General features: G+C 37.3%; 2 protein-coding genes across 2 annotated transcripts; one reads left to right on the top strand and one right to left on the bottom strand.

Moving 5' to 3' along the window:
* The first annotated feature begins 78,252 nt into the window (after positions 1-78,252).
* LOC149186756 (putative LRR receptor-like serine/threonine-protein kinase At1g67720) lies at positions 78,253-98,359 on the top strand. Its single transcript, XM_089409437.1, has 15 exons — positions 78,253-78,328; positions 78,475-79,021; positions 79,154-79,629; positions 79,711-79,837; positions 79,934-80,005; positions 80,156-80,224; positions 80,345-80,416; positions 96,161-96,232; positions 96,352-96,491; positions 96,624-96,832; positions 96,989-97,115; positions 97,209-97,277; positions 97,405-97,600; positions 97,690-97,822; positions 97,988-98,359. Exons 1-15 carry the CDS (start codon positions 78,253-78,255, stop codon positions 98,357-98,359), a joined length of 2,757 nt encoding a protein of 918 aa, XP_089265563.1.
* Positions 98,360-109,261: 10,902 nt separating this feature from the next.
* Positions 109,262-110,215, bottom strand: LOC149186755 (uncharacterized). The gene has a single exon (XM_089409436.1). The coding sequence runs from the start codon at positions 110,213-110,215 to the stop codon at positions 109,262-109,264; it is 954 nt and encodes a 317-aa protein (XP_089265562.1).
* Positions 110,216-144,179: the final 33,964 nt, after the last annotated feature.

The following is a 144,179-nucleotide window of genomic DNA, read 5'->3' as shown; positions in this document are numbered from 1 at the left end:
TAAATTAATAGCCCACGGGGCTTTGGATTGACGGTGAATGGGTGTGTTGTTAAGGCACTCCTTGCGATAGGTCACTGGTTCAATTCCCCGTGGGTACTTAGTTTAGTCTTAACCTAGAAAAAAAATATATATATATTATAAATTAATAAATATATTATTGTTGTAATTGTAAAAATATCAAAAATACCCAAATTTGGTTTTTCTCATTCCCAACTATAATGAAACATGGTTGTAATATATTTTTAATGATATTAATAATAAAAGTCATTTAATTAAAAAATTATATATATATATATTAATATTATAGTTTAATTAATATATTATTATTGTAATTATAAAAATAGTAATTTCGTAGTGTGTGATTTTTCAATATTATATTTTCTCTCGCCATATAGGATCAAGAAAATAAACTCTAATGAAGAATTAATCAACAACAAATACTATAAAAAAGAGGCCAATACCTACATAGATAAAAAAACAAACAAAATGAATACCAAAAAGAAGCCTAAAAAAGTAGGAGGACATTACATAGGCCCAACTTCTACTAATATTCCAAACATCATCTCTATTCAAATTTTGTGTCTTTTTTCAATTTTTTGGGCCTCCCTCAATTTACGATGATGGAAATGACTAACCCTAGCAATGACTTGGGCCTCCTCAAAGCAGATGTGATGCTTAGATTTATCCGCATGCTCTTCCAGAGCAAAGGAGCGGGTCCTGACATGCTTGATGTCAACAGCATGCTCACGAATTCTTTGATTAATCGAGTGACCAATCTCACCAATTTAGGGAGTCCCACAAGAGCAAGTGATAACGTAAATGCCCTTCATATTCTTGGGGTCCACTGGGTCTTTTACAAATCTAAGTGAGCTCTGGATGGTATTTAGAGGCCTAAAAGTTATTAATATAGTTACTAATAATCATAAATGGTTGGTCTTTAAAAAAATACACATAATAATTCCCTTTATCACAATTCTAATGATTATTGGATCATGATTGTTATTATGAATTAATATAATTATTAAATAATAATAACATAATATTATTATTATTATTATTATTATTAATTTAATAACTACTATATTATTATTATAATAATATGCTAATAATTATACTACTATAATAACATAATGATGATCTAATACTATTATTATTATATTAATATAATATTAATATAATAATATATAATAATATGGTTTTTATTACTTATATAGTTATTAATAGTTATTAATGTGGTTGATATAAGTCTTTTAACTTAGAATACCAATGGCGGAAACGAAACAGAGAACCTGTTGGGGTTAGGGTTTCGCATAGACTCTGAAGACTTCAGCAGCATCGAACGCCTGCACCTGCACCTCACAGCCCTCCCTTACATTAGCCCCGTAACATACCTCATACCCACATTGAGCCGTCATAGTTATTCCTACATTTTCACCTCCTCGGTTTTACCCTCACCCTCCTCGACACTACCCCGCCTGCTTCCGCTCACTACAGTGATAAATATCCCTAGGTTCTGGAGGCAGCTGGTGCGGGAAAATAGTGACGGCTATGGAGGAACTAGCAGACTACTAGAAAGACCCATTAGTGGGTACCTCCATCTAGACATCTCCCCAGGTTAACCCGACAATCAGCTACCCCTACGTCTGCAATTTCTCTGACACTGTTGCTTCACTGCCCTAGATCTCATGGCCTTCATGTTCGGTGGTTACCCTCTCAGAGGTCTCCCCCTCTTTACCAGACCTCACTGCTCAACCTTTGTCGCCATCCACCCTAAAAAAATTTAACCAAACCCTGGAACCTAGTTTCGGAATATCCTCGGAGGGCCTCACTTCCTTTCCATCCTTTGCTGGCTCTTGTGTCCCTTCAGTAGCTCTTTCCAGTGATCCTATCACCTTCACACTAGGGCATCTAGTGCCGCCCTCCACGGCCCCCATCTGGAAATTTCACTGGGATTCCCCCATCTTCGGAGTCTTCCCATTTGAGACCCATTTGGACATCCCTATACCTGAGTCAAACCCTTCCCAAGGCAACCCCTAGTGTATTTTACCTGATGAAAGATCCCGAAAAGAAAAAACCCTAATGGTTTTGAAATCGAAGGCTATTGAGGATTTCCTGTGTTTAGGCAAGGACTTTCAGTGGAGTGAAGCCATGGACACAACTGAACGTGTGTTGGTAGGAAGAGTCAGGGGCTGGTCTTACAATGCCTCGAGGCTGAAGCAGTGGGCGACGAAGGTTTGGGGTCATCGTCTGGTTGAACTTCCATTTGTCCAAACCTTTTTCAGAGGATGGTTCGCGCTTCGCTTTGCTATGGTAGAGCACACCAATTGGGTACTCTCAATGGTTTGGCATCTTGAATAGGAACCAATGCTCCTTTGCAAGTGGATTCCCCTATTCGATCCAGAACAGGAACAACTTGGAGCAAGCCCTCTTTAGGTCTAGCTACTTTACCTGCCTTTACAATTTTGGGCAGAAGACATCTTTAGGTGCATAGGAAGCTCCCTAGGAACTTACCTGGAGTACGACATATCCTATCTCAACACAGGAAGGATGGCATATGCAAGAATACTGGTACACTTAGATACCAACAATGGGCTACAGGAATTTATCACAATTCAACGGCGAAATTTCTCTTGGAGACAGAATTTGGATTATGAAGGGGTCCCCTTCAAATGTAGAAGATGTCACAAGGTTGGGCATCTCTATCGGGACTACCCTCTTATCAGCAAGAAAGAAAATGGGGATGTAGGATGGACAATACCTTCAAGGACTGTACAAGATCAGGGGGAGAAGCCCCCCAATGGAGATGTAGGGACTCAAGCTGATCCGACTCCCACATATAATGCCCTCTCTCAGGAGACCCCAAAGAAATGTGGCGAGCCTCCTCCTTGACCTCCCTCTCCTCCTCTCACCAGGGTAAGGGAGGCTACCGAAGCGGTGGTTTCTTCGGGTATGATTTCCTCTTCTCCTAACCCCTCTCATTTGTTTACATGTGATGGTTTAAATGCACTTTCTTATGATAGTAAAGATAATGGAATTGGTGTTACATCCCTCCCCATCCCCCTAACATCTCCCTTTTGTAGAAATTCTCACTGTAGATCACCAGATAATGAAAAATACTTGATCTACTTCTACAAACAAAGTTGTGGAAGCTTAATCGATTTTGAGCAAGATCAAATAGAACACATATAACAGAGAATGAGAAATCAATCACACATGAACACAGAAGAATACACTAGGGAATTCCTTAGCTAAAAACCCCGCTATCTGTATTATCATACAAGTGGAAATAACTCCGAATTACACTAAGCTTTAGCTCACAAGCTATCTAGCTCTCAGTATAATCCCTCAATGCTACTCATAGACTGAATAGACACAACATATGTCTTCCCTCAGTCCTCTAAGCCTCCTATTTCCTTACGCAGTTTCTCCTGGGTCCTCTGGTTTCCACCTATGTGAATTCACCTCTCACACAACTCACCAAACTCAGAAATAACTGCGCAATCCTCAAGGAATGAATTCCTTTTGCATGTAAGAGACATCCTCACAGGAATATTCTTGGAACTGATAGTACATTTTCCCTTCCTCTGATCTCAAATGGGTCTCTAACTGAACTGACATGCATGAGTTATTTATGAGAGAATATTTAGTTATCTAAAGTACACTAGTTACATGCATGCATGCATTAACTAACTGAACTCACAATCAATTCCACAAACTGTTGGAACTAATCCAACTGGACTTAACTTAGTTAACTGAGCTAACTAATTACATCTCAAAGTACAACTCATCCTAATCTCCTTAATTAAGGGATAACTTCCTCAATCAAGGGGATAACTTCCTCAATCAAGGGGATAACTGTTGCATGTCTTCACATAGACTTCATGTTTGATTTTATCCAACTATTAACTCAAGATGAATTAATTAATTATTTTACAAACAGCTACTAAGATAAAATTCGAATTTTAATTATCAATTTTATTTTAGGGACTAACTAAAATTGGAATGTATCTCAAAATGCTATTTATAGAAATGATATTTTTAGGACTTCTATATTTAGCATTTCTTGTTGCTATTTTCAACACTCCCTCTCAACAAGAAACGGATTATCTGTCACCCTGATACTGTCACTGTGGAACTCGAATTTGCATTTTGACAATGAATTAGTCAAAATATCTGCATCCTGCTCCTTAATCGAAACATATAGCAACAACATGATCCTCTTCACCACACAGTCTTGAAGATGAAGATACCAGATATCGATGTGCTTGGACCTGTCATGAAATGCTGGATTCTAAGAGAGTTTGATACAACTCTGGTTATCACAATAGATCACAGTTGGATCCATCCTCTGATCAACAATCCAACTAGAATTTTCCGCATCCAAATGGCCTCACATGCTGCCTGACTGGCAGCCATGTATTTAGCCTCTGCTAAGCTAAGTGCAACTGACCTTTTTTTCTTGTTGTACTAAGAAACTGTAGTAGAACCAAGGTTGAAAATTCCTCCTGAAGTGCTCTTCCGATCTGATGGACTCCCTGCCCAATCCGCATCTGTGAAGCCCTAAAGCTTCACTCCCTCTGTCCATCTGTACCATAATCCATACTGAGATGTGCCTCTAAGGTATCTCGGCACATGCTTCGCTACCTTCCAAAACAACTGGGTAGGCTGAACCATAGCTTGACTCAACTGGTTCATGCAAAGCACAAATATGGTCATGTGTTCACTAAATACATCAATGAACCCACAAGATGTCGATAAATAGTAGCAGCTACTACCCCATCCGAAGTAGCATCCTCCTTCCTCCAGTTACCTGCTAGAAGAGACTAGATGGGCTTGCACTTCTCCATGTGGAATCTCCTGAGTATCTCATTGGCATACTTGCCTTGAGACACAAATACTTCCCCATCCTTCTGCCACACTTCCATGCCTACAAAGTAGTGCATGAGACCCATGTCTTTCATCTTGAACTCTCTTGCAAGGTCCTCCTTGCAAGACTTGATCAACTAATCATCACCTTTCAGTATCAGATCATCAACATAAAGAATAATGATCAATAGCTTACCTTCTACCATGATGTGGTAAAGTTTCACATCTGCTTCAATCTTTGTTAAGCCCAACCCAGTGAAATAGCTGTCGATCCTGGTGTACAAAGCACAAGGTTCTTGCCTCAGCCCATACAAAGCTCTCTTGAGTTGGCACACATGTGACTCACGATCAAAGGTCTCAAATCCTTTCGGCTACTCTACGTACACCTCTTTGTCAATATTGCCATTGAGGAACATAGTCTTCACATCCATATGATGGATCTTCTAAACCATCTAAGCTGATAGTGCCAACATCGACCCAATAGATGAGTACCTTACTACAGGAGCAAAAGTCTCATCATAGTCGATCCCCTCGACCTATGAGAAACCACGGGCAACAAACCTTGCCTTATGTTTCTCCACACTCCCAGAAGGAAGATGGTTCAGTCTCTATACATTCCCCAACTAGGGCCATGTAACCAGTGTACCACTCGGGTGACCTCCTTTGTCTACGCTGAGAAGATGGTTGTCTCACGTTCTCTCTCACATCCATCATTAATCTGTCAGCTTCCCTTGAGCATTTTCACCATCTCTGGAAGACTCTCCATGAGTGGATGTCTCCACTCCTGGATCCTCTACATGCGGCTGCTCCACATGAGTCTGAGGCTCCTCCTCCTTATGAACCAGAAGTTCCTCCTCTGCATGCAACTAGAGATCCCTATCAAGGGAAACTCGCACGACCTTCTACTCATCAAACATCAGATCTCTGCATACCACTGTCCTCTGACTCGCAGGAATGAACACCCGATAGTTGTGGGGTGTATCAGTGTACCCCACAAGTATCCCCAACTTAGTTGTTGGCTCTAGCTTCTTCCGAGCATCTTTGGTCACATGGCAATAAACAGATGATCCAAATATCCTGAAGTGACTCACATCTGGTCTCTTCTCGGAGAAGGCCTCCACTGGTGTCTTCATCCTCAGTATATGATGCGGGCTTCTATTCTGCAAGTATACTGTTGTATTGCATGCCTTAGCCCACAAATGAAGTGGTAGGCTTTGGTCATGGAACATTGCCCGAGCTGCTCCCACAATTGATATGTTCTTCGTTTCAGCCACACCATTCTGCTGTGGGTTATGGGGTGTCGTCAACTCCCATTTAATTCCATCTGCTACACAGAAGTCCTTAAACTGTTGAGAGACATACTCTCCACCATTGTCGCTTCACAAGGCCCTTATTTTCTTTCCAGATTCTTTCTCAACCAAGGCTTTGAACTCACAAAACCTTGAGAAGGTTTAATCCTTCTTCTACATGAAGTAGATACAACATCTACCAGAAAAATCATCAATAAAAATAACATAGTAACTTTGTTTAGCGGTGGAGGCTATCGAGAATGCTCCACACACATCTGTATGAACTCACTCCACGATTGCTCGAGCTCGACTGTCTTGATCCTGAAAGGAATATTTTGCATACTTACCCAAGGCACAACCTTTGCATGTATCCACTTTCTCCAGTTTACCCTTGGGAATTTCAAGGCCCCATGGTGCAAGTGGCCCAATCTTCTATGCCATAGCTTGCCAATATCTTGGCTTTGCACCAACTCTTCTTTGGAACTCAATGCGGCACAGTAATCTACCTCCAGCTTGTAGAGATTGTTTACTCGAATCCCAAGCCTCTTGGTCTCTCCAGTGCCGATATGCCTCAAGAATGTCTTTCCTTTACTAAAGACTACGTCATAGCCTTTGTCTTCCAACATAGCGATGGACACAAGATTCTTCTTCAAACCAAGCACATACTATACATCAGTCAGGGTGAGAGGAGGTCCATGCTCCCTCTGAAACACAACCGTGCCTTTACCTGAAACATGATACTTTCCCTAATCACCCATTTCTATACGCATTTGGAGGTCCTTCTCCTCCAAGGTACTGAATAGACTCTTGTTGCTGATCATGTGGAATGAGGCTCCACTGTCAAAGTACCAAACACAACCCACCATCGATGAAACCATGCATGTGATCAGGGTGAAATCCAATTCAAACTGTGAGGCTAGTGCCTCGCCATCTAATCCTTTCGAGGATCCCTTCTTGGATTTCTTCTGTGGACAATTCGTAGCATAATGGACCACCTCATGACAATGAAAGCATTGCACTTTTGATTTGTCAATCTTCTTCCCACCATGGGAAGAACTCGATTTACAATGGGAAGCCTTCCCTTTCCCTTTCCTCACCTTACTCGCTAAGGCTAGATTTTCTTCATCATCTTGCTTTGATGAAGAGCCATCAATGGTGCTTCTCCTTATCTCCTCCTACATCATATCCAACCAAAGTCATTCCCAATCTGGCAGTTTTTCTCTTCCATTTACTAAGTCTTTGTAGCTATGCCAGCTTGAGGAAGACCAAGGAGAGCAAGACTAACCATGTCATCATCGGCTGTCGTGATTCCTACACTTCCAAGCTCATCCCTGTAGGTGGTGAGCTTGTTCAGATATCTAGAGATCGCATCGCCCTTTTCACACTTGATTTTCCAAAGCTTGTCTTTCAACGCCAGCTTCCTCTAATCGTTGTTGTTCTGATATAGATCCTTCAATGTTTTCCACATTGAAAATGGTGTCTCCTTCCCATGGAGACTCGAGACAATGTGGTCTAGAACTCCCTCCAGATGAATCCTCCTCGCTCTAGCCACACATTTCTCCCATTCCGCCAATTCTTGGGCATTAGTAGCTGCTCGCTTGGGGACTTCTTGATCAATGAAGTCCTTCAAACCGTTGTCCTCCAATACCACTTCCATGCGATCCTTCCAGGCTATATAATTCGAGCTGCCATCCAGGGCATACTCAAGTCTCAAACCGTTGAACGCCATTGGTGAAATTTGAGACGTGATAAGAATTCAATTTCTATAATTAGGAACTTCAAACTTCGAAATTCTCCCTTCTTTGTATATTATTCTTCGCTTTGATCACCTTTTCTCTGATACCATGTAGAAATTCTCACTGTAGATCACCAGATAATGTAATATACTAAAGCAAAATACTTGATCTACTTCTACAAACAAACTTTCGGAAGCTTAATCGATTTTGAGCAAGATCAAATAGACCACATATAACAGAGAATGAGAAATCAATCACACATGGACGCAGAAGAATACTCTGGGGAAAGCCTCAGCTAAAAACCCCGCTATTTTTATTATCATACAAGTGGAAATATCTCCGGATTACACTAAGCTTTAGCTCACAAGCTATCCAACTCTCAGTACAATCCCTCAATGTTAGCCATAGACTGAATAGACACAACATATGCCTTCCCTCAGTCCTCCAAGCCTCCTATTTCCTTGTGCAGTTTCTCATGGGTCCTCTAGCTGCCACCTGCGTGAATTTTCACCTCTCACACAACTCACCAAACGCAAAAATAACTACGCAATCCTAAAGGAATGAATTCCTTCTGCATGCAAGATATATCCTCATAGAAATATTCCTACAACTGATAGTACACTATCCTTCCTCTAATTTCAATTGGGTCTCTGACTGAACTGACATGCATGAGTTATTTATGAGAGAATATTCTGTTATCTAAAGTGCACTAGTTACATGCATGCATGCATTAACTAACTGAACGCACAATCAGTTCCACAAACTATTGGAGCTAATCTAACTGGACTTAACTCAGTTAACTAAGCTAACTAATTACAACTCAAAGTACAACTCATCCTGATCTCCTTAATTAATGGATAACTTCCGCAATCAAGGGGATAATTGCTGCATGTCTTCACATAGACTTCATGTTTGATTTTCTCCAACTAATTAACTCAAGATGAATTAATTAATTATTTTGCAAATAGTTGCTAAGATCAAATTCGAATTTTAATTCTCAATTTTAGTTCAGGGACTAACTAAAATTGGAATGTATCCCAAAATTCTATTTATGCAATGCTATTTTTAGCACTTCTATATTTAGCATTTCTTGTTGCTATTTTCAACACCTTTCACACACATGCTTCCACTTTCTCTATCACTCCCCCATCTCTCCCAGATCTCACACCCTTCATTACCCCGATTCCTGAAGCAGGGCCTCCCTCCCTGTGCTATCAGACTCGATCTAAGGCTAAGAAAAAGTTAAAGGTCTTGGATAATTTTGGACTAGATCTTATTGTGACCACGTTTCCTCCTAAGCTACCAAGGGGTTGACCCACCTCCCTATCAAAGGAAAAATCCATGCCGGAGACGAGATCACCTCGGGTAAATAAATCAACCATTCACAGGGCACTTGGAGCAACGAACACCTCATCTGACCCCCCCCCCCATGAATATTGTCTCATTCAACTGCACAGGGTTGGCTAGGCTCGATAAAAAACTAGCCCTTCAAAGATTGATCTATGCCATACCTGTCGATGTCATCTTTGTTCAAGAAACCTTGGAACCAGCTGATTCCATTACAACCCTCCTTGATTCAATGTTACCTCGATAGACCTTTATAGGCCTCAATGCTAATGGACGATCCAGGGGATTTGCCCTGGGATACAACAAGCGTTCCATCAAACTCTGTAACTATTGTGGAAGTCCAAGGTATATAGGGGCAGACATGTTCTCATTTGATCTAGGTATAGAGGTGTGAACCATCAATGTATATCGTTCGTGCCAACACAGACCTACCTTTTGGGACCATCTCCTTAGCTCAAAGGTACTACAAAGGATTTCCTAATCATGGAAGGGGATCCAAATTTTTAAATTGGTCACTCTGAATCCTAGGGAAACCATGCTCAACTCGACCGCTTATCTGCCTACTTTGAGAACTTATTAGATTCCCATAACCTGATGGAAATCCCCTCAGTCAAATTGCTGCCTACCTGGAGGAACAATAGAGTTGGGGAGGACTGTCTTGCTCGAAGACTTGACCATTTCCTTATCAAGGAAGGACTTCTGACCCTGTGTCTAATCCATAGATAGTAGACTATCCTTCCTCTAATTTCAATTGGGTCTCTGACTGAACTGACATGCATGAGTTATTTATGAGAGAATATTCTGTTATCTAAAGTGCACTAGTTACATGCATGCATGCATTAACTAACTAAACGCACAATCAGTTCCACAAACTGTTGGAGCTAATCTAACTGGACTTAACTCAGTTAACTAAGCTAACTAATTACAACTCAAAGTACAACTCATCCTGATCTCCTTAATTAAGGGATAACTTCCGCAATCAAGGGGATAATTGCTGCATGTCTTCACATAGACTTCATGTTTGATTTTCTCCAACTAATTAACTCAAGATGAATTAATTAATTATTTTGCAAATAGTTGCTAAGATCAAATTCGAATTTTAATTCTCAATTTTAGTTCAGGGACTAACTAAAATTGGAATGTATCCCAAAATGCTATTTATGCAATGCTATTTTTAGCACTTCTATATTTAGCATTTCTTCTTTCTATTTTCAACACCTTTCACACACATGCTTCCACTTTCTCTATCACTCCCCCATCTCTCCCAGATCTCACACCCTTCATTACCCTGATTCCTGAAGCAGGGCCTCCCTCCCTGTGCTATCAGACTCGATCTAAGGCTAAGAAAAAGTTAAAGGTCTCGGATAATTTTGGACTAGATCTTATTCTGACCACGTTTCCTCCTAAGCTACCAAGGGGTTGACCAACCTCCCTATCAAAGGAAAAATCCATGCCAGAGACGAGATCACCTCGGGTAAATAAATCAACCATTCACAGGGCACTTGGAGCAACGAACACCTCATCTGACACCCCCCCCCCATGAATATTGTCTCATTCAACTGCACAGGCTTGGCTAGGCTCGATAAAAAACTAGCCCTTCAAAGATTGATCTATGCCATACCTGTCAATGTCATCTTCCTTCAAGAAACCTTGGAACCAGTTGATTCCATTACACCCCTCCTTGATTCAATGTTACCTGGATAGACCTTTATAGGCCTCAATGCTAATGGACGATCCAGGGGATTTGCCCTGGGATACAACAAGCGTTCCATCAAACTCTGTAACTGTTGTGCAGGTCCAAGGTATATAGGGGCAGACATGTTCTCATTTGATCTAGGAAGGAATCAGGAGGATGGGATCAGGAGGAATCTCTGATCATCTACCTATTTACATGGATATTAGTGAGGGGCTTCGGAAACCCAAGGGTCCTTTCAATTTTAGCTCCTCTTGGTTAAAGGATCCCACCTATGTGCATATGCTTAAAAACTTCTGGAAGTCGCATCCCCCAGCTGCTAGTGGGAACATAGCAGAGGATTTTGCACAAAACCTTATCGAGATGAAGAGTCTCTCCAAAATTTGGGCTCATAACAAGAGAATAAAGGATGATCAAACCCTAATGAATGCAGAAAAGGAAATTGTTGAGTCTGAAAATAGCTCGGCCGGGGCGTATAGATCGAATGAACATAAGGACAATCTCACTGAACTATATGCCACTAGGGAAAAAATTCCTAAGGATCACGAAGAAGCATGGAGGGTGCGAAGTAGGGTGACCTGGCTGCATGAGAGAGATGACAATACAAAATTCTGTCATAAGTATGCAAATGGCCGGATATCTATTAATACCATCTAGCAGCTCTCAAATGAGTAAGGCCTCCCTATAAACACCTTCCCTTAACTGGTATATTTCTTGTCCTCACATTTCAAACAGATCTATAGGGCCCCCCCAAATGTAAATCTTACTGAAATCATACAAGTAGCCAAATTATTCCCTCGATCTATGGATCACAAGAAGGGCAGGGAACTGACTAAGGAAGTCACAATACAAAAATTGGAAGCCACCCTCAAATGGTTTAAGAAGGACAAGAGTCCAGTGCCAGACGGATGGTCGATCAAGTTCTATATAGCCTTCTTTGAAATCCTAGGGGTAGACCTCCTCAAGGTAATTGAAGACTCCAGAATAAATGGAAAGATACATGAATCTTTCACCTCTACTTTTATCGCCCACATTCCAAAATCTGACAATCCATCCACCTTTGACGATTATAAACCTATATCCTTATGCAATTTCATCTATACGATCATGGCTAAGATCATAGCCAATCGAATGCAACCCATTCTATCCACCCATATATCATAAGAGCAATTCACCTTTCTACAAGAACGACAGTTTCATGAGGTAGTGGGAACTTCCCAGGAGGTCTTGGACTCTCTGCACTCCAAGAAAATCAAAGGTATGATACTAAAGGTAGACCTCTCTAAAGCCTTTGACAGAGAAAACTGGTTATATATTAGAATGCTTCTAACCCACCTAGGGTTTCCATTTGATTTCATTAAATGGATCATGAGTTGCATCACTAACGTACCATTCAATGTTCTAATCAATGGAGCGGCTTAACCTTTCTTTCATTCTAAAAGAGGCCTCTGACACGGCTACCCCCTATCTCCAGTACTTTTTCTCCTGATAATGGAAGGGCTCAGCAGGCTTGTCAAAGAAGAGTTCAGAAGGGGAAGACTGTTAGGGATAAAGATCACGGAAGGGAGCATATTGACTCATCTACTTTTTGTAGATAATATCTTTTTATTTCTTAATGGAAGCATAGGGGATTTGACAATCATGAAGAACACATTCACACTATTCCAAACATCCACTGGTATGGCTATAAACAGCAACAAGTCGACCCTCACAGAGGTTGGATGTTCCCCATATGAAATTCATTATGCGTTGCAAAGATTTCAGTACACTCTCCTTAGATTGGAAGAAGGGATTAGATACTTGGGCTACAAGTTGAAGCCACTGGGGTATAAAATAGCGAATTGGACATGGCTTACTTCCAAGATGGTGAAAAGACTAAATATTTGGTATTACAAGTACCTTTCCAAGGCAGGCAGACTCATTCTCATTAAAGTTTTCCTGAAGGCCACCCTGGTCTATTGGATGTCTCTAGCATGGATTCCTAGGGTTATACACTCCAGAAACCAGGCCTTATGCTGCAGATTCCTTTGGAAGGGACAACAGACAGGTAGAATATTTGCATGGGTCAAGTGGGAGGCTCTAAATTTTCCCAGGAAATGGGGAGGATGGGGCATCAAGAAATTAGAGGGTTTCTCCTCTGCTCTGGTAGAGAAACTTGGGTGGTAGCTTGTTACATCAGACAGTCTATGGACAAGGGTGGCCGTATAAAAATACATTGCCCCTTTAAACTTGATGGACTAGCTAAGCCAACCTCAAAGACTCCACTCAGGGTTATCAAGTATATGGAAGGCTATAATAAAATCTCTGGACATCATCAGAGCTGGCATCACATGGAAAATACAGTCAAGAATGATTGTGAGGATAGGAATGGATCCATGGATTGGATGCGGGAATGCTGATAGGTTGCCAAATGAACTCAGATCCTTTCTCAGAGATAACAATATTACCCATATCGGCCACATAATGGACCTTGAACACTCCACTCTATTTCAGCAAGCCTTGAAATCGGCCTAGAGAATTAACATCCCACAACAATGGAATACATTCATCAGGACCCTCACTGAGGCTCACATTCGGATTGGCGGAGGGGAAGATGAGGTTATATGGGCGCTCTCGAAAGCTGGTAAATATACCCCAAAGGATGGATACCTTGTGTTAGCCGAAGAACGCCATCCACAAGCCATAGAGTCATGGTGGAAGCATTTGTGGAAGCTTAAGCCACCCTCGCAAGAACAGACTTCTCATGTGGACCATACTGAAAAACAAAATCCCCACAAGGGACAACCATCTCAAGCGAGCCCAACACAGCCCTTTTTGGTGCCACCTTTGCAAATGTATCAATGAATATGCCTCACACTTATTTATTGAATGCCAGACCACTCAAGATCTTTGGTAATCGATCTTAGCCGTGATTCCATCCCCGACTAGGTGGAAAGGTACGACTATAAAGGAGGCCTGGACATCTTGGTGGTCAGGCACTACCCCAAATAAGCTCTGGAATCTCCCTTTGCTCATTTGGGAACTATGGATCGCCCGCAACAAAATCATTTTCCTGAATACCTCTCCGCGTTGTCCTTTCATTGCATCCCGTATCCTATCGGATTACTCCATCATCCTTGATGACGAGGAGACGACACGACCCCGAACCATTGTACCCGAATCCATAAATCATACAAAGCCTTGGGCTTTCTTTGACAACTCTGTACAGGAAGAAGGATGCGAAGGAGGGCCCATTCTACACCTCACTCTTTCCCATTACTACCATATACAAATGGGATTAGGTTGGGGTACGAGTAATTTTGTAGAAACTATCCTCTGCAAAATTCCTTGTACAATTTGCCTTGGAAAACCAATGTAGAGATCTCCAACTCTTTGGGGACTCAAAAGTTGTCTCTGACTGGTTAAACAAAAGAACTAGATGTTCTACATATACTTTGAGACATATTCTGGATGAGACTCATCGACTTATTACATCTTTTGACACATTTGAATGTCGTCACATTTACTTGGATCGAAATGCAGATGCTGACAGGTTATCCAAAGAAGTTGTGCAGATGCCATCCAACGCTTGGATGATCAAGGAACATAGAGAGGGGGCTTTTTACCAGTACTACCATTGGCCTTTCATGGACATAGATGTTTAGTATGCTCAAAGAGAGCTTGGTTTATGTTTATATTTTTTATTTTAAATCTCCATCTGTAATTATTCATATGTTTCCTTTACAACAAGATCTATACGGAAAATGATGCCTCCCTATGTGGACACAAGGCATCAAAATTAGCTCTATTTTGGAACCTTATTTATCTGACAGGCATTGATTCTTACAACATATGCTTTTTGCATATACAATATGTAATTTTCTCACTTAATGAAAACTAAGTTTTTTCCAAAAGGAAAAAAAAAGTCTTTTACTTATATAAATCATATTGGAAAATTGTGTTGTATATATACTTGATATAAGTTTATCAAACATATTGATAAATATAATTATACTAATATTATTGATAATTAATTGGTATAATTGATATATTGATATATCAATCACATTTATTCATTGTTATTATAATAAAAAAAACTTCAATCCGTTTTTCTCCTAAATAAAATTTTCCATGTAAATCTTGTAAAGTGTATATCGGTTTTTTTTTTTTTTTTCCTGCTAACTTTTATTAACGTCTGCAATGCCCCAGCAATTTAACAACGACGCAACGTACGACATGCCTGAGAAGATGGCGCCGACTTCCGTTAGCCAAGACTTATATACAACGTCGGCCTGCAAAAACACGAAAAATTCAATGCTTCCGTCCATCCCAACACAAGGCCCTGCAGTCTTTCGAATCCGAGTTAACTCAGTCAAAACTAATGAAAAGCTATTTGTATACAAAGATTTAAGCCAGCAAGCATAATGATGACAGATACCTTGAATTATTCAAGTGCCGCATTTCATCCCTTCTCTTATTTTTAGTTTTATATTTCTTATTAATCGCTACAAACGACCACCATGACAGCCAACTCAATCAGGCCGTTAATGGATCCTTTTAATAGGGTTGCATGATTACAATATTTGACACCAACGATCACTGCATTGTTGGATTAACAGACGACACCGTCAGTAACTCAAACGCCGCAATGTTTTTTTAGGCGAAACGGTTCCGCCAAATGGATTACGTCTATGTATTTTTATTTTTATTTCAATAGATTATTTTTGGATTAAAACAGTTCATGATTTCCCCATATTTAGAATGCTGATCTCAGGTTATAAAAGAATTTTTTACCTTATTGACAGAGTCATAATCAGAATACACATTTAAGAAAGTCGCTACTATATTGACGGTGAAACACGGAGATCCCAACATCTGTTTTTGTTTGTGAAATAGGGAGATCCCATCATTTGAGTAAATATCACGCTGCATCGCAATGGCGATCCAGCTCAATATTTACAGTAAACGTAATTAGAATCTCAGAAAAACACAAATCTCTCGCATGTCCGAATCGTTCGATTCGTACCAAGAGGGAAAATGAGTTACCGCATAGGGAACCTTTGGCTGCCTATGAACTTGCTGTTATTGTGTGTGAATGTTATTCCTCAACCAGGTATTTCTGAATATTTTAGAATTGAAGGAACAATATTTTATTGTTTCAGTTTTGTTTACCTTAAAATCGTCATTGAATGCTGTCATCGGAATGCAAATTGCTTATCTAGGGTTCGTTATTTTAATTAATCGAATTTTGGATGGCAGGATATGTGTCTTAATTGCGGAGGTAAAGGAAATCACACTGCCCGAAACAACGTAACATGGATAAGTGATGCTAATTACCTTGACGTGGGTAGGGCAGTAGACATACACCTCGGGGATTACTCTGAACAAACCTACGGTTCGTACCTGCATAGCCTACGGTATTTTCCAAAACCTCTCGTCCCCATTGTGCCTTACCTCTTAAGAACATGGTTTGCAATCGGTAATTACACTGGATTCAAACAACAGCCAGGCTTCGGACTTTCTTATGAGACATTGGGTATGTTGGCTTAGTTTGGGCACAGTCCATGGTATCATGAAAGGGTCATTGTTAGTTTGGGCACAGTGTTGTATCATTGCATTATCAGAACATCAGAGAATGACGATCCGTTCGTCAGTGCTATTGAGTTTAGGCCCCTCAAAGAAGGCATGTATAGAATGGCAAAGCCAGGACAATCGTTGAAAAAAGATGGAGTTGATTTTGCAGCAAAAGCGTTAGTTAGGTATACATTTCAAACTTTTTCATCTTCACCTTTTTCTGATGTTGATGTTGCAGTGCTCATGTTATGCAGTTGAATTGATTGAGCTGAATAGCTTTCTATGTTGACCGCATCTGGTCATCAGATTTCTTTTTCGATGTTAATGGTGCTTCTGGTGTACGGTCTGTAACTGCAAAAGATGACATCTCAACAAAAAATACCCAAAATCTTCCCCCAAGTCTTATGATGCAAACGGCATTTATCTTAAACAGCTCAGTGTTTCCGATCCGTGTTGCGACCCCGAGAGGGAGCAAATCAGTAGTGTATCTGTATTTGGCAAAGATCGAAAACCTAACTATGTCTCAATTCAGATCTTTTTCCGTGCTGTTAAATGGGGTGAAAATGTCCGATGTCATCACTTTGGAAAATCTAACATTCGATTTCAATGAAACAGATGTACTCTATCTTGCCTTACAGACGACCGGTAACTCCACCAATAGTCCTATAATCAACGCCTATGAGTCCTTAGAAATTGTTGATACCGATCAGGCAACGTCTGCACATGATAGTAAGTTCCCTGACTAAAGTTGTCATACTGAAATCACTCATATATAATTCAATGCCTAACCAAGTAGTTATTAAAATACAGTTCAACCTCTTGACGTGATCAAAACCAGGTTCGACATACAAGATTGGATTTCGGATCCTTGCTATATAATCCCCTGGGAAGGAATTAGTTGTAATAACAGATCATCGGAGATAAGAATATCGGAATTGTAAGCTGAATCCTTTGGTTTGTATACTGTATATGACTTGTGATTTACAGCCCGATGTGATATTGTATGAGTTATCGATAATCTTCCTGTTGTCGGAAATTTGGCAGGAAGGAATTTTACAGGAACTGTACCTGCAGATATTGGACAGTTGACCGGATTAGTTAACCTGTAAGCACCAATGTATTCTTTTCAAGATAAAATACTCCTAACGAAATACGAAAACGCTCATTGAGATTAAAAAGCTGATGAAAAGAACATCTTTATCGTTGAATATTATACTGCTACTGGCATTCATCCATTCGTCTTGAAATTACCAGGTCACTTATACTGCTACTGGCATTCATCCATTCGTCTTGAAATTACCAGGTCACTTGCAAATAATAAGCTGATCGGAGTTTTGCCAGATTTTTCCAATTTAACTATGTTGGAGAGACTGTAAGTGTTTTCTTCTCAGAATGACACTTAGTTGGTTCATTTAAACTGGATCGATACTTCGTCCCTTTTTAATGTTAATTCCATCCGCGTGCAGATATGTAAACCACAACAATTTAACTGGTAGTGTTCCAGGCTGGCTGTCTCAACTAAACAACCTTAAAGAGCTGTAAGTGTCGGCCTTACTTTTATAGCTAGAACTCCTCTTCAAAATCATATGAAAGTAATTAGCAATTTGGTTTACGACTAAGGTTAAAATGCTGTATAACTTTATTTTAAATATTGTGTAATTTTTTTGAGAGTCATTTTGTGGAGTTTAGAGTAAAGTTAAATTTAAATTTATTTTTATATAAATAAACTAATTTAAGGTAAACTTGAAACTATTAATATCAGATAGCGAGGTCAAATAATTGTTTATAAATATGGTAAAGTTTACTATAGGTCAGACTTTGAAATCAACTTTTTATTAGAAATTCCAGAATGATTCGGTAAGCGTGGTGAGAGTTAGCAGAAAGAGCTTTTGAAAATGGATGAAATCCGCCTCCAAAGACTCCAACCTCCATTGCTTTCCCATCACTCAACCCTAGCTTAAAATGCGTGATTTCGTATCATTCAACGAGAGCTTAAAATGTTAAAAAAGAAATTGCATAGGAGAGTAGTCTCGCTCAGAATTCACCAAAGTCTTATATTGCAGCAAGGCAGATAATACACAGGATGGCAAAACTGGAGGTTGCAAATTACTTACTGAGATTTTCACTAGGGTTGTGGAGTAAATGTATGAGTTTTGTTGATTTTCACCCGCCCACCAATATTTCCTCCAGGATTTTCTCCTCACTACCTCACAGAATTTCACTCTCTCTCACTTTTACATTCATATTTATCTCAACATACAAATTTGACATTAATACATGACATAGAAAATATGTAATACAACAATTCTACATAATAAATGGTTTTATGAACTTGCAGGTGTTGTGGAGTGTGCGCAACAGTAGGGGAGTGAATACTTTCAAATGTCTATATACCAAACTTCATTAATTTCCTTAACTTCTCTAAAGTGTTGCGGAATGGTCAAGGTTGTACTTCTGCTCTACTCTGACTTCAGTGCTTCCGTCTGCAAACAAAATCACAACCCTGCAATAGTTGACTAGGCAAACATGGTGTTTTCCATTGTTTTTAAGATGGTGGTTGGGATTATTATTTCCAACACTCTCCCTTAATCACAACTGCCACGATTGACAATTCCCAAACATTTTCTGAGATAAACAAAACTTTCACGTACATATCACTTTGTGAAAATATCAGCAAATTGTTCCTATGACCTGTAATGTTGCAACACACTTTCATCATTGTTAATCAACTCTCTAACAAAATGATATTCGAAATCAATATGCTTGGTCCTCTTGTGAAAACCAAAATTCTTTGATAATGCAATCACTGAGGTGTTGTCATAGAAAATAGTTGTCGTCCCCCCTTGGTCGTGGCGAAGATCCCTCAACATCCTTCTCATCCAAACTGCCTAACACATCGTTGTTGTTGCAGAGACATATTCACCTTCTGCTATTGACAATGAAACTATCAGTTGCTTCTTGAAGGCCCATGAAACGGCTCCAAAACCCAAATGAAAAACATATCCCGACGTGCTCTTTCTGTCATCGACACTTCTTGCTCAATCACTATCAGTGTAACCAACCAGCCTAAAATCACTTGTTGCGATGTACAAAGCACCATTCTGTTTTGTCCCATTGACATACCTTAGAATTATTTTTGATGCTTGCCAATGTGTTTCCTTAGGTGTCTCCATGAACCTCGACACCAAACTCACTGCATACATTATATCCGGCCTAGCGCCGGTCAAATACATAAAGTTGCCTATCATACTTTCGTATAATGTCGGATTGACATTGTTGCTGCAATATGTTTTTCTCAACTTCAACTCCATGACAGTTGGAGGTTCTACATCTTAAACCTCTCCAAAATGTCTCCTACATACTCTGCTTAAGAGATAAAAATTCCATTTTTTGTTTGCTTTACGTCTATGCTGAAAAAATACCTTAACAACCCCAAGTCAGTCATTTCAAATTCACTCTTCATGACTTATTTAAAATTAGTGACGAGGAAATCATCATTGCGTGTAAAAATCAAATCATCCTCATACAAGATGAAAATAAGAATCTTACCATCGCTCTCTTTGATGTAGAGAGTGTTGGGAATAATGCTTAATTAGTTATGTAAATTTCTATTTAGTGTTCTCTGCAAAAAATAAGGCAGCAAATTGTTAGGTGCAGTAGTGCTAGAAAATAAGGCAGCAAATTGTTAGCTGCAGTAGTGCTGGAAATTAGCTGTAGATTGATTGCAGAGTTGATTGACAAATATTTTAGTAATAGTTTTAGTATTTAAGAATGTAGTTTATAGTTGAATTAAATATATGAGATTTGCAGCATTTGTTAGCTCACATAGTCACTGTGTTTTTTAATTGTTTTATCTTTTATATGTTTTTTTCTTCATAGTACTGTTTTCTCATTTGGCTGGAAATAAGTCATTTGATATTCTACATGTGGTATCGGAGCAGGTAAAATTATTTTGGGTTAAAGCTGTATTGTTGGAATTTCGCCAAAGTTAATCATGTCGAATTCTAACCAGATGCTAGTTCCAGAATTTGATGGCAACGATTATGATTATTGGTGCATTAAGATGCTAACCTTTTTTATTGGAAAAGATTTGTGGGAGATTGTTGAATCAGGATATGAAGAGCCAGCTGATTGGAATTCTCTTACATCCAATGAAAGAACAACAAGAAAGGAAGCAAGGAAGAAGAATGCTCAAGCTTTGTTTCACATTCAGATAGCTCTTGATAAGAGCTTATTTCCAAGAATATCTGGAGCAAAAACTGCCAAAGCTGCCTGGGAGACTCTACAAGAAGCTTACCAAGGTAGTGATCAAGTTAAGGTGGTCAAGCTTCAGACATTGAGGCGAGAGTTCGAGAATTCGAAGATGCAAGAAGCTGAAAGTATCAGTGACTATTGTGTGAGAGTCAAAGATGTGGTCAACAAAATGGCTACACTTGGAGAAGCTGTAAGTAATGAAGTTTTAATTAAAAAAGTATTGAGGTCTTTAACACATAGATGGAATCATGTTGCAATAATCATGGAAGAAAGTAAGGATTTAACAAAACTACAGTTTGATGAATTGGCTGGATCTTTGATGTCTCATGAAGAAAGATTGAAGGATACTTTTGAAGCTGTAGAGAAAGCTTTTTCCTCTAAATTACAAATTACAAAGAATGAAGATGCAAGTAGCAGTACCAAAAGTCATCAAGGTCAAGGTAAATGGCAAAGCCAAAATTATTCAAGAGGTAGAGGAAGAGGTGGCTCAAGTGGAAGAGGTAGTTTCAGAGGAAGAAGTAGAGGTAGATTTGATAAGAGAAATGTTCAATGTTACCATTGTAACAGGTATGGTCACTTTGAAAGAGAATGCAGATTGAAAGAAGGTAAAAATGCTAATTATGCTCAAGAAAGTGGTGAGTATCCTCAAGATCACTTATTTTTATCTTATGCCAAAGGTGAAAATACTAGTAAAGATGTTTGGTACCTAGATTCTGGATGCTCTAACCATATGACAGGGAATGAGAAGTTGTTTTCAGCAAAGGATGGAAGTTTCAAATCCAAGATCCAGCTTGGTGATGATAAATCATTGGAAGTTGCTGCCAAACGAGCTATGGAGGTCCAAACAAAAGAAGGTATAAAGAGTATTCATGACATTTATTATACTCCACAATTGAAGCATAATTTGTTGAGTGTTGGACAGCTATGTGAGAAAAATTATAAAGTAGTCTTTGAAAATAAGACATGTACTATCTATGATAAGAATAAGGGAAACAGGGTGATCACTGTTGTGCCTATGACAAGAAATAGGATGTTTCCCTTGAGGTTTGATGAACATAACAGCAATCTTGCTAATATGGCTTATGAGGATTCAAGTTGGTTATGGCATCTGAGGTATGGGCATTTAAATTTTCACAGTTTGAAGTTTCTAACCTCACATGCATTAGTTTCTGGTTTGCCCAAGGTAGAAGAGCATAAGGAGGTTTGTGAAGGATGTGCTAAAGGAAAGCATGCAAGGGAAAGGTTTCCAAAGGGAAGTGCATGGAGGGCTCATTACCCACTTCAGCTTGTTCATTCAGACATATGTGGTCCTATGCAGACTAAGAGTTTGGGTAAGTCATCATATTTCATCACTTTTATTGATGATTACTCACGAAATTGTTGGGTATATTTTTTGAAGGCCAAAAGTGAAGCCCTGGATACATTCAAGAAGTTCAAAGCCCTTGTAGAAAATGAGAGAGGGTGAAAGATCAAATGTTTGCGGACTGACCGTGGAGGAGAATTCTGCTCAAAAGCTTTCCAGAGTTATTGTGATATGAATGGCATCAGGAGGCAGCATACTACAGCATACACACCCGAGAAAAATGGCACATCTGAAAGGAAAAATCGTACTGTGGTTGAAATGGCAAGATGCATGCTACAAACTAAGGGATTGAGCAACACTTATTGGGGAGATGCAGTTGCTACAGCAGTATACATCCTCAACCGTAGCCCCACCAGTGCATTGAAAAATATGACTCCTTATGAAGCTTGGTATGAAAAAAAGCCTAATGTTAATCATTTCAAAGTTTTTGGTTGTTTGGCTTATGTGCATGTACCTGATCAGAATAGAAAAAAGTTAGATGCAAAGAGTGAGTTATGTATTTTTATTGGGTATAGTGAGACAAGCAAGGCTTATAAATTGTATAATCCTCTAACTAACAAGATTATTGTCTCAAGAGATGTAATTTTTGATGAAGGGGGAGTTTATGGTCATCAAAAAGGCCATGTTGAGAAGACAAAATCTGTTTTGAATGATATAATTGTTGATAATGATAATGAGCAGCCAACTAATGTTTCTGTAATTAGTGGCTTAACTCCACCAAGCAGCGCTTCATCAATTTCTTCAACATCAAGTTCAAGTCCAACTTCTTCTCCAAGTTCTACAAGGAAGGTAAGAAAATTGAGTGATATTTATGAGAGGAGTGCAAATCAAGCACATGAAGAAAGCCCAATAGGTGAGATAGTCAATTTTGCTTTATTAGCTAAGGCTGAATTTGAACCATCATGTTTTGAAGATGCATGTACTAATGAGGTTTGGATGCAAGCCATGCAAGAAGAGATGGATTCCATTCAAAGGAATGACACTTGGAAGTTGACAGAGCTTCCACATGACAAGGAAAAGATTGGCACCAAATGGGTCTATAAGACTAAATTTAACAGTGATGGGAGTGTTGAAAGACACAAAGCAAGATTAGTTGCTAAAGGATTCACACAGAAGTATGGAATTGATTATGAAGAGACATTTGCACCAGTAGCAAGACAAGAGACCATTAGAATGTTGATTTCATTAGCAGCTCATAAAAAGTGGAGCATACATCATATGGATGTGAAAAGTGCCTTCTTGAATGGGTACTTAGAAGAGGAAGTATATGTGGAACAGCCATAAGGTTTTGAAGTGGAAGGAAAGGAGAATAATGTCTACAAGTTTAAGAAGGCTTTGTATGGCCTTAAGCAAGCACCAAGAGCGTGGTATGCAAGGATTGATGGATACTTTCAGGAAAATGGCTTCCAGAGAAGTAAGAATGATCCTACCCTTTACTACAAACAAGAAGGTATTGATATTTTAATCATAAGTTTGTATGTTGATGATCTATTGTATATGGGTAGTAGTTCTAAGATGAGTGATAAATTCAAAGCTGCTATGATGAATGAATTTGAGATGAAAGATCTAGGCATCATGAAATATTTTCTAGGAATGGAGGTTTATCAAAGTAGGGATGAGATTTTCATTTGTCAGACAAAGTTTGCACAGGATATGCTAAATAAATTTGATATGCTTGATTGTCATCCATCCCCTACTCCAAGTGCTCATGGAGAGGTGTTATGTAGAGATGATGGTGCTGATTTAGTTGATGAGAAAACTTACAAAAGTATTGTGGGGAGCTTGATCTTTCTAACCCACACAAGGCCTGATATTACATATTCAGTTTCACTTGTTTCAAGGTATATGACAAATCCATCTGAAATACATATGAAGGCAGCCAAGAGGATTTTAAGGTATGTGAAAGGCACTCTAAATTTTGGTATTCATTACTACTCTTCTGAAAAGTTCAATATTGTTGGATTTAGTGATTCAGATTGGGGAGGTAGTCTTGATGACCGTAAGTCCACATCTGGAAATTGTTTCTCTTTTGGTTCTGGTTTGATTACATGGAGCTCAAAAAAACAAAGCATTGTTGCCCTCTCATCCACAGAAGCAGAATATGTTGCAGTTACCTCAGCAGGTACACAAGCTCTTTGGCTCAGAAAAATTTTGGAAGAAATTGGAGAAAAACAAGTTCAGCCTACAGTCATTTATTGTGATAATGTAAGTGCCATCAAGTTAGCAAAGAATCCAGTTCATCACAGCAGGACAAAGCATTTTGACCTCAAATATCACTTCATTAGAGATTTGGTGCACAAGAAGGAGATTGAATTGAAGCATATAAATACTCAGCATCAACTAGCAGATATATTCACTAAAGCAGTTGCAAAAGATCAGTTTTTGGCATTACGAGATAAGATAGTAAATCCTCATTAATCATTAAGGGGGAGTGTTGGGAATAATGCTTAATTAGTTATGTAAATTTCTATTTAGTGTTCTTTGCAAAAAATAAGGCAGCAAATTGTTAGCTGCAGTAGTGCTAGAAAATAAGGCAGCAAATTGTTAGCTGCAGTAGTGCTGGAAATTAGCTGTAGATTGATTGCAGAGTTGATTGACAAATATTTTAGTAATAGTTTTAGTATTTAAGAATGTAGTTTATAGTTGAATTAAATATATGAGATTTGCAGCATTTGTTAGCTCACATAGTCACTGTGTTTTTTAATTGTTTTATCTTTTATATGTTTTTTTCTTCATAGTACTGTTTTCTCATTTGGCTGGAAATAAGTCATTTCATATTCTACAGAGAGTAAGCTCACTGTCACATTTGTCAAAACCATTGTCCAACAAGTAAGCATCTATCTTGTTGTACAATGCACATGGTGCTTGCTTTAGCCCATAAAGAGCTTTCCTCAAATGATACACTTTGTCTTCTTGGGCTTCTACCACATAACCAAGTGGTTGAGCAACATACACTTCATCTTTCAGCACTCCATTTAAGAATCCTGATTTTATGTCCATTTGATACACATTACATTTATGTTGCGCGGAAATCGCGAAAACTGTACGCACTGTCTCCATCCTCACGTCTCCGAATAATCTCTTCCATACTACTGCTTGTATCCTTTGACAACTAACCTCGCCCCTAAACCCTAAAGTTGTATTGGTTTGATAAGGTTTTTATCCCTTAAGTGATGGCTCGGAGGGACATTCAACACTAGATTATTTTAGAAAATAGTTTTTATTTTTTATAAATAGTTTATACATATTTTTTAAGAAAATGATTATATTTAAAGAAGGCCATTATGAAGCTACATCAAGATCTGAAAACTTAATGAAACTCAAAGATTAGGGAACACACCTTATCACTGAATATTCGTCCTAATAAAACTCAAAGATTAGGGGAGACACCTTACCACTTAGTATTCGTTAAGAATAATTCTATATCTGCGTCCCAATAGTATAAAAATATTTCATAAACATGAAACTCATTAGGAATGTAAAATATCACCTTTGTATCCAAATTATCACCTTCCTATTTTTAATTATTATGTATCCAAATTATCGCCTTGCTATTTTTAGGTATCTAAATGATGGGAAGTTCCATCTTTAAACATATAACAATTGTTGAAACATCAAAAAAAAATTTCTCATTCCCAACTATAAGGAAACATGGTTGTAATATATTTTTAATGATATTAATAATAAAAGTCATTTAATTAAAAACTTATATATATTAATATTATAACTTAATAAATATATTATTATTGTAATTATAAAAATAGTAACGTCGTAGTGTGTGCTTTTTCAATATTATATTTTCTCTCGGCATATAGGATCAAGAAAATAAACTCTAATGAAGAATTAATCAACAACAAATACTATAAAAAAGAGGCCAATACCTACATAGATAAAAAAACAAACAAAATGAATACCAAAAAGAAGCCTAAAAAAGTAGGAGGACATGACATAGGCCCAACTTCTACTAATATTTCAATCATCATCTCTATTCAAATTTTGTGTCTTTTTTCAATTTTTTGGGCCTCCCTCAATTTACGATGATGGAAATGACTAACCCTAGCAATGACTTGGGCCTCCTCAATGCACATGTGATGCTTAGATTTATCTGCATGCTCTGCCAGAGCAAAGGAGCGGGTCCTGACATGTTTGATGTCAACAGCATTCTCACGAATTCTTTGATTAATCGAGCGACCAATCTCACCAATTTAGGGAGTCCCACAAGAGCATGTGATAACGTATATGCCCTTCATATTCTTCGGGTCCACTGGGTCTTTTACAAATCTAAGGGAGCTCTCGATGGTATTTAAAGGCCTAAAAGTTATTAATATAGTTATTAATAATCATAAATGGTTGGTCTTTAAAAAATACACATAATAATTCCCTTTATCACAATTCTAATGATTATTGGATCATAATTGTTATTATGAGTTAATATTATTATTATAATAGTATAATAATAATAATTATTATTATTATTATTATTTTATATTATTATTATAATAATAATTATAATATATTATTATCACTTATTATTATTAATTAATATTACTATTATTAATATTATTATTATAATATTAATATAATGATCATAAATATATAAGGATATAGTCTTATTATTTATATAGTTATATACACTTAATAATTCTCTTATCACAGTTCTAATTATTACCATGATTGTTATTATGAGTTAATATAATTATTAAATAATAATAATATATATTATTATTATTATTATTATTATTATTATTATTATTAATTTAATAACTACTATTATATAATATGCTATAATTATACTATTATAATAATATGCTAATAATTATACTATTATAATAACATAATGATGATCTAATACTATTATTATTATATTAATATAATAATATATAAAAATATGGTTTTTATTATTTATATAGTTATTAATAGTTATTAATGTGGTTGATATAAGTCTTTTAACTTAGAATACCAATGGCGGAGACGAAACAGAGAACCTGTTGGGGTTAGGGTTTCGCCTAGACTCTGAAGACTTCAGCAGCACCGAACGCCTGCACCTGCACCTCACATCCCTCCCTTACATTAGCACCGTAACATACCTAATACCCACATTGAGCCATCACAGTTATTCCTACATTTTCACCTCCTCGACTTTACCCTCACCCTCCTCGACACTCCCCTGCCTGCTTCCGCTCACTACAGCGATAAACATCCCTAGGTTCTGGAGGCAGCTGGTGCGGGAAAATAGTGACGGTTATGGAGGAACTAGCAGACTACTAGAAAGACCCATTAGTGGGTACCTCCATCTAGACATCTCCCTAGGTTAACCCGACAATCGGCTACCCCTACGTCTGCAATTTCTCTGACATCGTTGCTTCACTGCCCTAGATCTCAGGGCCTTCATATTCGGTGGTTACCCTCTCAGAGGTCTCCCCCTCTTTACCAGACCTCATTGCTCAGCCTTTGTCACCATCCACCTTAAAATTTGTTAACCAAAACCTGGAAACTAGTTTTGGAATATCCTCGGAGGGCCTCACTTCCTTTCCATCCTTTGCTGGCTCTCATGTCCCTTCAGTATCTCTTTCCAGTGATCCTGTCGCCTTCACACTAGGGCATCTAGTGCCGCCCTCCACGGCCCCCCATCTGGAAATTTCACTGGGATTCCCCCCATCTTCGGATTCTTCCCATTTGAGCCCCATTTGGACATCCCTATACCTGATTCAAACCCTTCCCAAGGCAACCCCTAGTGTATTTTACCTGATGAAAGATCCCGAAAAGAAAAAAACCCCGAGCATTTTGAAATCGAAGGCTATTTAGGATTTCCTGTGCTTAGGCAAGGACTTTCATTGGAGTGAAGCCATGGACACAACTGACCGTGTGTTGGTAGGAAGAGTCAGGGGCTGGTCTTATAATGCCTCAAGGCTGAAGCAGTGGGCGACGAAGGTTTCGGGTCATCATCTAGTTGAACCTCCATTTGTCCAAACCTTTGTCAGAGGATGGTTTGCGCTTCGCTTTGCTATGGTAGAGCACATCAATTTGGTACTCTCAATGGTTTGGCATCTTGAATAGGAACCAATGATCCTTCGCAAGTGGATTCCCCTATTCGATCCAGAATAGGAACAAATTGGAGCAAGCCCTCTTTAGGTCTAGCTACTTTACCTGCCCTTACAATTTTGGTCAGAAGACATCTTCAGGCACATAGGAAACTCCCTAGGAACTTACCTAGAGTACAACAAATCCTATCTCACAACAGGAAGGATGGCATATGCAAGAATACTGGTACACTTAGATACCAGCAATGGGCTACAGGAATTTATCACGATTCAATGGAAAAATTTCTCTTGGAGACAGAATTTGGATTATGAAGGGGTCCCCTTCAAATGTAGAAGATGTCACAAGGTTGGGCATCTCTATCGGGACTACCCTCTTATCAGCAAGAAAGAAAATGGGGATGTAGGATGGACAATACCTTCAAGGACTGTACAAGATCAGGGGGAGAAGCCCCCCAATGGAGATGTAGGGACTCAAGCTGATCCGACTCCCACATACAAGGCCCTCTCTCAGGAGACCCCAAAGAAACGTGGCGAGCCTCCTCCTTGCGCTCCCTCTCCTCCTCTCACCAGGGCAAGGGTAGCTACCGAAGCGGTGGTTTCTTCGGTATGATTTCCTCTTCTCCTAACCCCTCTAATTTGTTTACATGTGATGGTTTAAATGCACTTTCATCTGATAGTAAAGATAATGGAATTGGTGTTACACCACTCCCCATCCCCCTAACATCTCCCTTTTGTAGAAATTCTCACTGTAGATCACCAAATAATGAAAAATACTTGATCTACTTCTACAAACAAACTTGTGGAAGCTTAATCGATTTTGAGCAAGATCAAATAGAACACATATAACAGAGAATGAGAAATCAATCACACATGAACACATAAGAATACACTAGGGAATGCCTTAGCTAAAAACCCTGCTATCTGTATTATCATACAAGTGGAAATAACTCTGAATTACACTAAGCTTTAGCTCACAAGCTATCTAGCTCTCGGTACAATTTGTCAATGTTGATCATAGACTGAATAGACACAACATATGTCTTCCCTCAGTCCTCCAAGCCTCCTATTTCCTTGCGCAGTTTCTCCTAGGTCCTCTGGTTTCCGCCTGTGTGAATTCACCTCTCAAACAACTCACCAAACTTAGAAATAACTGCGCAATCCTCAAGGAATGAATTCCTTCTTCATGTAAGAGACATCCTCAAGGGAATATTCTTGGAACTGATAGTACATTGTCCCTTCCTCTGATCTCAACTGGGGCTCTGACTGAACTGACATGCATTAGTTATTTATGAGAGAATATTATGTTATCTAAAGTACACTAGTTACATGCATGCATGCATTAACTAACTGAATTCACAATCAATTCCACAAAGTGTTGGAACTAATCTAACTGGACTTAACTTAGTTAATTGAGCTAACTAATTACAACTCAAAGTACAACTCATCCTAATCTCCTTAATTAAGGGATAACTTCCTCAATCAAGGGTATAACTGTTGCATGTCTTCACATAGACTTCATGTTTGATTTTATCCAACTATTAACTCAAGATGAATTAATTAATTATTTCACAAACAGCTACTAAGATAAAATTCAAATTTTAATTATAAATTTTAGATTAGGGACTAACTAAAATTGGAATGTATCCCAAAATTCTATTTATAGAGATGCTATTTTTAGCACTTCTATATTTAGCATTTCTTGTTGCTATTTTCAACACTCCCTCTCAACAAGAAAGGGATTATTTGTCACCGTGACACTGTCACTGTGGAACTCGAATTTGCATTTTGACAATGAATTAGTCAAAATATCTGCATCCTGCTCCTCGATCGAAACATATAGCAACAACATGATCCTCTTAACCACACAGTCTTGAAGATGAAGATACCAGATATCGATGTGCTTGGACCTGTCATGAAATGCTAGATTCTCAAAGAGTTTGATACAACTCTGGTTATCGCAATAGATCACAGTTGGATCCATCCTTTGATCAAACAATCCAACTAGAATTTTCGCATCCAAATGGCCTCACATGCTGCCTGACTGGCAGCCATGTATTTAGCCTCTGCTGAGCTAAGTGCAACTGACCTCTGTTTCCTGTTGTACTAAGAAACTGTAGTTGAACCAAGGTTGAAAATTCCTCCTGAAGTGCTCTTCTGATCTGATGGACTCCCTGCCCAATCTGCATCTGTGAAGCCCTAAAGCTTCACTCCCTCTGTCCATCTGTACCATAATCCATACTGAGATGTGCCTCTAAGGTATCTCAGCACTTGCTTCGCTACCTTCCAAAACATCTTGGTAGGCTAAACCATAGCTTGACTCAGCTGGTTCATGCAAAGCACAAATCTGGTCATGTGTTCACTAAATACATCAATGAACCCACAAGATGCTGATAAATAGTAGCAGCTACTAACCCACCCGAAGTGGCATCCTCCTTCCACCAGTTACCTGCTAGAGGAGACTGCATGGGTTGGCACTTCTCCATGTGGAATCTCCTGAGTATCTCATTGGCATACTTGCCTTGAGACACAAATACTTCCCCATCATTCTGCCACACTTCCATGCCTACAAAGTAGTGCATGAGACCCATGTCTTTCATCTTGAACTCTCTTGCAAGGTCCTCCTTGCAAGACTTGATCAACTAATCATCACCTTTCAATATCAGTTTCACATCTCCTTCAATCTTTGTTAAGCCCAACCTAGTGAAATAGTTGTCGATCCTGGTGTACAAAGCACGAGGTTCTTGCTTCAGCCCATACAAAGCTCTCTTGAGTTGGCACACATGTGACTCACGATCAAAGGTCTCAAATCTTTTCGGCTACTCTATGTACACCTCTTTGTCAATATTTCCATTGAGGAACATAGTCTTCATATCCATATGATGGTTCTTCTAAACCATCTAAGCTGATAGTGCCAACATCGACCTAATAGATGAGTACCTTACTACAGGAGAAAAATTCTCATCATAGTCGATCCCCTCGACCTATGAGAAACCATGGGCAACAAACCTTGCCTTATGTTTCTCCACACTCCCATCAGCTACTTGCTTTACCTTGTAAAGCCATCAGGAACTCACTACTCACTTGTTCTCTGGTCATAGAACAACGTCCCAAACACTTTTTCGAACTATGGAGTCGTACTCCTCCACCATAGCATCAACCCAGACTGGTTGCTGCACTACTTCCTTGAAGGAAGATGATTCGGTCTCTATACATTCCCCAACCATGGCCATGTAACTAGGGTACCACGCGGGTGACCTTCTCTGTCTACGCTGAGAAGATGGTTGTCCCATGTTCTCTCTCACATCCATCATCAATTTGTCAGCTTCCCTTGAGCATTTTCATCATCTCTGGAAGACTCTCCATGAGTGGATGTCTCCACTCCTGGATCCTCTACATGCGGCTGCTCCACATGAGTCTGAGGCTCCTCCTCCTTATGAACCAAAATTTCCTCCTCTGCATGCAACTTGAGATCCCTCTCAAGGGAAACTCGCACGACCTTCTCCTCATCAAACATCAGATCTCTGCGTACCACTGTCCTCTGACTGGTAGGAATGAACACTCGATAGTTGTGGGGTGTATCAGTGTACCCCACAAGTATCCCCAACTTAGCTGTTGGCTCTAGCTTCTTCCGAGCATCTTTGGTCACATGGCAATAAACGGATGATCCAAATATCCTGAAGTGACTCACATCTGGTCTCTTCTCGGATAACGCCTCCACTAGTGTCTTCATCCTCAATATATGATGCGGGCTTCTACTCTGGAAGTATACTGTTGTATTGCATGCCTCAGCCCACAAATGAAGTGGTAGGCTTTGGTCATGCAACATCGCCCAAGCTGCACCCACAACTGATATGTTCTTCCTTTCAGCCACACCATTCTGCTGTGGGTTATGGGGCATCGTCAACTCCCATTTAATTCCTTCTGTTGCACAGAAGTCCTTAAACTGTTGAAAGACATACTCTCCACCATTGTCGCTTCACAAGGCCCTTATTTTCTTTCTAGATTCTTTCTCAACCAAGGCTTTGAACTCACAAAACCTTGAGAAGGTTTAATCCTTCTTCTACATGAAGTAGATCCAACATCTACCAGAAAAATCATCAATAAAAATAACATAGTACCTTTGTTTAGCAGTGGAGGCTGTCGAGAATGCTCCACACACATCTATATGAACTCACTCCAGGATTGCTCCAGCTCGACTATCTTGATCCTGAAAGGAATATTTTGCATACTTACCCAAGGCACAACCTTTGCATGTATCCACTTTCTCCAGTTTACCCTTGGGAATTTCAAGGCCCCATGGTGCAAGTGGCCCAATATTCTATGCCATAGCTTGCCAATATCTTCGCTTTGCACCAACTCTTCTTTGGAACTCAATGTGGCACAGTAATCTACCTCCAACTTGTAGAGATTGTTTACTCGAATCCCAAGCCTCTTGGTCTGTCCATTGTCGATATGCCTCAAGAATGCCTTTCCGTTACTAAAGACTACATCATAGCCTTCGTCTTCCAACATAGCGACGGACACAAGATTCTTCTTCAAACCAAGCACATACTATACATCATTCAGGGTGAGAGGAGGTTCATGCTCCCTCTAAAACACGATCGTGCCTTTACCTGAAACACGATACTTTCCATAATCACCCATTTCTATGCGCATTTGGAGGTCCTTCTCCTCCAAGGTACTGAATAGACTCTTGTCGTTGATCATGTGGAATGAGGCTCCACTGTCCAAGTACCAAACACAACCCACCATCGATGAAGCCATGCAGGTGATGAGGGTGAAATCTAATTCGAACTGTGAGGCTAGTGCCTCGCCATCTGATCCTTTCGAGGATCCCTTCCTGGATTTCTTCTGTGGACAATTCGTAGCATAATGGCCCTCCTCATGACAATGAAAGCATCGCACTTTCGATTTGTCAATCTTCTTCCCACCATGGGAAGAACTCGATTTAGAATGGGAAGCATTCCCTTTCCCTTTCCTCACCTTACTCGCTAAGGCTAGATTTTCTTCATCATCTTACTTTGATGAAGAGCCATCTCTGGTGCTTCTCCTTATCTCCTCCTACATCTTATCCAACCAATGTCATTCCCAATCTGGAAGTTTTTCTCTTCCATTTACTAAGTCTTTGTAGCTATTCCATCTTGAGGAAGACCGAGGAGAGCAAGACTCACCATGTCATCATCGTCTGTCATGATTCCTACACTTCCAAGCTCATCCCTGTAGGTGGTGAGCTTGTTCAGATATCTAGAGATCGCGTCACCCTTTTCACGCTTGATTTCCCAAAGCTTGTCTTTCAGCGCCAACTTCCTCTAATCGTTGTTTTTCTGATATAGATCCTTCAATGTTTTCCACATTGAAAATGGTGTCTCCTTCCCATGGAGACTCGAGACAATGTGGTCTAGAACTCCCTCCAGAAGAATCCTCCTCGCTCTAGCCACACATTTCTTCAATTCTGCCAATTCTTGGGCATTAGCAGCTGCTGGCTTGGGGAATTCTTGATCAATGAAGTCCTTCAAACCATTGTCCTCCAATACCACTTCCATGTGATCCTTCCAGGCTATATAATTCGAGCTGCCATCCAGGGCATACTCAAGTCTCAAACCGTTGAACGCCATTGGTGAAATTTGAGACGTGATAAGAATTCTATTTCTATAATTAGGAACTTCAAACTTCGAAATTCTCCCTTCTTTGTATATTATTCTCCGCTTTGATCACCTTTTCTCTGATACCATGTAGAAATTCTCACTGTAGATCACCAGATAATGCAATATACTAAAGCAAAATACTTGATCTACTTCTACAAACAAACTTTCGGAAGCTTAATCGATTTTGAGCAAGATCAAATAGACCACATATAACAGAGAATGAGAAATCAATCACACATGGACACAGAAGAATACTCTGGGGAAAGCCTCAGCTAAAAACCCCGCTATTTGTATTATAATACAAGTGGAAATATCTTCGGATTACACTAAGCTTTAGCTCACAAGCTATCCAACTCTCAGTACAATCCCTCAATGCTACCCATAGACTAAATAGACAAAACATATGCCTTCCCTCAGTCCTCCAAGCCTCCTATTTCCTTGTGCAGTTTCTCCTGGGTCCTCTAGCTGCCACCTGTGTGAATTTTCACGTCTCACTCAACTCACCAAACGCAAAAATAACTAGGCAATCCTCAAGGAATAAATTCCTTCTGCATGCAAGAGATATCCTCATAGAAATATTCCTGCAACTAATAGTACACTATCCTTCCTCTAATTTCAATTGGATCTCTGACTGAACTGACATGCATGAGTTATTTATGGGAGAATATTTTGTTATCTAAAGTACACTAGTTACATGCATGCATGCATTAACTAACTAAACTGACAATCAGTTCCACAAATTGTTGGAGCTAATCTAAATGGACTTAACTCAATTAACTAAGCTAACTAATTACAACTCATCATGATCTCTTTAATTAAGGGATAACTTCCGCAATCAAGGGGATAACTGCTGCATGTCTTCACATAGACTTCATGTTTGATTTTCTCCAACTAATTAAATCAAGATGAATTAATTAATTATTTTACAAACAGTTGCTAAGATCAAATTCGAATTTTAATTCTCAATTTTAGTTCAGGGACTAACAAAAATTGGAATGTATCCCAAAATGCTATTTATGCAATGCTATTTTTAGCACTTCTATGTTTAGCATTTCTTGTTGCTATTTTCAACACCTTTCACACACATGCTTCCACTTTCTCTGTCACTCCCCCATCTCTCCCAGATCTCACACCCTTCATTACCCCGATTCCTGAAGCAAGGCCTCCCTCCCTGTGCTATTAGACTCGATCTAAGGCTAAGAAAAAGTTAAAGGTCTCGGATAATTTTGGACTAGATCTTATTCTGACCTCGTTTCCTCCTAAGCTACCAAGGGGTTGACCCACCACCCTCTCAAAGGAAAAAAAACCATGCCGGAGACGAGATCACCTCGAGTAAATAAATCAACCATTCACAGGGCACTTGGAGCAACGAACACCTCATCTGACACCCCCCCCCCCACCATGAATATTGTTTCATTCAACTGCAGAGGGTTGGCTAGGCTCGATAAAAAACTAGCCCTCCAAATATTGATCTATGCCATACCTGTCGATGTCATCTTCCTTCAAGAAACCTTGGAACCAGCTGATTCCATTACACCCCTCCTTGATTCAATGTTACCTGGATAGACCTTTATAGGCCTCAATGTTAATGGACGATCCAGGGGATTTTCCCTGGGATACAACAAGCGTTCCATCAAACTCTGTAACTGTTGGGGAGGTCCAAGGTATATAGGGGCAGACATGTTCTCATTTGATCTAGGTATAGAGGTGTGAACCATCAATGTATATCGTTCGTGCCAACACAGACCTCCCTTTTGGGACCATCTCCTTAGCTCCAAGGTACTACAGAAGGATTTCCTAATCATGGGAGGGGATCTAAATTTTTAAATTGGTCACTCTGAATCCTAGGGAAACCATGCTCAACTCGACCGCTTATCTGCATACTTTGAGAACTTATTAGATTCCCATAACCTGATGGACATCCCCTCAGTCAAATTGTTGCCTACCTGGAGGAACAATAGAGTTGGGGAGGACTGTCTTGCTCGAAGACTTGACCATTTCCTTATCAAGGAAGGACTTCTGACCCTGTGTCTAATCCATAGACAGTGGATGGGATCAGGAGGAATCTCTGATCATCTAACTATTTACATGGAGGTTAGTGGGGGGCTTCAGAAACCCAAGGGTCCTTTCAATTTTAGCTCCTCTTGGTTAAAGGATCCCACCTATGTGCATATGCTTACAAACTTCTGGAAGTCGCATCCCCCAGCTGCTAGTGGGAACATAGCAGAGAATTTTGCACACAACCTTACCGAGATGAAGAGGCTCTCCAAAATTTGGGTTCATAACAAGAGAATAAAGGATGATCAAACCCTAATGAATGCAGAAAAGGAAATTGTTGAGTTTGAAAATAGCTCGGCCGGGGCATATAGATCAAATGAACATAAGGACAATCTCACTGAACTATATGGCACCAGGGGAAAAATTCTTAAGGATCGCGAAGAAGCATGGAGGGTGCGAAGTAGGGTGACCTGGCTGCATGAGGTAGATGACGATACAAAATTCTGTCATAAGTATGCAAATGGCCGGACAGCTATTAATACCATCTGGCAGCTCTCGAATGAGTAAGGCCTCCATATAAACACCTTCCCCCAACTGGTATATTTGGTGTCCTCACATTTCAAATAGATCTATAGGGCCCCCAAAAATGTAAATCTTACTGAAATCATACAAGTAGCCAAATTATTCCCTCGATTTATGGATCACAAGAAGGGCATGGAACTGACTAAGGAAGTAACAATAGGCAAATTGGAAGCCACCTTCAAATGGTTTAAGAAGGACAAGAGTCTAGTGTCGGACGGATGGTCGATCAAGTTCTATCTAGCCTTATTTGAAATCCTAGGGGTAGAACTCCTCAAGGTAATTGAAGACTCCAGAATAAATGGAAAGATACATGAATCCTTCACCTCTACTTTTATCGCCCACATTCCAAAATCCGACAATCCATCCACCTTTGACGATCATAAACCTATATCCTTATGCAATTTCATCTATATGATCATGGCTAAGATCATAGCCAATCGAATGCAACCCATTCTATCCACCCATATATCATAGGAGCAATTCACCTTTCTACAAGAACGACAGTTTCATGAGGTAGTGGGAACTTCCCAGAAGGTCTTGGACTCTCTTCACTCCAAGAAAATCAAAGGTATGATACTAAAGGTAGACCTCTCTAAAGCCTTTGACAGAGAAAACTGGTTATATATTAGAATGCTTCTAACCCACCTAGGGTTTCCGTTTGATTTCATTAAATGGATCATGAGCTACATCACTAACGTACCATTCAATTTTCTAATCAATGGAGCGGCTTCACCTTTATTTCATTCTAAAAGAGGCCTCTAACACGGCTAGCCCCTATGTCGACTACTTTTTCTCCTGATAATGGAAGGGCTCAACAGGCTTGTCAAAGAAGAGTTCAGAAGGGGAAGACTACAGGGGATAAAGATCACGGAAGGGTGCATATTGACTCATCTGCTATTTGTGGATGATGTCTTGTTATTTCTTAATGGAAGCATAGGGGATTTGACAATCATGAAGAACACATTCGCACTATTCCAAACAGCCACTGGTATGGCTGTAAACAGCAACAAGTCAACCCTCACAGAGGCTGGATGTTCCCCATATGAAATTCATTATGCGTTGCAAAGATTTCAGTACACTCTCCTTAGATTGGAAGAAGGGCTTAGATACTTGGGCTACAAGCTGAAGCCACTGGGGTATAAAATAGCAAATTGGACATGGCTTATTTCCAAGATGGAGAAAAGACTAAATATTTGGTACTACAAGTACCTTTCCAGGGCAGGCAGACTCATTCTCATTAAAGTTGTCCTAAAGGCCACCCTGGTCTATTGGATGTCTCTAGCATGGATTCCTATGGGTATACACTCCAGAAACCAGGCCTTATGTTGCAGATTCCTTTGGAAGGGACAACAGACATGTAGAATATTTGCATGGGTCAAGTGGGAGGCTCTAAATTTGCCCAGGAAATGGGGAGGATGGGGCATCAAGAAATTAGAGGGTTTCTCCTCTGCTCTGGTAGAGAAACTTGGGTGGTAGCTTGTTACATCAGACAGTCTATGGACAAGGGTGGTCGTATCAAAATACATTGCCCCTTTAAACTTGATGGACTAGCTAAGCCAACCTCAAAGACTCCACTCAGGGTTATCAAGTATATGGAAGGCTATAATAAAATCTCTGGACATCATCAGAGCTGGCATCACATGGAAAATACAGTCAAGAATGACTGTGAGGATTGGAATGGATCCATGGATTGGATGCGGGAATGCTGATAGGTTTCCAAATGAACTCAGATCCTTTCTCAGAGATAACAATATTACCCATATCGGCCACATAATGGACCTTGAACACTCCACTCTATTTCAGCAAGCCTTGAAATCGGCCTAGAGAATTAACGTCCCACAACAATGGAATACATTCATCAGGGCCCTCACTGAGGCTCACATTCGGATTGGCGAAGTGGAAGATGAGGTTATATGGGCGCTCTCGAAAGCTGGTAAATATACCCCAAAGGATGGATACCTTGTGTTAGCCGAAGAACGTCGTCCACAAGCCATAGAGTCATGGTGGAAGCATTTGTTGAAGCTTAAGCCACCCCCGCAAGAACAGACTTCTCATGTGGACCATACTGAAAAACAAAATCCGCACAATGGACAACCTTCTCAAGCGAGCCCAACACATCCCTTTTTGGTGCCACCTTTGCAAATGTAACAATGAATATGCCTCACACCTATTTATTGAATGCTAGACCACTCAAGATCTTTGGTAATCGATCTTAGTCGTGATTCCATCCCCGACTAGGTGGAAATGTATGACTATAAAGGAGGCCTGGACATCTTGGTGGTGAGGCACTGCACCAAATAAGCTCTGGAATCTCCCTTTGCTCATTTGGGGACTATGGATCGCCCGCAACAAAATCATTTTCATGAATACCTCTCTGCGTTGTCCTTTCATTGCATCCCGTATCCTATCTGCTTACTCCATCATCCTTGATGACGAGGAGACGGCACGACCCCGAACCATTGTACCCGAATCCATAAATCATACAAAGCCTTGGGATTTCTTTGACAATTCTGTACAGGAAGAAGGATGCGAAGGAGGGGCCATTCTACACCTCATTGTTTCCCATTACTACCATATACAAATGGGATTAGGTTGGGGTACGAATAATTTTGGAGAAACTATCCTCTGCAAAATTCCTTGTACAATTTTCCCTGGAAAACCAATGTAGAGATCTCCAACTCTTTGGGGACTCAAAAGTTGTCTATGACTGGTTAAAGAAAAGACTCTTTGGGGCTTTTTTTTCCTGCTAACTTTTATTAAGGTGTGCAATGCCCCAACAATTTAACAACTACGCAACGTACGGCATGCCTGAGAAGATGGGGCCGACTTCTGTTGCCAAGACTTATATACAACGTCGGCCTGCAAAAGCACGGAAATTCAATTCTTCCGTCCATCCCAACACAAGGACCTGCAGTCTTTCGAATCCAAGTTTAGTTTAGGGAAATAAACGATGATGACAATTTCAAACGTTAACTCAGTCAAAACTAATGAAAAGCTATTTGTATACAAAGATTTAATCCAGCAAGCATAATGATGACAGAAACCTTGAATTATTCAAGTGCCGCATTTCATCCCTTCTCTTATTTTTAGTTTTATATTTCTTATTAATCGCTACAAACGACCACCATGACAGCCAACTCAATCAGGCCGTTAATGGATCCTTTTAATAGGGTTGCATGATTACAATATTTGACACCAACGATCACTGCATTGTTGGATTAACAGACGACCCCGTCAGTAACTCAAACGCCGCAATGTTTTTTAGGCGAAACGGTTCCGCCAAATGGATTACGTCTATGTATTTTTATTTTTATTTCAATAGATTATTTTTGGATTAAAACAGTTCATGATTTTCCCATATTTAGAATCCTGATCTCAGGTTATAAAAGAACTTTTTACCTTATTGACAGAGTCATAATCAGAATACACATTTAAGAAAGTCTTTACTATGTTGACGGTGAAACACGGAGATCCCAACATCTGTTTTTGTTTGTGAAATAGGGAGATCCCATCATTTGAGTAAATATCACGATTCTGATTTTATTTACAGTCTAGGGCAGACGCTGCATCGCAATGGCGATCCAGCTCAATATTTACAGTAAACGTAATTAGAATCTCAGAAAAACAGAAATCTCTCGCATGTCCGAATCGTTCGATTCGTTCCAAGAGGGAAAATCAGTTACCGCATAGGGAACCTTTGGCTGCCTGTGAACGTGCTGTTATTGTGTGTGAATGTTATTCCTCAACCAGGTATTTCTGAATATTTTAGAATTGAAGGAACAATATTTTATTGTTTCAGTTTTGTTTACCTTAAAATCGTCATTGAATGTTGTCATCGGAATGCAAATTGCTTATCTAGGGTTTGTTATTTTAATTAATCGAATTTTGGATGGCAGGATATGTGTCTTAATTGCGGAGGTAAGGGAAATCACACTGCCCGAAACAACGTAACATGGGTAGGTGATGCTAATTACCTTGACGTGGGTAGGGCAGTAGACATACACCTCGGGGATTACTCTGAACAAACCTACGGTTCGTACGTGCATAGCCTACGGTATTTTCCCAAACCTCTCGTCCCCAATGTGCCTTACCTCTTAAGAACATGGTTTGCAATCAGTAATTACACTGGATTCAAACAACAGCCAGGCTTCGGACTTTCTTATGAGACATTGGGTATGTTGGCTTACAGAAACATACCACCCCCATATGACAGTCCATGGTATCATGAAAGGGTCATTGTTAGTTTGGGCACAGTTTTGTATCATTGCTTCATCAGAACATCAGAGAATGACGATCCCCTCGTCAGTGCTATTGAGTTTAGGCCCCTCAAAGAAGGCATGTATAGAACGGCAAAGCCAGGACAATCGTTGAAAAAAGATGGAGTTGATTTTGCAGCAAAAGCGTTAGTTAGGTATACATTTCAAACTTTTTCATCTTCACCTTTTTCTGATGTTGATGTTGCAGTGCTCATGTTATGCAGTTGAATTGATTGAGCTGAATAGCTTTCTATGTTGAAATAAGCAGGTATCCTGATGACAGCTTTGACCGCATCTGGTCATCAGATTTCTTTTTCGATGTTAATGGTGCTTCTGGTGTACGGTCTGTAACTGCAAAAGATGACATCTCAACAAAAAATACCCAAAATCTTCCCCCAAGTCTTATGATGCAACCGACATTTATCTTAAACAGCAAAGTGTTTCTGATCCGTGTTGCGACCCCGAGAGGGAGCAAATCAGTAGTGTATCTGTAGTTGGCAGAGATCGAAAACCTAACTATGTCTCAATTCAGATCTTTTTCCGTGCTGTTAAAGGAGTTGTCTATAATGCGACAGATTCTGGTTCCGGCGAAGAAATTGAGATCAAATCTGGATTTTTTGCAGTTAAAAACTGCATATTTAGATTTGAAAAGACGCTTTCATTGTGCAGAAACTAGCTATCAAACTTGTGATTCCTTTGAAAAATCGGAAAGACTTTCAAAAAGTCGCGTTATAGACAACTGCTGTTAAATGCGGTGAAAATGTCCGATGTCATCACTTTGGAAAATCTAACATTGGATTTCGATGAAACAGATGTACTCTATCTTGCCGTACAGACGACCGGTAACTCCACCAATAGTCCTATAATCAACGCCTATGAGTCCTTAGAAATTGTTGATACCGATCAGGCAATGTCTGCACAGGATAGTAAGTTCCCTGACTAAAGTTGTCATACTGAAATCACTCATATATAATTCAATGCCTAACCAAGTAGTTATTAAAATACAGTTCAACCTCTTGACGTGATCAAAACCAGGTTCGACATACAAGATTGGATTTCGGATCCTTGCTATATAATCCCCTAGGAAGGAATTAGTTGTAATAACAGATCATCGGAGATAAGAATATCGGAATTGTAAGTTGAATCCTTTGGTTTGTATACTGTATATGACTTGTGATTTACAGCCCGATGTGATATTGTATGAGTTATCGATAAGCTTCCAGTTGTCAGAAATTTGGCTGGAAGGAATTTTACAGGAACTGTAACTGCAGATATTGGACAGTTGACCGGATTACTTAACCTGTAAGCACCAATGTATTCTTTTCAAGATAAAATACTCCTAACGAAATACGAAAACGCTCATTGAGATTAAAAAGCTGATGAAAAGAACATCTTTATCGTTGAATGTTATACTGCTACTGGCATTCATCCATTCGTCTTGAAATTACCAGGTCACTTATACTGCTACTGGCATTCATCCATTCGTCTTGAAATTACCAGGTCACTTGCAAATAATAAGCTGATCGGAGCTTTGCCAGATTTTTCCAATTTAACTATGTTGGAGAGACTGTAAGTGTTTTCTTCTCAGAATAACACTTAGTTGGTTCGTCTTTTAATCTTAGTCATATTAGTCATTTAAACTGGATCGATACTTCGTCCCTTTTTAATGTTAATTCCATCCGCGTGCAGATATGTAAACCACAACAATTTAACTGGTAGTGTTCCAGGCTGGCTGTGTCAACTAAAGAAACTTACAGAGCTGTAAGTGTGGGCCTTACTTTTATAGCTAGAACTCCTCTTCAAAATCATACGAAAGTAATTAGCAATTTGGTTTACGACTAAGGTTAAAATGCTGTATAACTTTATTTTAAATATTGTGTAATTTTTTTGAGAGTGATTTTGTGGAGTTTAGAGTAAACTTAAATTTAAATTTATTTTTATATCAATAAACTAATTTAAGGTAAACTTGAAATTATTAATATGAGATAGCGAGCTCAAATAACGGTTTATAAATATGGTAAAGTTTACTATATGTCAGACTTTGAAATCAACTTTTTGTTAGAAATTCCAGAATGATTCGGTAAGCAGAAAGAGCTTTTGAAAAAGGATGAAATCCGCCTCCAAAGACTCCAACCTCCATTGCTTTCCCATCATTCAACCCTAGCTTAAAATGCGTGATTTCCTATCATTCAACCAGAGCTTAAAATGTTAAAAAAGAAATTGCATAGGAGAGTAGTCTCGCTCAGAATTCACCAAAGTTTTATATTGCAGCAAGGATATCACAATTACATAGAGATTTAAATAATACACAGGAAATAACTCATGGCAAAACAGAGTGGAAACAAAAAGTTGTGTTTAATGAAATCATGGAGATGGAGGTTTAAGACCACATCACAACATAACACACTTTGTATTATATTTCAAAACATAGGAAAATATATTCCCATCATAAATGGAGGTTGCAGCTCCAATTGAAAACACAAAAGACTTACTGAGATTTACACATCACTAGGGTTGGGGAGTAAATGTCTGAGTTTTGTTGATTTTCACCCGCCCACCAATATTTCCTCCAGGATTTTCTCCTCACTACCTCACAGAATTTCACCCTCTGTGACTTTTACATTCATATTTATCTCAACATACAAATTTGACATTAATACATGACATAGAAAATATGTAATACAACAATTCTACATAATAAATGGTTTTATGAACTTGCAGGTGTTGTGGAGTGTGGGCAACAGTAGGGGAGTTAATACTTTCCCATATCTATTTACCAAACTTCATTAAGTTCCTTAACTTCTCTAAAGTGTTGCGGAATGGTCAAGGTTGTACTTCTACTCTGCTCTTACTAGTGCTTCCGTCTGCAAACAAAATCACAACCCTGCAATAGTTGACTAGGCAAACATGGTGTTTGTCATTTTTTTAAGATGGTGGTTGGGATTATTATTTCCGACACTCTCCCTTAATCACAACTGCCATGATTGACAATTCCCAAACAGTTTCTGAGATAAACAAAACTTTCACGTACCTATCACTTTGTGAAAATATCAGCAAATTGTTCCTATGACCTGTAATGTTGCAACACAATTTCATCATTGTTAATCAACTCTCTAACAAAATGATATTCAGCATCAATATGCTTGGTCCTCTTGTGAAAACCAAAATTGTTTGATAATGCAATCACTGAGGTGTTGTCGTAGAAAATAGTTGTCGTTCCCCCTTAGTCGTGGCGAAGATCCCTCAACATCCTTCTCATCCAAACTGTCTGACACACCGTTGTTGTTGCAGAGACATATTCACCTTCTACTGTTGATAATGAAACTATAAGTTGCTTCTTGAAGGACCATGAAATGGCTCCAAAACCGAAATGAAAAACATATCCCGACGTGCTCTTTCTGTCATCGACACTTCCTGCTCAATCACTATCAATGTAACCAACCAGCCTAAAATCACTTGTTGCGACGTACAAAGCACCATACTGTTTTGTCCCATTGACATACCTTAGAATTATTTTCGATGCTTGCCAATGTGTTTCCTTAGGTTTCTCCATGAACCTCGACACCAAACTCACTACATACATTATATCCGGCCTAGCGCCGGTCAAATACATAAAGTTGCCTATCATACATTCGTATAATGTCGAATTGACGTTGTTGCTGCAATATGTTTTTCTCAACTTCAACTCCATGAAAGTTGGAGGTTCTACATCTTAAACCTCTCCAAAATGTCTCCTACATACTCTGCTTAAGAGATAAAAATTCCATTTTCTGTTTGCTTTACGTCTATGTTGAAAAAATACCTTAACAACCCCAAGTCAGTCATTTCAAATTCACTCTTCATGACTTATTTAAAATTAGCGACGAGGAAATCATCATTGCGTGTAAAAATCAAATCATCCTCATACAAGATGAGAATAAGAATCTTACCATCGCTCTCTTTGATGTAGAGAGTAAGCTCACCGTCACATTTGTCAAAACCATTGTCCAACAAGTAAGCATCTATCTTGTTGTACAATGCACATGGTGCTTGCTTTAGCCCATAAAGAGCTTTCCTCAAATGAAACACTTTGTCTTCTTGGGTTTCTACGTCATAACCAAGTGGTTGAGCAACATACACTTCATCTTTAAGCACTCCATTTAAGAATCCTGATTTTACGTCCATTTGATACACAGTCCGTTTATGTTGCGCGGAAATCACCAAAACTGCACGCACTGTCTCCATCCTCACGTCTCCGAATAATCTCTTCCATACTACTGCTTGTATCCTTTGACAACTAACCTTGCCCCTAAACCCTAAAGTTGTATTGGTTTGATAATGTTTTTATCCCTTGAGTGATGGCTCGGAGGGACATTCAACACTAGATTATTTTAGAAAATAGTTTTTATTTTTTATAAATAGTTTATATATATTTTTTAAGAAAATGATTATATTTAAAGAAGGCCATTATGAAGCTACATCAAGATCTAAAAACTTAATGAAACTCAAAGATTGGGGCACACACCTTATCACTGAATATTCGTCCTAATAAAACTCAAAGATTAGGGGAGACACCTTACCACTTAGTATTCGTTAAGAATAATTCTATATCTGCGTCCCAATAGTATAAAAATATTTCATAAACATGAAACTCAATAGGAATGTAAAATATCACCTTTGTATCCAAATTATCACCTTCCTATTTTTAATTCTTATGTATCCAAATTATCGCCTTGCTATTTTTAGGTATCTAAATGATGGGAAGTTCGATCTTTGAACATATAACAATTGTTGAAACATCAAAAAAAAATTCTCATTCCCAACTATAAGAAACATGGTTATAATATATTTTTTAATGATATTAATATAAAATTTATTTAATTAAAAAAATTATATATATTAATATTATAAATTAATAAATATATTATTGTTGTAATTGTAAAAATATCAAAAATATCCAAATTTGGTTTTTCTCATTCCCAACATGGTTGTAATATATTTTTAATGATATTAATAATAAAAGTCATTTAATTAAAAAATTATATATATTAATATTATAACTTAATAAATATATTATTATTGTAATTATAAAAATAGTAACGTCATAGTGTGTGCTTTTTCAATATTATATTTTCTCTCGGCATATAGGATCAAGAAAATAAACTCTAATGAAGAATTAATCAACAACAAATACTATAAAAAAGAGGCCAATACCTACATAGATAAAAAAACAAACAAAATGAATACCAAAAAGAAGCCTAAAAAACTAGGAGGACATGACATAGGCCCAACTTCTACTAATATTCCAATCATCACCTCTATTCAAATTTTGTGTCTTTTTTCAATTTTTTGGGCCTCCCTCAATTTACGATGATGGAAATGACTAACCCTAGCAATGACTTGGGGCTCCTCAAAGCAGATGTGATGCTTAGATTTATCTGCATGCTCTGCCAGAGCAAAGGAGCGGGTCCTGACATGCTTGATGTCAACAGCATGCTCATGAATTCTTTGATTAATCGAGCGACCAATCTCACCAATTTAGGGAGTCCCACAAGAGCATGTGATAACGTAAATGCCCTTCATATTCTTGGGGTCCACTGGGTCTTTTACAAATCTAAGTGAGCTCTGGATGGTATTTAAAGGCCTAAAAGTTATTAATAATCATAAATTGTTGGTCTTTAAAAAAATACACATAATAATTCCCTTTATCACAATTCTAATGATTATTGGATCATGATTGTTATTATGAGTTAATATTATTATTATAATAGTATAATAATAATAATAATAATTACTATTATTATTTTATATTATTATTATAATAATAATTATAATATATTATTATCACTTATTATTATTAATTAATATTACTATTATTAATATTATTATTATAATATTAATATAATGATCATAAACATATAAGAATATAGTCTTATTATTTATATAGTTATTAATAATCTAAATAGTTAGTCATTAAAAAAATATACTTAATAATTCTCTTATCACAATTCTAATTATTACCATGATTGTTATTATGAGTTAATATAATTATTAAATAATATATTATTATTATTATTATTATTAATTTAATAACTACTATATTATTATTATAATAATATGCTAATAATTATACTATTATAATAACATAGTGATGATCTAATACTATTATTATTATATTAATATAATAATATATAAAAATATGGTTTTTATTATTTATATAGTTATTAATAGTTATTAATGTGGTTGATATAAGTCTTTTAACTTAGAATACCAATGGCGGAGACGAAACGGAGAACCTGTTTGGGTTAGGGTTTCGCCTAGACTCTGAAGACTTCAGCAACATCGAATGCTTGCACCTGCACCTCACAGCCCTCCCTTACAGTAGCCTCGTAACATACCTCATACCCACATTGAGCCGTCACAGTTATTCCTACATTTTCACCTCCTCGGTTTTACCCTCACCCTCCTCGACACTCCCCCGCCTGCTTCCGCTCACTACAGCGATAAAAATCCCTAGGTTCTGGAGGCAGCTAGTGCGGGAAAATAGTGACAGTTATGTAGGAACTAGCAGACTACTAGAAAGACCCATTAGTGGGTACCTCCATCTAGACATCTCCCCAGGTTAACCCGACAATTGGCTACCCCTACGTCTACAATTTCTCTGACACTGTTGCTTCACTGCCCTAGATCTCAGGGCCTTCATGTTCGATGCTTACCCTCTCAGAGGTCTCCCCCTCTTTACCAGACCTCACTGCTCAGCCTTTGTCGCCATCCACCCTAAAATTTGTTAACCAAACCCTGGAACCTAGTTTCGAAATATCCTCGGAGGGCCTCACTTCCTTTCCATCCTTTGCTGGCTCTCGTGTCCCTTCAGTAGCTCTTTCCAGTGATCCTGTCGCCTTCACACTAGGGCATCTAGTGCCGCCCTCCACGGCCCCCCATCTGGAAATTTCACTGAGATTCTCCCCATCTTCGGAGTCTTCCCATTTGAGCCCCATTTGAACATCCCTATACCTGAGTCAAACCCTTCCCAAGGCAACCCCCAGTGTATTTTACCTGATGAAAGATCCCGAAAAGAAAAAACCACGAGGGTTTTGAAATCGAAGGCTATTGAGGATTTCCTGTGTTTAGGCAAGGACTTTCAGTGGAGTGAAGCCATGGACACAACCGACTGTGTGTTGGTAGGAAGAGTCAGGGGCTGGTCTTACAATGCCTCAAGGCTAAAGTAGTGGGCAACGAAGGTTTGGGGTCATCATCTGGTTGAACTTCCATTTGTCCAAACCTTTGTCAGAGGATGGTTTGCGCTTCGCTTTGCTATGGTAGAGCACACCAATTGGGTACTCTCAATGGTTTGGCATCTTGAATAGGAACCAATGCTCCTTTGTAAGTGGATTCCCCTATTCGATCCAGAACAGGAACAACTTGGAGAATGCCCTCTTTAGGTCTAGCTACTTTACCTACCTATACAATTTTGGTCAGAAGACATCTTCAGGCGCATAGGAAACTCCCTAGGAACTTACCTGGAGTACGACATATCCTATCTCAACACAGGAAGGATGGCATATGCAAGAATACTGGTACACATAGATACCAGCAATGGGCTACAGGAATTTATCACGACTCAATGGCGAAATTTCTCTTGGAGACAGAATTTGGATTATGAAGGGGTCCCCTTCAAATGTAGAAGATGTCACAAGGTTGGGCATCTCTATTAGGACTACCCTCTTATCAGCAAGAAAGAAAATGGGGATGTAGGATGGACAATACCTTCAAGGACTGTACAAGATCAGGGGGAGAAGCCCCCCAATGGAGATGTAGGGACTCAAGCTGATCCGACTCCCACATACAAGGCCCTCTCTCAGGAGACCCCAAAGAAATGTGGCGAGCCTCCTCCTTGACCTCCCTCTCCTCCTCTCACCAGGGCAAGGGAGGCTACCGAAGCGGTGGTTTCTTCGGGTATGATTTCCTCTTCTCCAAACCCCTCTCATTTGTTTACATGTGATGGTTTAAATGCACTTTCTTCTGATAGTAAAGATAATGGAATTGGTGTTACACCCCTCCCCATCCCCCTAACATCTCCCTTTTGTAGAAATTCTCACTGTAGATCACCAGATAATGAAAAATACTTGATCTACTTCTACAAACAAAATTGTGGAAGCTTAATCGATTTTGAGCAAGATCAAATAGAACACATATAACAGAGAATGAGAAATCAATCACACATGAACACAGAAGAATACACTAGGGAATGCCTTAGCTAAAAACCCCGCTATCTGTATTATCATACAAGTGGACATAACTCCAAATTACACTAAGCTTTAGCTCACAAGCTATCTAGCTCTCAGTACAATCCCTCAATGCTGCTCATAGACTAAATAGACACAACATATGTCTTCCCTCAGTCCTCTAAGCCTCCTATTTCCTTATGCAGTTTCTCCTGGGTCCTCTGGTTTCCACCTATGTGAATTCACCTCTCACACAACTCACCAAACTCATAAATAACTGCGCAATCCTCAAGGAATGAATTCCTTCTGCATGTAAGAGACATCCTCATGGGAATATTCTTGGAACTGATAGTACATTGTCCCTTCCTCTTATCTCAATTGGGTCTCTGACTGAACTGACATGCATGAGTTATTTATGAGAGAATATTCTATTATCTAAAGTACACTAGTTACATGCATGCATGCATTAAGTAACTGAACTCACAATCAATTCCACAAACTGTTGGAACTAATATAACTGGACTTAACTTAGTTAACTGAGCTAACTAATTACAACTCAAAGTAAAACTCATCTTGATCTCCTTAATTAAGGGATAACTTCCTCAATCAAGGGGATAATTGTTGCATGTCTTCACATAGACTTCATGTTTGATTTTATCCAACTATTAACTCAAGATGAATTAATTAATTATTTTACAAACCACTACTAAGATAAAATTCGAATTTTAATTATCAATTTTAGTTTAGGGACTAATTAAAATTGGAATGTATCCCAAAATGCTATTTATAGAAATGCTATTTTTAGCACTTCTATATTTAGCATTTCTTGTTGCTATTTTCAACACTCCCTCTCAACAAGAAAGGGATTATCTGTCACCCTGATACTGTCACTGTGGAACTCGAATTTGCATTTTGACAATGAATTAGTCAAAATATCTGCATCCTGCTCCTCGATCGAAACATATAGCAACAACATGATCCTCTTCACCACACATTCTTGAAGATGAAGATACCAGATATCAATGTGCTTGGACCTGTCATGAAATGCTGGATTCTCAGAGAGTTTGATACAACTCTGGTTATCAAAATAGATCACAGTTGGATCCATCCTCTGATCAACAATCCAACTAGAATTTTCTGCATCCAAATGGCCTCACATGCTGCCTGACTGGCAGCCATGTATTTAGCCTCTGCTGAGCTAAGTGCAACTGACCTTTTTTTCCTATTGTACTAAGAAAATGTAGTAGAACCAAGGTTGAAAATTCCTCCTGAAGTGCTCTTAACATTTGATGGACTCCCTGCCCAATCCGCATCTGTGAAGCCCTAAATCTTCACTCCCTCTGTCCATCTGTACCATAATCCATACTGAGATGTGCCTCTAAGGTATCTCAGCACATGCTTCGCTACCTTCCAAAACAGCTTGGTAAGCTGAACCATAGCTTCACTCAGATGGTTCATGCAAAGCACAAATCTGGTCATGTGTTCACTAAATACATCAATGAACCCACAAAATATCGATAAATAGTAGCAGCTACTACCCCACCCGAAGTAGCATCCTCCTTCCTCCAGTTACCTGCTAGAGGAGACTGGATGGGCTTGCACTTCTCCATGTGGAATCTCCTGAGTATCTCATTGGCATACTTGCCTTGAGACACAAATACTTCCCCATCCTTCTTCCACACTTCCATGCCTACAAAGTAGTGCATGAGACCCATGTCTTTCATCTTGAACTCTCTTGCAAGGTCCTCCTTGCAAGACTTGATCAAATAATCATCACCTTTTAATATCAGATCATCAATATAAAGAATAATGATCAATAGCTTACCTTCTACCATGATGTGGTAAAGTTTCACATCTGCTTCAATCTTTGTTAAGCCCAACCCAGTGAAATAGCTGTCGATCCTGGTGTACAAAGCATGAGGTTCTTGCTTCAACCCATACAAAGCTCTCTTGAGTTGGCACACATGTGACTCATGATCAAAGGTCTCAAATCCTTTCAGCTACTCTATGTACACCTCTTTGTCAATATTGCCATTGAGGAACATAGTCTTCACATCCATATGATGGATCTTCTAAACCATTTAAGCTGATAGTGCCAACATCGACCTAATAGATTAGTACCTTACTACAGGAGCAAAAGTCTCATCATAGTTGACCCCCTCGACCTATGAGAAACCACGGGCAACAAACCTTGCCTTATGTTTCTCCACACTCCCATCAGCTACTTGCTTTACCTTGTAAAGCCATCGTGAACTCACTACTGACTTGTTCTCTGGTCATAGAACAACATCCCAAACACTGTTTCGAACTATGGAGTCGTACTCCTCCACCATAGCATCAACCCAGACTAGTTGTTGCACTACCTCCTTGAAGGAAGATGGTTTGGTCTCTACACATTCCCCAACCAGGTCCATGTAACCAGTGTACCACTCGGGTGACCTCCTCTGTCTACGAAGAGAAGATGGTTGTCCCACATTCTCTCTCACATCCATCATCAATCTGTCAGCTTCCCTTGAGCATTTTCACCATCTCTGGAAGACTCTCCATGAGTGGATGTCTCCACTCCTGGATCCTCTACATGTGGCTACTCCACATGAGTCTGAGGCTCCTCCTCCTTATGAACCAAAAGTTCCTCCTCTGCATGCAACTTGAGATCCCTCTCAAGGGAAACTCGCACGACGTTCTGCTCATCAAACATCAGATCTCTGCGTACCACTATCCTCTAACTGGTAGGAATGAACACCTGATAGTTGTGGGGTGTATCAGTGTACCCGACAAGTATCCCTAACTTAGTTGTTGGCTCTAGCTTCTTCCGAGCATCTTTGGTCACATGGCAATAAACAGATGATCCAAATATCCTGAAGTGACTCACATCTGGTCTCTTCTCGAAGAAGGCCTCCACTGGTGTCTTCATCCTCAGTATACGATGCGGGCTTCTATTCTCCAAGTATACTGTTGTATTGCATGCCTCAGCCCACAAATGAAGTGGTAGGCTTTGGTCATGCAACATCGCCCAAGCTGCTCCCACAATTGATATGTTCTTCCTTTCAGCCACACCATTCTGTTGTGGGTTATGGGGTGTCGTCAACTCCCATTTAATTCCTTCTGCTGCACAGAAGTCCTTAAACTGTTGAGAGACATACTCTCCACCATTGTCGCTTCACAAGGCCCTTATTTTCTTTCCAGATTCTTTCTCAACCAAGGCTTTGAACTCACAAAACCTTGAGGAGGTTTAATCCTTCTTCTTCATGAAGTAGATACAACATCTACCAGAAAAACCATCAATAAAAATAACATAGTACCTTTGTTTAGCGGTGGAGGCTGTCGAGAATGCTCCACACACATCTGTATGAACTCACTCCACGATTGCTCCAGCTCGACTGTCTTGATCCTGAAAGGAATATTTTGCATAATTACCCAAGGCACAACCTTTGCATGTATCCAATTTCTCCAGTTTACCCTTGGGAATTTCAAGGCCCCATGGTGCAAGTGGTGCAATCTTCTATGCCATAGCTTGCCAATATCTTGGCTTTGCACCAACTCTTCTTTGGAACTCAATGCGGCACAGTAATCTACCTCCAGCTTGTAGAGATTGTTTACACGAATCCCAAGCCTCTTGCTCTGTCCAGTGCCGATATGCCTCAATAATGCCTTTCCTTTACTAAAGACTACGTCATAGCCTTTGTCTTCCAACATAGCGATGGACACAAGATTCTTCTTCAGACCAGGCACATACTATACATCAGTCAGGGTGAGAGGAGGTCCATGCTCCCTCTGAAACACAACCGTGCCTTTACCTGAAACACGATACTTTCCATAATCACCCATTTCTATACACATTTGGAGGTCCTTCTCCTCCAAGGTACTGAATAGACTCTTGTCACTGATCATGTGGAATGAGGCTCCACTGTCCAAGTACCAAACACAACCCACCATCGATGAAACCATGCATGTGATGAGGGTGAAATCCAATTCGAACTGTGAGGCTAGTGCCTCGCCATCTAATCCTTTCAAGGATCCCTTCTTGGATTTCTTCTATGGACAATTCATAGCATAATGACCCACCTCATGACAATGAAAGCATCGCACTTTCGATTTGTCAATCTTCTTCCCACCATGGGAAGAACTCGATTTAGAATGGGAAGCCTTCCCTTTCCCTTTCCTCGCCTTACTCGCTAAGGCTAGATTTTCTTCATCATCTTGCTTTGATGAAGAGCCATCTCTGGTGCTTCTCCTTATCTCCTCCTATATCATATCCAACCAAAGTCATTCCCAATCTGGCAGTTTTTCTCTTCCATTTACTAAGTCTTTGTAGCTATGCTAGCTTGAGGAAGACCGAGGAGAGCAAGACTCACCATGTCATCATCGGCTGTCGTGATTCCTACACTTCCAAGCTCATCCTTGTAGGTGGTGAGCTTGTTCAGATATCTAGAGATGGCATCGCCCTTTTCACACTTGATTTTCCAAAGCTTGTCTTTCAGCGCCAGCTTCCTCTAATCGTTGTTGTTATGATATAGATCCTTCAATGTTTTCCACATTGAAACTGGTGTCTCCTTCCCATGGAGACTCGAGACAATGTGGTCTATAACTCCCTCCGGAAGAATCCTTCTCGCTCTAGCCACACATTTCTTCCATTCCGCCAATTCTTGGGCATTAACAGCTGTTGGCTTGGGGACTTCTTGATTAATGAAGTCCTTCAAACAGTTGTCCTCCAATACCACTTCCATGCGATCCTTCCAGGCTATATAATTCGAGCTGCCATCCAGGGCATACTCAAGTCTCAAACCGTTGAACGCCATTGGTGAAATTTGAGACGTGATAAGAATTCGATTTCTATAATTAGGAACTTCAAACTTCGAAATTCTCCCTTATTTTTATATTATTCTCCGCTTTGATCACCTTTTCTCTGATACCATGTAGAAATTCTCACTGTAGATCACCAGATAATGCAATATACTAAAGCAAAATACTTGATCTACTTCTACAAACAAACTTGCGGAAGCTTAATCGATTTTGAGCAAGATCAAATAGACCACATATAACAGAGAATTAGAAATCAATCACACATGGACGTAGAGGAATACTCTGGGGAAAGCCTCAGCTAAAAACCCCGCTATTTGTATTATCATACAAGTGGAAATATCTCCAGATTACACTAAGCTTTAGCTCACAAGCTATCCAACTCTCAGTACAATCCCTCAATGCTAGCCATAGACTGAATAGACACAACATATGCCTTCCCTCAGTCCTCCAAGCCTCCTATTTCCTTGTGCAGTTTCTCCTGGGTCCTCTAGCTGCCACCTGTGTGAATTTTCACCTCTCACACAACTCACCAAACACAAAAATAACTACGCAATCCTCAAGGAATGAATTCCTTCTGCATGCAAGAGATATCCTCATAGAAATATTCCTGCAACTGATAGTACACTATCCTTCCTCTAATTTTAATTGGGTCTCTGACTGAACTGACATGCATGAGTTATTTATGAGAGAATATTCTGTTATCTAAAGTGCACTAGTTACATGCATGCATGCATTAACTAACTGAACCCACAATCAGTTCCACAAACTGTTGGAGCTAATCTAACTGGACTTAACTCAGTTAACTAAGCTAACTAATTACAACTCAAAGTACAACTCATCCTGATCTCCTTAATTAAGGGAGAACTTCCGCAATCAAGGGGATAATTGCTGCATGTCTTCACATAGACTTCATGTTTGATTTTCTCCAACTAATTAACTCAAGATGAAATAATTAATTATTTTACAAATAGTTGCGAAGATCAAATTCGAATTTTAATTCTCAATTTTGGTTCAGGGACTAACTAAAATTGGAATGTATCCCAAAATGCTATTTATGCAATGTTATTTTTAGAACTTCTATATTTAGCATTTCTTGCTGCTATTTTCAACACCTTTCACACACATGCTTCCACTTTCTCTGTCACTCCCCCATCTCTCCCAGATCTCACACCCTTCATTACCCCGATTCCTGATGCAGGGCCTCCCTCCCTGTGCTATCAGACTCGATCTAAGGCTAAGAAAAAGTTAAAGGTCTCGGATAATTTTGGACTAGATCTTATTTTGACCTCGTTTCCTCCTAAGCTACCAAGGGGTTGACCCACCTCCCTCTCAAAGGAAAAAATCCATGCCGGAGACGAGATCACCTCGGGTAAATAAATCAACCATTCACAGGGCACTTGGAGCAACGAACACCTCATCTGACACCCCCCCCCATCAATATTGTCTCATTCAACTGCACAGGGTTGACTAGGCTCGATAAAAAAATAGCCCTTCAAAGATTGATCTATGCCATACTTATCAATGTCATCTTCCTTCAAGAAACCTTGGAACCAGCTGATTCCATTACACCCCTCCTTGATTCAATGTTACCTGGATAGACCTTTATAGGCCTCAATGCTAATGGACGATCCAGGGGATTTGCCCTGGGATACAACAAGCATTCCATCAAACTCTGTAACTGTTGTGGAGGTCCAAGGTATATAGGGGCAGACATGTTCTCATTTGATCTAGGTATAGAGGTGTGAACCATCAATGTATATCGTTCGTGCCAACACAGACCTGCCTTTTGGGACCATCTCCTTAGCTCAAAGGTACTACAGAAGGATTTCCTAATCATGGGAGGGGATCTAAATTTTTAAATTGGTCACTCTGAATCCTAGGGAAACCATGCTCAACTCGACAGCTTATCTGCTTACTTTGAGAACTTATTAGATTCCCATAACCTCATGGACATCCCCTCAGTCAAATTGCTGCCTACCTAGAGGAACAATAGAGTTGGGGAGGACTGTCTTGCTCGAAGACTTGACCATTTCCTTATCAAGGAAGGACTTCTGACCCTGTGTCTAATCCATATACAGTGGATGGGATCAGGAGGAATCTCTGATTATCTACCTATTTACATGGAGATTAGTGGGGGGCTTCGGAAACCCAAGGGTCCTTTCAATTTTAGCTCCTCTTGGTTAAAGGATCCCACCTATGTGCATATGCTTACAAACTTCTGGAAGTCACATCCCCCAGCTGCTAGTGGGAACATAGCAGAGGATTTTGCACAAAACCTTATCGAGATGAAGAGGCTCTCCAAAATTTGGGCTCATAACAAGAGAATAAAGGATGATCAAACCTTAATGAATGCAGAAAAGGAAATTGTTGAGTCTGAAAATAGCTCGGTCGGGGCGTATAGATCGAACGAACATAAGGACAATCTCACTGAACTATATGCCACCAGGGGAAAAATTCCTAAGGATCGCGAAGAAACATGGAGGGTGCGAAGTAGGGTGACCTGGCTGCATGAGGGAGATGACAATACAAAATTCTGTCATAACTATGCAAATGGCCGGACAGCTATTAATACCATCTGGCAGCTCTCGAATGAGTAAGGCCTCCCTATAAACACCTTCGCCCAACTGGTATATTTCTTGTCCTCACATTTCAAACAGATCTATAGGTCCCCCCCAAATGTAAATCTTACTGAAATCATACAAGTAGCCAAATTATTCCCTCGATTTATGGATCACAAGAAGGGTAGGGAACTGAGTAAGGAAGTCACAATAGGAAAATTGGAAGCCACCCTCAAATGGTTTAAGAAGGACAAGAGTCCAGTGCCGAACGGATGGTCGATCAAGTTCTATCTATCCTTCTTTGAAATTTTAGGTGTAGACCTCCTCAAGGTAATTGAAGACTCCAGAATAAATGGAAAGATACATGAATCCTTCACCTCTACTTTTATCACCCACATTCCAAAATCCGACAATCCATCCACCTTTGACAATTATAAACCTATATCCTTATGCAATTTCATCTATACGATCATGGCTAAGATCATAGCCAATCAAATGCAACCCATTCTATCCACCCATATATCATAAGAGCAATTCACCTTTTTACAAGAACGACAATTTCATGAGGTAGTGGGAACTTCCCAGGAGGTCTTGGACTTTCTGCACTCCAAGAAAATCAAAGGTATGATACTAAAGGTAGACCTCTCTAAAGCCTTTGACAGAGAAAACTGGTTATATATTAGAATGCTTCTAACCCACCTAGGGTTTCCATTTGATTTCATTAAATGGATCATGAGTTGCATCACTAACGTACCAATCAATGTTCTAATCAATGGAGTGGCTTCACCTTTCTTTCATTCTAAAAGAGGCCTCTGACATGGCTACCCCCTATCTCCAATACTTTTTCTCCTGATAATGGAAGGGCTCAGCAGGCTTGTCAAAGAAGAGTTCAGAAGGGGAAGACTGTTGGGGATAAAGATCACGGAAGGGTGCATATTGACTCATCTACTTTTTGTAGATAATATCTTTTTATTTCTTAATGGAAGCATAGGGGACTTGACAATCATGAAGAACACATTCGCACTATTCCAAACAGCCACTGGTATGGCTATAAACAGCAACAAGTCGACCCTCACAGAGGTTGGATGTTCCCCATATGAAATTCATTATGCGTTGCAAAGATTTCAGTACACTCTCCTTAGATTGGAAGAAATGATTAGATACTTGGGCTACAAGTTGAAGCCACTGGGGTATAAAATAGAAAATTGGACATGGCTTACTTCCAAGACGGAGAAAAGACTAAATATTTGGTACTACAAGTACCTTTCCAGGGCAGGCAGACTCATTCTCATTAAAGTTGTCCTAAAGGCCACCCTGGCCTATTGGACGTCTCTAGCATGGATTCCTAGGGGTATACACTCCAGAAACGAGGCCTTATGCTGTAGATTCCTTTGGAAGGGACAACAGACATGTAGAATATTTGCATGGGTCAAGTGGGAGGCTCTAAATTTGCCCAGGAAATGGGGAGGATGGGGCATCAAGAAATTAGAGGGTTTCTCCTCTGCTCTCGTAGAGAAACTTGGGTGGTAGCTTGTTACATCAGACAGTCTATGGACAAGGGTGGCCGTATCAAAATACATTGCCCCTTTAAACTTGATGGACTAGCTAAGCCAACCTCAAAGACTCCACTCAGGGTTATCAAGTATATGGAAGGCTATAATAAAATCTCTGGACATCATCAGAGCTGGCATCACATGGAAAATACAGTCAAGAATGACTGTGAGGATTGGAATGGATCCATGGATTGGATGAGGGAATGCCGATAGGTTGCCAAATGAACTCAGATCCTTTCTCAGAGATAACAATATTACCCATATCGGCCACATAATGGACCTTGAACACTCCACTCTATTTCAGCAAGCCTTGAAATCGGCCTAGAGAATTAACATCCCACAACAATGGCATACATTCATCAGGGCCCTCACTGAGGCTCACATTTGGATTGGCGAAGGGGAAGATGAGGTTATATGGGCGCACTCGAAAGCTGGTAAATATACCCCAAAGGATGGATACCTTGGGTTAGCCGAAGAACGCCATCCACAAGCTATAGAGTCATGGTGGAAGCATTTGTGGAAGCTTAAGCCACCCCCGCAAGAACAGACTTCTCATGTGGACCATACTGAAAAACAAAATCCCCACAAGGGACAACCTTCTCAAGTGAGCCCAACACAGCCCTTTTTGGTGCCACCTTTGCAAATGTAACAATGAATATGCCTCACACCTATTTATTGAATGCCAGACCACTCAAGATCTTTGGTAATCGATCTTAGCCGTGATTCCATCCCCGACTAGGTGGAAAGGTACGACTATAAAGGAGGCCTGGACATCTTGGTGGTCAGGCACTGCCCCAAATAAGCTCTGGAATCTCCCTTTGCTCATTTGGGGACTATGGATCGCCCGCAACAAAATCATTTTCCTGAATACCTCTCCGCATTGTCCTTTCATTGCATCCCGTGTCCTATCGTATTACTCCATCACCCTTGATGACGAGGAGACGGCACGACCCCGAACCATTGTACTCGAATCCATAAATCATACAAAGCCTTGGGCTTTCTTTGACAATTCTGTACAGGAAGGAGGGGCCATTCTACACCTCACTGTTTCCCATTACTACCATATACAAATGGGATTAGGTTGGGGAACGAATAATTTTGTAGAAACTATCCTCTGCAAAATTCCTTGTACAATTTGCCTTGGAAAACCAATGTAGAGATCTCCAACTCTTTGGGGACTCAAAATTTGTCTCTGATTGGTTAAACAAAAGAACTAGATGTTCTACATATACTTTGAGACATATTCTGGATGATACTCATCGACTTATTACATCTTTTGACACATTTGAATGTCGTCACATTTACTTGGAACGAAGTGCAGATGCTGACAGATTATCCAAAGAAGTTGCGCAGATGCCATCCAACACTTGGATGATCAAGGAACATAGAGAGGCGGCTTTTTACCAGTACTACCATCGGCCTTTCATGGACATAGATGTTTAGTATGCTCACAGAGAGCTTGGTTTATGTTTATATTTCTGCTTTTAAATCTCCATATGTAATTATTCATATGTTTCTTTTACAGCAAGACCTATACGGACACTTTACATGACTATAGTTATATTTTTTGATAAAACAATATGCTGAATACATCAGAAAATAATGCCTCCCTATGTGGACACAAGGCATCAAAATTAGCTCTATTTTGGAACCTTATTTATCTGACAAGGATTGATTCTTACAACATATGCTTTTTGCATATACAATATGTAATTTTCTCACTTAATGAAAACTAAGTTTTTTCCAAAAAAAAAAAAAAAAAAAATCTTTTACTTATATAAATCATATTGGAAAATTGTGTTGTATATATACTTGATATAAGTTTATCAAACATATTGATAAATATAATTATACTAATATTATTGATAATTAATTGATATAATTGATATATCAATCACATTTATTCATTGTTATTATAATAAAAAAAACTTCAATCCGTTTTTCTCCTAAATAAAATTTTCCATGTAAATCTTGTAAAGTGTATATCGGTTTTTCTTTTTTTTTCCTGCTAACTTTTATTAACGTGTGCAATGCCCCAGCAATTTAACAACGACGCAACGTACGACATGCCTGAGAAGATGGCGCCGACTTCCGTTGCCAAGACTTATATACAAAAACACGAAAATTCAATGCTTCCGTCCATGCCAACACAAAAACACGAAAATTCAATGCTTCCGTCCATCCCAACACAAGGCCCTGCAGTCTTTCGAATCCGAGTTTAGTTTAGGGAAATTTATGTGAAAAATAAACGACGATGACAATTTCAAACGTTAACTCAGTCAAAACTAATGAAAAGCTATTTGTATACAAAGATTTATGCCAGCAAGCATAATGATGACAGAAACCTTGAATTATTCAAGTGCCGCATTTCATCCCTTCTCTTATATTTAGTTTTATATTTCTTATTAATCGCTACAAACAGCCAACTCAATCAGGCCGTTAATGGATCCTTTTAATAGGGCTGCATGATTACAATATTTGACACCAACGATCACTGCATTGTTGGATTAACACACGACCCGTCAGTAACTCAAACGCCGCAATGTTTTTTAGGCGAAACGGTTCCGCCAAATGGATTACGTCTATGTATTTTTATTTTTATTTCAATAGATTATTTTTGGATTAAAACAGTTCATGATTTTCCCATTTTTAGAATGCTGATCTCAGGTTATAAAAGAATTTTTTACCTTATTGACAGAGTCATAATCAGAATACACATTTAAGAAAGTCGCTACTATATCGACGGTGAAACACGGAGATCCCAACATCTGTTTTTGTTTGTGAAATAGGGAGATCCCATCATTTGAGTAAATATCACGATTTTGATTTTATTTACAGTCTAGGGCAGACGCTGCATCGCAATGGCGATCCAGCTCAATATTTACAGTAAACGTAATTAGAATCTCAGAAAAACACAAATCTCTCGCATGTCCGAATCGTTCGATACGTACCAAGAGGGAGAATGAGTTACCGCATAGGGAACCTTTGGCTGCCTATGAACGTGCTGTTATTGTGTGTGAATGTTATTCCTCAACCAGGTATTTCTGAATATTTTAGAATTGAAGGAACAATATTTTATTGTTTCAGTTTTGTTTACCTTAAAATCGTCATTGAATGCTGTCATCGGAATGCAAATTGCTTATTAGGGTTTGTTATTTTAATTAATCGAATTTTGGATGGCAGGATATGTGTCTTAATTGCGGAGGTAAAGGAAATCACACTGCCCGAAACAACGTAACATGGGTAAGTGATGCTAATTACCTTGACGTGGGTAGGGCAGTAGACATACACCTCGGGGATTACTCTGAACAAACCTAAGGTTCGTACGTGCATAGCCTACGGTATTTTCCAAAACCTCTCGTCCCCAATGTGCCTTACCTCTTAAGAACATGGTTTGCAATCGGTAATTACACTGGATTCAAGCAACAGCCAGGCTTCGGACTTTCTTATGAGACATTGGGTATGTTGGCTTACAGAAACATACCACCCCCATATGACAGTCCATGGTATCATGAAAGGGTCATTGTTAGTTTGGGCACAGTGTTGTATCATTGCTTCATCAGAACATCAGAGAATGACGATCCCTTCGTCAGTGCTATTGAGTTTAGGCCCGTCAAAGAAGGCATGTATAGAATGGCAAAGCCAGGACAATCGTTGAAAAAAGATGAGTTGATTTTGCAGCAAAAGCGTTAATTAGGTATACATTTCAAACTTTTTCATCTTCACCTTTTTCTAATGTTGATGTTGCAGTGCTCATGTTATGCAGTTGAATTGATTGAGCTGAATAGCTTTCTACGTTGAAATAAGCAGGTATCCTGATGACAGCTTTGACCGCATCTGGTCATCAGGTTTCTTTTTCGATGTTAATGGTGCTTCTGGTGTACGGTCTGTAACTGCAAAAGATGACATCTCAACAAAAAATACCCAAAATCTTCCCCCAAGTCTTATGATGCAAACGGCATTTATCTTAAACAGCTCAGTGTTTCCGATCCGTGTTGCGACCCCGAGAGGGAGCAAATCTGTAGTGTATCTGTATTTGGCAGAGATCGAAAACCTAACTATGTCTCAATTGAGATCTTTTTCCGTGCTGTTAAATGGGGTGAAAATGTCCGATGTCATCACTTTGGAAGATCTCTCTGCCATAGAGCTAACATTCGATTTCAATGAAACAGATGTACTCTATCTTGCCGTACAGACGACCGGTAACTCCACCAATAGTCCTATAATCAACGCCTATGAGTCCTTAGAAATTGTTGATACCGATCAGGCAACAGGATAGTAAGTTCCCTGACTAAAGTTGTCATACTGAAATCACTCATATATAATTCAATGCCTAACCAAGTAGTTATTAAAATACAGTTCAAGCTCTTGACGTGATCAAAACCAGGTTCGACATACAAGATTGGATTTCGGATCCTTGCTATATAATCCCCTGGGAAGGAATTAGTTGTAATAACAGATCATCGGAGATAAGAATATCGGAATTGTAAGCTGAATCTTTTGGTTTGTATACTGTATATGACTTGTATGAGTTATCGATAATCTTCCTATTGTCAGAAATTTGGCAGGAAGGAATTTTACAGGAACTGTACCTGCAGATATTGGACAGTTGACCGGATTAGTTAACCTGTAAGCACCAATGTATTCTTTTCAAGATAAAATACTCCTAACGAAATACGAAAACGCTCATTGAGATTAAAAAGCTGATGAAAAGAACATCTTTATCGTTGAATATTATACTGCTACTGGCATTCATCCATTCATCTTGAAATTACCAGGTCACTTATACTGCTACTGGCATTCATCCATTCGTCTTGAAATTACCAGGTCACTTGCAAATAATAAGCTGATCGGAGCTTTGCCAGATTTTTCCAATTTAACTATGTTGGAGAGACTGTAAGTGTTTTCTTCTCAGAATGACACTTAGTTGGTTCGTCTTTTAATCTTAGTCATATTAGTCATTTAAACTGGATCGATACTTCGTCCCTTTTTAATGTTAATTCCATCCGCGTGCAGATATGTAAACCACAACAATTTCACTGGTAGTGTTCCAGGCTGGCTGTCTCAACTAAAGAACCTTACAGAGCTGTAAGTGTCGGCCTTACTTTTATAGCTAGAACTCCTCTTCAAAATCATATGAAAGTAATTAGCAATTTGGTTTACGACTAAGGTTAAAATGCTGTATAACTTTATTTTAAATATTGTGTAATTTTTTTGAGAGTGATTTTGTGGAGTTTAGAGTAAACTTAAATTTAAATTTATTTTTATATAAATAAACAAATTTAAGGTAAACTTGAAACTATTAATATCAGATAGCGAGCTCAAATAACTGTTTATAAATATGGTAAAGTTTACTATATGTAAGACTTTGAAATCAACTTTTTGTTAGAAATTCCAGAATGATTCGGTAAGCGTGGTGAGAGCTAGCAGAAAGAGCTTTTGAAAATGGATGAAATCCGCCTCCAAAGACTCCAACCTCCATTGCTTTCCCATCATTCAACCCTAGCTTAAAATGCGTGATTTCCTATCATTCAACCAGAGCTTAAAATGTTAAAAAAGAAATTGCATAGGAGATTAGACTCGCTCAGAATTCACCAAAGTCTTATATTGTTACAAGGATATCACAATTACACAGAGATTTAAATAATACATAGGAAATAACTCATGGCAAAACAGAGTGGAAACAAAAAGTTGTGTTTAATTAACTCATGGAGATGGAGGTTTAAGACCACATCACAACATAACATACTTTGTATTATATTTCAAAACATAGGAAAATATATTCCCATCATAAATGGAGGTTGCAGCTCCAATTGAAAACACAAAAGACTTACTGAGATTTACACATCACTAGGGTTGTGGAGTAAATGTCTGAGTTTTGTTGATTTTCACCCGCCCACCAATATTTCCTCCAGGATTTTCTCCTCACTACCTTACAGAATTTCACTCTCTCTGACTTTTACATTCATATTTATCTCAACATACAAATTTGAAATTAATACATAACATAGAAAATATTCACTCTCTCTGACTTTTACATTCATATTTATCTCAACATACAAATTTGAAATTAATACATAACATAGAAAATATGTAATACGCAAGTGTTGTGGAGTGTGGGCAACAGTAGGGGAGTGAATACTTTCCCATATCTATTTACCAAACTTCATTAAGTTCCTTAACTTCTCTAAAGTGTTGTGGAATGGTCAAGGTTCTACTTCTGCTCTACTCTAACTTCAGTGCTTCCGTCTGCAAACAAAATCACAACCCTGCAATAGTTGACTAGGCAAACATGGTGTTTGTCATTGTTTTTAAGATGGTGGTTGGGATTATTATTTCCAACACCCTCCCTTAATCACAACTGCCACAATTGACAATTCCCAAACAGTTTCTGAGATAAAAAAAACTTTCACCTACCTATCACTTTGTGAAAATATCACCAAATTGTTCCTATGACCTGTAATGTTGCAACACAATTTCATCATTGTTAATCAACTCTCTAACAAAATGATATTCAGCATCAATATGTTTGGTCCTCTTGTGAAAACCAAAATTCTTTGATAATGCAATCACTGAGGTGTTGTCGTAGAAAATAGTTGTCGTTCCCCCTTGGTCGTGGCGAAGATCCCTCAACATCCTTCTCATCCAAACTGCCTCACACACCGTTGTTGTTGCAGAGACATATTCACCTTCTGCTATTGATAATGAAACTATCAATTGCTTCTTGAAGGCCCATGAAATGGCTCCAAAACCCAAATGAAAAACATATCCCGACGTGCTCTTTCTGTCATCGACACTTCCTGCTCAATCACTATCAGTGTAACCAACCAGCCTAAAATCACTTGTTGCGATGTACAAAGCACCATACTGTTTTGTCCCATTGACATACCTTAGAATTATTTTCAATGCTTGCCAATGTGTTTCCTTAGGTGTTTCCATGAACCTCGACACCAAACTCACTGCATACATTATATCCGGCCTAGCGTCGGTCAAATACATAAAGTTGCCTATCATACTTTCGTATAATGTTGGATTGACATTGTTGCTGCAATATGTTTTTCTCAACTTCAACTCCATGACAGTTGGAGGTTCTACATCCTAAACCTCTCCAAAATGTCTCCTACATACTCTGCTTAAGAGATAAAAATTCCATTTTCTGTTTGCTTTACGTCTATGCTGAAAAAATACCTTAACAACCCCAAGTCAGTCATTTCAAATTCACTCTTCATGACTTATTTAAAATTAGCGACGAGGAAATCATCATTGCGTGTAAAAATCAAATCATCCTCATACAAGATGAGAATAAGAATCTTACCATCGCTCTCTTTTATGTAGAGAGTAAGCTCACCGTGACATTTGTCAAAACCATTGTCCAACAAGGAAGCATCTATCTTGTTGTACAATGCACATGGTGCTTGCTTTAGCCCATAAAGAGCTTTCCTCAAATGATACACTTTGTCTTCTTGGGCTTCTACCTCATAACCAAGTGGTTGGGCAACATACACTACATCTTTCAGCACTCCATTTAAGAATCCTGATTTTATGTCCATTTGATACACATTCCATTTATGTTGCGCAGAAATCGCGAAAACTGTACGCACTGTCTCCATCCTCACGTCTCCGAATAATCTCTTCCATACTACTGCTTGTATCCTTTGACAACTAACCTTGCCCCTAAACCGTAAAGTTGTATTGGTTTGATAATGTTTTTATCCCTTAAGTGATGGCTCGGAGGGACATTTACCACTAGATTATTTTAGAAAATAGTTTTTATTTTTTATAAATAATTTATATATATTTTTTAAGAAAATGATTATATTTAAGGAAGGCCATTATGAAGCTACATAACGATCTGAAAACTTAATGAAACTCAAAGATTAGGGGACACACCTTATCACTAAATATTGGTCCTAATAAAACTTGAATATTAGTCCTAATAAAACTCAAAGATTAGGGGAGACACCTTACCACTTAGTATTCGTTAAGAATAATTCTATATCTGCGTCCCAATAGTATAAAAATATTTCATAAACATGAAACTCATTAAGAATGTAAAATATCACATTTGTGTCCAAATTATCACCTTCCTATTTTTAATTCTTATGTATCCGAATTATCGCCTTGCTATTTTTAGGTATCTAAATGATGGGAAGTTCCATCTTTAAACATATAACAATGGTTGAAACATCAAAAAAAAAATCTCATTCCCAAGTATAAGAAACATGGTTATAATATATTTTTTTTAATGATATTAATATAAAATTTATTTAATTAAAAAAATTATATATATTAATATTATAAATTAATAAATATATTATTATTGTAATTGTAAAAATATCAAAAATACCAAAATTTGGTTTTTCTCATTCCCAACTATAAGGAAAAATGGTTGTAATATATTTTTAATGATATTAATAAGAAAAGTCATTTAATTAAAAAATTATATATATTAATATTATAACTTAATAAATATATTATTATTGTAATTATAAAAATAGTAACGTTTACATTTAACGTAGTGTGTGCTTTTTCAATATTATATTTTCTCTGGGCATATAGGTTTTTTGATTTTTCGTTTCTCCAATATTATATTAGCTCTGCACATTCAAGCGTTCGTGTTGAAATTAACGGGTCACTTGATAATAACAATCTTGTCGGATTGTTGCCAAACTTCTCCAATTGAACAGCGTTGGGGAAATTGTAAGAAAGTTTACCTCTCTTTGTTCGAATTTTTTTTAAATAGTCAATGTGCCTGGGGCACTCTCACCCAAAAAACAGAAATCGCCATTTTACATCCAAAAAAATCGGTTATTTAGTTAGCTTGTTTTGCAGACATCTAACCAACAACAACTTGAGTGGTCCTGTTCCGGAGTGGCTAACACAACTCCAGAACCTTAAAGAACTGTACGTCTATCTCTCATAAGTGTTTTTTCCATATGTTGATCTAAATAAAAAATAAAAAAATTACGAATATATTAGAGCATCCCCTTTTATTATTATGTGCAACAGGCTTATAGAGAATAATAATTTCAGCGGTGCAATTCCTCCAAAACTTCTTAACGAGACTTTTTAACAAGACTTCATTGGATCTCAGGTAATTTAACATAACAATTTTGATTTAATTGATTAACCAAAAATTCCCATTCTCATATGTTGATGTTGAGACTTTGACTATATATTCATCCAAAATCTCCTTCATTTCGTTTACTCTAGATACTCTGGAAACCGCTACCTCTGTGTTCGTACGCGTAATGGGAAGTGCGTCCTAGATAATTCAAGAGAAAGCAAACTGAATGTTGTCCTCGGATTAGCCATAGGCGGAGTTTTAATAATTTGTTTAGCATTGACGGCAGGTGTATTCTGGAAGAAGTTCAGGACAAAAGAACACAAAGGTCTACAGATAACCTTAACCAGAATATTTCAATATGCAACAGAGTGAGCAACCTCTGTAACAAACTACAAAAAATATCCTTTTGTGGTTGCAGAATACGCGATAATTACGGTTCCCAATCCATCAATGTGTCGGGCCTTTACTCCAGAAGAGATTACATCAGCCACAGGGAACTTTAGTCGGAAGATTGGACAAGGGTGGTTTGGATCGGTTTTCTTTGGTAAATTACCCGAAGGAAAAGAGATAGCAGTGAAAGTGCTCTCACTATTCTCTAGACAAGGAATTAACGAGTTCCAGAATGAGGTAATTCTGGGATCCTTCAAGATTTGCATATCTTGGTTTTGGCCGCACTCATATATAACAAAAACAAATATGTATGTAGAATAACCCATTTCACTTGATTAGCAGATTGAATATATTCTTTACAGAATCCATCATAAGACATTTCACTCAATGATCAGGTTGATCTTCTCTCCAGAATCAATCATAAGAACTTGGTGTCTTTACTGGGATGCTGTAACGAGTCATGCGAGCTGATGCTAATCTACGATCATATGGCTGGAGGGTCCCTAAGAGACCGCCTTTATGGTAAATATTTCGCTTATTAATTTTGTTTCATTCAGCTATGGGAAAATTATATAGAGGACTAAGAACATATTTGAATTTGCATTTACTTTCTAGGTTATGGCGCTGAACTTGCAGCACTACCTTGGAAAACGAGGCTTAAAATAGTCTTAGATGCAGCAAAGGGTAACTCTTTTCTCTAAAGTGCTTTCATCGGCCGTATCTTTTTGTGATCTAAAAGTTCGTTCGTTTTCATGAACTATTTACTATTGATCATCTTTCTTAGGTTATTCACATGCTATTTTATATGAAGGATTAGAGTACTTACGTAGGTTCCACCCCAAGGATAATTCACAGGGATATTAAGAGCTCCAACATCCTTTAAGCATTTTTATGACCGGAAAACTAGCCGACTTTGGTTTGTCAAAAATGACAGTTGAGGTTTTTTCTTGAACCAAAGAGAGTTTTTCGTTTTTTTCATTTTAACAAAAATAAATTTTAATTTTCATTTTAACAAAAATAAATTTTAATTTTCTTGCGCTTCAAACTCTGTTCTCAACCTTATTTTATTTATCGGGCTATTGGAGGAAATCAATAGTTTTTCTTTTAAAAAAACAACACAAAAAGCAAGACAATGTTTTTCTTTCACACAATAAGCAGACCAACCAATGCAAATTCCCTACTTCACAGGCTTAATTTCCTATGGTTGCATCACTTCTTCATACAAAAGAATACGGGGAAGCGTCAGAGTATTTTGTGATCACTGCTTTCTTCTGTTTATTACTGCAACATTTTGCTAAGTAGTTTATTTCAGCAAAAGTAGAGTAGTTGTTTCATTTCCATTCTGCAATTTCAATTCTACAAAAGTAGATTATGCATTTCTTTCTTTCGTTTCAATTCTGCAATTTTCATTTCAGCAAGCGTAGATTAGTCATTTCTTGCTTTCATTTCAATTTTGCAATTTCATTTCAGCGAGCGTAGATTAGGCATTTCCTTGCTTTCATTTCAATTTTGCAATTTCATTTCAGCAAGTTTATTTCTGTAGTTGCAATTTGTCGTTCAATCTATTTCAGTTTTGCAAGTGCAAGCAGGAAAAAAAAAATTCATCCAAAAAGATATTTCTTTTCATGCCTCGTAGGAACAGAGACAATTCAGGAAAATTCCTACCCAACACCCCCACCACATCACTAAGTCACCCTTCTCTCTTCTTTGGTGACAGTGACCCAGAAGAACCTATAAGTGAACCTCTAGAGATATACGAATATCCTATAATAGAAGAAGAGCAAGAAACCATTCCTCCTGAGACCATTGTTGAAAACATAAACGTCAAAGGAAATGGGTAAAGAATAGAAGGTGCCTTTCATATCCGGGAGACCAATGGGGACACTAAAATGAAAAACATAAGTCCTTCAGCCTTACCTCACTTCCATGGATTAACTACCGAGGATTCTAATACCTTCTTGTTTGAATTTGTTGTTCTCTGTCAAACCTATGACTATGCAGAAGATGAGCAGAAGTTGAAATTGTTTCCTTCTACCCTCAAGGATGCAACATTGCGCTAGTTCATGGGGTTACCTGGAAATAGCATTACAACCTGGGCTCAGATGCAACAAGCCTTTATCAACAAATACCGGGACTACTATAGATCAAAGGATACCAAGGAAGAAATCTTCTGAATGACCATGTGAAGTAATGAGTCTTTAGAAGACTATGAAGAGAGGTTTAACTTAGTTATAAAAGGGCCAAGTGCACACTTGGGCAGCCGAGCAAGTCAAGTAAGACTGATGTTTATCTTCAGTTCTAAGAAGCCGAGTTCCTTGATTTTAGGAGGACTGTTGGAAGTCCCCATGTGTATAAATAAGAAGGCTTAGAGCCTTAGTATGGTAGCAAGTTATTAGTAGATTTTCGTACTTTTGTGCAACATTGTGTTCAGTTCATTTTCGAGTTCTTTTTTAAAACAGTTTATGTAGTGTAACTCCTATTTTTTATAATGAAGATGAAACAGTTTTTGAGCCAGCACTAATCTCTTTCAGAGGGCTGAAGCTCTTGGGTTAGGGCCCAACCGAAGCTGCCCAACACCTCCTACTGTGTACTTATATGTTTTTTTCTTCAATTCATGAGTTAATTTCTGTTGCATAGATTCATTTTACTTTGTTAGATTAGGTTGCTTTTGATGGTTAATATAGTTGTTTATGTTTCAAGTTGCTTAAGTAAGTTGTTGTAGTGACAAAAAAAGATCCAAAAAGGCCAACAACATGTCTTGATCTCCTTTCTCCATTTTTGAGACTATGATTTGAAGTCAAGGCACTACTGCTGCCACCAAAAACACAGTTTTTTCTCTTTTATGCAGTTGTTAGTGTGATACTTTGATTTGGAAAAGTTGATATTGGTTCAGATTCAATAGCTTATATCATTTCTTGTTCTTTTACCATGGTTCTTTCGCATGGTTTTCTGTTCATAAGGTATTGTTCAACATTTTCTGTTTGTAGGTGAGAAATTAGGTCAAGCTATACAAAATTATGTTTTTAGTTCTTTCTTTGGTCAGTTTTGATAAGTAAATGTGCAGATTTCTTGCAGGACATCCCAGTTCACAATCCCTCCATAAAACAGCCATCACTAGCTCACTTCTCATAGATTTCCCAGCTCATTTGCAACATTTCACCAATCTACCTTAATTTCTGTGTTTTTTCCATAAAGTTGCTTTCTTGCCATTTGAACAAATCCAACCATCACGTTCATTCCTGATCTTCTTTGATAAGTTCTAGACACCTCAACACCTTCATCTATCCTTCATTTCCCCTTTCCCATCATTTTTTCACCTTCAAAACTACAAAAACAGCTTTCGGCCTCCTTTTGTAAATCCTCCTGCAGATCCCCTGCAGCCTCCTTTAGAATTTCCCGTGAGTGACTTTTCGAAGTTTGATCACTATGGAATTCTCTAGAAGGGTGCTAGGGGCTTCTTAGGACCTCTCCACACCATCATCCACCTATACAACAATCAAATCCATCTACCTTTGCCACCAATCCTCTGCATAGTCACAACTAGATAAATCACACGCATAATAATTTCACATAAAAACACTCAAAATTACAAAAAGAAGATTTCTTCTCCTTTCTTTTCAAAAGTAGCTTGAATAAATGCAATTTAGCTCTTCAGTAGTCAATGGCCCCCATTTCAGTAGTTTCCATCTCTTTTCTAGCAAAAAGTAGGGTTAGTGGGTAAACTAGGGTTTGCGTTTCATTTCAGTTTTCATTCTTTTTCTGAAAGAAGAATAGCCTCTATAGAGTTAGTTTCATTTCATCATAGTTAAAGCTTCTTCTGAGAACTCATAGAAGTTGGCTTAAGCTCTAGCGAACTTGCATCAGCTGATCAAGTGACAGCCTGCAGTAAGAGCTAGTACTTGTGCATACAACACCATCACTTCCAAGTTTGTTACAAACTACTGAGTTGACAAAAGTAAAGTAAGAAGCCCCATGAGTTGCAACATTATTGTTGCAATACTGGTGCTCACCATCTTTTTTTAGTGGGTAAACTAGGGTTTGCTAGGGTTTTCTAGGGCTTGCGTTTCATTTCAGTTTTCATTCTCTTTCTACAAGTAGAATATCCCCTGTGGAGTCAGTTTCCTTTCATCACAATTAAATTTTCTTCTGAGAATACATAGAAGTTGGCTTAAGCTCCTAATGAACTTGCGCCAGATGATCAAATGACAGCCTGCAGTAAGAGCTAGTACTTGTGCATACAACATTGGCGCTTCCAAGTTTGTTACAAATTACCGGGTTGCCAAAAGTAAAGTAGGAAGCCCCAAGAGTTGCAGCATTATTGCTACAATACTGGTGCTCACCATCTTTTTGGAACCACTACCGGGGATCTATAGGAGGATCTATATGAGGAGACGGAGAGCTATTTTTGGAGTTTTGAAGGTGGAAAAATGATGGGAAAGGGGAACTGAAGGCTAGATGAAGGTGTTGAGGTGTCTAAAACTTGTCAAGGGGGATCAAGAATTAACATAATGGTTGGAATGCAGAAATTAGGGCAGATTTGCGAAATGTCATGAATGAGCTGGGAAATCTATTAAAAGTGAGCTAGTGCTGGCTGTTTTATGGATGTATTGTGAGCTGAGATGTCCTGCAAGTGATCTGCACATTTTCTTATCCAAACTGACCAAAGAAAGAACTAAAAACTGAAATTTCTCTAGCTTGACCTAATTTATGACCTAAAAACAGAAAATGTTGAACAGTACCTTATGAATAGAAAAGTATGCGAGAGAACTATGGTAAAAGAACAGGAAATGATTTAAGCAAATGAATCTGAACCAATATCAACCTTTCCAACTCAAAGTATCACACTAACAGTTGCATGGAAGAGCAAAATCTGTGTTTTTGGTGGCAGCAGTAGTGTCATGACCTCAAATCATAATCCCGGGAAGGGAGAAAGGAGATCAGGGTCTGTTGTTGGCATTTTTGAATCTTATTTTGTTACTGCAGTAACCTTCTTGAGCAACTGAAACATGAACAACTGTATTAACTATCAAAAGCAACCTAATCTAACAAAGTAAAATGAATCTATGCAACAGAAATTAACTCATGAATTGAAACAAAAGCATATAAATACATAGTAGGAGGTGCTGGGCAGCTTGGGTTGGGCCTTAACCCAAGAGCTTTAGCCCTCTGAAAGAGATCAGTGCTGGTTCAAAAACTGTTTTATCTTCATTATCAAAAATAGCAATTACATTACATAAACTGTTCTAAAAAAGAACTCAAAAATGAGTTGAACACAATGCTGCACAAAAGTGCGAAAATCTAATAATCACTGGCTAACCTACTGAGGCTCTAAGCCTTCTTATTTATACACATGGGGATTTCTAACAGTCCTAAAATCAAGGAACTGGGCTTCTTAGAACTGAAAATAAACAGCAGTCCTTCTTGACTTGCTTGACTACCCCTTAAAATCGTTAATGTGGGCCTTTGTGCTCCGAGTTGCTGATGGAGGATTCGAGGAAAGGGGTCCTTAATGAAGGAGACACCCCCGTACAAGTCCTCTTCCCTGTTTTCCACGAGTTTGGCTGCCATTTGCTCATAAATTCCTTATCTTTGTCCAAAATTGTCCAAAATATATGTATAAAACACACATTAGACTACATGGCAAAGTGACTAACCCAATTCACTCTATTAGCATAAATATATTCAAAAACATGCAACAAACTAATGAGAATGGTGGATTAAGTCGAAATAAAAGGCAAAATGAGCCCATATAATTACCCATTTCTGGGGCTCATTACACGGTCAACCATTGTCAATCATAGCCAACCATGGTTAACCATGGTTGAATGTCGCATTGTGATAAGGATTGTCTCGCCATGAAGATAAACCATGTTTGTTTTAGTGCTTGTAATATTTATATTTGGGTTTACCAATGTTGGGTTTATAATATTAGTCCCTTAGGTTTAATATTATTCCCTCGGGTTTATAATATCAATCCCCTGGGTTTATTATTCCCTTAGGTTTATAATACCAATCATTGTCAACCATTGTAAACCATAGCCAACCATGGTCAACCATGTTTGAATGTCACATTGTGACAATGGTTGTCTCACAATGAAAATAAATCATGTTTATTTTAGTGTTTGTAGTATTTATATTTGGTTTTACCTATGTTGGGTTTATAATATTAGTCCCTCGGTTTTAATATTATTTCCTTGAGTTTATAATCCATTGGGTTTTTAGTTTTATTCCCTTTGTTTTATTATTCCTTTGGGTTTATAATATCAATCCCTTGGGTTTATTATTCCCTTAGGTTTATAATATCAATGATGGTCAACCATTGCCACTCATATCCAACCATTGTCAACCATGGTGGAATGTCGCATTGTGACAAAAATTGTCTCACAATGAAAATAAACAATGTTTATTTTAGTGTTTGTAATATTTATATTTGGGTTTACCAATGTTGGGTTTTTCATATTAATCCCTTGGGTTTAATATTATTCCCTTGGGTTCATAATCCATTAGGTTTTACAATTAATCCCTTGAGTTCATAATATCAATCCATTGGGTTTATTATTAACTTGGGTTTATAATATCAATCATGGTCAACCATAACCAACCATGGTCAACTGTGGTCAATCATGGTCTAATCTCACATTATGAAACAAATTGTCTCCACTTAGGGTTTATATACCTTGGGTTTATAATATTAGCCCCTTGGGTTTAATATTATTCCCTTAGGTTCATAATCCCTTGGGGTTTTAGTATTAATCCCTTGGGTTTATTGTTCCTTTGGGTTTATAATATCAATTGCTTGGGTTTATTATTCCGTGGTCAACCATGGTTTATTATGAATTCAACCATGGTCCAAGATGGAATTGTGATAAGGATGGTCTAAATATGAAAATCAACTATGGTCAATCATGTTTATTTTAGTGTTTATAATATTTATCTTAGGGTTTATATATGTTGGGTTTATAATATTAGTTTGTTTGGTTTAATATTATTCCCTTGGATTCATAATTCATTGGGGTTTTAGTATTAATCCCTTTGGTTTATTATTCTTTTGTGTTTATAATATCAATCCCTTGGATTTATTATCCCCTTAGGTTTATAATACCAATCATGGTCGACTATTGTTAATCATAGCCAAACATGGTTGAATGTCGCATTGTGACAAGGATTGTCTCACCATGAAAATAAATCATGTTTATTTTAGTGCTTCTAATATTTATATTAAGGTTTACCAATGTTGGGTTTATAATATTAGTCTCTTGGATTTATTATTATTGCCTTGGGTTCACAATCCCTTGGGCTTTTGGTATAAATCCCTTGGGTTTATTATTAACTTGGGTTTATAATATCAATCATGGTTAGTTTTATTAATCTCTTGTGTTTGTAATATCGATCCCTTATGCATCTTTATCCCTTGGGTTTTTAATATTTATCCCTTTGGTTGACTAATTCATTGGGTTTATAATATCAAACAGTTGAGTTTATTAGTTCCTTGGATTTATAATATTAACAATTCCTTTGGTTTATTGTTCCTTTGAGTTTAAAATATTAATTCTTAGGCTTTCTTAATTCAACCATGTTTATTTTAGTATTTTTAATATTTATCTTAGTGTTTCTATCCCTTGGGTTTATAAAATTAGTCTCTTTTGTTGAATAGTATTCCCTTGATTTCATAATCTCTTGGGGTTTTAGTATAATCCCTTGAATAATAATAATATATTATTATCATAATAATAATAATAATAATATAAATATATTATATTATTATAATGATAATACAATATAATTGTTATTATAATAACTGTTATATAATTATTATTACTATTACTATTATATAAATATATAAGAATATGATTTATGTATTCACACTTATGTGATCTATAATGAATTAAGCACAATGTTTCAGTAGAAATCACATAAGAAAAATGTTTGGTCGACACGTTTTGAACCAACAAGTGTGGTTCATCATCACGACTAGATGAAGAGGTGACCATGGAAAAGGCTTAAATAGAAAGCAATGTAGAGACATAATTTCAAGTAACGGCTATATTTGAACAATAATATTTAAATTATGATATTAATTTATTAATATATTAAAAACAAATATTATTAAGTAATGGCTATATTAAACTTGTAGTTTTTGAAAAATAATATTTAAATTAATTTATTAAAAATATTAATAAGTAACCACTATATGAATAATACCATATATTACTAGTTTCTAAAAAATAATATTTAAATTATGATATTAATTTACTAATTTATTAAAACCAAATATTGATAAGTAACTGTTAGATTAAACAACTAGTTTTTGAAAAATAATATTTAAAAAAAAAAAAATCAAAGTCAAACTCTAAAATTATAAAAACAATTCAAGACCTTAATCCACACAAGAACATTTAATAAATAAAATAATTAATGAAAATAAAATAAACTAAATATAAAACAATTAATGGAAAATAAATAAAATAAAACAAAAATATGCACAAGTATATATGTATATGTATATGTATATGTATATATATATATATATATAAAGAAAAGTAATCAAAAAATAAAATAAGGTCAACAATAAATATGGGGTTGAGGTCCATTAAGAAAATAACCAAAATACTAATAGGAGTTAAAAATGAATAGGATGATAAAATACATTAAAAAAAACATGAAGGATAAAATAAACTCTAACGAAGAATTAATCAACAACAAATACTATAAAAAAGAGGCCAATACCTACATAGATAAACAAACAAAATAAATCCCAAAAAGAAGCCTAAAAGACTAGGAGGATAGAAAAGGAACCCAACCTCTACTAATATTCCAACTATCATCTCTATTCAAATTATTGTGTCTTTTTTCAATTTCCACGAAACCTTCAATTTACGATGATCAAAATGACTAACCCTAACAATGAATTTGGCCTCGTCAATGCAGATGTGATGCTGAGATTTATATGCATGCTCTACCAAAGCAGAGGAGCAGGTCCTAACATGCTTTATGTCAGCAGCATGCTCACGAATTCTTTGATTAGTCCAGTGACCAATCTCACCGATGTAGGGAGTCCCATAATAGCATGTGATAACATAAGTGCCTTTCATATTCTTGGGGTCCACTGGATCCTGTACAAATCTAAGAGAGCTCTGAAAGGTATTTAACGGCTTAGAAATTATTAATAATCATAAATAATTGGTCTTTAAAAAAATACACATAATAATTCCCTTTATGACAATTCTAATTATTATTGGATCATAATTGTTATTATGAATCAATATTATTATTTTAATAATATAATAATAAATATTTTACATAATAATAATAATAATATATTATTATTATTATTATATTACCACTTATTATTATTAATTAATATTACTAATATTATTAAGTAATAATATTATTATATTATTATAATTATTAATAATCATAATAATTATTATTATGAATTAAATATACTTAGGTTAGTCTTTAATAATCATAAATAATTGGTCTTTAAAAAAATACACATAATAATTCTCTTATCACAATGCTAATTATTATCATGATTGTTATTATGAGTTAATATAATTATTAAATAATAATATAATATAATTATTATTATTATTATTAAAATAACTATTATATTATTGTTATAATAATATATTAATAATTATATTATTATAATAATATAATGATGATTTATTACTATTATATTAATATAATATTAATATAATAACATATTTTGTTGTTATTATTTTTATTTATATAGTTATTAATAATTATTAATGTGATTGATATAAGTATTTCAACTTATAAAAATTATATTGGAAAATTGTGTTATACAATTACTTAATATACATTTATCAACCTATATCAACTATATTGATAAATGTCGTATAATTGCTATATTGATAAATGTGGTATAGATAAATGTGGTATAATTGATACACTGACATATCAATCACATTTATTCATCATTATAATTGTTATTATAATAAAAAAGCTTCCATCGGCTTTTCTCCTAAATAAACTTTTCCTTGTAAATGTTGTAAAGTGTACGTCAGTTAATTTTTTTCCCCTGCTCACTTTTATTAACAATGCAATGCCCCAGCAATTTAACAACGATGCAACGTATGGCATGCCGGAGAATATGGTGCCGACTTCCGTTGCCAAGACAACGTAGGCCTGCACAGCCTGCAAATTCAAAGTTTTCGTCAATCCCAACACAACAGCCTGCAGTCTTTCGAATCCGAGTTTAGTTTACGAAAATTTATGTGAAAAATAAACGATGATGACAATTTCAAACGTTAACTCAGTCAAAACTGCTATTTGTATTCAAAGATTTAAGCCAGCAAGCATAATGATTACAGAAACCTTGAATTATTCAAGTGCTGCATTTCATCCCTTCTCTTATTTTTAGTTTTATGTTTCTTATTAATCGCTACAAACGACCACCGTGACAGCCAACTCAATCCTGCCACAGGATCGCATGCATTATTAGATTATGAGGCCGTTAATGGATCCTTTTAATAGGGTAGCACGATTACAATATTTGACACCAACTATCACTGCATTGTTGGATTAACAGACGGCCCCGTCAGTAACTCAAACGCCGCAATGTTTTTTAGGCGAAACGGTTCCGCCAGATGGATTCCGTCTATGTATTTTTATTTTTATTTCAATAAATTATTTTTGGATTAAAACAGTTCATGATTTTCCCATATTTAGAATGCTGATCTCAGGTTATAAAATAATTTTTTACCTTATTGACAGAATCCTGATCAGAATACAAATTTAAGAAAGTCCCTACTATATTTAAATTTTAAGTTGAGATCTCTGAAGATCCTCGAATCTTCTTCTCCAAAGTAACGAAAACAAGAAGACCAGCTACTTTTACGGTGAAACCCGGACATCCCAACATCTGTTTTTGTCTAAACAGGGAGATCCCATTTTATTTACAGTCTAGGGCAGACGCTGGATCGCAATGGCGATCCAGCTCAATATTTACAGTAAACGTAATTAGAATCTCAGAAAACACAAATCTCTCGCATGTCCGAATCGTTCGATTCGTACCAAGAGGGAAAATGAGTTACCGCATAGGGAACCTTTGGCTGCCTATGAACGTGCTGTTATTGTGTGTGAATGTTATTGCTCAACCAGGTATTTCTGAATATTTTAGAATTGAAGGAACAATATTTTGTTGTTTCAGTTTTGTTTACCTTAAAATCGTCATTGAATGCTGTCATCGGAATGCCAATTGCTTATCTAGGGTTTATTATTTTAATTAATTGAATTTTGGATGGCAGGATATGTGAGTCTTAATTGCGGAGGTAAAGGAAATCACACGGCCCGAAACAACGTAACATGGGTAAGTGATGCTAATTACATTGACGTGGGTACGGCAGTAGACATACACCTCGGGGATTACTCTGAACAAACCTACGGTTCGTACGTGAATAGCCTACGGTATTTCCCAAAACCTGTCAGAAAGGCTTGCTATCAGTTTCCAGTGGTCCCCAATGTGCCTTACCTCTTAAGAACATGGTTTGCAATCGGTAATTACACTGGATTCAAACAACAGCCAGGCTTCGGACTTTCTTATGAGACATTGGGTATGTTGGCTTACAGAAACATACCACCCCCATATGACAGTCCATGGTATCATGAAAGGATCATTGTTAGTTTGGGCACAGTGTTGTATCATTGCTTCATCAGAACATCAGAGAATGACGATCCCTTCGTCAATGCTATTGAGTTTAGGCCCCTCAAAGAAGGCATGTATAGAAAGGCAAAGCCAGGACGATCGTTGAAAAAAGATGAAAGAGTTGACTTTGCAGGAAAAGAGTTAGTTAGGTATACATTTCAAACTTTTTCATCTTCACCCTTTTTCTGATGTTGATGTTGATGTTCATGTTCATGTTGCGGTGCTCATGTTATGCAGTTGAATTGATTGAGCTGAATAGCTTTCTATGTTGAACTAAGCAGGTATCCTGACGACAGCTTTGACCGCATCTGGTCATCAGATTTCTTTTTCGATGTTAATGGTGGATCTGGTGTACGGTCTGTAACTGCAAATGATGACATTTCAACAAAAGATACCCAAAATCTTCCCCCAAGTCTTATAATGCAAACGGCATTTATCTTAAACACCTCAGTGTTTCCGATCCGTGTTGCGACGCCAAGAGGGAGCAAATCAGTAGTGTATCTGTATTTGGCAGAGATCGAAAACCTAACTATGTCTCAATTGAGATCTTTTTCCGTGCTGTTAAATGGGGTGAAAATGTCCGATGTCATCACTTTGGAAAATCACTCTGCCCTAGAGCTAACATTCGATTTCAATGAAACAGATATACTCACTCTTGCCGTAGAGACGGCCGGTAACTCCACCAATAGTCCTATAATCAACGCCTATGAGTCCTTAGAAATAGTTGATACCGATCAGGCAACGTCTGCACATGATAGTAAGTTCTCTGACTAAAGTTGCCATACCGAAATCACTCATATATAATTCAATGCCTAACCAAGTATTTATTAAAATGCAGTTCAACCTCTTGACGTGATCAAAACCAGGTTTGACATACAAGATTGGATTTCGGATCCTTGCTATATAATCCGCTGGGAAGGAATTAGTTGTAATAACAGATCATCGGAGATAAGAATATCGGAATTGTAAGCTGAATCCTTTGGTTTGTATACTGTATATGATTTGTGATTTACAGCCCGATGTGATATTGTATGAGTTATTGATAATCTTCCTGTTGTCAGAAATTTGGCTGGAAGGAATTTTACAGGAACTGTACCTGCAGATATTGGACAGTTGACCGGATTAGTTAACCTGTAAGCACCAATGTATTCTTTTCAAGATAAAAATACTCCTAACGAAATACGAAAACGCTCATTGAGATTAAAAGGCTGATGAAAAGAGCATCTTTATCGTTGAATATTATACTGCTACTGGCGTTCATCCATTCGTCTTGAAATTACCAGGTCACTTGCAAATAATAAGCTGATCGGAGCTTTGCCAGATTTTTCCAATTTAACTATGTTGGAGAGACTGTAAGTGTTTTCTTCTCGGAATAACACTTAGTTGGTTCGTCTTTTAATCTTAGTCATATTAGTCATTTAAACTGGATCGATACTTGGTCCCTTTTTAATGTTAATTCCATCCGTGTGCAGATATGTAAACCACAACAATTTAACTGGTAGTGTTCCAGGCTGGCTGTCTCAACTAAAGAACCTTAAAGAGCTGTAAGTGTCGGCCTTACTTTTATAAGCTAGAACTCCTCTTCAAAATCATACGAAAGTAATTAGCAATTTGGTTTACGACTAAGGTTAAAATGCTGTATAAATATATTTTAAATATTGTGTAATTTTTTTTGAGAGTGATTTTGTGGAGTTTAGAGTAAACTTAAATTTAAATTTATTTTTATATAAATAAACTCATTTAAGGTAAACTTGAAACTATTAATATCAGATAGCGAGCTCAAATAACTGTTTATAAATATAGTAAAGTTTACTATATGTCAGACTTTGAAATCAACCTTTTGTTAGAAATTCCAGAATGATTCGATAAGCGTGGTGAGAGCTAGCCGAAAAGCTTTTGAAAAAGGATGAAATCCGCCTCCAAAGACTCCAACCTCCATTGCTTTCCCATCATTCAACCCTAGCTTAAAATGCGTGATTTCCTATCATTCAACCAGAACTTAGAATGTAAAAAAATATTCTCGCTCAGAATTTAGCTTCTTATATTGCAGTAAGGATATCGCAATTACATAGAGATTTAAATAATACACAGGAAATAACTCACGGCAAAACGGAGTGGAAACAAAAAGTTGACTTAAATTAATTCATGGAGGTTTAAGACCACATCACAACATAACATACTTTGTATTATATTTCAAAACATAGGAAAATATATTCGCATCATAATGGAGGGATTGAAAACACAAAAGACTTAATGAGATTTACACATCACTAGGGTTGGGGAGTAAATGTCTGAGTTTACTGATTTTCACCCACTCACCCACCAATATTTCCTCTAGGATTTTCTCCTCACTACCTCACAGAATTTAACCCTCTGAATTTTACATTCATATTTATCTCAACATACAAATTTGACATTAATACATGACAGAGAATATATTTTATACATAGCATGGGCGATTTTGCATAATAAATGGTTTTATGAACTTGCAGGTGTTGTGGAGTGTGGGCAACAGTCGGGGAGTGAATACTTGCCCATACTTATTTAACAAACTTCATTAAGTTCCTTAACTTCTCTGAAGTGTTGCGGAATGGTCAAGGCTGTACTTCTACTCTGCTTTGACTTCAGTGCTTCCGCCTACAAACAAAATCACAACCCTACAGTAGTTGACTAGGCAAGCATGGTGTTTGTCATTGTTTTTAAGATGGTGGTTGGGATTATTATTTCCAACACTCTCCCTTAATCACAACTGCAACCATTGACAATTCCCAAACAGTCTCTAAGGTAAAAAAAACTTTCACATACCTATCGCTTTGTGAAAATATCAGCAAATTATTCATGTGACCTGCAATGCTGCAACACAATTTCATCATTGTTAATCAACTCTCTGATAAAAAAATATTTAGCATCAATATGCTTGGTCCTCTTGTGAAAAACAAAATTCTTTGATAATGAAATCGTTGAGGTGTTGTCGCAGAAAATAGTTGTCATTCTCCCTTGGTCGTGGCGAAGATCCCTCAAAATCCTTCTCATCCAAACTACCTGACACACTGTTGTTGTTGCGGAGACATATTCACCTTCTACTATTGACAATGAAACTATGAGTTGTTTCTTGAAGGCCCATGAAACGGCTCTAGAACCCAAATGAAAAACATATCCTAACGTGCTCTTTTTGTCATCGACACATCCTGCCCAGTCACTATCAGTGTAACCAACCAACCTAAAATCACTTGTTGCAGTGTACAAAGCACCATACTATTTTGTCCCATTGACATACCTTGGAATCATTTTCAATGCTTGCCAATGTGTTTCCTTGGGTGTCTCCGTGAACCTCAACACCAAACTCACTGCATACATTATATCTGGCCTAGTGTCGGTCAAATACATAAAGTTGCCTATCATACTTTTGTATAATGTCGGATTAACATTGTTGCTGCAATCTTCTTTTCTCAACTTCAACCCCATGACAGTTGGAGTTGATGTCGACTTGTTGTTCTACATCTTAAACCTCTCCAAAATGTCTGTTACATACATTGCTTAAGAGATAAAAATTCCATTTTCTGTTTGCTTTACGTCTATGCCCAAAAAATACTTTAACAACCCCAAGTCAGTCATTTCAAATTCACTCTTCATGACTTCTTTAAAATTAGCGATGAGGAAACCATCATTGCATGTAAAAATCAAATCATCTACATACAAGACAAGAATAAGAATCTTACCATCACTCTCTTTGATGTAGAGAGTAGGCTCACCGTCACATTTGTCAAAACCATTGTCCAACAGGTAAGCATCTATCTTGTTGTACCATGCACATGGTGTTGCTTTAGCCCATAAAGAGCCTTCCTCAAATGATACAGTTTGTCTTCTTAGGCTTTTACCTCATAACCAAGTGGTTAAGAAACATACACTTCATCTTTCAACACTCCATTTAAGAATCCTAATTTTACGTCCATTTGATACACTTTTGATTTATGTTGCGCGGTAATCACCACAACTGTATGGACTGTCTCCATCCTCCCAACTGACATCTCTGAATAATCTCTTCCATGTTGTTGCTTGTATCCTTTGACAACTAGCCTTGCTTTGTGCCTTTCAATCTTATCGTTGACATTGCTCTTAGTCTTATACACCCACTTCACTCCAATGACTTATTTTCCTTTCAGAAGGTTCACTAACTCCCATGTGTCATTTTTTTCTATTGCTTCTATTTCTTCCTCCATTTCCACAACCCATTTTTATTCTTTGAATGCATCTTCAAAATGGATTGGGTCACCTACATGACAAAATAATGTAAATATGGAATTCAGACCAGCGTTGCTATCATCCTCATCTTGTTCATAAATTTCATTTAAATTTCTAAATTTTGGTCTTCTTGTGCTCGTTGAAGATGGGCTTGCCATGTCACTTGATGTTGCACTTTGCGGCGTGCTTAGAGAAGCACTTGCATGACACTATCCTATTATTTGTTTATGGTGTTCCTTGCTGCCTGCTTTGTTGCACTTGAATAGGAATAGAACGAGCCACTGTTGAGGAATTTCTTGCTGATGTCAATTTCTCTTTGTCTGCATGTGGTATACATTATTTCACATTGACTGTCTTCTCTAAACTTCCATCCCATGATTCTTATTCTATGAACTACACATCTCTACTGATTATGACCTTATTAGTTGATAGATTGTAGATCTTGTATGCCTTGGTTTCATCACTGTCTCCAACAAATATGAATTTCTCCCCCTTGCTATCCAACTTCTTCCTCAACTCATCTGCGACATGTGCATACGGTACACATCCAAATACTCTCATGTGAGTGAGACTATGCTTTCTTCCACTCCATTCCTCTTCAGGAACTATGTTCTGGACGCTTTTGGTTGGACACTTATTCAAGATATATGTTGCACAAGTGACAAATTTACCCCAATAATCATTTGGAAAATGCTTTGCCTTCAGCATACATCTTTCCATTTCCATAATGGTCTTATTCTTCCTCTCCACCACACCATTTTGCCGAGGTGTATATCTTGTTGTAAATTGCTTGTGAATTCCATGCTCACTGTAAAATAGAAGGAAGTCATCTGAGATGCATTCGCCACCTCTGTCAGTCCTGAGGACTTTGATGTAGTGTCCACTTTTCTTCTCAATAAGAGCCTTATATTGGTGAAAGCCCTCAAACACTTCACTTTTATGTTTTAGGAGATAGACCCATGTCTTCCTTGTGTAGTCATCTATGAAGGTCAATAAATAATGGCTATGACCAATTGATGGTGTCTGCATTGGTCCAAAGAAATATGAGTGGACAATCTCCAAAGGTGCCTTTTCCCTTACTCACTTTCCTTCTGGAAATGTCTCTCTATGTTGTTTGCCCAAGATACTTCCTTCACATAGGTTGTCCAAATTTTCTATAAGCAGAAACCCCTTCACCATGTCTTTTCTATGCAGCAAATTAAAACCTCAAAAGTTGAGATTACCAAATCTCAAATGCCATAACCAATTTTCATCTTTGACCTCTGCTTGAAAGCTCACTTGTGTGGCATCTGAATCATTTCTTCCATCCTCTTATGAGTTCATTGAGAGTTGTGTTTGTGCTCCTTATTTCTCGAATGAGGAGCTTGTTGCTCCATTCAATCTGTGTTCATGAGAAATCAGTGATGCATGAAGCTCGTCCACTAAGAACTATGAGAGATCCTTTTTCTCTTCTATGGCCACAACAATGGCATCAAACATTGCTGGCAAACTTCACAAAACTTTCTCAACTATTCTCCTTTCCTCAAGTGTCTCACCATGAGACCTGCTTTGAGTAACCAACCCAATTACATGTGTAAAAAACGAGTCTAAATTCTCAAACTCTTTCATACGAAGTGTTTCAAAGTCTGTTCTCAACATTTGCAATTTTTTTATCTTGACTTTTTCCATGCCTTGGTAGGCTCTCTAGAGGGTGTCCCATCCTTTCTTAGACTTCATTAGTGATGCAACCCTTGGAAAAATACTTTCATGAACTTCTTGAAAAATGGAGAAGAGGGATTTTGCATCCTTCTTCCTATTGTCCCTCAAAAAATCCCTTTCTGCTTGAGACAAGGGATTTTATGTTGCTGCATCTGCTGGTTCTTGAAAACCATTCTCCACAAAATCCCAAATGTCTTGAGAAGAAAGCAGGGACTTCATTATAATAGCCCAATAGTCATAATTTTTTCCATTAAACTAGGTATCTAAGGATTAGTCAAGATTGTGCTTGATGTTTCCATTTTTGAGTGAGAAAATTTTTTCTAACTGCTGGTAAATATGCTAAAAAAGAAATTTTCCCTCAAAGAAATTTTAACTACTAGTAAAAACACTTGTTTTTACACTATCAGAGTTTAACCTATTCTGATACGATGTTAGAAAAAATTTTGCAGGCGTAGAAGAGAGGAGTCCAGCTCAGAATTCAATTGCGGCAAGGTAAGTCTTATGTTACAGGAAGGATATCGCAACTACACATAGGATTAAAAAATACACAAGAAATAATTCACGACAAAATATAGTAAAAATAAAAGGTTGCGGTCAATTTACCCATGAAGGTTTAAGACCACATCGCAATATAATATACTTTGTATTATATTTCAAAACATAGGAAAATACATTCACATGATAAATGGAGGCTGCAACTCCAAGTGAAAACGCAAAAGACTTACTACGATTTATGAATCACTTGGGTTGCAGAGTAAATGTCTAAAACTGGTGTTCACACGCCCACCAATATTTCCTCCACGATTTTCTCCTCACTACCTCACAGACTTTCACCCTCCCTCACTCTCTAACTTTCCCAACAATACAAATGACTTTTACATTCATATTTACCTCCACATACAAATTTGACGAAAATATTTAATACACATCATGGGCGATTTTAAATAATAAATGGTTTTATGAACTTGCATTTGTTGTGGAGTGTTGGCAACAATCACGGAGTGAATACTTTCCCATAATTATTTACCAAACTTCATTAAGTGCATTAACTTCTATGATGTGTTGCAGAATGTTCAGCGCTGTACTTTTGCTCTGACTTCAATCCTTTCGCATGCAAACAAAATCACAATTCCGTAGTACTTGACTAGGAAAGCAATATGGTGTTTGTTAGTGTTTTTAAGATGGTGGTTGGGATTATTATTTCAAACACAAAATGCGTCATTAAAGTAGAACCAAAGCCACTTCAAGTCAATGTTTTCAATCAGATCGAGGAGGAAATAACATATGGAGGATTCTTCTCAGATGAAGGATGAAATAGAAAATGTGGAGAATTTTATAATTCAAAAGAGGAAAAGTGTGTTTGTTATTCTCTTAGCCTACAAGACGATACCAGAATACCAAATATGTGAAGAAATATACCAAAAACATAGAACAATGAGAAATAACAGAAAGTATTTTATTATTGAAAAAGCAATGTTCACTTGCATCTTCGAGGGGGCAACCTCCAATAGAGCTGAGCTCAATACAAAATAAGACACGATGCTCCTCGAGGGGAGTCTCTATCCTTTATATAGGATTCATACATGCAATACCATGGGGCAATACCATGGTTCTTATTAATACCATCTATCTAATACCATGGCCCATTTGCAACTAACTTTGGTCCCTTCATTAAATGCGGGTTAACCACTTACAATTATTAATATGGGCTTTATTCATTCTTTACTTAACTATAACTATGAATCGATCCTATTACATAAATAAGGGGGTTAGGGTGGGACCCTAACATGCCCTCCCCCATAAGAATAGCATTGTCCTCAAGGCTAAAGTTGCAGAAACTACTGAAGAATAGTAGCTGTTTACCAGGTTGCATCTTCTGGAGAGGTGTCTTTCCACTTGACAAGGACTTCCTTGATCATGCGGCCATGCATGTGCCATTCTCGTGTGTCAAGGACCTATTCAGGTTGGAGCCATATTGACCCTTCTTCATCCAGTTCAGGTAGACTGGTTTGAATTCTGCAATTGTTCCCAATCACTTTCTTGAGGCATGAGACATGGAAAACTGGATGGATTTTTGCAGTGGGTGGCAAATCTAGCTTGTAGGCAACTTCTCCAATGCGCTGAAGTACTTGATACAGTCCGTATAATTTTGGAGATAGTTTCTGAAAACCATTGTCTTTGAGTGATGTTTGCTTATATGGTTGCAGCCTCAAAAATACCTTATCCCCTTCTTGAAATTGGCGTTCTAAGTGGCGTTGATCTACCTGTTGCTTCATGCGGTTTTGAGCTTGATGAAGATTCTCTCTAAGGTGGGCCAGCATGGTTGTGCGATTTTGTAGGAGTTGATCCACTGCTTGTACCTTCGAGAATCCCTTGATATAACAACTAGGGGAAGGAGGGAGTTGACCATAAAATGCTTCATATGGAGTCATTTTGGTGGTGGCATGATAGTTGGTGTTATACCACCATTCAGCTAGAGGTAACCACTATACCCAGAGATGTTGCTTTTCTGAAGTGGAACACCTAAGGTAGGTTTCCAGAAATCTATTGACTGCTTCAGTTTGACCATCAGTTTTTGGATGATAGGAAGTACTGAGTTGTAGTTGGGTACATTGTAGTTGGAAGAGTTCCTGCCAAAAGTTACTGGTGAAGACTAGGTCACAATTAGACACAATGGAAGTGGGCATGCCATGTAATTTGAAGATCTAATCCATGAAAGAATGAGCGACCAAAGTTGGTGTAAAAGGGTGGGGTAGGGCGCAAAAATGAGCATACTTAGAAATTCTATCCACAACCACCATGATGACTGACTTGTTTCCTGACTTTGGAAGACACGTAATGAAATCCATAGAAACCTCCATCTAGATTGAAGCCGGGATGAGCAATGGCTGTAATGTGCCTGGGGATTTGACTGTTTCGCTTGTGTGGCACTGACAGACATCACATTCAGCTACAAAAGTAAGAATGTCCTTTTTCATGCCTGTCCAAAAAAATGATATTCGAGTGTGAGCATACCTCTTCCGAAAGCTTGAATGTCCTATAGTGGGGGATGAGTGCAACTTCGCCAAAATGCGGCTTTTGAGGGTGGATGTTGGTGATATTACGACTCTCTCCTTGTGGCCAAGAATCTCATCCTACCACGAGTAGCCTGTTATGGAATTTGGATCCGCATGCAATTGATTAATGAGTTGGGAGAGCTAGGGATGTGAAAACCATTCCGTGTGAGCCTCTTCAATCCATTCTGGAATGGGAAGGGAAATTGCGAGCAGGGTACTTTCCTCCCCAAATTGGTGGAACAATGCATCTGCTACAAAATTTTTGCGCCCTTGTAAATTATCTCATAATTATATGCCAGCATTTTGGTGAGCCATTTATTTTGTTGTGGTGAGGATAGGCGTTGCTCCAAAAAATATCTAAGGCTTTCATGGTCTGTGCGGATTTGGACACGCCGCCCCAATAAGTATGGTCACCAAGTATCTACTGCATGTAAGATGGCCATCATCTCCTTCTCATAGGTAGATTGTCCAATATTTTTCCCACTTAGTTGTTGGCTCGTGAAGGCCAAGGGTCAACCTTCCTGCATTAAGACCGCCCCAATACCCGTACCTGAAGCGTCACATTCAATCACAAAATATTTGGTGAAGTCGAGTAGTGCTAATACTGGAGTGGAACACATTACATGTTTGAGAGATGTAAAAGCCTGTTGTGCTTCATCATTCCATAGGAATGATTTTTTCTTAAGGACTTGAGTGAGGGGCCTAGCAATGCAACCATAATTGCAGACAAATTTGCGATAGTGGCCTGTGAGACCCAAAAATCCTCTCAGGCTCTTCAAGGTCTTAGGTTGAGGCCAATCCTGCATTGCCTGCATCTTTTTGGGGTCACCCGGACACCTTCACACCCCACAATGTGGCCCAAATACTCAACTTATTCCATGCCAAAAGGACACTTAGACATCTTGACAAATAATTTATGCTTGCAGAGCAGTTGCAAGAGCAGATCTACATGCTGAAGATGTGTGGCCCAGGTGCAACTGTATATGAGGATGTCATCAAAGAAAACAAGGATAAATTTTCTGAGATATGGTTGGATATGGTGGTTCATAAGGCTCTGAAAAGTGGATGGGGAATTACAAAGACCGAATGACATGACCAGGAACTCATAATGGCCTTCATGAGTTCAGAAAGCGGTCTTTGGAATGTCTACTTCTTTCATGCAAATTTGGTGGTAGCCTAAGCAAAGGTCGAGCTTAGTAAAGAATTGAGCACCATTTAGTTCATCCAACAAATCATCGACAACTGAGATGGGAAATTTATCTTTCACTATCACCTTATTAAGGGCCCTGAATTCTGGACACATATGCCATTCCCCATCTTTCTTGAGCACCATGACCACCGGCAATGAATAAGGACTAATGCTGGGACAAATGAGGCATGCTTCCAAGAGTTCCTTGATTATTTGTTCTATTTCATTCTTTTGGGCGAACGTATATCTATATGGGTGCACATTTGGTGGTTGGGCCCCTAGGACCAAAGTAATGCTATGATCATGTTCCCCTCTTGAGGGTGGAAGCTCATGAGGCTTGTGAAAGACTAGCAGATGGTTGTTTAAGATCTGTTGCATCTCAGGATGAATATGAAGAGAATTGGTTTCGAAGGCCTGGATGGCATTAAATTGAGCTATAACTCCATGGTGGCCCTTTTTTAACATTTTTTCCATCTGATGTGAGCTGATGATAGAGGGAGCTCCTGCTTGGAGTCCGTGGAGGGTATTTGTGTGGTTGTTCTGCTTAAAGCTCATATATAGCTCATGGAAATCCATTGTGATTGGGCCAAGTGTGTGAAGCCATTTAGAACAGAGGAAAATGTCGCACCCTCCCATGTGTATGGCAAACATGTGGGTCTTTAATTAATAATCTCCCATTTGAAGTTTGACATTTTCACAATGACCTTCACATTTCATTGTTCCCCCATCAGCAATTTGGACCTGGAAGTTAGAAACTACTCGGACAAAACAATGCACTACTTCTGCGACTCTTTGATGGATAAAATTATGTGTACTTCCACTATCAATCAAGACTACTACTCGGCGATGCTTAATAAAACCTTTAATTTTGAGAGTTTGAGGCGAAGAAATCCCTGCCAAAGTGTGCAGTGAGATAATTGGTTCTTCAGGTACATTGTCCTGCTGGTTGTCCTCTTCTTCCTCCTCTGGTTCCTCAAGTGGTGGGGCTTCCTGCGATGAACTGTGATCGGTAGCATCAATTTGAAAGAATTTGGGCTCCTTGCATTTATGCCCGGGGCAGTATTTCTCATCACAGTAGTAACATAATCCTTGCTTTCTTCTTTCTGCCATTTCTACTCGCGACACCTTTTGAACCTTGAGTGTTTGGGTAGTGCTTTGAGCTTGTGGGGAGCGACCCTTGGTGATGAAATTTGGGTGATTGGACTGGGCTGCTAATGCATGTTCGAATTCACGAGCTATCCTACAAGCATGCAACCATGAGCTACGGTGGTGCAGTTAGACGTGGGCTTGTATGGCTTCTTTGAGACCAATGACAAAACATTCCACGTAGAACTCATCATGTAGACCTACACTATGGAAAGCAAAGGCTTCAAAGGCTACAGTATATTCATTCAATGTTCCTGTCTGTTGGAGCTTAGTGAGACGACCCAAAAAGATTCATGGTAAAAGCGATCCATAAGAGATTTTTTGAATGTCTCCCAAGTCAAGGTCCATCCATAGCAACGTTGATGCCATTGCCACCATTAACATCTTTCATTGTTCAAGTACATGATACCCACACTAAAGTGAGTCGCATTATCCAAGATGTAATTCAGAGTGAAATGTTGCTCCATTTGTGCTATCCATGCAGCCAGGTGAGAGCCATCAAATTTATACATGTCCAGCTTGGGTGGTCACAGATGGGATTGTTGGTGGGTGCCAAAGAGGTGAAGGGACTGGCTAGACTCACCCTCACTGTTTTCATTGTCAACCTATGCCTTCACACATTCCTCCATCTTGCCCTTTGAGAGTGTTTCATTTATGTTCTTCAGTGACAACAATACCTCGTTCAATGTTGATTCAAGTTTTTGGATCCTCTAATTGGCCATAGCTTGAGCTCTAATTTGTACCATGCACCGATCTGATGCACTTGAAATTTGGGACTGCTCGAATTTTTTGGCACTAACAATTGAATGGTACCACCTTGCTCAGCTCGTCATCTTGATTCTTATGGGCTAAGTCACAAATAAGCACCCTAGGGGGGAATGGAATTTTACTCCTTGCTTAGGAATACTGTAGTAGCCGAATCCCAGAAATGTCAATGCTGCGAAAAGTCCTAAGAAAATCACGCCCAGGTATAGGAACCAACACAACTACTCAGATCTGGATGGTGGATCTAATGGATCTGAGAGATTTTAATGGCGGAACTGATTGCTACTGCAGATCTGATGGATCTAATAGATATGAATGGTTCTTCTGATAGATCTGAATGATGGAACTAATTGTTGTTGCTGTGACAAAACGCCACTTGCGAGATCTGATCTGGTAAAGATTATGCATGATCCAGAGATCGAGAAGGGAAATATGGTCTCCATGAGTGTCAGGTGCTACAGATCGCAATATACATAAGGGTTTGACAATAGTACTTGACCCAATTTTTCATGGAACTAACCAAGAAGGATCAACCGTACCCTTAGCTGTACAACTCGACTACCCTATCGTATGCGTGAGTAATCTCTCCGAGTGCTGTTCTCGGTGTACTATAGCAGCAAGATGACCAACGGTTTATCTATGACAAGGTTTCAAGGGAGCTAGGGGACTTCCAATATACCTAGAGGGTACTTGGAAGACAGTCCATGCATGGTTCTGTCTAATGTGCTACTACTCAAAGGGGTACCCACAGGGGTTACAAGGGAGTCCAACAAGCGTGACCACCTCTTTTATTTCCTGTGTGCATGCCTCCCCAAATCCGTAGGTTTATGGGCTCAAAGACAAATCCCGTGGTTTAAAGACGCCGAAACACGTCTGTAGCCAAAAAAAAATTGCTAAAAATTGGAGATCCCACTGGCCCTGGAAAGCGCTTTAATACCACTTTTTATGCTTTTAACCTGCAAGACGATACCAAAATACCAAATATGTGAAGAAATATACCCAAAACATAGAACAATGAGAAATAACAACAAGTATTTTATTATTCAGAAAGCAATGTTCACTTGCCTCTTCGAGGGGGCAACCTCCAATAGAGCTAAGCTCAATACAAAATAAGAAACGATGCTCCTCGAGGGGAGTCCCTATCGTTTATATAGGATTCATACATGCAATACCATGGGGCAATACCATGGTTCTTATTAATACCATCTATTTAATACCATGGCCCATTTGCAACTAACTGTGGTCTCTTCATTAAATGCGAGTTAACCACTTACAATTATTAATATGGGCTTTATTGACTCTTTAATTAAATATAACTATGAATCGATCCTATTACATAAATAAGGGGGTTAGGGTGGGACCTTAAGAGTGTCTCAAGAACAAATTATGGAGAAATATAAAATCCAATTTCAGGGATTGTCATTATAAACACAAGGGAATAATAATAATATACTCTTAGAATTTTATTGTAAGGGATTTCTATTATAAATATAAGGAAATAATAAACCTTTAGATTCATACTAAACCCCCAAGAGATTATAAACCCAAGGGAATAATATGAACCTAAGGGATGATAAACCCAAAGAATTAATATTAGAAAGCCTAGAGTTTATATTAATCCCTTGTGTTTTTAGTCTTAATGCCTTCGGTATAGGGTTTATAAACCCTATCCCAAGGGATTAATACTAAGAACCGAAGGGAAAATAAATGCTAGGGTTTTTAGTATTAATCCATTTGGTTAATATTACTGCCTTGGGTTTTATAATTCCTTTCGGTTTTAGTATCAACCCCTTAGGTTTATTATATGAAATCCTTTTGTTTATCAATATAAAGGTTGATATTTGCAAAGTATTATATTATTTATAGGGTTTGTAATTAATATCTTTCTCTACGGTTAAATATTATTCCCTAAATTTTATAAACCCAAGGTGTATAAACCCTAACATACACATTATAAACCCTAGAATTAACATGGTTGATCATGGTCAACGATGGTCCAACATCGCATTGTGACAACAATTGTCTGAAAATGAAAATCAACCATTGTCAACCATTGTCAACCATGTTTATTTTAGGGCATGTAATGTATTGTTAGGGTTTATATACCTTGGGTTTTTTAATATTAACCCCTAGGGTTTCAAATCATTTTGTTGGGTTAATAATTCCTTGGGTTTCTAGTATTAATCTCTTGGGTTTATTGTCCAAAGGGTTAATATTATTTCCTTTTCTTTATAATCCCTTTGGATTTTAGTATTAAACCCTAAAAATATGAACCCTTACGTTAGTAAACCCAAGTGATTGATATTAAAAACCCTACGGAATAATAAACCCTAGTGTCAATACTATAACCCTAAGGTATTATAAACCCAAGGGACTAATATTATTAAACTCATTGGACCAAATTAATAAATGCAAGGTATATAAGCCCTTCATTGACCATGATTGGCCTATGAATAATATTATACCCAAGGGAATTATAAACCTATGAATAATATTATATCCTAAAATTATGAACACTTAAATTAATATACCTAAGGGTTTGATAATATAATAAATAAGGGATTAATACTAAAAACCCAATGGAATATAAACCCAAGGGTTTTTAGTAATAATCCTTTTGGTTAATATTATTCCCTTGAGTTTATAATCCCTTTGTGTTTTAGTATAAACCCCTTTGGTTTATAGTAAAAACCCAAAATCAATAATAAACCCAAGCAAATAATACTAAACCCAAGTGAAGACTAACCCCAAGCAAATAATATGAAATCCAATGGATTTGTCTTATAAACCAAAGACATAAATATTTAAACCATTAAATAAATAGGTTTGACAACAGTTCCCCACGATATTTTTTTGGAAAACATAACCCTTTTTACAATGCATAGGTCGACTATGGTTGACTATGTTTGACAACCTTTGGGACAAGCTTTGTCATAATAAAAAATGAAACAATGGTTGATGATGGTTGAATATGTTATTGAGATAATATTTATCATTATGCGGCATTGAACGATGATTAACCATCATTGAAAATTTGAAGTTGTACAAAAAGACAATCCTCCTCACAATAACAAAAGTTGGGTTTATAATCCTTTCGCATTTAAATTCTAAAAACCTAAGTAATTATAAACCTAAAGGAATGTAATCGAAAGTGAAATATAAATCCAAGAGATTGACTTGGTAAAAACCCCTTCTATTTACATTATCAATCAATTAGGTTAGTAAATATGTAATAAAGATACTAAAGTGAAATATAAATCCAAGAGGTTGACTTGGTAAAAACCCCTTCGATTTACATTATCAATCAATTAGGTTAGTAAATATGTAATAAAGATACTAAAGTGAAATATAAATCCAAGAGGTTGACTTGGTAAAAACCCCTTCGATTTACATTATCAATCAATTAGGTTAGTAAGTATGTAATAAAGATACTACTATAGCATTAAAAACCCAAGTAAATAAAAATAAACTCAAGGAGAAATATAAAATACAATTTTAGACCAAGCTAATACAAAGATTTTCAAATTAACAGAGTTGTACTGATTGAAATACAAAGGTTGGATTTTAGGCCTAATTCTCAAAACGATAGATGCAAAAATTTCAAAATTGAGAGTTTTATTGATTTAATAAAGTTTGGATTATATGTGAAATAAGAGCAAACGAGTTTCTCACATTGACGAAAAATTCAAGGATGGAATTCTAAAACTAGTTTTCAAGAATCATAAATACAAAGATTTTCAAATTGAGGAAAAATTGAAAGATGGAATTTTAAACCTAGTTTTCAAGAACCATGAATACAAAGATTTTCGAATTAACAAAATATATTGATTTAATGAAGGCTTTACCTACATTTTCAGGCAACTTAATAAAGTTGTATTGGTTTGATAAAGTTTTTATCCCTCAAGTGACGGCTGGGAGGGACTAGATTATTTTAGAAAATAGTTTTTATTTTTTATAAATAGTTTAATATATATTTTTTAAGAAAATGATTATATTTAAAGAAGGCTAGTATGAAGCTACACCAAGATCTAAAAACTTAATGAAACTCAATGATTAGGGGACACACCTTATCACTGAATATTCGTCCTAATGAAACTCAAAGATTAGAGGACACACCTTATTTGTTAAGAATAATTCTATATCAGGGTCCCAATAGTATAAACATATTTCATAAACATGAAACTCATTAGATTTCATAAACATGAAACTCATTAGGAATGTAAAATATCACCTTTGTATCCAAATTATCACCTTCCTATTTTTAATTCTTATGTATCCAAATTATCGCCTTGCTATTTTTAGGTATCTAAATGATGGGAAGTTCCATCTTTAAACATATAACAATTGTTGAAACATCAAAATTTATTTTTTCTCATTCCCAACTATAAGAAACATGGTTATAATATATTTTTTAATGATATTAATATAAAATTTATTTAATTAAAAATTATATGTATTAATATTATAAATTCATAAATATATTATTATTGTAAATGTAAAAATATCAAAAATACGAAAATTTGGTTTTTCTCACTCCCAACTATAATGAAACATGGTTGTAATATATTTTTAATGATATTAATCATAAAATTATTTAATTAAAAAATTATATATATATATATATATATATATATATATATATATATAATTATTATTATTATTATTATTATAAAAATAGTAACGTTTACATTTAACGTAGTGTGTGCTTTTTCAATATTATATTTGCTGTGGGCATATAGGTTTTTTGCTTTTCTGTTTCTCCAATATTATATTAGCTCTGCACATTCAAGCGTTCGTGTGTTGAAATTAACAGGTCACTTGATGATAACAATCTTGTCGGATTGTTGCCAAACTTCTCCAATTTAACCGCGTTGGGGAAATTGTAAGAAAGTTTACCTCTCTTTGTTCGATTTTTTTTTAAATAGTCAATGTGCCCGGCCCACCCTCACCCAAAAAACAGAAGATCGCCATTTTACATCCAAAAAAATCGGTTATTTAGTTAGCTTGTTGTGCAGACATCTAAGCAACAACAACTTGAGTGGTCCTGTTCCGGAGTGGCTATCTCAACTCCAGAACCTTAAAGAACTGTACGTCTATCTCTCATACGTTTTTTTTCCATACGTTGATCTAAATAAAAAATAAAAAAATTACAAATATATTAGAGCATCCCCTTTTATCATTATGTGGAACAGGTTTATAGAGAATAATAATTTCAGCGGTGCAATTCCTCCGCAACTTCTTAACAAGACTTCATTGGATCTCAGGTAATTTAATATAACAATTTTGATTTATTTGATTAACCAAAAATTGCCATTCTCATATGTTGATGTTGAGACTTTGACTATATATTCATTCAAAATCTCCTTCATTTCGTTTACTCCAGATACTCTGGAAACCGTTACCTCTGTGTTCGTACGCGTAATGGGAAATGCGTCCTAGATAATTCAAGAAAAAGCAAACAGAATGTTGTCCTCGGATTAGCCATAGGCGGAGTTTTAATATTTTGTTTAGCATTGACGGCAGGTGTATACTGGAAGAAGTTCAGGACAAAAGAACACAAAGGTCTACAGATAACTTTAACCAGAATATTTCAATATGCAACATAGTGAGCAACCTCTGTAACAAACTACAAAAAATATGCTTTTGTGGTTGCAGAATACGCGATAATTACGGTTCCCAATCCATCAATGTGTCGGGCCTTTACTCCAGAAGAGATTACATCAGCGACAGGGAACTTTAGTCGGAAGATTGGACAAGGGGGGTTTGGATCGGTTTTCTTTGGTAAATTACCCGAAGGAAAAGAGATAGCAGTGAAAGTGCTCTCACTATTCTCCAGACAAGGAATTAACGAGTTCCAGAATGAGGTAATTCTGGGATCCTTCAAGATTTGCATGTCTTGGTTTTGGCCGCACTCATATATAACAAAAACAAATATGTATGTAGAATAACCCATTTCACTTGATTACCAGATTGAATATTCTTTACAGAATCCACCGTAAGACATTTCACTTGATGAGCAGGTTGATCTTCTATCCAGAATCAATCATAAGAACTTGGTGTCTTTACTGGGATACTGTAATGAGTCAAGCGAGCTGATGCTAATCTACGATCATATGTCTGGAGGGTCCCTAAGAGACCGCCTTTATGGTAAATATTTCGCTTATTAATTTTGTTTCATTCATCTATAGGAAAAATATATAGAGGACTAAGAACATATTCGAATTTGCATTTACTTTCTAGGTTCTGGCGCTGAACTTTCAGCACTACCTTGGAAAACGAGGCTTAAAATAGTCTTAGATGCAGCAAAGGGTAACTCTTTTCTCTAAAGTGCTTTCGTCGGTCGTATCTTTTTGTGATCTAAAAATTCGTTCATTTTCATGAACTATGTACTATTGATCATCTTTCTCATGTTATTCACATGCTATCTTCTATGAAGGATTGGAGTACCTGCACGTAGGTTCCACCCCAAGGATAATTCACAGGGATATTAAGAGCTCCAACATCCTTTTAGACATCTATATGAACGGAAAACTAGCCGACTTTGGTCTCTCAAAGATGACAGCGGAAGAAGGCGGGGATTCTTCACATGTGACCACTATGGTGAAAGGAACGCCGGGATACATGGATCCAGAGTATGATATACACCAGAGTAACTTGTACTTTGTTTGCTATAATAATCATAATAATCTTTGATGCTGAATGATATGTGACGTTTCTGCAGGTATTTTCGCACTCAAATGTTGACTGAGAAGAGTGACGTATATAGTTTTGGAGTGGTGTTGCTAGAAGTCATCTGTGGCAGACCACCAATATGTACAAATCTACCTGAAGATGAACTTAACATCATTCAATGGGTAAGGAATTTGATTATCATTCTAAATAGGTAACACCAACCTCTTAATTGATAGTGCATTCAATTACACGTTCCTATAGTTTATGATATTCAATTACATTTTCCTAATGTTGTAATTTATGACAATCCAATGAAATTTATGTAACATATTTGGACGTATTTATAGGTGACATCGTATGTGTCTGGAGAGACGGATGGAAATCCCAGCAAATTAGTTACTGGGGAAATTGAAGAAATCATAGACAAGAGCATGGGAGAAAACTACGAGATTAATGCGATAGTTGATTGTGCCAAACTAGCTCTTAGATGTGTCGATGCTAAGCCGACTTCTCGGCCTACTGCCAGTGAAGTAGTGGCTGCATTAAAAGAGATTATTGGACATGAGAGTAATAAGAATGCTGTGCCAGTTTCAGGAGAGATTTTTATCGGACCTGGAGATTGGGAGGTCAACCCCATTCGTCTACACGATGAGCCCAGTAAACCCAATGATATGCTGTGGGATGACAACAGCTGGAACCTCAGTCAAGTAGGAAGATGAGTGGAAACGTAGAATATCCATTCCATGGTGTAGATTTAAAGAAAGGCACGTCAATGAGAATGCCTCCCTATTATTCATTATCATAATAGCTTTGAATTGAAATACCTATTTGGAGATACGTATATGATTGATAACAACAATATTCTTCTTTAATAAAGTTGCTGTGGTCAATTCGATGGCCTTTAACAAATAATCTTGCTCTTCGGAGTTTTCGGTTAATGAAATTGAACAAACCACTCACGACAAGGAGAAGCTGAAATCCAAATCCGATATATGCTGGATACTTTCTTCATCCAATTCATACCACCAGATCCCTATAATCGTGCATTTTTAGTAGACCTACGCAATCATTTTATTGTCCGGCATTACTAAGGTTCTTTTTTAACAATGTTGTGTTTTTCAATTCAAGGTCCTTCAGCCAATAACGTGCACTCTAAAGTTTTCTTTTCATGTTGAATGAAATTGTACAAACCACAAAAAATAAATTGTATGTTTTTCTTTCTGTTAAATGAAGTGGAGCTAACCAGTAACTGCCGTTATATATATATATATATATATAAAAGTTCAATTTGTTTAAGTTTAATTACGGTTAAAATTGGACAATGAAGGGAGGATGTTGAAACTTTATTAATTTTGGCGAATTAAAACTATCTAAATATATAAAGACTGTCTAGTGTTCAAATTTGAACACATCACAGCCCTTCTGAGGCCCTTTAGCACGTCAGAGAAGTGTTCAGTGAAATTTACTAGTAAAAGAAATTTAAATTTTGATTTTTACAAGTTTTTAAAAGAATTTAAATAATATTATAAAATGTCGTATGAAGGGTTGCCTGTCCGTAGGAAATTTCAAAAAATCTCAGTGCTCTGACTGATGTAACACTCTAAAGTCTGCAGGAGGTTCTACCAACACTCTAGAAAGTGCAATGGGAGTAATAGAGGTTGTTCATCCATTCCCAAGTCATTAGTCATAATGGCAGCACTGATAGAGTTAGCATTCATGATATGAGGTTTATGTTCGCATTCGTTGATAACAGAGGTTTCTTTTCACATTCATTGATAGCATAGGAGAAGTAGCTATGTATTGGTATCCATGAATAGGGCATATTTTGAAGGTATCAGAGATTTAGAAGAAACAAATGACAAAAGACAGAATTAACGATGACTGAGGTAGATTATTCTGAGCCTGTGAATCTTGCCTTCATTGATTTTTCCAATCCTAACCTTACGGCGAGTGCAGCACAAGTTTGCAAAGTATTTTTAACTCTCAGTGTTAATTTTCAACTTTCATTTCCCTCGCCTTTCATTCAGTTCATTGATTTAGGTGTAACCGATTAAAATTATTATATATGGAATGGTTGATTGATCTTTATATAGTCATGTGTAGACTCTATATTATTTTTTATATCATCTATCATGTCATCGATGAAGATTTTTTGGACTAAGTCTTTGAACAAAGTCAAAGGCTTTTTGCCCTTCCTGAGGAGGAAACGATGAAATTGGTGCGGAATGAGAACCATCAAGGTTACACTCCGTATCAAGCAGAATCTCTTAATCTTTCCATTCAACCTGAAGGTTTGATGTGGATTTGTGTCTCGTTATATTTACTTCTGCTTGTAATTACATCTTTCTCTGCTCAACTCTGAAAAATCAATCCATTGAAGTATTTCACTTCATATTTTTTCATATATTCGTTTTTCCAAGGGATTGGAAGGGGAGTTATGAAGCTTCTGAAACGTCGATAAAGGCAAGCGATTTCACAGTCCCAATAAATGGCCTTCAACAGGTATGCAGTTCAACATTTGAAACGGTATTTTTCATATTTGTCCAGCACTTAAAAATAGATTAAAGTGACAATACTAACATTTTTACATCATAACCACATACTACATTTTCTGTGGTATCTCCATTTTCCTTAATTTGTAAAATTTTATTCTTTCTTGTCAACCCACTATTAACACAAGATTGTTCAATTATGAGATTACCCCATTAGATGGTGATAACTACGCTTACTGATTCACAAACCTTTTTTTATCTTGTAAATAACTACTACCATATACTACATCTTCAAGGATGCCGAATATATTCGAGTACTGATCATCCTACCACTATGAAAACATCATATCTTCCATCCTACCTTTATGAGGAAATATTCATGACATTACTTTGATGTTCCACATAGATATCTTGACATAGTATAATAAGGCTGATAGGGTTCCTTACATTTTCCATGAAGACATCATTACTTTGAAACTCTCATGTTCGACATGGAAATCTTGAGATAACATAATAAGACCGATAGGGTTATTTATTTAGGGTTTCTTTTTAGAAAACATCAGTATATAGACAGAGTAATCTCTTTATTAATTTGAATTCTTATTTTATAGTAATAAATTAATACATTCTCATTTTATAGTAATAAATGAATAATTTTTCATTTTATAGTAATAAATGAAATAAATTAGTTAAAGATGTAATTTTATCGTGTTTAAAAATATATTAAAGTGATAATATTGATGGATTTACATCATAACCACATTTTCTATTGTATCTTCATTTTCTTTCCTAATTTGCAAAATTTTCTTTCTTTCTTGTCAACCAACCATTTAGACAAGATTGTTCCATTTTGACAACCATTCAAACAAGATTGTTCAATTATGAAATTACCCATTAGATGGTGGCAACTACGCTTAGTGATTCTAACATTTTTTATATTCTTGTAAATAACTACTACCATCTCTTTTCTATTTTTAGATTATTCTGTGATTGACAACCATAATGCTTACAAAATCCTAGCATTGTTGCCATTTGAACTTACTGTAATCAAGCTTACTATTAAGCCTAGAATTTGTAAAATCAAACTTTATTTAAAACCCCGTATTTCTTCTCTTATCTTAAAAATCATTTTTCTTTATAAACTCTCCAGTTTTTGAAAACATAGAAATTAATGCTATAAAAAAAAATTGAGAAATAATAAGTGTGCTTCCCATAAAACTATGTAGAGTTTTGAACCAGGGAGAAGTGTTAAAATGAAAATCCAAGGCTCTATTAATAACCACACAACTGAAGATTGGTCTGCCTACAGGGCTACAACTTAATTTTCTTTTTCCGGTTGGTCTTCCCAAAAGATATAGAATGCCAATAGCTATCCATAGTACATACAACTACTATTGTGTCTCCCGCTTCATTCTCTCCATTCGGCATCTAGGAAATAAGTTTAAGTTGTGTGTGTGGGTGTCCATGTAGCTACTGCTATGAAGGGTTTTTAAGGAGATGTTGAAATCATAGAAAAATTAAATGACATTGTTAATGAAAAGAAACCATATTATTAGAAAAAGACATCAATGAAAAAAAACCGCATTATTAGAAAAAAATATCAACCAAACTTGAATTCATTGTAAGGACCAAATTTGAAAACCATTCTTAAACAAAAAAAACAACCAACCAAGCCATACAACAACAACATTACAAACGTGTATTACATATTACAATATTTCCCTATTAGATATGGAAAAATTTCCTTTTAATTACATAAATTTTTGAATCTATAAAGCTTGAAGTTTTTAATGGAGATGAAAGTCTATTGATAGTGTTCTTTGATTGAGCAATGTTAAGAGAAAAGTTCAATTCCCTTGGTTGTTGAAGGTATATATTTATTTTTTTGGTTTGCTTTAAATTGTTTCAAGTTGAACAAAACATATAGTATAAATTAGAAACAAATCAAAACTAAAAAAACTTTTTCCATTGTGCAAATAGATTTATATTTTCAATGAAAAAATTCAAATACTTTTGAAGATTATCTAATGAATAGAAGAAACATATGTTTACCTTTTTTTAATAGAATTTGAGAAAAATGTTTGCCTATTTACTAAATTCTATTGATATTTTATAGTGTTTTAATGTAGCCACTTTTTAAATTTTAAAGATTTAGAAGGACACCATTTCATTTTGGCATTTTTTTTTATAAAGAGATTATTTAATATACACTTGTTAATAGAAGTACAATTTTTTTTTATAACTTTTCATCTTTGAAGGGTTAGATAAATATATGCCCTTCCAAATAAAATTAAGACCAACCCTTCAAATTTGATCACTGGTCTAGACCATCTAAATATATAAAGACTATCAAAATTTAGAATCAATAAAATTTATAAATTTTCTTTACTTTACTATGGAATCCAACCTTAGAAAAAACTTATTCATCATTTATACAAGCCAACCAAGATGAAGATGACCATTTCTTAAAAACGTCGATCAACCAAACAAAACTCCGAACTTACTTCATGAAGGGGTCAGCCACATAATTAGCCATGGGAGATGATAAGGACCACAGAAAGTAATTCCATTGGTCAGTGACTCATTCTCGGTATAGATTTTTCCGATCTATGTATCGTCTCTCCACGCCCGGGGATTCTGACTTTCCTTGTGGATAGGTATCCTCTGCTAATAGGATAATCTAGTGGGATAGTTGTCACGAAGTGGGATAACATCTACTTCCTTTCTTTTTTTAAAGCATATATTGTTATTACTGTGATTTTAATATCTTTTTGTAGACTAAGGTATGATTCCATTAATATAAAAATAGAGAAACTATGTACATATTAATTCCATCACCTGCCCCGAAGGGAAACCAGGTGAGCTTCAAAAATAAGTCATGTCCAGGGGAGTATATGGTCAGATTGTCTAAACAGGAAAGAAAATACTACTGTTCAGCCTTAACACAGTAAGCAAAACAACAGTCAGACAGCACTGAAATGAACAGCTCGCTATGATAACGAAACTACCAAAAAGAGTGAGATGAAAAAAACCGTCAGACACTACTGCTTCAGATCTTCGGGCTGGAGATCAGGTTCCACCTTAACAATGCCACCATCGCGGACGAGCTGACTTAACTTATCGAGCTTCCTGTCCTGCATCATGAGAGTAATTTGGAGGTTCTTCAGTTCCTTTTTCAGATTTGCTTGGGCAATGTCCACCATCTCCGCTGCTACCTGTTCCATAGACTTGGCAAGCAGACGCTTCAGACCCCAATAAACGTGAAGAGATTGTTTATATAGGGACATCCGCCCTCTGGTGTGGCCAGGGTCAGGGAGATAATGCTCCCAATCCGCCATCTCCGGATCCGACTGCTCCTGCAGGGCCTCCTCCTCGAGATGGTCTACAATCCACCTAACCTTCGGATGAGTTTCATGTGTATAGGCGCGCTCGGCCTCGGTCAATTTACGGCGCATATCCCTCTTTCCTCGCCCCCTTCCCGGAACCCCTGCACTGTCACCTTCCTCGCGAGCTCGGGCATGACCACGACCACGGCCTCCTCCTCGGCCCCTCCGGCCTCGCCCGCGACCGCGACCACCACGAACCCCCTCATCATCAGCTTCCGCAGGGCTACTATCATCCTCCTCAGCGTCTTCATCGCCACCTACGGAGCTAGAATGCCGCATCCATTTGCCAACCTTGCCTCCCGAGGTCGGCCGTCGGGACGCTGCTCTAGAATTCTCCCCTGCCTGCTCATCCGAATCCTCAGAGAGGTCAACAGGTATATAACTCAAAACTTCGTCCGCGGCATTTTTCCCCTGCTCCCCCAGGGGCGTCCCCTGACTGCGAGTTCGTCGACCCTCAGAGCGAACTGCAGCCATACTTGCAGAGAAACCAATACTGAAATCCCTCACGAAATAGAGCGGAGACCTTGAGAACCCAAGTGTTATATAAGCATGGCAGAGGAAACCGGTTGCATGGAGGCTTATACCTATCCACCACCCTCCGTCGTCATTACAAGGAAGGTCATTATTACACGTCGCGGGATGAGGGCTTGGAGGTGATGAGCATTGCGTCCTCCCGATGCCACCGCATACCCACCACTGTACCCACTCTGCCGTCGGCCTTGGGATGGGAAATTTAGCGCATGTCGTCATTAAATTATTCTGCCTAATGGGAAGGTTGGTAAATTCGTACCTGATCCCACCGCAGCGATCTTTATGATGCTGTTCTTTTCGGTCCCTGATCATTATGTGAAGGGCGCTAACCGGTCCTGTCGCACCCCATGGCCTCATCATGATCCTGGCGGAGGATGGCTGCCAGCTCAGCCCAGCATGGATCCGCCTGGATCGAGCTCCAACTACCATCCAACACCCGAGCTGATTCAGCAGTGGCCCAATTGGCTAGATAATCTGCCGCGCGATTACCACGACGTAAGACATGGGTAAGTGTGATATAGTCTATCTTCCTCACCTGTTCCTCAATATCCTGGATAATAGCAGCAACCCTCCAGCTCTTGGCGACGTGATCCCATGATTTTCCCCGCTGCAGTTTCCTCAGCATATCAATGACGATTTGGGAATCACCTTCGACAACGAGATTGTGATAGCCGTTCCTCACCGCAACGCGAAGGCCATGATAAACCCCCCAGAGCTCCGCCTCGTTATTGGACATCTCCCCTCCCCATTCCGCATATGCCCAACGCGACCTCCCTCGGCTATCGCGGAAAATCCCACCCCAGCCTGCCTCCCCAGGATTACCCTTGGAGGCACCGTCGAAGGACAGCTTAATTTGCTGCTCATCTGGGAGGCGAAAGAAGTTGGGACTCTGCAAACGCTGTCGACAAATCCGATCAGTGTTAGGGTATAACATCGTAGAATCAATGCCCAATTTGAGTAGTATTCGCTGCTCGTCCACATTTAATTTCCAATCCTCCTCTGCCCAGGGTTCAGAGAGGACAGTTTCCTTCAGCGACCTACAGATCGCCTCCCAGATACCTGCCGCACAGCAGCTGCGTCCCTAGAAAATTCGCCGATTACGTTCCTTCCACACCTCCCAAATGACGAAACCCAACGATAAACTCCATAACCTCCGGACAAGTTTACTGTGAAAATGTCCCATTCCCCATTGCAGAATGGTACCCCGAAGACTGTTGGGGTCCCGATTCAAATAACCAAAGAGACTCCGAATTTCCTCCCACAGGCTTTGTATATACAAGCAGTGACTCAGCAAGTGCTCCTGTGTCTCAAATTCCTTATGACATAGTGAACAACAGGAAGGACCGATCATACCTCTTTTCTGGAGATTATCCCACGTCAAGATCCTACCGCGGCACACCAACCATGCGAAAAGTGTCACCTTGGGCCACCATTTTGCTTGCCAGAGTTTTTGCCAAGGCGTTGGGTCAGCCATGGCATCATCCTTTGTAAGCCAGTAGTATGCCTCCTTTACCGTAAACATACCTTGCGAGGCTTTCCCCCAGCGAAGGATATCATTGCCTAGACGGATCCTAATTTTCCGCGTATCTAATTCCCTAATATACATTTGTTGGATGTCCATATTGATTCTCGCATTCCATTCTGGAGGTCTCTTCCATGCACGCCATACTTCATTTTGCCCTGCCGGGCGCCAATAATCCTGAACATATTCGAGGCCCGCCTGTTGTGCCCCAGCTTGAAAGACGTGTAGAGTAGGATGGCTCTCCAGCTTGGCCCGTTGCTGCCAAGCATCCGGCCAGAAGCGCGCTAAATTTCCATCACGAACTTCCCAGAAGGCGAAGTCCCGAACCAGAGTTTTATTATGTCTGGCCAGCTCCCAAATGTGCGATCCACGTGGAGTGTCTTCGACGCGGAGGCGACCTGCTACTGTATGTGGCATACGATATTTGTGAGTCCAGATTCTTTTCCAGATATCCATACCCCCCTGGACCCATCTCCACCATAACTTAGCCCCTAAAACCTTATTAACGAACTCCAAATCCCTGATACCAAGACCACCCTCCTCTTTCCGTTTTATGACCTGTTGCCATGAGACCAATGTCCATTTTCGTTGCTGGTTGGGCCCTTCCCAGAGAAATTTACCGAAGATTTGCCATAATTTACAGAAGACTCCCTTAGGAGCAGGCAGAATGGATAATGGGTAGATAGGAATAGATAACAGAACTGATTTTAAAAGGACAACTCGACTTGCGAAATTCAATATTCTAAACGACCAATTTTGCAAGCGTTTTCGAATCCTATCCACGAGAGGTTGCCAATTCTTTATACGCATTGAATTAAGATCTAATTGTATGCCTAAATATCTAGTGGGTAACTCACCCTGCCGGAAGCCAAGCACACGAGTTAAATGGACCTTAACAGCAGCAGGTATATTGAAAATGAAGGTACAGGATTTATCATTGTTGATGGCCATCCCTGATGCAGACATAAAAGCCTCTAATACGCGCTTAAAGCCCCTTACCTCTCGGAGTGATGCTTCTCCAAACAACATTAGGTCATCAACAAATTGCTGATGTGTGATGATAAGGTCAGCTCCCCATAATCGAATGCCTTTGAGTCCTCCTATCCTGATCTCCGTCTTTATTTTCCTGCTTAAGCCTTCCAGTGCCAAGATGAACAGAAAAGGCGAGAGAGGGTCGCCCTGCCGGATACCCCGCGAAGCCTTAAACAGAGTCGTAGGTATCCCATTAAGCAATATGGAGAAGTTCGGAGTGGAAACAAGGTTAAGAATCCAAACTATCCATCGATGGTCAAAACCATAAGCTTCGAGGACCGCTCATAAATAGTCCCAATTCAAACGATCATATTCTTTCGATAAATCCAGCTTCAGGAGCATTCCTGGTCGCTTCCTCTGTTTTAATGAGTGTATCACCTCCTGGGAGACCACAATTCCATCCAAGATTTGCCTTCCCTCAACAAAACCTGTCTGCTCAGGAGCAATCAATGTGGGTAGAAGAGGTTTCAATCGCTTTGCTATCACTGTAGATATTATCTTATAGAGTACATTGCATAGGGCTATGGGCCTGAATCCCTGTGGTTCATCCGATGACTGAGTCTTAGGGACCAAAGTGAAGAAAGTAGAATTTAGAGCTGGCCTTACTTGCTGGCGGATTCGGGATTCCTCCACCACTGCCAATATATCTGGCCCTATAAATTTCCAACTGGCCTGAAAGAATTCAATGGTATAGCCATCAGGACCCGGAGCCTTATTTTTAGGCATGTTCATCACAACTTCTTCTACCTCTTCCAGAGTAACCACCCGCATTAATGCCCTATTCTGGTCAGCTGTAACAGTTCTTGGGATGTCTCGACAGATATTAGTAATAGCCTCCCGGCGATCCCGCTGAGTTTCCGTGAGTACCCCCCGAAAATACTCCACTAGCGTCTTTTCGATTTCGGCCTGCTCCACCTCTCGCTCCCCTGCAGCATTCTTGATAGAGAGAATCCTATTGCGATGCCTGTGTTGAATCATGGCTTGGTGAAAAAATTTTGTATTCCTCTCACCTTCTCGCAACCAGCGAACCCTAGATTTCTGGCGCCATAAAATCTCTTCCTGTTTGCGACGTTCCTCTAACTGACTTATGAGACAACCTTCCTCGCGACTGGTAGCTTCATCACGTCCGTCCAATATTATTCTTTGCTGTAAGAGCTCCAAGGCACCTTCCAACCGCTGCTTAGCTTCGTGAATATTGCCAAATTCTTTGCGATTCCAGTCCTTAATTTTCTGCTTGAGCTCCTTAAGCTTCAGCTGAACGGTATGCATACTTCCATTGCCTCGACTAGTGCATTGATTCCACCATAGTTCCAGTTGTTGGACAAATTGAGGATCCCGTAACCAAAAAGTATCAAAACGAAAAGGTTTTTTCCCTTTGATACTCTTGATGTCTATCTCCAAACGAATGGGCCAGTGATCGGAGCCAATGCTCGGGAGAATGGTAGCTTCAATGAAAACATCCCTATTTAAGATTGACTCCGATAGTAAGAAGCGATCCAAGCGAGAGGCAATTTGATGCTGTCCGCCACGCTGGTTATTCCAGGTATGTACACCATTGATAGTATTAATATCCACTAAGTTTAACTCTCTGATCAGATCATTAAACTCCTCCATGAGTGAATCCTCTCGTCGAACCCCTCCTCGCTTTTCACCTAAATTGCGAATGAGATTAAAGTCGCCCCCAATCATCCAAGGAATGTATGGGAGAAGGCTCCTCATAGTATGGAGGTTCCGCAAGAACGCCTGCCGTTCTCGATGAATATGAGGCCCATACACCCCTGTGAACAGAATACATTCCCCCATTCCGACTAACCGAAACACTCCTGAAAGAATTCTGGGAAGAGAATACCAATGTTCGAAAATTACCGCCTCTGGGTTCCATAAAACGGCCAATCCCCCTGCTGTGGCTATTGCGTCTAGAGCCATCACCTCATAGCCAAGTTTCAGTTTCGTAACAACCTCCGCCAGCTGTTGACTTTCCATTTTCGTTTCCTGAAGTACCAGAATACATGGTTTATCTCTCATGACACGTTCCTTCAAATATCGCTGCTTCCCTCGACTATTAAGTCCCCGTATATTCCAGCTTAATACTTTCATTTAAAATTTTCGAGGGTTTGGGAGAAATACCTCAGACAGAGGTATCACCTTTCCAGAGTTTACCAGATTCTCACCCACTGCTTGAATTGATTCATTCAACGTGCGTCGCCCTTTCTTCCGACCGAGCTTACCTAAACTATCCCCTGCCTGAGCGTCATGCAGCAGCCGCGAGTCTACACAACCAGCCGTCTTCTCCTTGTACCGTTGAAAGGTTTCCTTATACAATTGTTTCTCATTCTCTGGGATGAATCGTTCATCCAATTTTTTCCACTCAGTAAGCAGCTTTTTAAGAATAGATTCTTCCTCATTACCCACTACCTGTAGAGCTTCCTGGCCCTCCGAAGTTGGAGCGATAGTGTTATATTCGCGAGCTTTGTCAGCGCTTTCCGGGTCCCGACTGGGGCTTCGACTCTTCCGCTTGCCATCCTTGATAATTTCCATCGGTGCACTGACATTACTTTCCATGTCCTGGCCAATAAGGGTGGTGTCCATACCCTGATTGCTGTCGGCAACATCTGTTTGGAGAATAGTATACTGATTGTGACTGATAGGGACGGTATTTCAGACCGGGTTGTGAACTTTAATATTCCCAGGCGGTCGCCGTTTCCGCTGCACCTCTTGAAAGCCAGAGGCTTCCCCCAGTTTTCTGTCACATGGTGGAGCAGTATCGGTCATATCCTTTGTAGGCATTGGGTGAGGGGGGTTAGTACTCCTCGGTTGGTCAGTACTCTGTGGGCAATCCCTGGCAAGGTGACCATAAACATGACAGCGGCGACAGCGAAACGGGATGTGCTCATAGTCAATAGGTTGCTGCCAAATTTCGTCCTGATACTCTAGCTCAATAAAGTCGGGTAAGGGAGCTGAGATGTCCATATACACGCAAATTCTGGCATACGAGGTATATTTACCCCGCTTTGTGGTCTCAGCCACCTTAACAAAGGATCCAATGGAGTTTCCAATCCCTTCTAATATTTCTGGATCCCAGAATTCATTAGGGAGCCCAAAGAGACGAACCCAGAGCGGGGCGGCTTTGATTTTCTCAGTCTCCGGATTGTACCTATCCTCCCAATACCGTATAAACAAACCTGCGTTATTCATAAAATAAGGGCCCTCTTCAAGCACCGCAGCCTTGTCTTGTAGATTGGCGAAAATGACCGTAAAAAACCCCTTTGCACCTAATTTAAGATCAATGTGGCCTCGTGGTTTCCATCGCTGTTGAATCCAGCGCAGGAGATCCCGTTCAGAAGGCCAATACCCGATGAATTTGCAAATCAGCGCATGGTCACGCATATAACAGCGATAATCCTCCAACTTGTGACTCGGGATTACATACCTGGGTTTCTTTTGGGCCCGTAGAAGGCATTTGTTGACCAACCGCACCTGCCACTGGTGCCCCATGACTGGAGTGCCATCACCTTCATCCAGAAGCGGTTCTTTTCCTCGACTGGTGCTGGATTGTCCCGCCGTGACATCCCGAAAGGAGGGGGTTTCACCCCTCCCCTGCCATGCAGCCATAGCGAACCTCGAAATCTCACATCAGTTTGTGTTAAATATAAAATATTCTCACAATATTTCAAACTTTTAAATTAATAATTTATTTCAAATTTTTAAATTAATAATTTGTTTGAAAAGAAATCATCCTTTCCCCGGGGAAGGCGAGGGTTAACAGAACAATTGCTATGGGAATCATATATTATTAGTCTACATTATTACCATAACATTAATTGATATAGATATGGAACCATACATTAGTGTAATTTTTAATAAGTTTAACATCAAATCACATATTCCATAGTATTGGATTCAAAGATTAATTCATATAAAAACCATACATTATTCTATAGAAACTATACATTATTACCACATTTGTTATTGCAATTTTTAATAAGTTGAACATCAAATCACATGTTCAATGGTATGTATTGGATTCAAACTATGCAATGCCTCAAAAATTTAATATAAACATTGCATAAAACATGTATGTTTCAACCATGAAAACCTTTGCTCTTCCAACTTTGTTATGTTTAATAATATTCTCTAAGGTCTAGTATAAGGTACTTGCACCTTTATTCCTTTCTGCTTGTCATTGTTGCCACATGGATACTTAGGAAGAGTGAAATTGATAATGAAACATATATTTTTATACAATTGTGTGACAACAGTTTGTTCTAGTATATTATATCAAGTTGCAGGTTTCATTTCCATTATTTAGGATTATGTATCAAAGAATGTTGTAAGAATAAGAAGACCTCCGATCTACATATAAATGAAAACACATATAATCCATTTAATGCTCCTTGTAACAACACATCCTTGTATGAAAATAAAAATCTATGAAATTGATTTCAGATATCATTTTCTTATTGATCCGACGGGAGAGGGGACACCACCTAACATTACTTATTAAAGATTTTTTTTTTGAAGTGTTATTATTATGCTCTTGAGAGGAGGAATCATGGTGTGATGCAATGGTTTTCATATTTTTGCAAAGGTGACTCGTGCACTGGTCATGAGTCCACATTTGGCAATTTAACAAGGGAGGCTAAATTTAACAAGCCATAACACAAAATCTTTGGAAACATGTGCTAGATGAGACTTGTAATAGTGAGAGAGGCTAGGAAAAAAGCCATGTAGGTGATCTGAAATGGGGGTTTGACATTTTGTCATACTTACAAGAACCTCCCGCTCCAAAGCTTAACAAATAATGATCTAGCTTAGGTTGACAAATGCGGAATTAAGTACTTGAAATAGGTGTATGTCTTTGTTTGTATTGTTTAAGTGCTTATTTGTTCATGTTGATATTAAACACATATAACAGTAAATGCGAAAAATAGACAATCACACATAACAATAGTATAATCTAGGAGTTCACCCTGATATCATGGGCTACGTCTCCTTGAGCTCTTGTCAACTTGACTTGGCTCTTTGGGATTATGGTAAAACTTCTTTTACAAGTTCTATACTCAACTCCAAAGGTTTCTAAACTGAACCAATGGGTTTAGAATACCATCTTATCCCTGGTTGTCCTTACTCTGCAAATAGATCTGAGCTTCCTTGGACTTGATTCCTTCAATTAGTACACTGAGCTGACTTGAGCTTTTGGATGGCACTAACTCCCTTAGAATTCTTCAACTGTCTCTGGAACTCCTTCTGTCTTCAACACACATCAGACACCAACAACAGACTTGATCATTTGATCATTTGTTGCCTGAAACTTCCTTCATGGCTTCTTGTCCCTTATAAGTCTTCAAATGCTTTTGAAAATCCCTGCAATGGATTTACAAGGTCATTTACAGTCAGAATTAACTGTTAGTTCACTGAAAATGAGCTCTGGTAGCTCCTGCAACTACCTCCAACCTCTGGTGGCTTTTGAACTCCAGAATCAATCTTCTTGGATGGAATCCTCCATGAATATGACTTCTTCAACTTCGATGGTCTATTCCATCGGTGTCAGAATGCTCTAATTAGTCTAGCAAGCCTCTTGGATCAATCTCGGGCTCTGCCTCTGTCTCTCGGGCTCTGCCTTTGTTTCTCTAGAAAACTTTGTCTCCTCTAGACTCTACCTTTGGACTCCCCTGTAAAACTACTCTTTGAATGATTTTATGTGATATCTCCACCAATATTGGTGATTGCACTTGACTCCAACTAAACTTGGCATATCCACTAAACTTTAGCTGCTCTGCTAGGCTGACCGTCAGAGGTAACTATTGTCATAACCGTTGGGCACATTCATGAAGGATAAGTCCTTATCGAACGTATATCTGGCGGTTAGGGATAATCCTCCATAGAGCTTGCGATCGGGTTAACTCTCAACCATCGATCTATCCCATCCATCCAACATCTATCGCGTCGTCCACTGGCCAACTTGCCCGGACGATCTCCGCCATTGATGTGACCTCGCTCAATCCAATGGAAATTTCTCAATCTCACTCAGATTTCATGCACGAACGATATCTAACCGAGGGTGAGTAAGAAAAGCATTTTTTCTCTACTACGTGTCGACTGGTGAGTGGAATCACGTACTTTTAGTAGATGACTGCTTCCAGGCTTTGAGGCATGCAATAAACTATTTACCGCTTAGCCAAATGCTACCCACATGCTTAATTCGAGATTTAGAGAAAAAGCACTTTATTAAGGTTGTAGCGCTTAAAAAAGGTTTTAGCACTTTATAAAGGTTTTAGCGCTTAAGGCCAATATTAACCTGTTAACGCTAATTCATGTAGAACTGCAACCACATGTACAAAGATTGTTCTTAACCTTTGTTCTTTACCTTTGTTCTTAACCATGGTTAAGGTCCTGGATCAATATCTGATTAGTAGGGGAAGCAAGCAAGGGGCACAAGGAAAGAGGAATAGGCATGAACTGTAATTCTTTTATATAGAGGAAATTGTGAAGCAATGATGAGTACTATAGCAACTTCATCTTGCACACCAACAAACAACCATATTATTTTCTCGCTTAATAACATATCAATTAATTAAAAGGAATTTGCACAAAGTTTGTAGAGATTGTAACATCTACAATCCTATCAAAAAATGGTCTAGATTGAGGGAAGATAATATTGTAATCAACAATGAAAATTTAAAATAAAAGGTAAGCGAATAAACTCAAATGAAAGAAATGCAAGAAGAAACAAAAACTCAAAGGAAAAATAAATTGTATGTAAAAAAAAGGATATATAATCAAATCATCTCATCCTTTATCCATATGAGGAGAAGGAAAGATGTTCTCAATGCTTGCTCTTTTTGATGTACACAATTTTTCACACATACGTACATCACAATTTATTTATTTTTTCTAACAAGCATGAGATGTGTGACCTCTCTAGGGTACTTAACAGGAAAGATAATATGAGTAGGAAATATGTTTTTTGGACCTATTCTGACTATCATTTTAGGTGGGGAATTAAAAGGATGTTATATTTGTCTAACATGATTGTTATTGTCCTTGATTGAAATATCATGCTCGATGAAATTAGAGCCAAAATTTTTGGATATTTATAAGATTGGGAAAACACATTCTTAAACTCATGAAACAAATAAAAAAAAACATTTTCTTTCTCTTTAAAACGTTAGAAACCAATATGTAAAACCTTTAGGCACCTTGGGCTTTGAATATCCAAAAGTATAATTTGAAAAACTTTTCTATTTGAATCCTCTTTATGTCCCACTTTATTGTTTGACACATTGCTAGATGAAAAAGTACTTTCTATGAGAGAAATCCTTTTAGGGTACTAATTATCTTTCAGTGAAAAAAATTCTTCTTATCAAAAGGATTACCTTGGATAAATGAGAAAATGCTTCTATCATTTGAAAATTATTTCCAATCATCCTCATTATTTGGGAGACAAGTGCGATATAATGATTGTAAAATGCAATTGGTACTTTAAGTTAGACAGTGTCTATGAAGATTAGTGGGCATTCAATTCCATGTGAAAATGAGTAATCTTAAAGGAAATTAATTTTCAAATTTTCTTCCAAGAAGCTTGTGTATATTGGTTAACTAACTTATTTGAAAGATAATATAATTTCTCAATTCGATTAACAATAGGCTTAGAGTTGCCAAAAGTGGTCAGATATTTAAACTAAATTGAGGGCTCATTTAATATCTAAATGTAAGGCTTCAAACTCAACAATTTTGTTTGTACAATCAAATTCAAGTCTATAGGAATATTTATGTGTCTTGAAATGGGGGAGTATAACACTATCCCAACGTCATTCTCTTCATTAAAAGAAGCATCATCAAAGTGAATATGCCAAACTTGATCAATAGTAGGACGAGGAGGTAATTCTTCCTAAGTGAAGAGGGAATAAACTATAATATATTCTTCAATATAATTCATGTGAGGTTGGGGTAAACTATCAATATAAGGATAGATCATCCCTTCTCTTAAGATAATAATATTCTTACTATCTTTGGGTAAGGTCATATGAGTCCCATTGTTGGGTAATTTAATTGAATGTTAAATTACTTGTCATTAATTGTCAAACCCGGGGTTCGTGAACTTGTGAAGTATACACACACTACAGGTGTCAGGATATCTACTTTCAATTCAAATAAACTAATGTAATTTCAAATTAGGATTTAAACCTATTTATGAATAAGTTTTGATAAGCATATGCACATGTTTTGTTTAAAAAGTTCAAAATTTAAATGAACTTTTAAAGAAAACTATACTATGAAAATTTCGAGATATATTCTAATTGGACAAGAAATTAAAATATATTCTACTGAACATAAATTAAAATCTATTCTATTAAACAATGAAAGGAAATCTACCTAACCAACTTGAAAAAGGAAATTTATTCTATGAACTGTAAAACAATTCTACTCTAATTTTAATCTATGAGACTTGAAATAAATTTAATCTAAACTATTGAAATGAAATATAACTATCAAATTGAAAGCACAACTATTCTAAAAACTTGGAATTGAAAACTATTATAGAAAGCAGTGAAAAAACAATGATTTGTTGACAAAATTTCAAGTGCAAGAGCCTCCAAAGATTACTAATGTGCGTATTCTATCAAGAACCAACCATATCTATCAAATGATGACTAGAACAAGCATGAAAATGAAAGAAAATACTTCAAGGAAAGTGTTTTTGGATTTTAAAGTTTATATTGAGCACTCAACCTGTAATAGACAGAAAGAAAGTAAGCAAACTATATTGAAAGTAGATAATTCAAACATCTAAAGAGATTGAAAACTAAATCGAAGCAAATACTGAAAAAATGAAATTAAAATGACAACTATACTATCTCACAACTCCACAGGGGTACCTCCTGGTGAGTGTGAGGAATTATAAACTCAGATCACTTGATTTAAATCACCAATTTCATTCAGAGTTGTGCCATATCATAGATTACATTCTCTGAAAAATAAAGTTATTTTCCTTCAAATAGCAACAAAAATTATACTTCAATATTCATCATTGACATCTAATCCATCCTCTCATAAAATAGGCTGCAATTTATAGAGTTTTGAGACAATTAACAAACTCCAAATATTCCTGCTTGAGTTATGGTCATGACATCAGTTTTGAAAATAAAATCCAATCTTATTTTATGGATCCTTGGAGCAAAGACCAGCCCAAATATTATGAGAATGATCTCCCTGCCACGAATTTGCTAAAGAATAGCTTGGTCCAATATTTTTGGTGATTGGGTGTTGACTTTGAAATTACAAAATTGTTTGCTCATGCACTCTCCAAAATAAGGCTCCAAAGAACCCATAAAATCTCTCAAATGGTAACGAATTTAAGGAAATGTCCCCCTAAGAACCTAACCGACCTCGTGCTAAAAAAAACCCATGTTTTATTTTTTCAAAATTCATTTCCATTTGCTCAGAAAATGCATTTGAAGTTGACCCATCAAAACTGTTGTGTTTTTCCTTTGATCTATTACTGGAGGTCAACAAATGCGAGATGGGTGGAATTTGACCAATAAAAATCCATATTGGAACCTTTAGAAACAATGTCCATGTTCCAGATATTCTTCTAAAATGGTTCTACTACCTCAACCATGGAGATAGCTAAAGAAACTTGAGTGAGTTGCAGAAACTTGAATTGGCCAAACTATCATTAGTAAACCTTGCATAATTATTCTTAATCTATTAAAAATAAAGGAAAGTGATGTTAATTAACCACTTATACATATAGAGGCACATCATGAAGAATTATGGTAAAAATGGTGGCAAGTGAGTGAAATGGTGCAATGGATGGTTGGAAGTAATGGCTTAATGAATGTCAAAGACAAGTGACAATGATGACAAATCAATGGCCCAAAATCTCCCCCACACTAAGATATTTGCATGTCCTCATGCAAATTGAGTCCCAAAAATAAACTCATATGCCCCTTTTTTTTATCCACACAAGGTTTTCCTATTTCATTCTTGGAGAGTGTTTCTTTAAAAGATGTTGGTTGATCTTATCAATGAATTTATTCTTATATAACCTATCCTTTCTCCTTGCTAATATCATGAGAGATTTAATCCTTGATAATTCCTTGATTTCTTCCATAAAATAAAGAATTTTTTTTTTACTCTATTGAAGTCCACACCAAGTGTCATATCCATGGAATAAGCTAATTTCCAACACCCCCTTTTTTATGATTAAATCTGAAAGTTGAATGTTTCGATGGAAAAGGAAAGATCAAAGAAAATAAAAGAGGAATGCACACATTGGAAAAAAAAAACATCCAAGAAGTTATATCTAATCCAAAGTAGCTTCTCCCAGAAAATATTATTTTTTTATTTCCATTCTATTGTATTCATCTTAGAGTCCACGTCACAATGTGTTGCAATTAGACCATAAAGTGTCCAAGAAATGGAGTTGAACCAATAAAATCATCTCCATCGTACAAGAATTTTCAACCCAGCGACAATGAACCAATATTTGATTCTCCCTCTCTCGGATACTCCATTTCATAGGCATACTATTTGTGCAGACTTCAGAGCACTTTGAACATCTCTTTTGCGATTAAAATATTTAAGAGCTACAATTTCAACACATACCTTAGCTAAATCCATCTCTTGCCTAGTAGAGGATTCAAAACATAGAATATTTCTTTGACCTTTATTCTTTCCAACAAATGATCTAAGAAAGGAGTGCATGCATCTATTTTCTCTTTTAAATAAATACACAATGGATCAAAGCATCATAAAATAAGACATTGAGGTCTATCATTTATGCCCAAAAAAAGTGATGACCACCAATCAATGCCTTCATTCCTTCGCAAGCATGTATTTAATCAACTTTGCTCCAAACCCTTCAAATATGTCTTGGACCCAACTCTTAAACACATCATAAGATAGTATATCAATATTTCACCATTGATATCATATTTCAAGGTCAGAGAGTGTAAGACATTCATGATGACTTCTACTATAGATCACTGCCATGCCAAACTTTCATACTCCTAATATTTGCATGATGACTTTTGAATATATTTCACAATATTTCTTGATGACAAATCTTGTGGATACAACATTAATATGGTATGAGGGGCGGATCAATGATGTAGAATATGGTTGAGTGGTTAAGTCAATAATGGAGAAGATGGATTGCATGAATGGTAATTGAAGTGGTTATTTACCACATTTTCCTAAATTTTTAATAAATTAAGAAGTCGTATACAAATTTTAACCTCAATTTTAACTTTTGAAGAACTTGGTGGAGGAGAGAACATGACCTAAATGTTGATTTGGCTCAGGTACATTGCTCTATCACTTTAACCTTGCTCCATAGAATGTATCATTTTCATGTTGCACACTTGTTTTTCCAATTTCTCGCAAATGGTAAATCAGATTCCCCTGAAATTTTCTAAGGTTGTTGCCATTAATGTTATGCATATTATCACAAAAACATTCAGCCAATGGGTGCACAAATCTCAAGAAAAATGAGAAATGGTTGTAGATGATGGCAGCCAATTTCTTGAAACATACACACTACAATTTCTTGAATTTTTGTGTATTTATTTACCCTACCGTGATGCATTTAACATAAAGGTTTTAGGACCAATGGATGCATGTTTTGCAATATATGGTCAAATCAATTCCTGCCCTATTTCACTCTTCACACTACCCAATGTTGCAACAAAAACATAAGCCATGAATTAATTTTAAGGCCCAATTGAGTGCTTCAAAAGCGAAATGATGTATTTTTTCATTTTTAACTGCCACATGCCTTCATAATCCACTTTTGATGAAGAAAATTAGTTTTGAAAAAATACTAAATTCTATCCTAATTTGTGCATAATGGTAAAAATTGAAAATATGCCTTAAAACCCCACCTGAAATGCCCTTCAAAATTTCTCTTTTTTTAATTTTACCTGTGTCTTACACAATCTATCATACTCTAAGAAAACCTATTTTCTCATAATTTTTTATTTATGCTCCAATCTCTTGCAATATTTGTGCCAAAACTTCCCTCGAATAAGCTGCTACAACCAAGAAACAAGCTGTTATAGCAATAGCTGCAAAAAGTGCAACTTTCCATAGCTGTTGCAAACAATGTCAACTTCTTTCGAAAAAAATTTCTCTGAATCTAATCTGCTGATTTGGACTGCATGATGTATGCTGAAGTAGAAAGCATGAAGCATGATGCATGTTGACTGAAATAGACACAATTTTATTGATTTTCTTGAAAATGAAATGAACGAAGAAGAGTTGTAGTGGTGTTATCATGTTGTTGTTGAATTAAAAATTGATGAACATGTTTCTACAAGAAGCTAATAAAATACTGTTACAAGTTTTTGTTGATTCTATATAACCATATAGTCTTCATTAAAACGAAATTTCATGGTACAATTCCTACCATGCGTATGAATGTGTTGAAGTTGAGCATGGAAAGAAATCATTGGATTACCGATCATTGATTAAAATCGTTAACCAATACGAGACAACCCACAGATAATGTGAATGTGTGTCAAGGTACTTGAGTGCATCTTGACAGGGATGAATGAATGTGTTGAAGTCGAGTCACCTGCAAGATCTGACAATGAAGAGACATTGTTGTATTCCCATTATTGTCAATTAGGAGGCATGCCATTGATTTATGCATGTTCCAAGGCACTCCAAAGTATATTTGATCTTGATCTCAGATAAGGTGTTGAGGTCAATGGGACAAGCTCTATTGGAAGGTGGGCCTTAAGAAATCCCACATCAACCAACTCGATCATAGAGCCAGAAGTGATTTGAAGAACCATAATAAAATATTGAAACCATCGTAAAATTACAGAACTTATTGTGAATGTTGCTTTCCATTTGCCTGGTTTTCAAGAAAGCTCATGTCCAATTGCGCCAACAAGCTGATTTTCACAATAAGACTTATTTTTCTTTACTTTTTCTATTTTTTTACATGTCCTACTCTACTTGAAAAATAAATCTCGTTCAAGTATATGTATACTTCCAATGGAACCATAGATAAAATCATATGCAGATTTGAAATATATGATTTTATATGTACCAATATATGAGAGACCAACAACCTTAATTGAGATGATGTCGAAAAATATTGAAGAATTGAGCATTGGGATCTGATGACTGTATTGAACCAAGATTCAATGTAATCTTGTCTTCCTTCGCTTCCTTTTATCATTCCATGCAAGTCTTCAGAGATGTGATCCCCATTCATAGAATCTGGTGATATCCATGCATCAAAACTTTTCAATCCCAGGTTCCAACAACTGCTCTTCTTCAATGGGCATCCATGATTCTTGGACCTTATCTAAATCTTCTTCCTTTTCTAGTTGTTATTCTTCAAATGGCAGTTGGAGAATCATTTTTCAATACCTTAACATTGTAAGTGGATTGAGGTGTTTTATTATTGGGGATCTGAAATGGTTGTGCAGGTAGTTAAGTGGGAATGGATCTTTGGGGTGCTTGTGTGGTTGGTAATGGGAAAAGTTGAATTAAGGTCAACTGAGGGTGAAACTGATGTTGTGGTGGAGGTGAATGGTATGGATAACATTGATATTTTTATTGAGGATAGTGAGGAAAATATTGAGGATATGGTGTATTTCTTCTATAAGACTCTTTCCAACCTTGTTTCCAATATTGGTTTTGAGGTTGGGATTGAGATGACCAAGGTTTCCAAGGAAAGGGTGTTTTCCAATTACTTTGAGATTGTTGTTCATAACCTGAACTAATATCTTGAATCATTAGTTGTAATTTATCTTCCAGATCCATACCATTCAAGTTTATTTTTAAATCGATGTTTCGAACCTACGACTGAGGTTCACCATCAGGAAAATGAGCCTTGAATCTGAATTCTTTAATCATACCAAATTGATGAGTCTACCATGGTATTCTTGGAGCTACATAATTTGATTATTCTAGTGTTTAATTTGATCCTTGGTAAACCTCCTCTAACCCTAGTAATGATGGGAAATATTTAGTAGTATGTGATCCTGCACAGATTTCACAAATTTTAATGTTATCATGTTGGCATTCATGAAAAACACGTTTCTTTCTACATTTACGGAAAAATATAAATGAAGCAAAAATCTCAACTTTTTTCTTGTTTTGCATTCTTAGCATATTAATTTGTTCATTTAAATTACCAAGAATGTGTAGAAAATTGTTAAGTTCGGTTTGGCTTACCAATCCTGATGTCAACATACTCTTTCCATAACCTGATCCTATGGGGATCTTCCATACTTTGCTTTTCCTCTTGATATATTCTTGAATAGTTCACAAATCTCTTGAAATGACAATTGAGATACATCTCCTTTGCTAATCAGGTTAAGAATATCAATCCATTCATCCCTTATAGCATTTTGTATGATCTTTTTTAATGTATTTTATCCTAAATTATGAAATTTAGATCTTTTAACATTATAAGTAAATCTCTCCACTAAATATTCTAGGATTTAATCTTGTTTTTGGTTCATCTTAAAGAATCATTTCTAAGGTCATGATGTATGAAATAATATTTTTACTTCCCAAAAATACTCTTTCCATATCATCCCATGTCCTTATAGAATTTGTTCCTAAATTCATGAACCATCTAAGAGCTTTATCCTTCAATGTTTCAGGAAACAAATTCAATTTACGAATGTGTAATGTGTAGCCATAAGATATACAAATTATTTCAAATTCGAAAATTAAATTTTTTCGATTCTTTTGATCTCATATCTTTGAAGTTAGGAAGTGTAGATGAAGGGGTGTTCTTCATATGAACCTTGATATTAGTTTCTTGAATGGGAAATCCAAAAATATATTCCTCATTGTAATCATCTCCAACAATTTTTTCAAACTCGTTTTTCTTCAACTCTTCTCCTACGTGCAAAAATATGAATTCATGATTTGAAAGATGATGTGGCTCTTATTGCACCACGTGATTTAGTGGGGCTGGTAGGTGATTGAAGTATTTTTTTTAAATGAATTTACCTCTAAGATGTACTAAAATGAAAATAATATTATGCAACTAAATGAATGCAACAAATAATGAAATGAAATTGAAAGCTAACACCTATGTATACTTCATTGGAAATGACACCAAAATGTTGGGTAATTCAAATGACTGTTAAATTACTTGTCATTAATTGTCAAACCCGAGGTTCGTGAATTTGCAAAAGTATACGTGCACTATGTGTGCTAGGATATCTACTTTCAATTGAGATAAACTAATCTAATTTCACATGAGGATTTAAACCTATTTATGACTAGGTTTTGATAATCATATGCACATGTTTTGTTTCAAAAAACCAATGAATTCAAACTCAAAACTTTGATATTTAAATGAACCTTTAAAGAAAACTATACTATGAAAGCTTTGAGATCCATTCTATTTGGATAATAAATTTAAATATATTCTACTAAAAAAATTAAAATATATTCTATTAAACAATGAAAGGAAATCTAACTAGCTGACTTGAAAAAGGAAATTTATTCTATGAACTGTAAAACAATTCTACTCTAATTTTAATCTATGAGACTTGAAATAAATTTAATCTAAACTACTGAAATGAAATATAACTATCAAATTGAAAGCACAACTATTATAAAAACTTGGAATTGAAAACTATTATAGAAAGTAGTGAAAAAACAATGATCTGTTGACAAAATTTCAAGTGCAAGAGTCTCCAAAGATTACTAATGTGTGTATTCTATCGAGAACCAACCATATCTATAAAATGATGACTACAACAACCATGAAAAAGAAAGAAAATACTTCAAGGAAAGTGTTTTTGGATTTTAAAGTTTATATTGAGCACTCAACCTGTAACAGATAAAAATAAAGTAAGCAAACTATATTGAAAGCAGAGAATTCAAAAATCTAAAGAGATTGAAAACTAAATCTAATCAAATACTGAAAAAATGAAATTAAAATGACAACTCTACTATCTCGCAACTCCATAGGTGGCCCTCCTGGTGATTTTGAGGAATTATGAACTCCGATCACTTGATTTAAATCACCAATTTCATTCAGAGCTGTCATATCAGAGATTATGTTCACTAAAAAGAAAAAAGTTCTTCTTCTTCAAATAGCAGCAAAAATAACAAATTAATATTCATCATTGACATCTTATCCCTCGTTTCATCAAAGACACTGCAATTTATAGAGTTTTGAGACAATTAACAAACTCAGAATTTTCTTGCTTGAGTTTTGGTCATGAGATCAGTTTTGAAAATAAAATCCAATCTTATTTGATGGATCCTTGGATCAAAGATCAGCCCAAATATGATAAGAATGATCTCCCTGCCATAAATTTTCTAAAGAACAACTCGTTCCAATATTCTTGGTGACTGAACGTTGAATGTGAAATTACAAAACTGTTTGCTCAAGCAATCTGCAAAGTCGAGCTCCAAAGAACCTAGGAAATATCTCAAATGGTAACGAATTTGAGAAAACAACTTCTGATGGACCTAACGGGGCTCATTATGAAGACAAAACCCATGTTTTTGTTTTTCAAAATTCATTTTCATTTGCTCAGAAAATGCCCTTCAAGTTGATTGGTCAAAACTACTATTATTTCCTTTGATCTCTTGCTCGAGGTCCACACGTGTGATTTGGGTGGAATTTGACCAATACAAATTCATATTGGAACCTTTAGAAACAATGTCCATGTGCTAGATTTTCTTCTAGAGTGGTGCTACTACACCAACCATGGAGATAGCTAGCGAAACTTAACTGAGCTGCAAAAACTTGAATTGGCCAAACTATCATTGGTAAACCATGCATAATTCTTATTAATATATTAAAAATAAATGAAAATGATGTCAATTAACCACTTATACATAGAGAGGCACATCATGAAGAATTGTGGTAAAAATAATGGCAAGTGAGTGAAATGGTGTAATGGATGGTTGGAAGTAATGGCTTAATGAATGAAAAAGACAAGTGAGAATGATGACAAATGAGTGACCCAACACCCATCTAAATATGAATAATCTCCAGTTCTAGTTTGTTAGTATTTGCCTAAAATTATCGAATAGTTACTAACTGACATGTCCATTACTTGGATGTTACAGGTGATTCTACTTTCAGGATGGGCACATATAACTAATGTGATACCATTAATATCACCCATAGTTTATTTTTTAAAATCATTGTAGGTCATATTTTTATTTAGTATTTCTTCATAACATTGTAATCCTAATTACACCATGATTATCATAGGCATAATGTTAGGACCTGACACGTTGTCTACAATACATCAATCAATTATCTTGTAACGGATTTTGGTGGAAACATAAAAAGAAAGGTTTTTGACAAAATTTCTACAGTAATTTACAATGGAGACTTGATCTATGCCTCAAGGAAATGAATAGGAGTGGAACTCCTTCCTTTGTGAAATTCATTTAAATGTTATTTATATTCAAGGATGGTATCTGTTATCCTCCACAATGTCCTAAGGCTGAGAAAGGAGATTGATGAAGTTAACCACAAACCACTTAGGGTTCGACAGCTAGCCCTACTAAACCAGATCAAGATATCTCTATAAATCTCAGAGTCGAATATGATTGGAGTGGGAAAATATATTAGGCTAGGTATGTTCAGCTCTAGGGTTTTGAAATTTATAATTTTGTTGGATCAGGAGTGAAAATTAAGGAATTAGTTCAGGTCTCAAGGGTTCAGTTGCAAGATATATAAAGGAGCAGGGTAGGTATGCCTTTCTGATATTTTTGGGTTTTGTCGATGTAGTGTAGGGTGGAAAAGAAAAGATTCAAAAGGAGCATGGAAAGCATGAATTAATTTATCAGAAGACTAAGTACACAAAATAAAATTCGTACCAAAACAGAGCTTAATTAAAAGAATTATTCTTAAAACCTCTTACAAAAATCACTGAAGAAGGAAGATATGGAAAAGAGACTTGTATATCATTCATATAAAAATATAACAGAGAGAAAAAATTGTCACTAATTAACAACACACGAATTCCTGAATAATAGCTACAACTGTCCTTTGATTTCCTGTAAAAGATGATGAGTATAAGCTCCAATCCTTTCACTCTCTGATGTCCAACATCTAATACTTTGAAATCTGAATTATTTATACAATGGTTTACAGAAAAATATCTTGAAAACAAATTTCCAGATTTGTTACAAAAATTCATAAAAATAGATAAAAACTACTAAAAATATCATTTGAGTGAGCTCTCGTGTTATTCTGGGCATTATGGTGTAACTGAGGCCTCGAATAAACACTTTTGTTCATCCTTTTGACTGATGAATTGTGTTTTTGTTCCATTTTTTCTGCATTCTGATCTAAAAGTTGTTGTAATAAATGTGCAATGTTGGCTCCCTTTCGTTGTTGTTTTTTCTATTAAAAGCGAGCTAGGGGGTGCGATTCTTCCTCTGCCGTTGATCCTTATCACAATTGCATCTGGGACGGGCATGTGCCGTATTGCAAATGCAATAGAGAGAAGCAGCTTTTACACTAATTTTCCATGTTTTACAAAAAAGGCTGACCTGAAAATTTACACACTGTGATACATAAGATATTGCATCTAGAGGGCTTATTGCAATCGCAGCTGCAAAGGGATACATGGGAGTGGGACCATAAAGTTAGTGTGATCATCGGGGGGAATGTTTTGATATCAGGCAGAAAAAAACTTTATTGGTAGAGGGGCCAGGAACGTAGTTTTAGAGTTCATGTGATATGTGCCGATTGCGGGTGTCGAGCTTTAAAGTATTCTGATATAGTTTAATGGGTGTGGCTATAGTTAAAACAAATGGACTTTTAGCTAGATTTTTTGAATTTAAAAGGGATTTTGGCTAGAGTTTGGGAAATAATGTGAAATATGATTGTTTTCAAGGGAAAATTGGGTTTTGACTTAGGATTTAAGGATTTCGCAAGGAAAAAGGGGTTTTAGATGGTATGAAGATATTTGAGGGAAAGTTGAGGGAGTTATATGAAATATGAATGGAGATGTTGAAAAAGTTGAAATCCCCTTGAGCATCATTTTTCCCTATTACTACACCCATGATGATGACATAAGGTGACGACATTATCTATATATGACTCATTGATGATATGACCAAAACACTCTTTATTGAAAAGGAGTTATGACAAGACCAAGATGGCATTAATTGGCCTTGAGAATGGAGAGAGTATTAATGACCTAGAACTGACTAATGATCAAATTTTATTTGAAAATATAACAATTTGACCTAATAACCATATCAACAACTTTGAAAGAGTACCTTTGATCACTAGTGACCGACATGACTGACAGACACTAACAATATCCATGTCTAGCAATGAAACATCAAATATTATGCTAGAAACATGTTTAAGGATGTTAAACCAAGACATAGTCGAAGAGGAAGAGGAAGTAGAATTCACATTCAGATGAGAGGATGAAGTATCTGAGGGTTTATGATTCTTAACCTCTACAAAGGGTTGATTTCTTACATTTCTACCTCTAAAAACATTCCTTATTTCAACCATCATCATCATTAGCCTAATCCACAATTACAACCCTAGAATTCATCCTTTTATCAAAGATCCTTTCTTAAGCAATATTTTTAACTTTGCATGTTTTTTTGTCGTGGTATTATTCATAGAAGTTACACCATGGTCATAAAAGTAGATCATTCAGTTGGTATTTTTGGGTAGGATTTATAATCAGGGTTGTAGTAAATGTCGTAGCATCAGGTTGTACCGCCACCTTCCTTTTGAAGGAGATTAATAAATTTCTCATGCCTTGCATGAGTTGAAGGACAAAAGATATCTCTAACTAAGTATTCAACCCTTCTCATGGAAGACTTGTTCGATGCAACTATTCTTCATATTCCAAACGTATTTTTAAAGTGGGTCCCAAATTATCATTACTTTTCTTTTCTAACCTATGATAGTAGGCAAGAGGAAAGTTATTGTAATAATTCATCATGACTATTTGATTGCACATCCTAATGATCTCAAGAATTCGATTATATAATTTGGTAAACTGGAGATTGAAGGATTTGGTAGATTCACCTTTTCTAAAGGTAAAAATATTATATTCCCAAAGGATATCAATAGGGCTTCGAGGTTGGCCATAAGTATATTTTAGCCGATAGCATAACTCACCCAAGTAGAGAAGACCTTGGGTATAAGTTCAAAAATGTTGTCTTCTCTCTTTTCTTCCAAGAAGTTAATGAATAGGTGTGTAACTATGTCATTATCATTAGCATTTAAGTTATGGCATGCATTTTAGAAGGAAATAAGGTGTTCATTTACATTAACAGTAGCAATGAGCCAAGAACTTGGGAAAATGGTGCACGAGTTTAGCTAATGGTGTATTGGAAGGCGTTAACTTCAATGGCGAGGTAACATGCCAGGGGGTGATTATACTATATTAAAAGATGAATATAAATAACTAATTTGAATAGATGATGATGGAGTTGATTTAGATGATGTGGAAGAGGAAGTAGATTGGGTTGACTATTGAGTTCCTGACATGATTCTATGTGAAGATGGGGTTGTTATCGAAGAACAGTTAAGATATTTGATAGAATCGGATATGAATTTGGAACCTTTAGTCACTGGATTTCATCAAGCAGTTTAAATTCAGGATTCATACCTTGGATTCTCTTAGAGGAACAAGGTTTACTGGTCATAAGACAATCACCTTTGAACCACATGATATTGGAAACACATTTTAAGGATTCATTGTTCCTACAGGTCAATAAATGTAACTATGACATTACAAGATTGTTCAAACTCAACAAAAGAATTGGAATTATTGAGAATAAATTTGAAAAAAAATGACCACTGTCTTGCTATTCGTTAAGACGATTAGCTAGGTTTGGCTAATTAGAAGATTGTATGGTCATCTAAAAGGGAGATGGAAATCCATGGAAGAACAATTCATTCCCTATTATTATTTCCAAAAGGATGTTGACAAGCAAAACTTTTAAGGCTTCACTGACAATTTCCTCGAATCTCACATGGCAGATGAGATAATGGGACAAATATTGGTGCGTAATGCCCTGCGTTTACTGAATCTACTTATGTGTAGTACTATTATGCTAAAAATATGAAAAGGGAAGTTATATACAAGATCTAAAATACTTAAAAAAACGAAAATATATAAATCAAGTACAATATTTGACAAAAACAGGTTGTAAGTTGAACAATGAGATCAAATAACAAGTGAATTTATAGGTAGATTTATAGTAATACTCCATTAGCCATAACAATATGTAAGTAGGTCATGAAAAGGAATAAAATAATCAAAATTTAAGAAAATAATGTCAGTATATATGTTTAAGAATTTCATGAGATATGAATAAAATGTTTAGGGAAATATGCAAAAAAATGAAGGCTACCAAACACTGATTTTATTAAAAATGAAAGAGTACAATTGAATTTCTTGGTTGATTCCTACAAGAATCTGGACCAAAAATCTATTCTAAAATTTCTAAGATGTTACATATTCATATATATACATTTGAATAAAAAAATCTAGAAAAACAATATGGTTGCACTAACTTGGACCTCTCTAATAAGATTTCATTAACAAAATATTCTACAAAAATTGCACTACTTAGCACTATCATGAGGCATATCAAAACTTCTAACAATATTAAATGATGTAAGAAAATAAATAGAACCTTGATCAAATCAATATGGAATAGATGTGCATGTGTCCTAATTTTCACTCTTTGAAAGGCTTTGCTGTCAACAGAATAGATAAGCCATTGTACTCAAGAGTTATACTTATCAGGAAAAAATGACAACTTAAATCTTATGTGTACCTCTCCTCATTTTTTTTTCCATCCCTCCTTCAGTGCCCTTTAGAATATTTGTATTCTCCTTGATAATTTAGAGGATATAACTACCTTTCAACTAGTTTATTTATTAAGTTAAGTTTTCCTTTTTAAATTGGGGAGAGGAAAATTTAGGATTTTTTCTAATTAATTTTAATTATTATATTATTCTCTTCAAATCTTGTGAATCCTATAGAAATAAAACATATGTAATAATGCTATCATTAAGAAACACCATCATAATAAAAAATGTGCATAAAAAACACCACAGCAACCATTATCACATAAATTGTCATATGGAATCACATTGTACCCCCCATACATTAGGGGATTTTTGAGGTCTAAAATGGGCCTCCTAAGAAAAATGTACAACCAAAATAAACTTTATGAGAACAAATATTATTCAATATGATGATGTCAACCACGGGGGATGATTCACCATTTTTGGAGTAAAAAAATAAAAAGATTAAAACATAATAAAATAATAAAACTACTTTTTCAACTCATATTTTCAACTTATATCCCTAAGGTTTTACTCAAATTTCGGTTCGGATTACTTGTTCGATGCAAAATTCAATTCCTCATCCAAGAAGTACCCATGTTTCATACTTTTGATGGACCCTGCACCATGAAAAATGAGAAATACATGAAAAAACGTGATTGCAATCACAGTTTTTTAATGTATTTCTCATTTTTCTTGTAGAAGGGTCCATTAAAAGTATGAAACATGGGTAATCCTTGGATGAGGAATAAAATTATGTATCCAGATAGTGTTTCCACTTGTAACTTGAGTAAACCCATAGGGAGATAAGTTGAAAATACGAGTTGAAAAAATAGTTTTTTCTTTTTTTCCCTCTAACATTTGATGATGTAATCTAATCTTATTTTATTATTTCCAATATTATTTTATAATTTCCTTAGGAGGCCCATTTTAGACCTCAAAATTCCCTAATGAAAGGTAAGATCATCGAAATATGTGCCATGACCAAAAAATAATATGTTGTCTCAAAAATATAATGTATATTTTAAACATAAATATGTCCAGATAATGATAAATTGAATAATAAAATAAAATTTCAATATCAAGGCAACCCAAGGTGTTTGTTGGAACTAGCCTCATACTCTTTTCCTCCATTCTTTTCTCCTCCCTATACCTCTAGGTGCATAGCTTGGAAGGATACTTCTCTCTCTTCCTATTTTTGATGCATTGGTATGGGAATGTTTAGATGTGGCTTCAAAAGGGGAGTGTGTAAGCACTACAAAAAAATGAATTTTTTCTACTACAAAGTGCGGAGGTGAATGAATAGGTTGATTGGCATAAGAAGACATATCCAACAAGAGTGGTGAATATCTGTGATGAGTAGAAATAAGAGGAGGAACTAAATGATGAGAGATAGTGTGCCAATGAGCATAACCAAATGTCGGTTTGATGGGATTTGGGTCCTATCCATCATGTTGCATGTGTTCTTATTGACGTAGTTGAGGCTTTGGGATTTCTACAATGATAGGATGACGTAGACGTATATTTTGTGAGGTGTGAATGGTAGGAGGATGAGGTATATCTCCTTCAAGATAAATATGGTTAGTCTAAGTAAGTGAGTTGAACTCGTCGGAGTCTACATCAAAACATATAAAAGTTACAATCCTATTATTTTTATTCTCCCTCCAATAAACATTTGTTTTTTCCATGACCTATCCAATCACCCTAAGAGCCTCTAATAAAGAAATTCATTATGCACAATAGCCAAGAAAATATGTTGTGGAATATTTAATCTCAAAATATGACCGTACAATTAGCAAAGTGGAATCTTTTATGACAACTTGTTCTATACAATTATTGGAGTGTTTGATAAACATACATGGGAAAAAATAAAATATATAGGAAAAGTAATTGTTCATGCATGCAAAAGGACCTATCCTGTCAAATGAAAATTATTTTGTAAAATGTATCATGACAGAGGGGAACTCATCACTAGAGGAAATGCACCCATATTAATAATGGAGGAAACTTTTATTTCAAGGTTTTACGAGGAAAATATGAAATTTGTAACACATTTTGACTCTATTTAAACATTGTTGTAGTAAAACAAAGTGATAGTCATTGAAAAAAAAATTCACAATTCACTTACAAAAGCCTTCATAGTTTATCAACATGCAAGAACTATAGTTGAGAAAATGGTTTATCCACCACTGTAGCAAAGTGTGGATGGAGCCAAACATAAATATTTTAACCAAGAGTGCTATAATAAAATATAGAATAGGGCATACATGCATGATAATTTTCTCATTATATCTTGATCTAACATTATAGAAACAAGGGTTGATCTCTTTGTAGGCCTATCTAAATAACATTGTGGGAATTCAACAGGTGATTATATGTGTCATGCAGAAAAGTATGTATTTGTTTCGAGTACCAGATAACTTGTATGAGAAATGAGGTAATTCACATACACCTATGTGTAAATGGAAATGGGTGCCACAAGTATAAATGTTGAGCACTTAAAGATACATACAAAGGTGTGATTCATGGAATGAAAATACGATGTATATTCCTATTGAGCATTGTAGGTAGATAGTCCAATCATTGTTGTGAGCCAAGGGATTCCCAATTGGCATTGGAAAGTTAAAAATGTTATTCATGGAGGATAATTTTATAAAGAACAATGAAAAAATCAATTCAAGATTGTGTTGTAAGTCCCATGTGAAATGGGAATGTGATTTAAAACTTTCCTTCCTTGTGTTCTTACTTGCATTCAATGCCGAGAGAGGAAATGAGGGCTTGATATATATATATATATATATATATATATATATATATATATTTATTTGGGCCAATACATGGAGAGACATCCTATACTAGCACATCCACAAGAGAAACAATATAAAACTTTCAAAATATTACCAACGTGGGAGACATCTTGCATATTGAACGAATTTAAAGATTAACTTTTTGCCACAATGGAATGCCCCAATAAAATATATACTCGCTAGTACATGGCATGGATAAAGTAAATTTTATAGAAGAGAGGGTGCCTTATACAAATTGTAAAATAATAGAAAAATGTTCACCACTTGAAAAATTAATACGAGGAGAACCAAATACTCGGTGAGTTAGAGTCAATAGGTTTTGATTTGTCAAATTTTTCCAAATTACTCAATGGTTAGTTTGAATAAATTCGAACATGATGTCATGGTTATTATCATAAGTTTGAATGTCAATGTCCAAAACATCACCATGGGTGTGGTCATCAAGAGGTTTGGTCTAAAGCATGAACTTGTATTGAGTTATTGGGAAAATTTGTCAAAGTTTGGAATAACCTTATCATATCCATATACACACTCCCTCCTAATTACACTTCTCATCATTACTAACTATATTCATAAACTCACCTCTCATCATTATCATTATTGATATGACACCCTCACAACTCATGACTACCATTTTCCTTACATGGCCATAATTACCCTCTTCAGTTCATACTCATGATCAAAACAAAGCAAAAAGGCACACTTCCAAAATATTTCATACCACCTTCATTCCTCTTTCCAATTTGCAATTAGCACTCTTCACTAAGGGAGACTGATAATCACACAGCTCAATTCCAAAGGTAGCTTTCCAGAGGTTCGAAGGTAGGTTTTCCAAATGGGAGAAGATTAGTGTGCACTTGCTGCACAAATTTCCAATTCAGAGAGTCGTTGCGCAACTATTGCGTTGACTAGGATCAGTTAGTTTGGAAGTCTGAAAGTGGAGAAAGGAGCACTTAAATGATTATAGACCAACACACCATCATGTCAAGGACACCCATATATTCATTTTTGTTCAAATCCATCAGCAACCATGCCAAGCATAGAGGTATTCTACGGTCTGCTACATAATTTCCTCTGAAATTGACTGTTTTGGTCATCGTTTTCAAAATAGGTTTATAAGAAAATGGAGCCGAATTTAGAAAGACTGAAACAATTTTTTCTCAAGCATGGATCAAAGAATAATAAAATCTTCCATTGTCTGCACAGGTATCATATATTAGGATTTTCGAATGCATATTTAAGGCCTATTGTTCGGATTCTATATTTCCCTGTTTTAGTCATGGTGGTTTAGATCAATTTTGGAGGCTCTCGAGAAGAAGTCGAATAAATAGAGACATTCTTTTCTTAAAAACAATCTCATGTACAAAAAAAATCTTTGATTCTACACAGGTGCTATAATTTGGGAGTTACTCATCTAAATTGGTGGCCCAGTTTTGTTGTTTCTGCTAACAGAATTATGATTTTTTTTGGAAAAAATGGAAAGGAAGGTTCAACCTGAATCAAAACCTCCTTAACCAGTGCCTACTAAACACAAAGATCCTACACATAAACCTCCTAAGGTTAAATATTCCGCCAACAGAGCATCCAGCAAGAGGAAAAGGAGGCAACAGTTTCTTGTTTTAATTTTTTACAATTTTGTCCATGACCAAAGGTGCTTATGTTGCACAATAGGGGTACTTTTTTTGTTTTCAAGTTGTAGTTGGCATTTTGATCAGTATGTTGAAATGGTTTTGGATATATGGAGTGGCCTATAGTACTATGGTTTTGTTTTGTTAAAAATTTATAGTGTAAAAGAGGGAATATTGAAAGTTCAGCTACGCAGTTGCTATGCAACTGTTGCGTAGCTCCTACCTTCAGATTTCTACAAGTGCAAGGAAGATGCCAGTAGTCATAGGTTGAAGGAATGCATGTGTATTAGAGGTGGGAGCCAACTCATACCACCAGTCACTAGTCACGTGCCACCCTTGGGAGGAAAATGTGCTAACACTATCGCTGCCCAACTGCTACCTAGTCATTGCGCAGTCAGTGGCCATTTTTCCATGTTTTTACTACTTTTATTCATCCATGAGGATATAGTTCTAAGATAGATATGATTTTAGAGATTTTTTTTTTTAAGATAAAGTGATAAGCAACTTTTTGTTTTTAGTTTTTATTAGTTGAGGAAAAAAACTTGAAACAACAAAAATTTCCTCTTTTTGGTTTGATTAGATCCTTTGTATGGCTAAACAATGCATTGCATCTAGATGCTTTTACTTGATATAGAACGTTTATTTAAGTTGGAAAATAGATGGAGTAGAGGTTTTTATTGGTTTGATATTATTCTGAACTGTTGTAGACACATGTGTGTTGTGATATTTATTAATGAGTATGCTTGATGTTGAAGTTATTCTGGTTACCGTTACAGAGATTATTGCAGTATGATGCTTCGAAATTTTCCTTCTCCAATGTATTTGTGATCTTATTTATGTTTCTTCTTAGTCTTTTTTAGATATATAATGGAACAACTACATTCGAATTCATCTTGTATGCTCTTTTTTAGTTGTACCGAATGTTTCAGTTGCAAATGGAATGTATTATGCCTTTAAAATTTTGTTTTCCCTCTTGATGTTCACTCATTGAAATTGCAGTAACAAAAGTTTCATTTGTTCTGTTATAATGGATGAGTGTATTTATGTTCATGTTCCACTGTACTACAAATTGTTTTCCTATTCGAAGTATGTACTAGACAAGACTTTGTGTATGCAATTGGTTGGGAAATGCATAGGTATGATGAGCTAGTAAAGTCATGATCACATGCATCAATTATTCGATAACCCTTCACCAATTCTAAATTAAATTTTTAAAAACACTTTTCATATATGGTCTCTGTGTTGTATGTGCTTGCAAAGACCCATATTTTAAGTTTTTCTGAGTGAGGGAGCTCCCTTTGGCTAGAAAAGGCTAGTTTCTAGTCAAAAGTGGTTTTTGGTTACCTTTTTGTGAATCTACCTTCAGCCTAGTATAATTCACTAAGTGCTAACACGATGAAAGCCCACACATTTTCCTTTAGCCATGGAAAACTCAAACTAGGTTTTCTTATGGACCTCAATGTGGCTTTTACTTGTAGTGGAGGCCATAGGGTGGCACACATTATACAAAAGCCTTCTTCTTTAGGAACTAACAATTAATTTTGAAGAGATGAGATAGGGGCATGAATAGATTGAAATAGGAATGGACTCACATTAAAAATCCCATCAAGAGCATAAGAGAGATTTAAAAAATAATATTCATGAGTTATTAAGTTTACATAAACCAAAAATGAAATATATTAATTTGGTTGAGAATTTTCATAGCATGCAAAGAAAAAAGAAAAACATAGGGGACCAATAACATGGAAAGAGGTGGTGAAAATGGGTTTAACCTCGCACAAATATACCAAATAGAATTAGACAAATACTAAACTCACCAAAAGAAGCCACCAATTCATCTCTTTCTTAGTTGAAACTTATACATAGTCACACCAAAATTCTTAAATGTTGATCGGTGTTAAAGAATCTAATTCCAACCACCTACTATGTGTCAAAATTGTCCATCCAAGTGTCCTAGTTCAATTTCAATTAGTTCTGTTTAGTCAAGTTTCACTCCAATCATGTATTACTGATGTTTCCAATGTCGTATTATTAACTGATACGTAATATTGAGAAGATAAACCTATGCTCCATAGTTTTCATTTCTTTGTCATGATATCATAGCACTAAGTCACATAAGACTCTAGAGAGAGCAGCACTGCAAATTTTTTGTAGCAAGTGTCGTCTGAGTTCATGGACGAGAATCCAAGGAGAAGGTGTGAAAGAAGCTTGAATTTCATACTTTTGAATAAGAGTAAGTGTGTTAATTTCACATCTGTCAAGAGATCCCAGTGCATCAGTTTTGCACCCTAGCAAAAGAGAAGTGCACAAGAGAACAAAAAACTTGTGAAATTGTATAATTTTTAAAATTGACGCACCCCGTCAATTGAAGGAGTACATAAAATGGCACAGAGAATCTGTTGAGAATTGCGCAAATGACAAAGAAGAAGATTTTAAAAAAGGCAAGCAATTTTCGCTTAGTAATTCCACTAAAAACATGTTTTTGATTTTCAAAGTCCTCGTACTCCCTTTCATAGGCGTCACACATTTTGTTTGAAGTTTATTTAGTATAAAATAATAAAGGCTCCAATGTATGCATTCAAAGGATCCAATGTATGGTAAATTAATTGGGTCACATATTATGTTTTAATGCCTTCGTTGAAAAGGATCAATTGTTTTCAAAATCCTTTGACTTTTTCCATTTTGTCACTCTATTTTTTTTAAGAGGGCTCATGAGTGGTGAAATGGCACTGCAATTTTTTTTTTTCAAATATTTTAAAAGGATATTTTAAGGATTTTTAAAAGAAAAGGATTTTTGTTTCAGGGTGACGTTTATGAAAGTTGGATTTTTTTTTTAAAGATTCTCCTGCATTTTTTTTTTAATGAGGAAAAGTATGGTTGAGTGATGAAGTATTCAAGTGGCATATTTGAGTGATAAAAGTGAATCCTTTTGGGATTAGTGCTTTTTTTTTCTCTTCAATTAGTTGAAGGAGAATCTTTTTGGGATTCTTGAGCCACCATTTCTACATTCTCCCACCATGAGAAATAGCCATAGCCATTATTGTTAGAGCCAGAAGTTGACAACAGAGAAATTGTTATGTTTCCAGTTCAATTTGTTTGTTGTGCCACAACAAATGTGAAAATGGTAACATTATTCCCCTCATCGTAAATGAAAATATATTGAGAGAGGCATGGGATACCCTTAAGAGGCGTTTTTCGTGTAAAGGGGAGTAATCCAGTTGAAGATGAAGAATTTGGTGAATCCCATTGTGCTTAGCCACAAGTGGATGATGTATGTGAAGAAGTTGCAAAAGAAAGAGAGAAGGAGCACGGAGATGCTCATGAACCCCACTATGCACAACCACAAGTGGATGAAAATTTGGTGATTCCAGCAGTAGAGCTTGCTTATGACAATTTGGTGAATCCATCAACATAGGTTTTTGATGACAGTGAAGCCGCCATTGGAGCAACAAATGTTATGGTGAATACAACAATTCAATTTTTTGATCTAAATTTTGAAGAAGACTTGTTACTAAATGATGAATGGTTCTAGATGATGCAACAAAAACATCATATTGACATGATGCTATTTGGTGAGATAATCCCACTTGAATTTGAAAACCAAGTGGAAGCGACAATGATAGAGACAAATATAGAGGAAACAGAAAAGAAGGAAGCCCAAAAAGAGTAAAGAGAGACAAAGGAAGAGGAAGAGAAGGAAGAACAGTAGGCGAAAGCTCTCAATGTAGAGCAAAAGGAACAGAACCAATGTGGTTCTACAAATATTTTAAATTCTAACTTGGTGAAGGTAAGGCACTTGGTGAGTCTGAGTTTGCATACAAGTTTTGGATTATTTGCTAGGATGAATCCATCTGGTTGCTCAATATACACTTCTTCTTCTAAGTCTCCATTTAGAGAGGCAGATTTCACATCCATTTGATATACTTTGAACTTTTGAAAGCTAGAAAGAGGAAGGAACATTATTATGGCTTCAAGTCTAGCAACTGATGCAAAAGTTTCTTCAAAGTCTATACCTTCCTGTTGAGCATACACAAATACAAACAAGTATTTCCTTGTTTCTAATAACATCTCCATTTTCATTTAGCTTGTTTTTGAATATCCATTTGGTCCCTATGACATTCTTATCATTAGGTCTAGGAACCAATTCCCAAGTGTTATTCTTTTCAATCTGCTCAAGTTCTTCATTCATGGCCTTGACCCAGCATTCATCTTTGCATGCTTCTCTTACATTTCGTGGTTTGACAGAGGAGAGAAATGCTAGATAGCTTGAAGCTTCTGTAATAGTTCTTCTTGTTTGAACACCTGCCTCTTTCTGCCCCAAAATTTGAGTCTCTAGATGACTCTTCTCTACGTACCTGGATGGAATCTTTTCTTCTACCGTTATCTATTCTTTTGGTGCCTCATAAGTTTCTTCTTCAGCATTAGTCTGATCTAATGTGGAAGGATAATCCTCATCTTCTTCCCACTCTTCAGTTTTTACTGCTTTGAATTTTCGCCTGCTTCATCAACCACAACATCAATACTTTCAACAATTTTCCCTAGTCTTTTATTATGACACTTGTATCCTTTACTTCAGGAAGAGTAACAAAGGAGAATGCCTTCATCTGCTCTAGTTTCAAACTTGCCAAGGTTTTCATTAGTCCTTTTGATGTAACATTTACTTCCAAGGACTTTAATGTATTTTACAGTAGGAGTATTACCAAACCAAATTTCATGAGGAGTTTGAGTGCTATTTACCCGAACATTTGTTTTGTTGAGAATAGTGATGGTAGAAAATGCATCTTCACCCCAGAAGGTTGCAGGAGTTCCAGACTCATCAAGCATAGCATAAGCAATTTGTTGAACTGGTTTGTTCATCCTTTCCACCACTACATTTTGCTGAGGAGTCCTCGCAATAAAGGATTCCCTTCTTATTCCATGTTCTTCACAAAAGTCAAAAAATTCATCCGAGGTGAATTCCCCTCCTCGATCAGACCTGAGGCATTTGATTTTGTGATCTGATTCATTTTCAACCAAGGCTTTAAATGCTTTGAACTTTTCGAAGCTTCATCTTTATGCTTCAAAATTCCTATCCAACACATCTTGGAAAAGTCATCAATGAACAATATAAAGTACTCTTCTCCTCGAGGTGACTTTTTCCTTGATGGACCACATAAATCAGTATGGACAAGTTTAAGTGGCTTACTAGCTGATCCTTCCTTCTCAAGGAAGTATGTTCTGGTTTTTTTACCAAACTGACATGATTTGCATATTGTACTGTCTGGAATTTTGATGTCAGGAAGATCGCAAATAGCCTAATATTTGCATGCTTTCCTTATCAAAGGGAAGCTTAGATTCCCCAATCTTATGTGACATAGCCAGTGTTCATCATTTTAGCTTAGATAGCATTGTTGCTGTCCTCCCTTGAGTATGTATAAATTATTTGGAGTTCTTATGCCTTTGATCACTGTTTCTCCTATATCAAGCTCACGAACAATACATCCATTTGATTGAAATACTACCTCATTTCCTTGATCACACATTTGACAAAAACTCAATAGATTATGCTTTAAGCCATCAACATACATAAAATTTCCAGCTTTGACCTTTTCTTTCAAAAGAACAGAGCCTTTACCTTTTATGAGTGCAGGGGTGTCATTTCCAAATGAGACCTTCCTTTCCTTTTCTAAGGCACTATATGACTGAAGTTTTTCTTTATCACCTATCATATTTTTCGAGCATCCACTGTTGATGTACCACTGATTTTCCTGTCCTTCGGCATATAAGGCTATACCAAATATTTCTGGTTGCGGTTCTTTCTTTTTCCATGTTTTGGGACCCAATGAAGCTTGCTTCTTCTGAGATGTTTGTCGAAACTTACTCCTGCATTCAGAATCTTCATGACTGAAGTTGTTACAAATAGAGCATTCTGTTTCATTTTCAAGAGCATAAAAGTTATTGTAGGTCCTTTTCATGATCCCAGTCACACTCCTTTGATTTCGTGCTTCTCTAGTCATGATGGTATTGTAGGCAACATATTGAGCAACTTTCTGTCCAAAGTTATGACAAGATAAACGTTGGCCATTAAAGAAATTCCTGGGATTATCAAATCTACCGACCAAGTGATTGTAGTTTCCATTGACATTCATTCTTGAGGCAAATCGATAATGATTTATCTGCGGTTGGTTGTAGCTTCTGTTCATCCTTGAAGTAGATTGACCCTGATTTACTTGGTGATCCACTTTAAGCCTTTGCTAATGATTGTCGACATGTTCACTTATCCTTGTTGCATCAAGATAACTTTTGGAGGTGGATGGATTCTGTGCTTGAGTTCTTCTTTATTATATCCAAGACCTGTCTTGATTAGAGGAGAACGCTACACTTTGATAATCTCATCTAAAGTTCCAGATCCTTTAGCAAATCTAAGATTAAGAGATTTTGATTTCTCAATATCTTTTCTAAGTCCCACAATTTCACATTCTAACTTTTCATTGTGTTTTTCCCTTTCAACAAGTTGTAATGTCAGAGTATCTATGATCATACCCTTTTCTTCTAAACAAATTTTAAGTTTAGAAATTTCTTCATAGAGATCATCTTCATCTATAGCATCCAAGAAATAATCATCTTCATAAGCCATCAAAAGTCTATAAGCATTACCATGTTCATCTTCATCACTATTTGAAAGTCCATCGTTGTCTTCATGCATATAATATCTCTTCCTACTTACATTCTATTTTTTGTTCCATTTAATTGGTTCCTTACCTTTATCAAGCTTGTCTTTATGAGGAAATTTGGTTGCATAGTGACTGACTCTCCCACAAGAAAATCATTTGAAAGGTAGCTTACCTCTGAATCTTCCAGAGCCTCATTGAAGGTTCTTGACAAAGTTTGATTCTTCCTCTCCTTCTGACATATGTCCTGACTCATTGTATTCTCCTTTTGAAGTTTTGAATGCGGTTTCTCTAATATCTGATGGACCCCCTTTTCTCATTTCAAAAGCAGTTAGGATTTCATTCAGCTGTGACATGGTAATTGATCTGATAATCACCCTATGAGTGACATCAGTTGAATATTTATTAAACAAAGGTATTACAGACTCATGTGCTGGTGTGTGTTCTATGTTATTTAAGCAACGGATCGATCAGATTGCCAACACACAGACATTTAAATGGAAAGACAGCAGAGAAATACAATAAGCAAACACAAAGACACAAGAATTTTAATAAGGAGTTCACCCTATTCTCCAGGGCTACATCTCCGGTCCAGCTTTCAGTGGTGGCCTTGTTTTATTGTGTCTTTAAGCAGAGAATTACAATGTAGGGACTCAATGTGAGTTCTCCTGAAGTAGGTTTTCTTAGCAGGGTGGTTCTTGGATTTCCCAAGCCACTTGAGTACACACACTTCTTCTTTCTACTAGCTCTGTGACCTTCTGGTCTATAGTGGAGAGCCCAATGTGATGCCCAACCTGGACAGATCCTCTATGGGATGGCTCGGATCTCTCAAGCCTCTGGTGCTCGACGCTGGCTCTGGTCAGCTCGGCCCTATGTCCTCTTTCTGCTCTTGCTTCACTGTCTTCTTTCTCTGTGTATTTAGTCCTCCTCTCGAGATTCTGGTCTCTCTGTCTTCTTTCTTTGTCTCTCGGACTGTTCTCCGACTTAACCGTGTATTTTTTTTGCTGTTCATGGCTTTGTAGCCATTCAAACCCATGCCTATTTGGTTCCCCTTCCGCCTCTGTTGATTCGCCTTCTGCAGCTGTGCTTGGAGTTCCCTATTCGGCATCATCATCAGCACTCAGGGAGTGGCCACATGTCCTCCTCTAAATAGTGCCAGCCTGCGTCATCAGTTTGTTTCTTCAGTTACGTCATGGATGAAGTCTTTCCTCCACAGTGGCGATCAAACAGATTCCAAATCTTTACAAATCACGGTGTATTCCTTCGTCGATTCTGCTTCCTCCATCGGGTGCGATCTCAGCTATCCGATCTGGGGCCTCCAGATCCGACGCCATACACACGTTTCGCGCGGTTGACTTGCTCGACTATTAGCATGCGATCAACGACGGTTTTCTCTCAACCCTGCTTGCCACGCGTTGATCAATGAATGGATTCGCTCCACTTTCATCCAAAACCACTTACTGTTTGAGGGCGCCCTGATCAATACTGCCGATTTTTCCAGAGCATGCATCCCGCCTTTGTACTTTTAGTGCTTTCTGCTTTTTTCCCCACGGTTCTCCGGCTCCCGACACGACCGAGTGCTTGAGGCTCCTCCATTTTGGCCCTATTTGCCCAGCGATGCGCAATTAGCGATCCACCTCCTTTTCCTGATCCGGGGCTCCCATGGGCTACTTTGACTTCCTGTGCAGTCTCCACGGGCCTCAATTAGCGCGCTTTGACTGAGGTTCTCGTCGTTCCACGTTGGCTGACATTGCCACTGGTTCAGCAGTGTTTTGGATCGTGGTTCTAAATTCTTTAGAGATTTGTCCCGACCTGATACATTCATGGTTCCTTGACAGTATTTTATGGATCCCATTCGAATCACGGCCTCCCACTGAAAAAAAAAAAGCTTTTGGATAGCCAAAAGTTGGTTTTCAAGCATCTACTAAGTGACGGTATTGCTTTCTCACTTGTCCAATGTCAATCCACTTCACACTGCTCGACTTTGAACCTCTGAGCCCAATTATGAGGCATTCGAAATCTCCCTTGCACGTCGTCCTTACCTTCCTGTCTAGCATTGTGTCTTCCTGCAATTCATTAAGATATTTAGGTAGCAGGTCATTAACAGAAGGAAATTGACTCTGCTCTTCAGGGTCCTCAATCATTGAAGGTTCAAACAACCTCAAGAAATCTGCATTTACGACTGAGTAGATGTGCATGTAAGCTGGTAGATCAAGGCGAAGAGAATTTTCACCAATCTTCTCAAGTATCCTGAAGGGTCCATACCTGATAGGTTTTACCTTTTTAGCTTCACCTTGCATCCCATCCTTACTGATATACAGCCAGACTTGGTCTCCAACTTGAAAACTATGCTCCATCTGATGCTTATCATGCCTAGCCTTATAATTGGCCTGGCTCTTTTCCAACTGTTCCTGTACTGCCTAGTGGATCTCCTGGATCTGTTCAATGAACCTAGTTGCCTTGTCCACATCACTGTGTCCATCAACCATGGTATCTTTACCAAAGACAAAATCCAAAGGAGACCTTGGTGTGAAACCGAAACTGGTCTCAAAAGGAGATCTTTATGTAGAACAGTGTTTGGCTCTGTTGTAAGCATGCTGCACATAACACAAGTGTTCATCCCAAAGCTTAGGATGTTTTCTACAATATCCTCTCAGTAACCGGATCACTATCTTGTTAACTACTTCTATCTGGCCATATGTTTGTGGATGAAAAGCTATGCTTTTCTTTAATTTGGTGTCCATCAGTTCCCATAGACTCGACCAAAACTTCCCCACAAATCAGGTGTCTCGATCAGATATAATGGAAGTGGGTAATCCAAAATGAACCCATACATGTTCAAAGAATAATTTTGCAGTTTTTTCAACTGTAATCTGTTTACTACAAGGTATCAAAATACACGTTTTGTTGAACCTATCCACAATAACATATAGATAATCATGAGCTTTCCTAGATTCAGGCAGTCCTCCAACAAAATCCATGGAAACACTTTCCCAAGGGTGAGAAGGAACTAGCAATGGAGTGTACAAGCCTAGTTTTCTATTGTTGGCCTTGTTTTTGGCACACATGGCACACCCTCTTACATATCTAGAAATTGTCTTATTAATTTTCGGCCTATAACAAAACCTTTGCAGCTGTGAAACTATTTTACTTACCCCAAAGTGACCTAATATCAAAGAAGTGTGTGCTTCCCTAATTATCTTTACCCTATCAATTTGTGGAATGCAAAGTTTCCCACAATGGTATAAGAGTCGGTCCTTCACATGATAGTCCAATTCTTCTACTCTTTTTCCTTGACTCAAAGTTGCATATACATCTTTAAAGTCCATATCCTGAGCATATTGTTCTATTTAGCTTTCATGTAGCATAGAATTATGCTTAAGTATGGTAGATGCATTTATAATGGGTCTAGATAACATGTCTGCAACCTTGTTATGTATGCCCTTTTTATATCTAATGACTAAATGAAAATGTTGTAGAAAACCCATCCATCTATAATGTCTTGATTGCTACAACTTAGTTTGGGAGTGTAGATATTGAAGTGGTTGATGATCAATATGTATTACTGTCTCTTTTCCCATTAAGTAATGTTTCCACTTTTTCACACTTTGAACTAATGCATACAATTCTTTATAATATATAGGATATTTAACTATTGCAGAATTAAAAGTCTCATAATGATAACATATGGGTTTACCGTGTTGTGTCAACACTACTCCCATGGCATAGTCACTAGCACCAGTTCGAATCTCAAATGGTCTTTGTAGATCTGGCAGTGCTAATACAGGTGTTGTACTAATCTTTTCTTTCAAGGTGTTGAAGGCTTTCTGATGTTTGCCTCCCCAATGAAACACCTTATTCAATCCTGTTAAATCATGTAAGGGAGATGAAATTGAGGAAAAGTTAGAAATGAACTTCCTCCAATATTGTGCTGCTCCTAAGAAGCTTCTCACTTCTATAGCAGAATTGGGTTTAGGCTAGTTTACAATGACTACCACTTTAGAGGGATCTATTTTTAATTCACCACCCCCTACTATATGACCCAAATAATTTAGATATGTTTTTCCAAATCCACATTTTGAGAGTTTAACATAAAGTTTCTCTCTTTTCAAAACATCTAATGTCTGCTTAACATGCTTTAAATGTTCTTCCCACATTTTACTAAAAATTAGAATGTCATTTAGATACACAATAACAAAATCATCAAGAAAAGGTCTGAGTACATCATTCATTAATCTCATGAAGGTAGCAGGAGCATTAGTTAAGCCAAAAGGCATAACCAGCCATTCATACAATCCCTACTTTGTTTTGAAAGCAGTCTTCCATGCATCTTGCTTTGCAACTCTGACCTGATGGTATCCACTATGCAAATCCAACTTGGTGAAATAAACAACTTCTTTTAATTGATCTAAAAGATCATCGATGCGAGGAAGGGGATAACGATTTTTTATTGTTATCTTATTCAGTGCTCGGTAATCAATACACATTCTCCATGAGCCATCTTTCTTTCTCACCAAAACGATTGGTGATCCACATGGTGATGTGCTAGGCCTGATGAACCCTATCTCGAGAAACTCCTACATCTTCTTCTTGATTTCAGCATTCTCTAAAGTAGACAACCTATACATTCCAATGTTAGGAAATGGAACATCTTGCTGCAAAATAATATCATGTACTATTTCCTTTTTGGGT

The sequence above is a fragment of the Pinus tabuliformis genome, chromosome 3_1 (assembly GCF_031772625.1).
Source record: "Pinus tabuliformis cultivar Carrire ecotype Pingquan chromosome 3_1, CPIR1, whole genome shotgun sequence".
Lineage (NCBI taxonomy): Eukaryota > Viridiplantae > Streptophyta > Pinopsida > Pinales > Pinaceae > Pinus > Pinus tabuliformis.
Note: the sequence above shows the minus strand (reverse complement) of the source record. Positions and strands in the feature narration are given on the sequence as shown.

Excerpts from the sequence above, each read along its gene's own strand:
- LOC149186756 (XM_089409437.1), top strand. The coding sequence starts at position 78,253 with ATGAGTTACCGCATAGGGAACCTTTGGCTGCCTATGAACGTGCTGTTA. Across the intron at positions 79,630-79,710 it reads GGCAACGTCTGCACATGATA|TTCAACCTCTTGACGTGATC; the intron begins GTAAGTTCTCTG and ends ATTAAAATGCAG. Across the intron at positions 80,006-80,155 it reads TTGACCGGATTAGTTAACCT|GTCACTTGCAAATAATAAGC; the intron begins GTAAGCACCAAT and ends TGAAATTACCAG.
- LOC149186755 (XM_089409436.1), bottom strand. The coding sequence starts at position 110,215 with ATGGCTGCATGGCAGGGGAGGGGTGAAACCCCCTCCTTTCGGGATGTC.